Source organism: Ylistrum balloti, unplaced genomic scaffold (assembly GCF_031769215.1).
Source record: "Ylistrum balloti isolate Yb309-2 unplaced genomic scaffold, AGI_CSIRO_Ybal_v1 Utg370198, whole genome shotgun sequence".
In the NCBI taxonomy this organism is placed as follows: Eukaryota; Metazoa; Mollusca; class Bivalvia; order Pectinida; family Pectinidae; genus Ylistrum; species Ylistrum balloti.
In genome coordinates this window covers 467,959-584,110 of record NW_026782174.1, presented here as the reverse complement: position 1 = coordinate 584,110, position 116,152 = coordinate 467,959, and the positions used below count along the sequence as shown (strand labels likewise).

At 34.8% G+C, this 116,152-nt stretch overlaps 7 protein-coding genes across 8 annotated transcripts; 4 read left to right on the top strand and 3 right to left on the bottom strand.

Annotated features, from left to right (window-relative positions):
* Positions 1–5,579: 5,579 nt before the first annotated feature.
* LOC132551450 (uncharacterized) lies at positions 5,580–20,080 on the bottom strand. The gene is made up of 8 exons (XM_060215589.1): positions 19,986–20,080; positions 19,370–19,433; positions 16,846–18,028; positions 9,173–9,220; positions 7,287–7,593; positions 6,654–6,843; positions 6,259–6,444; positions 5,580–5,864 (listed from the first exon to the last, which is right to left on the bottom strand). Exons 1-8 carry the CDS (start codon positions 20,078–20,080, stop codon positions 5,580–5,582), a joined length of 2,358 nt encoding a protein of 785 aa, XP_060071572.1.
* Positions 20,081–37,024: 16,944 nt separating this feature from the next.
* LOC132551455 (fumarylacetoacetate hydrolase domain-containing protein 2-like) lies at positions 37,025–42,431 on the top strand. Its single transcript, XM_060215594.1, has 7 exons — positions 37,025–37,229; positions 37,842–38,058; positions 38,559–38,618; positions 39,156–39,324; positions 40,048–40,156; positions 40,346–40,433; positions 40,757–42,431. Exons 1-7 carry the CDS (start codon positions 37,069–37,071, stop codon positions 40,817–40,819), a joined length of 867 nt encoding a protein of 288 aa, XP_060071577.1. The 5' UTR covers positions 37,025–37,068; the 3' UTR covers positions 40,820–42,431.
* Positions 42,432–54,739: 12,308 nt separating this feature from the next.
* Positions 54,740–59,626, top strand: LOC132551449 (mucin-2-like). The gene is made up of 4 exons (XM_060215588.1): positions 54,740–54,821; positions 54,927–54,960; positions 55,850–57,864; positions 57,906–59,626. Exons 1-4 carry the CDS (start codon positions 54,740–54,742, stop codon positions 59,624–59,626), a joined length of 3,852 nt encoding a protein of 1,283 aa, XP_060071571.1.
* Positions 59,627–59,634: 8 nt separating this feature from the next.
* On the top strand, positions 59,635–68,528 carry LOC132551448 (papilin-like). The gene is made up of 14 exons (XM_060215587.1): positions 59,635–60,040; positions 60,979–61,088; positions 61,237–61,258; positions 61,315–61,373; positions 61,735–61,762; positions 62,155–62,252; positions 62,491–62,518; positions 62,743–62,942; positions 64,113–64,166; positions 65,236–65,263; positions 65,740–65,802; positions 67,126–67,226; positions 67,420–67,447; positions 68,050–68,528. Exons 1-14 carry the CDS (start codon positions 59,635–59,637, stop codon positions 68,526–68,528), a joined length of 1,704 nt encoding a protein of 567 aa, XP_060071570.1.
* A 1,358-nt stretch (positions 68,529–69,886) lies between these two features.
* LOC132551456 (protease-associated domain-containing protein 1-like) lies at positions 69,887–80,230 on the bottom strand. Its single transcript, XM_060215595.1, has 5 exons — positions 80,153–80,230; positions 79,128–79,270; positions 78,353–78,462; positions 77,029–77,196; positions 69,887–76,002 (listed from the first exon to the last, which is right to left on the bottom strand). Exons 1-5 carry the CDS (start codon positions 80,226–80,228, stop codon positions 75,882–75,884), a joined length of 618 nt encoding a protein of 205 aa, XP_060071578.1. The 5' UTR covers positions 80,229–80,230; the 3' UTR covers positions 69,887–75,881.
* Positions 80,231–81,493: 1,263 nt separating this feature from the next.
* Positions 81,494–84,303, top strand: LOC132551447 (protein O-mannose kinase-like; the record flags this gene model as incomplete). The annotated part of the gene is made up of 2 exons (XM_060215586.1): positions 81,494–81,778; positions 83,265–84,303. Coding segments are annotated over 2 exons (1,026 nt in total), but the record flags the coding sequence as incomplete, so codon positions are not given.
* A 4,367-nt stretch (positions 84,304–88,670) lies between these two features.
* On the bottom strand, positions 88,671–109,994 carry LOC132551458 (VPS10 domain-containing receptor SorCS1-like). 2 transcript variants are annotated; one of them, XM_060215597.1, is made up of 24 exons: positions 109,920–109,994; positions 109,216–109,286; positions 105,977–106,038; positions 105,632–105,756; positions 105,169–105,258; positions 104,509–104,679; positions 103,367–103,519; positions 102,690–102,866; positions 102,289–102,386; positions 101,849–101,956; positions 100,341–100,458; positions 99,510–99,649; positions 98,738–98,851; positions 97,790–97,961; positions 97,097–97,283; positions 96,690–96,829; positions 95,105–95,243; positions 94,478–94,590; positions 93,695–93,805; positions 93,380–93,482; positions 92,934–93,114; positions 92,263–92,426; positions 91,729–91,803; positions 90,157–90,224 (listed from the first exon to the last, which is right to left on the bottom strand). In XM_060215597.1, the coding sequence occupies exons 1-23, from the start codon at positions 109,971–109,973 to the stop codon at positions 91,766–91,768; spliced, it is 2,829 nt and encodes a 942-aa protein (XP_060071580.1). In that variant the 5' UTR covers positions 109,974–109,994; the 3' UTR covers positions 90,157–90,224; positions 91,729–91,765. The 2 variants fall into 2 exon arrangements, with proteins under 2 accessions (XP_060071579.1, XP_060071580.1); XM_060215596.1 differs by lacking the exon at positions 91,729–91,803 and having other exon boundaries at positions 88,671–90,224.
* Positions 109,995–116,152: the final 6,158 nt, after the last annotated feature.

Sequence of the window (116,152 nt, the reverse complement as noted above, 5' to 3'; positions counted from 1 at the left end):
TTGATGGAGACAAGTCAGAGATATATATTTTATAAATATTGTAATTTTTGACAATTAGAACAACTGTGTTAACATTCCCTGTTCTAGTACACAGTTTAACACAATGCGTTATATTTGAGACGAATTCTGTGATAGCAACAGGCCATGGAAAGCAGGACAGGTTGTGAAACAAGTTCTCATAGTTGGTTGTTGTTGAAGAATGTTACTACAAAAACTGGTAAGAGTGACAAGCCATGATGTTACATATATATATATGTTGTAATATGACTAGACTAACAATGCATACTGTTAAGCGGATATGCATAGTATCATTCCGTTGTTTGTTCATCCTGTCCATGTTAATCTTGTATTGTAGGTATCCGTGGAAATGTCTAGTACAACCTATAGTGAACAGGTTATCCTGACAAAGTATGTTATTGTTATAAGTTAACAAATGTGCATTAAAATGAATGTGATATTAGAACATATGTTATATGTTAGCTTAGATCATCCATCATGGGATAGCTATCACTTCATCAACATTATTGTAGGTCACTGTTCCTATAAATAACATGGAAAGCAATGTATCATAGTATATATTTGTATAATAGTTTTCATCAGCAAAAATTACAAGTAGTGTGTATATGCATTGCCATATCTTATGTAAAGACAAATTATCTATATATTAACGTTGGGCGCAGTATTCTCCAAACCAAAAACAAGATTGAATAACAAATTCGATCTGTATCGATGCTTTTTAAATCCATCTAAACGTTCGTTATCTACTAAATATCTTTAAAGAAAAGCGAAATGAAAACGACTGAAGTTATTATCATTACAATTTATCGGAAGCCATGTTTGTATTCTGGTCATGTTCTTGGGAAAACTTTACAAACTCTACGGAAATATCTTCTTAGTTTTTTCTCGAACCAACAAAGCCATGTCGCCGAAAGACACATAAGGAAAACGTATTCAAATATGAAAAAAACAACATAATCGCCAATAAATGATTTCTTTCAGAATTAAAGATCACCATTTCGATGATCTGGAGCCCATTTTTTTGTTAGGTAAGAGGATGAGTTGTGAGTCTGTACATCTTGGTTGTATTGTAAATATGATTGAAAAATGTTGTTGATCTCAGAATGCTACTGTGATATATATAAAAACACATACTGAGTCAATAAATAAACATAATTCATTTCCTTCAATGAAATACGCATGTCGTGATAAAACAAAATATCGATTATTTATTGATACAGTATCTTATTAAAAATCATCACGTTCAAATATACAGAATTGTGGATGAACTGAAAATCTAATTTATTTGATGTCTGATTTATCCGGAAAAAAAATTGTGTTTCTGCTAATTTCTTGATAATGATAAATTTATCTGTTGTTCGGGGGTTTATTGGCAGATTCAAGTCGAAAATAGGTATTTAAGATACAGATATAAAAGGTAGCCATTTAGATGTACCTTAAATCTCATTGTACAGGAATAAATGCAATAGAAATTCTATGTATATATCTGGTGGGAAAACGTGAAAATACTTTACTCAGAAATTCACGCAATATTGTGACAGATTGTATATATCTAGACTTTGTGGTGACGTAATTTTATCCTGCGTATCATAGACAGCAAAATGAAAAAAAATCATCCGTTTCTTTACCTATGCTGATACACTTAGTTACTAGAATGAAATTGTTGATGTAAATATCAAATGTGTTCAGAAATCTAACACTTGTGTGTAAAACGTCATTGTGACGTAGCGATAAGTGTAAATAGTATTTGTAGTATGTGCTAAACGTCTCTGTCAAATATTCACACTAAGTGCATATAAATAGTATTTGTGAAGTGTGCTATCCATTTCAACGTGTAGCGTTCTTGTAATTACAATTATCACGACGTATTCAAGATATTGAATAGAAATGGAAGAGATGTGCAGTTGAATGAAACGTTTTAGAGAATGTTGTTCCTTCTATAGTTACTACGGAAGGAAAAGAATATCGTCCTGTGTTCGCTAGATCGGGATATAGATTACATGGTACATGTTAATTAATTAAGCAAAGGGAGCTAACTCATATTAAACTGTCATTTGGCGCCGATATGTTTGTTAATGTGTCATTTTTTCTTTGCCAAGTAAAATTTTTTGTATGACTGCTTCGTGAAAATTGGGATGTAATCTTATACAGCTCAATTATTCTTTAGCGAATAGTATTGGATGGAACGCAATAGTTTCCTTTCTCAAAGAAATGTTATTAATCCAGATTATCAGGTTTTTTTTATAAATTTTAAATCTGTATGACCATAGGCATACTGCAAAGCTTTCGAAGAAAGTCAAATTGTATGCAAATATGTCCTTATTTGCTTCCGAAGACAAATGTCCTATCATACAATGAAAAATACAGCTTTTATCCAATGAAAATCTAAGATAAAGTTGATATCAATATGATTCAACATTTCGGAAAATTTTCTCCAGATTGATCATTTAAATAGAACAGAAGTTCTTATTACACAACCAGTAGAGGATACGCGTGTGACGTCTCGATGACTGCATTCACCTTCATCAGACAAATAACTAGTATGGGTCGTTCTAACACTGACGTATGTAGTGTATGAGATGGTACGGAATCGACCAACTCTTCGGTAAGGTCGAAACTAGTGTGACGAGATGGTAAACCGACCATCTACCAAACTATACATAATATGGTAACACTGTACTGTAGTCATTCAGACGATTTACCGTGGTCATGGTATTGCAACAGCCAAGAAACCTCACAAGACTCTCCATGTCCATTCTAAAGATAAACCACCGAACAAAGACGTCGTAGAATGCAGAATATGTATACAAAATGTATTCCTTTGCAATAAATATACTTATTCTAAAACATAGCCTCATTTGAAAAGAATAGAAATTTGTCATACAGAAATGTAATAAAGTCAATACTAGTATGTTAACACTTTTGCATGTTTAGGGTCAGTTACATTCATACAAGATGCATACAAAGCGTCTAGCGTCCACGCACTGGGTCAGAACACACACACACCTGACCACGAGCCATCCTCTGTTAGTCAATATTTCGCCGTAAAGTCATCTAATTTCTTTCAGGACAAATTTGTTCTTCACATAAATTTATCTCAAAATTTGCTCAAATTTTTATTACTCAAAGGATCATTTTCCTGTAGCCTTCATCCAGGTTCTCTATCTATCTTCCTGCTACATCCTGCTTGAATGAATTGCTCCTTCGCGCAAATTGCTGTCGATCTGTTCTTCCATTGCAGTTCGAAAAAGAGTGTTTTTAAGAAGTCTAAAAACGTGCTAGTCTTGTCATGTGCCTTAGTCAATGGTATTTGATGTATTCGAGAAACCGTCGCCGCCGTTAAAATGTTCGCTCATTTTATCCGTTAATGAGACAAAAGATTAAAACGGCAGCTAAAGGTTAAGGTCGTGGTATAGTTTTTTTCTTTGAGGATGATTGGAACTCTGGGCGAATGTTTTCCCGTATAGAGTTAGTCTTATTAATCTCTTGGAGTTACCTCCCCTCCGCTTTATAGACATCCAACGGAGACCAGCGATCTTGAAAATGATCAACTAAATAACAATCTAAATACATTTTTATCGTTTTATTGAAATCGATGAAAAACACAAACTTGTCTCTTTAATAATGATTGATAAAAAGCAATATATCCGAGTTATTATAATTGCAGAAGATAAACAAAGCTAGTATACACAAGTCAGACTATAGAACAGTATACTTTGTATTATGTGGTAGTAAATGTCTCTACCAAACATATAACTCATTTACAGAGCATACGTACTCCAAAGCTTTCGTTCTAGTCCTTTCTAAAATATATTATTAAATTACGGAGCTAATCTTATTATTTAATAAGGTTCACTAGATTTAGTATCATTTGTAAACTACAACTTAACTTCCCATCTTACTGGTCAGTTTATGAATATAACTGACAACTTTTCAAACATTTTCCCCATTTCATATACGTTTAATGGAGAAAAGAACAATTTAGAGACTCTTGAAAAAACACACGGGAAGAATAAGATCAGGAGCTCCGGAAGGCCAAGCGTTGTCCGTTCCATCGACGACAACCCGCCATGTATACCGTGGTCAATCCATGCATTACAATGGTTTTGTCCAAATGGTCAAGACCTAGCACAGCTAGTAGGAAAGTGGTCACTGATTTCAGTTTGTCAAAGTTTAAATCTCTATCATTGGATGAATTGTCATATCTCAAAGATATAGGCGTAGGTGAAGAAAGAGATTGACTCACAAAAACAGTTAAACAGGGCCTATTAGAAGATTCACGGAAGGCTATGTTGATTGTGAACGGTAAGATGGTGAGGATTTCACTTCCTGAGAAGAGCACTCGAGTTTTCTTTTTAAATGATTGATACACACATGTTTACTAGTTTGTAGTCGTCATTCTTCGTGACTTGTTGAATGAAATTTGGATGTGTATATTTCGAAAATGTATCTCATTAATGCATATTTTACATCATACAGTTACATCATTTGTTAAAACATTAATATCTTGCCTTGAAGAATTATAACGATAACAAAAATACTTCACCATATCAATCTTTTATTAATTTTTCAATTTGTTTTATGATATAAATACGTTTAATTCATATCAAATGGTACATATTTATAAAACAATAATAACACACAAAAAAACTTATTCAACACTAAAGACGTCTTTCAGTAAAGTCGAACATTCCATATCATTGCTGGTGTTCAAGATTTTTTTCAAGTTTTGTATCGCCACATTGCGTATACAGAATAGAAAAATATGTCTACTCAAATCAGCCAATTAATAGGATTTGGTATGAAACTTTATTTTTGTTCGGGAAGGAGTAAAAAACAATTTCTCCTTCCTGATCAACTTATTGACATTTGTCTGTCAAGCCAAATGAAATGGTTTTAATCAAGAACATGTTTGTTTCAGTCTTAATCATGGCTTCGTTCCCTGTTTGTTTCTCTCGTGTCTAGACACTAAAATTAATGAATGCTGAAAATGACGAAAAGTGTTTTGGACAAAATAAATATCCACACAAAGAACAATTGACTGTACGTTACATGATGCCTCGCAATTTCTTCGTCTGGCATAAACTGATAGGCCAAGTTGTTTTTTGGATGACAACACCCACACAGGCACTAAGAGTAGCAAATATTCTCTTATTTACTGAATCCTTTTAACACGTTACAAATGAGCTCAGGATCACCATCCCTTCCATTCAATCTTCCAGCCGTTCATCATGGGAAAAAAGGGGAAAAAATGTTTAAAATTTTTTCGTTAGTATAACTGCTATGATAACAGGTAAAATACTTTTAATGATACTAACAGATTTAAAATAATGGCCCTGTTATTTCCTTTCACACTTTGAATGTAACACATATAAATAAATCAGATGTTTCGAAAAGAGAGATTCATTTGGGTACAGCGGTTCAATAACTAGGCTGAATTTCTATGGACAATTATGTTCATCCACAATTGTCACAAATATGATCTTGATCTTGATCCCTATTCGCATTCTTGTTACAGAACGTTAATCAGTGAAGGGTTTAGCATTTCTCTACACCATGAATCACGTGATCACAACGGCCTTGTGCACAACAGGTCCGCCATATCCCTCGGTCAGTGCAGGCCACATAAAAGAAAAAATGTCCTGGTTTTGATTATCACAATTTTCCACTCGTGTGTGGAAGTTGGGATTGAATCTTCTTGAGTCATATGATAGAAAATAAGAAGGGTTTTGAACTGCAAGTCCCCAAGCAACACGGACACTGGAAGTGATGTAATCTTTCAGGCCGTCGCATTCCTTAAGGCACGGATAATCATAAAGTGTGGCGTAGATTTGGGTACACACCTCCTGCAATTGATTGATTGATTGATTGATTGATTGATTGATTGATTGATTGATATTTTCTTTGATTGATTGATTTCTTATTATTGATTTATTGAACCAGAAGAAAAAAAGTCATATAAATTTGATGGTGATAGAAAGATCATACGTGTGTAATTAGTTCGAATTCGAATAAATAATGTATTCATACATTCATATTTCTTGTTACTATAATTTCGTATGATATAAAATGATGGGAAGGTATGACGCATCAAAATATACGTATGTGTGTGTGTACGTACTAATTGAAAAAAGTCAATATCAACACATCTTCAATTAGTTAACATGAAAAAACCTTAAAATGGCTTATAATCATGCGAATTATAAGTATCGTTCACATTTCAAAGTAAATTGTAAATACCTTAACAACATCAGAGAGATCAAATCTGTCCGCAGTTGCGGTGAGATATCGTCCAATCTGACGGTCCATCTGCTGTTGAAGTGGCGCTTGCGCATTGGACCGGATATCCGGGTGGGGAAGATTTAGCAAATGGCGTAGTTTCCCTCGGATTTCATGAACAGCTTGTTGCGTCGCCCGAAACGCCAGCTGTATGTAATTTGAAAATAAATCAAGCGTGAAGAGATTAAAAATAAATAATCCCAACAAATGTAATGAGATTTCAGACGAAATTAAAACCTGTAATGATAGCTGTACACGACATAGTCACTTTTAATGGGAGGATATAGATAATTCAATATATTAACATACATAATGTAATTTTAATGCTTTATCAGAAGAACTATCATCACACGTACCACAATGACGGAAAATATAATTTTATCCTTCAATGCCGTTAGATTGCCCAGCTGTTCCAGACGATTGAGCGTCTGCAGTGCATCGAGTCGGCCGTGGGTGTAAAGCGCTGCGTAGTGTCCAACCCACTCATGCTCCTGCGCAAAGTGGTTTCCGGATTCCTCAAGTGAAAATGATGAAAGATTGGCAAGTCTGTAAATGAATGTATAGACATTGATGTCAGGAGGAACATTTGTCACAGATATCATTTATCATATTTTTCTTCAATTAAAATTCAATGTTCAATGAAATACACTCTTTTGATATTATAGCTAATTTTTTATCCAAATACAATTGCAAGCGCATTTCATTAGCAATAGAGAGAACAAAATCCACAAAAAAGCATAAAGTTTCAAAAGGTGAAATAACTATTCAATCCAAAATATTGCACAAGGGATGCCTGTTCGGTATACCAAAGTAGCATAGCCGTATTTTATTGTAAAACTATCGCTTTGAAATGCTTATTTTCAATCAACTAAAAATAGAATCGAATTTAATCATGGTGAAAGGCAACTTGATAAAACGATGCAGAAAATGTTAATGGTATACCATAATTCATATCTACCATACACCGAACACTTTTTTTTCAAACACACCTTGTATTTAGTTCACGTTCTTTGTCTTGTAGCCGTTCAACCATCTCGGTGCTTTTTTGTAACTCTATTCGGAGATGATCCACTTCCCGTTCAAGCCTCTCGATTTCAAGTTTGTGCTGATCAGGTTCATGCTTGCCATTGGTAACCACGTGATCTGAGTTCGGATTCAAGTGCTTGGTCGCTCCATTGAGTACAGGTATGACGGTATACTGTAGAGAGTGTGGCACAAGGTTCGCATGTCCATTTCGGATCCCATTTACTTCCGGCTTGACCGGAAATGGACCAGATATTATAGAAGGCCTCAGTCCTGCAGTGAATATGAATAAAAACATGGAGCTTTAGAAAAATAAAGCTCTATTACGCATGTCCATGCAGAAATTTCATCTTCCTGAAATTCAATTTGAATGCAGGGTTAAGGAACTCAGTCGCCCTATTGCTTTTTACACACTTTTTTGCTATTTGTCATGCAATGACCTGTAAATAAAGGAGGACCTCTTGGATTTATTTAAAATCAAATGACATTGAACGTCCAGATTGTTTTATCTTGAGTATTGTATCTAGAGGTTCAAGTCAATAGTTATAACGGTCTCCTTCCAGAGTCATGTGAAGGGGAATTCATATCAGAAGGATCCGAGTAGGATGGCCGGCGTTATTCATCATTGTCAGAACGAGTATTTGTGAAGCTCACTGCTTTATCTAAAAAATATTTGCTCATAAAAATAAGGTTTTGCCAGTAAAACTTGAAATTACCTTCATAACGTTATTGGGCTTTAAAAGTTATTTGAAGTTGGAAATTACCTTCTTTTATTAAGTTCGAATTTTAAATATAATTATCTACATGTATCAGCAAAGTGACATTTAAATATCTAGAGTTTGATTGGCATCCTTAATAATTCGGTTCCAAATTTTTATCAAAGTACAAATTACATTCATGATAAAGGCATTGATGGTCTAGGGAGTTTGAATTAATCTTAAGCCTCCATCGGATTTTAATAAACTTCGTCTAAACTTGCTTGTAGGTTTTTAATATAACTCACTTCAATAGCATTGTATTGACCATTCGTTTTAGAGTTATCTCCCTCTCCCTAATGATTGTAAGTCGATCTGGATAAATTTCATTTCATTTGAAATTAAATCAATATACGTTTGTTATGTACGTAGAAAATGTATAAAATGCATACGTCAACATTTTGCCCATTAAGCGCTCAGTAGGATAACATAAAATATTCACGTATTTCATTGAAATAAAATACTGTCTGGAGGTTTTATATCTGTGTTTACGCAGAGACCTATATATGAATGTGGTTTTAAGTTGATTTTTTCTATATCCTCGCATAGTACATCTAAACTTACCATTGGTGACACAACAGACATTGTCTTATTTCAGTTATTTTATATTGTTTGTTAGTGGGTTTTTAAAGTAGAAATCACACCATTATTCAACATCGTTTATCAGAACTTTTTTGTTATCCAAAAACCAATTGACCGATTATTCAGGTTTTACAATCAATCTATCACGTAATGTATATATTTATCAATGAGCGGACTGTGATGTACAATAACAAATGGTGTAAGCGTGCCTGCTGACGTTTTAGTTCAGTATTATTTCATTTGTTAGTTCTCAATTTAATTAAATCACTCTGGAAAAACCCTCGAGGTCAGGCAAAGTGACCACACACCTTTTCACGTCCGTTTGGTGATTCGAGTCCCGGACGTCTTAACGAAAGGCAATTCCGTTGGTTAGTTACAGTGGTTTGTCAGTATGGTGCTGTTAGTGTGTGATGAGTTAAGGCATTAATTTGCCACTTGGATGACTAATTAGTAACTACATGATGGTTAGTTCCTCCGTTTACCATTATACATAAACAAACCGAAACCCTACTGACCTGTATTTTTCCTCCCCGTCCCATTTCGTAGACGACCGGTGCTGCCACCTATAGGGTTTCAGATAAATACGTCAGTGTTTCGTAGAATTTATAATTGCTTAAACCACACCATCACGTTTTTATATTACATTAAAGAAAACAAATATGTGAGTGTTTTTTTTTCAAAACATGAAACAAGCTAGCATTGGTCTTTTTCTCAGTAACTGAAAATTTAAGGTCATCAAAATAGTATTTGTTCCATAAGATATGCGCATCTTTGCTTTAAACAACTCATATATCGAAATGATTCGTGGCAGTAATGTCAAGATTGAATGGACAATTTAAAGTTTAAAACAGATAATAATTTACGTTTTTAAACACAATTTTAAGAAAAATCAACTATAATTGCAATCTATTTTATACACAGCGGTTGGGTATAATTCACAAAGTCCAGATAAACATAACACGTATGTCTATTATATGTATCTTAGGTACACAACACAGAAATTGCAGGTCCAAAGATACGTCATCATATAAGATTCACTAGTACCTACGTTCACAAATATCACAAATATCATTGTTCATTGCATATATTGTCAAAAAACATATTAAAGGGCTTTATAGGACACATGATTACTTTATCGATGGTCACAATGCAGAGGTTCATAATACACTAAGTCATAATACACAGGACTAAAACACATAGTAACATGATGCATCGGGTCTCAATACTCAGGGTCGTAATACACAAGGCCAGAAGACTTGGGGTCACAGCAAATAAAGCCAGAAGACACGTGGTCACAGTACAGAAAGTCAGGAGACATGGGGCCACAGAACACGAGGCCAGACCACAAGTGGTCACAGTACACAAGGCCATAAGACATTGGGCCACAGAACACGAGTGTAGGAGACATGGGGTCACAGAACACGAGGCCAGGAGACATGGGGTCACAGAACACGAGGCCAGAAGACATGGGGTCACAGAACACGAGGCCAGAAGACATGGGGTCACAGAACACGAGGCCAGAAGACATGAGGTCACAGTACACAAGGTCAAGAGACATGGGGCCAAATATCACAAGGCAGAAAGAGGTGGATTCACAGCATACATGGCCAGAAGACATGAGACCGCAGGGGTATCACCATACAAGGCAACAAGACATGAGACCGCATCAAAAAAGACCAAAAGACATGGGATCACACCATACAAGGTCAGAAGACATTGAGTCATGGCACACAAGGTCAGACATTGGGTCATGGCACAAAAGGTCAGACGGCATTGAGTCATGGCACACAAGGTCAGAAGACATTGAGTCATGGCACACAAGGTCAGAAATCATTGGGGCATGGCACAAAACGTCAGACGGCATTGCGTCATGGCACACAAGGTCAGAAATCATTGGGTCATGGTACACAAGGTCAGAAGACACTGGGTCATGGCACGCAAAGTCAGAAGACATTGGGTAATGGCATACAAGGTCAGAAGATATTGGGTCATGGTACATATGGTCAGACGGCATTGGGTCATGGTACACAAGGTCAGAAAACATTGGGGCATGGCACACAAGTTCAGAAGAAATTGGGTCATGTCACACAAGGTCAGAAATCATTGGGGCATGGTACACAAGGTCAGAAGAAATTGGGTCATGGCACGCAAGGTCAGAAGACATTGGGTCATGGCATACAAGGTCAGAAGACATTGGGTCTTGGTACCCAAGGTCAGACGGCATTGGGTCATGATACACAAGGTCAGAAAACATTGTGTCATGAAAACACAAGGTCGGAAGACATTGTGTCATGAAAATACAAGGTCGGAAGACATTGTGTCATGAAAACACAAGGTCGGAAGGCATTGGGTCATGGTACCCAAGGTCAGACGGCATTGGGTCATGGTACACAAGGTCAGAAAACATTGGGTCATGGCACACAAGTTCAGAAGAAATTGGGTCATGGTACACAAGGTCAGAAGACATTGGGTGATGGTACACAAGGTCAGAAGACATTGGGTCATGGTACACAAGGGCAGAAGACATTGGGTCATGGCACGCAAGGTCAGAAGACATTGGGTCATGGTACACAAGGTCAGAAGACATTGGGTCATGGCACACAAGGTCAGAAGACATTGGGTCAGTGCACACAAGGTCAGAAGACATTGTGTCATGAAAACACAAGGTCGGAAGACATTGTGTCATGAAAATACAAGGTCGGAAGACATTGTGTCATGAAAACACAAGGTCGGAAGGCATTGGGTCATGACACACAAGGTCAGAAGGCATTGGGTCATAATACGCAATGTCAAAATACGAAAAGTGTTGGTACAATATACCATGTAAACAGGGTCACAATCCTCAATGCTACACAATGATCACAAGAGATAGGGTTACAATGGTCAAAAGGCACATCATTTAGTAAAATTGCAGAAGGTTACACGGAACAAGTCATGGTTCACATTTACAAAAAGTTGTGTAATAGACAAGGCCACAATCCACGAAGTCGGATTGCGAAAAAAGGTTTGATATACATAGAAATATGCTGTTTTATCTGCTATTGTAAGTATTTTTCAGTAGACATGAATTCTAAGACTCCTTTGATATATTGAAATATGCTGATTTATCCCTTATCAAAATTGCATTATATCAAACACTCATAAAATAAGACTCCCCAGGGTCCTACATTAAGGGTAGGGGTGACTCAGTGTCATAGACAGAAGTTCCCAAACAATACTTTGGTGCGACAATGCCTTTCTTTGATTTACATATTTTAATTAGTGTGACGATTTGTGGTTTAAAGTATACCATAGTCCTCATTATTGTAATGCTATACGATAATTTATTCCTTGGGATAAAAAAGTTGAAAGAGAGAAATGTTCAGCAGAATTTACAAAGCATCCAAAACACTATTTCTGTAATGCACATCAATCATACTTATAATTAAACATCATATCAAATGATTCCTTAACATTATGATATTGTAGATATAAAACTGTTCACACGGAAGTCGTTTGACACAACATATTTAGTAAGGTTGGTCACCAAAGAAAGCAAGTCCACAAGCGGATAAATAGCTATGTATTCAAATTGATATCGACCATGGAAATCTTTGAACAAAAACATATTTTAGTTCTAAAGAAAAACACTGTCTTCATTTTCGTTTCATTTTCATTTTACAAAAGAAATAATTCCTGTACGAGAAAGCGGATTACGATACAGTAATTGGGACATAATTGGTCTTAAATACGAAAAGATCGGGAATATAGAATCAGTTACATTGTGATCTTCGTCTACAGGTGAAATTTTACCTGCATAGACAGCAATAAATTCGCCGGTAAACATTCCAATACACAGATAATCAGCTTGTCGTCAAAATATTTACATACCTGTTTCAATAAATTTTAAATACCTGTCAAACAGAACACGACTACGTAACGGGTTACACTGGCAGTGTATACCCCAAACTTTGATACAATGGGACCCCTCTTTTAACAAACTGGAATGGAAAGGCGGGTTTTACTGTTAAATACCTTAACGTTAGTCATAAAATAAATCTAAAAAGACCACATGTTAGGGTTACAGTAATATTGATTAAAGACGGACAGTGTCGTAAATATACCAATAATAGAGATGTCACAGGCGATGAGAATAGTATATATATACTTAGAAATATCTCAGCAATCATTAGATCGACATTTGCCGATATTCACTGTAATGTTTCAGTGCTTTCCCCGTTATGTCTACGTTAAAGCAGCATGGTTATCGTCTCTGGGTAGGACTGCTATTGATACCTAATTCGTATTTAAACGTTTTATTGATTTGTAGTCGATAAAAGGTTGATATCACGTGTTAATGTACGTTCTATTGCGATACAATGTCTTTTTTAATGTAATGTATAAATCCACATGTTTGCTTTTGTTATTTGGTACTGATGCAGAAAAAAGTATTTACTAGAACTATATATTGCTTGTAATTTTAATCGTGAAATCTTTAAAAAGTACATGAAAAAGTTAGGAGTTTTTTACATTTAATCTTACTCAGTCACCCCATCCAATTTAAATCTCTGAGTATCATAATGGTAGAAAGTTGAAATACTTCGATGATCGTTCCAGACTATCTACGATATTCTTTAAACATTCTGGCGATTGTGTCTACACTAGTTAAAGCACTCAGTATACAGACCGCGGGACAATGGTGTTATGATACCTGAACGAGAGGCATTGTCCCAGGTGTGTGGTCAGGTGCTGATTGGATGAGCATGGCGAGCACAGACAGACAAAAAACAGTACGCCAGATCATCAACTCCAAGAGCCAAGTGCATGTCTAAAATTCTATCTTTAGAATGTTTGTAAGTGTACTTTAAATGCAATGGCGATGCGAGGTTCTCTTCAGTGGATACATTTTCATTACAATAATTTTGATGTTGACGATTTAAGTTGACAATTAAACACCGATCCATAAGTTATAAAACAAGGCGGTATTGTATTAAGCTATCACCGGGACCACCTAGAAGTCATCACGAGGTATAGCTGTGGCGTTATATCAAATCTATAGCTGACCTTAGGTTTTCGAGCTTGTTTAGCTTCACAGTGAACATGCCACTCATTAGTCCGTACACGTATTCGAAGGCGAGTTTATTTCCAGTCTGTCTACATCTAAATTCCCTCTGTCTACTCTTAATTTCGTTACTCCGGATATATAAACTGGACGTCTCATTTCCGATATGTTTTTGGTAATGCTCACATTCTATGAAATGTCTACCAAGCGGCATTTGTTCGGTTACATGTCTGGAGACAATATCCCGTACACGTGATCGAATCCGGCTGTTCTCGATACTGCCACGTTGGGTTTCATTTGTTCAAAGCGTAATTCATCCACACTTAAGATCCAATTTACGTTTAAACTTTACGATGATGTGGATAATTCTGCATTGAATCTCATGAGTTTTGAATTAGGCGGTTCAACACTGTACCTCTTAAGTCCGAATAAACGATTTACTGGATCTTTATAATCCGAATCTGATTAGACAAGACCTTACCAGTACAAACATCATTGGTCTGAATATGTTACCTAACAGAATATGATCATTTATGTGATGATCTACAAAATATGTCTCGGTCATGTACGGGTAATATGATGGCTGTTTTTCTTTGTTTGTTTTTCGTAAAACTTTACAATATTGTGATGAATATTCAATGAACCTTTCTCAACTTGTTCAAACATTTCAATTCTATTTGAGCCATGTCTAATATACGAATATTTAATCCGGATTATTCAATGTAATATCCGGATAAATCTTCAACCATCCTCATTAATCCGGCTAAGCATTCCCTGAGATAATTTCTGAATTAGTTGTTTTGATGTTACCATCTGACTCATAGGTTTTTAAATAAGACGCTATAAAACTATCTACTCTAACTGGATAGGAATTCAAATAAAAAATAATTTAATGTGGAATGTAAATTGATCTGATGAGGGGAAAAACAACATTTTACTGTCTTATTAAGTTAACGATGCTTTGAATAAATCAAACTAAGTATGTCTGGGGTATTGAATGAATTACAAACCCGAATAACGTATCTCCAAACTAATCTGAACTAGGATATTCAGGTCGAGCACAGTCAGATGGAAATATCTGATACGTTCGTGACTGAGCGATTTAAACAATTATCGGTTGTATATTTGAAATATTATTTCAACACTTTTTATCATGTCTTGTATTGAAGATTATGCTCAGTTAGACATCAAAATCGTTAATACATGCCAATCGCATGTACAAAATGTAGCTCAAATTACTGAAATATTTTTATTGTATCTTTGTGCAAAAGCACACTTAATATTGTCTTCTGGAATTTCACCTGTATGAACTGGTATTGTAATTTCTTTATTGATTTTTCTGCATTAGCGGCGACGTCTGGCCTTTAATGATCTAATGAAAGTATTTGTATAATATCTGTATCGCCCTGTGGGTACTACGTCTTAGGTTTGCACGGTATACACGGCAGTTAACCGAACATTTTAACATCTATGCCGGTATGAATGCAATAAGAACCCAATATGTCATTCAACGTCATCTAAATGTTTGCTTCATACGATGTCTCATGTTTTACAAGACGAGAAGAGAAACGTCAAAATGACGTGGATCCTGACTGCCTTGCATTTCATAAACTTGAGTCGTCCATGTGTAACGATTATTAGCTATTGTATTTTACTCATAACTGTAAGAGTTATAATGACATGAAGACCATGTGTATTGTGCTCAAGGGTCATATTGTAGTGTCATCACACTGAAACCTGAACACCATCCCATAGGCACATCCACTCGTGTTACTGATAGTGGTGTACCAGGCAGCATTGCTATCGAACCTATTCCACGTTTGGGATGAGGAAACAATCCAGAACAGTAGTTTAAAAAAGAACCAAGTTTATAGACATCGATTTGCCTTGAATTTGACATAATCCGAAAACTACATCTCTCTCAATACCGAGACAAAAGGCGAGGACATGGTCGAAAAAGGCAACTGGAAAGAAATGGATAATTTGGAGGGAAGAACTCAAGTCTTGCAATGGGAACAATAGAATGAATAATCATTTTCATGTCCTCTGTATGTAGGACAAAAATTTATTAAATAATTCTCGTGAACAGATACAGAGGTCGATACGGTATATAATATTGGCGTTATAGACCTCCATTTTGAAAAAAAATACGGTCAATGGTCACGAGAAAAAGACGATATGGACAATTCTCAAAAGGCAATCATTCGCTTTTCCCATGATAAAAAACACAAGTTTTAAGTTACATAACTGTCGAGCTGTAAATACAGGGCCGTATACACGCACTATATGTTGATATTCCAAGGTATATTAACCTGCCCATTGATAATATCATGTGTTGTAATTAAGTAAGGGTGAAAGGTTCATTTAGAGATGTATAGACTAGAACTGGTTCTCATGCCCTCGTGACCGGATACAATAACGTACCCGCATTCGTGAAATTGTAGTCCAGTCCATAGTTTAGGCTAAAACATTTACTCTGAAAATCTTGTCACGAAATATCAACGCTAATAAAACTGTTTCAAAAGCTCCACAGATAATCCTTGGTACCACATCTATCCCACACAGCTTTTCATCACATCATAAATATTAAAAGGTTATTAAAGGTTAAAAGCTAATGAGGTTTTACCCTAAAAAGTATATATGTTTTATAGTAATAATCGTCAATGCTTTAGGTAAATTGATTTTCTTTTAGATTACCACTACTCCAAGTGGATATACATTCAGATATTCGCGTGACTAATTTCATTAATTAGCCTATGGAATCATTGGATATGTAAAGGCATTACCTCATATCACATAGAAATGTGAACTTTAAACTTAATAGAAATTATTTACATTGTACAGTGATTTGCTAACTAAAGAATTCCTTAAGTAGGAATAATAATAATAATAAATCAGACAAATATCAGAAGACAACGACAGAATACACGACAATAATGAAAGTCACGGACAGACAGGAGTGTATAAAAAGAAAAGGATATTCGCCGAGCGGACGAACAAATAGTCAGGCAAATGAAACGAAAATACACATTACACCTACATATATATGCTTGTGAATTGATAGTGCAATGCAAAGACCAAACATTGTAGAATCAAACTTGTGTTATGACGATACATTCGGACACACAATATAGTGAATATACTAACCGCTACCTCTGTAATTGTGAAAACCGTTCATCTGTCCGGGTAACGTTTTTATTTTGTCCATGTGCGTAATCGGTGACAGTAGCTCATCGTCTGTCGACTGACCACCATCGTCCTCGGACACACCTTCATCGTCATCGGACACTTCCTTCAGGAGTTGACAAACAACACCGTAACCTTGAGCAAAGAGTCTCAAGGTCATACACATTGACATCTCCTCTGGAAGTCCTTCGCACAATTTCCGTAGCTCGGTGTCATGAAAAAGAGCTAGTTTATCATACTCAATCCGTTTTTCAAGAATTGTCATGAGTTTTTTAAGACATTGATTGATAATGGTTGGCTCCACTATATCGTAAACCGTCCTATTTTTTATGATTCGACTCTGAACGTCCGTGCGTGTCACTTGCATGAGCCTCTGGTGACTCGCAGCACTTGGTGCCTTTCCGAATGAAACTGATCTGGCGGGGGGATGTTTCGTTGTCACTAGACTAAGCTCGTCAAGTGTCACTAAAGCATTTCGATAATTCGATACTATTTGTTCAAGCTGGAGTTTCATTGCGTCGTGAAGCTGCATAAGGTTTCCGTTCGAACAGTCAACAAGCCCGTGCTGGCCGAGATGTTTAAGACATCTGTCTAACGCACGTCTTTTCTGTCTTATTTGACGTTTCACTTGCGGCTCCATCGACAACACAACGCGTAAAATGTTTCTACACGATGGATAGTATTTGATATCATACTGCTCTGCTTTTACTGAATTTTGGGATAATTTAGCAAAACACACAACCATTCTCTTTAGCAATTGATCTAAGCATAATTGGTCTTTGGGAAAGCTTTCGTCGCTGCTATCGTATATTTTCACATACAGTGCCTCTAGGATAGATAGACTGTATGGCATAGAGTCGTACAGAACTTCCAAAGGAACTTCTGCCAGAATATTCTCTAAAGTCACATAGTTCATTTTCCTTATGAGAGTAGCACATTCCTCGTATTTCTTCGTCTCAAACAACAACGCCACTTTCCGTAGAGCGACATGAGGGGTAATGTCGTTGGCTTCAATGTGAACAGTTTCATCCGGAAACCCTGTGGCCCATCGGACATTCCGCCATATTTTCTGTACTCTTTGTCGTGGTAACTTTTCCGGTTTAATCCTTTCCATTCTACCGGATCCCGAACTGGAACTCTCCGTCTAAAATTAAAACCAACAATACATCTTATTGTGAAGTGATTATTAACCAATGTGTACAGAACAATTTGTATCAGGAGTCATTTGAACCAGGAAAAACAGCAATAAAGGACATCTATAATTAATTCAGGCTTTGATTTTTTTTTTTAATAATTACAAGAACGAAGATAACAAATGTATATAAACACATATAATTTACCATAATAGCGTGTGGTTGGATGAAAGTCTGTCTACATGGAACCCTGTGTGATCGCGTTTGTCGGAGTGTAAGTACATGTACAAATTATCGATATTCCGTGGTATAAAACACAGACCACTCTGTATACGTATCAATAATTCAGTGATCTATCTATTTAGCTACGGTATGAAATTCACAAATAATTAATACGTTGATTCACTAGATGTCAGTTATATCTCCTGACATTTATCGGACAAGGTCAGTTGTCAGAAAACAAAACTCTGAAATTTCATGAAAACCATACACAAATGACAAATGGATAAGCGTTTTTTTCTATTCTGTTTCAGTTATCGGCTACATATACATGTAATTCAATATAATACCGTATTTGCTCTAATAAAACGCGCGCCTCCTGATTAAATACAAATCATGTGTACGCATTTTAGTAATAATCATATCTGGTATACAGAAATCGATCAAATTCTATGTTTATAAGTCTATACCAAACAGTACATATGAGATCGAAAGACAATCGATTCATTTTTTCATTTTTTTCATAAGATGACATTTAAGCCAAATAAAGTAGTTCGAAGTCCTATGAGTGCTCGGTTTGTTCACTCCAAGTTACAATTTCAACATCGCCACACAATTTCTAGTGATTTTAATCTCTCATAGCGAAGCTGTTTTCTATACAAATAAACATAGTTATTGAAAAAGATGAAACCATTTACATATATCTAAAATAAAACACTCAACCCAGATAAAACAAAAAATATCATTAAGATGAAATTAAAATCATACATACGAAATATTGCTTCATAATCTCGAAACTCTACTAAAAGTTGTCGGAAACCACAAATCCACTAGACTAGAACTGCAGAAACTTCTGCTTACCACCATAACGAAAATTCTTTATTTACAAAGACGGATCGACACCATTTAACTACAATTATACACGAAAAAAGAATTTAATATATGTCCAAAATACTTCACTCACGGTCAATTTACGTGTGCATGCCAATTATACACCGATTATTATATCTAATAGTTCTAACACATGATCTATAAATAGCGATTATCGATCAACTTAGCAAACTGTTATTAATATCTAATAATTGTTTAAAGGTGTGAAGTGTAACATATCATGCGAGGGACTGAAGTGACACTTCAGTGTCATTCGAAGTCACAAGACCAGCAATTAAATCATTATAGTAGTTTTCGTAATATGTCCTGTCAGCCAAACGGAAAACATATTGAGTTGATCGCAAGCAGAAAGTACATGCATGTTGTGTCCTTGTCGATAATATTATGTGGTAAGATTTGTCATGAAATGAATGCAGGAATGTGTGATAGTAATTTATAAATACATTGTAATGTTGTATTATATCACTTTATCATACCGCTCACAGAAAGTGTGCTCCTGTAATGCGCAATCACTCCTTTTTCTTATAACTAGAAACATGTATGATAGCAAACGCCAAGAAAAGTATTGACTTGTTTCTTGTTCAAAGTTTGATAACGTCACTACTAATAACTTTTCAGCTCTGATTTCATTCCCAAAATTATAGGGATTATGATCACTTACAATATCTATGTACTTATCGTAACCCCTCGTGCAAAGACGAATGTCCAATAATAGCCCCGATAACTAGATTGAACAAGACTGTCGAATAACGTACCAGTTTTTCTTTAAGGAAGGATAAAATAATTTATTAATCTTATCTTCCCAACAGGTATGAGCCTTCCGACCATCATGTAAATTGTCTATTACATAGAATCTACCAAATTAATGATTGTGCTACATCAACCTGGGTCGACAGCCAGCAGTTGGATCTGTGGAACCATTTCGACAATGCTTGGTCACGCACTACAAACATATCTAGGGATGGTACAGCAAGGTGACTAAGTTGTGTCAGTAGGCACATCTAAATGTATTTGTGATCGTGAAATTACTTCAGAAGATACGGGCAACTGATGAAGTCAAGATGATCCAACTTGCGGGAAACAACTATTAAGAAAGAGGGAAAACATTCAGCTGGATTCTCGTCTAAGATAACTTAAGGGAAATCCTGTAAATTGCAGATGAAGCATCACATTTGCTAGATTCGGAATAAACCATGTGTCTTACTAACATGCAAAGAGTGTGATGTGCATTAAATACATGATGTACAATTATAATTGACTGACTCTCGAGGACACGGTATTATTACAATCTATGTATTAGTGTTCTAATCAAGAAAAATTGATCTAAGTTAAAAAAAATTCTTTTTAAATAATCATCCATATCAGTTATACCACCTTGTATATAAAACCACAAAGGGTCTAGAATCAAACAAGAGAAGCATCCAAATTAATGCATTTATATACAAAAACATGTTTTTATATCAATGTGTTATTTGATAAGATAAAAATGACGATAAAAAGAAAGAGAAAAAAGATATATGTGGTGTATATACTGGAAGTAAAACTTTTCTGAATTAGACTACAGCTTTACCTGTAAATAAGACCTTTTGTTAAAAACCAACACACAATCTCACTTAGCCTGCACAGGAAGTTCTACTTTTATTTAGGTAATTACCAAATACAGGCTAAGTGAGAAACCACCGCCTCACTCACCTACCAAATTGTTATATATAAGTCTCAAATGTCTTGACAAACAAAAATGCAATCCTTAATGTTCCCTAACTACTAATAGGCCATTTATTTGAATGCATAAGGTGCAGAAGATGTGTGACATTTTAATACTGCTCATTCACTGTAAATTCAGTAAAACGCTTTGATAATCCAAACGGTTTATCGTTGATTACTGAAATGTATTTGAAAATAATTGGTATTTGCTCCTTGGCTATCTTTAACACTGCATTATACCGGTAACAAGAAAGGTCAGCTCCATTCTATCAAAAATTGGAAAGTTATAATTAGAAACACACACACGTCTGTATCGAACAATGATCCGTGTGATTTAACGTCCAGCCGTTTGATTATACACGCTCACGACCGTGCCGTTGTTTGTGTTCCATATATCCACTTTACTTAAATAATTACACTAAATTGGCTTAAATCTGCTTTGAAAATCAAATCAACGACTGTGATAAAAGTTTACGATGGGCTATAATGGGAAAAGGGGGTGAAGGTTTCAGGCTGGTAAATTCATAATGGTTGTTTTCTTCACTATGACCAGCAGATACTGAATTTACTTAACTAATTTTATTTGTATATCATAGATTTCCATTAAGTACACTATTTTTGCCGACACACTTTCTCTTTCTCTCCCTAAACTTAAAGATCCGATATAATTTTCTTATAAAGCTATACGTTGATTGTTTTGAATAAAGTGGATATACGGAACAAAAACAACGCTACGGCCGTGCGCGTGTATGATCAAATGGCTTCAATTGAGATGTCATGAAAAAAAGCTCTATGCTTTATATTGTGTCATCATTCTCTTCGATTTGTAAATTGTAGCCTTATCATATTTTGTCTATCATTAAATGTCATTAAGTTGTCATTAATAAAACAGGAAAATACCAACATGTCAATATATTTATTACCTAAATTCAAATTCAATCAAACTAAAGCAAAATATGGACATAAGAAAGATTTAAAAGGAGACACCTACACAAGCGCAAAGCACTTCATCGACGGCACCCGCCATGTAAACCTTGGTCAATCCAAGTAAATAATGTCACATTTTTAAATGAGAATAAGGTATACAACAAAATAGTCAACAGGCAAAGTAACGGACATCAGACAAGCTTCATGTCGCTACCTTATACCACTACAATATGAAACTACTGGTTCTGGAACACTCGATGAGGTTTCTTCTAATTCTGTGTATGATGCAATGCCAAAATTTTAAAATTTTATATTGCATTTTACATTTTCCTAACTTAGAAAGTTCTTATCTAAGTTTGTTGTAGAATACAACGTTAAAATGGTAATCTGATGCAGTATTCCTGCATTATTTGCATATTAAATACATGTACAGTCGAACCTCGTTATCTCGAATTCGGCGGGACCATCAAAAGATTTCGAGTATTCTATTGAAGCGAGTTCGAATATTTTGTGTAAAGTTAGACGGCGACCGAAGAAATGCTTCGAAATAAACGGTCTGAGTTTGAGATAACGCTGTTCGACTGTATATCAAATGATATCCGTTTAATATTACATATCCATTTTACTAGTATAACAGTTTATTGATATTTTACGAGAAACAAACACAAGGGAAGTTATTGATATTCTATATCATTCATTTAAAGGTATGATATACGCTTTGTATTTTATATTATACCAGAAATATATGTAATATTCAGAAGAGTAACAGGAAGTGTTTCATTCCTAACGCCGTGAAAATAAAATGTTATAAAGGTATTAGTATTACAAATAAAACCATTCTCATTCCAAAAGGTTTGACAACAGAACAGTGACACAGGGCTACTTAACGTAACAGCTTTCAAAATATGCACCACTGCCATCGGAACAGAGAAAAACAGATTACATAATTACATAATTGAATGGATGAATGGATTTAAGCATTATTATTGTTCAATACTAAAAGTAATGAAATTATGATATTGTATGATATGTTGCAAGATCACGTTTTTATCGTTGAAGTTCGATTATGTCCAAGCACCTGAAAATGTAACAAAAATGTAATACATCACTGTCCGTTTTAACACGATGTCACAAATACGATAATAAGCTTGCAGAACAGATAGAGAAGAATACTTAACATAATTTCTCACATGAACAAATTATTTCTAATAAAGCTGATTATTTTCAGATATATGACTTGATGAAGTGAAGTGTTTATTTCACTGTCAGTGTTAAGTTCATGAAGTGCGACCATTGTCACTTTAATACACTGTGTACATCCTGTTTAAGTACTGGACATAAGCTTTCACTTGTAAGTGTTCATTCAATCGTGCTTAACATTATTTTCTTGTTTGCGACATTACAACACTAGAAGGGAAAATCATTGATTTATGTTTTTATTTTCGTAGTTGGTTGTAACTCGGATAAGTTGCAATAACAACAACATATTGAAAATCAATTCACCATTCTTTGTAACAAACAAATTAACGTCATAGACTTTAAATGAATGGGTAGGAAAATGCAATCTGTTTACAGATATGAGGAATAGGACAGGTACAGCATTGTTAGTAATACTTACCATTATCCACGCAGTGTTTTGAAAGTAGAACTTTATAATCAAAAACTATATAAACTCTATAAGTATTCATTTATTATGTTTTATTTATTCATTTATTTATTTGTGTATAACTTATTCCAAAGAATGTTGGAATTTTATTTGGAGGATAAATCGTTAACTTGACGTTAACAAACTTCTATAACTAAGCCTTGCTGTCCGTATTCTAGATACCAGAACTGTTTGGATTTAACTTTCACTATGAAGTCACCCTTATTGTAACAGAATATTCATGATCAAATCTCAATTTATTCAACATACTGAAATCTATATGATACTCCAGCTTTGAACTTATTTTCTAAGCCTAGCAAATTAACATCTAATAATTAGCGTTAATTATACAGTGTCGTATTACGTCTATTGTATGGGCCATGTATCGTTAATTATAATTCAAATATTTGTGTCTGGCGGCTGTAAACGGTACATGTTTACTACTGAATGGATCTAAAATACATATAATTGGTAGACTCGATGAGCGATGTGTTTATTTTTAATTAGTTGGTTAGTTAAGTTATTTTTTATTATTATTTCATTTTCATATTTCCCAATGGTCCTTCAGCATAATAGATGATATTATGCCCACACACCAGGAGAAAATGTCTAAACGGTTTACGCGAAACAGGAAAACTACAGAATACGAAATATTTGCTAATACAAAAACATTATTTAATGAAGTATTGCTAGGAAGGTAACGTAGATTCTCCTAGGCTAAAGACTCTGACGAAACTTCCAGAAACTGCGTTGACCTTAATCACCTCATATGGTCACATAACGGTATCTCTGAGAGGGTTAAACCAATGAATAAAGTGGTTATGAATTAACATAGTCGTCAGGGATCTATGACATTTTACCTAAAGTTCAACTTATCATTTCATACTGCGCAGACATTCGAGCAGAGACGCGTCTGTTATAAATCTAAACTACATTAATACCAAAGGGAGTTATATGAGGTAATTAATGGTCTAAGTTGACCTTTTAACTCCCCTTCAGTCAAAAGAAGTGACCAAAGCTAATTACGGACCAATAAGGCCAGAGTACAACACTTTAATCCAAATCTTAACTTTTAGTTTGTGTGGTCGAGACGAAGGTTTGACAAGTGCTGTTAGCATACACAATTTTTTTCTGACAATGATATTGCAAAATACATATGTAAACAACCAAAATAATATATTTTCTATAATACAGTGATAATTTTTTATGCAAACAGATACACATTTCTGTTATATTTCAGATATAAAAAGAAATATATGCCAGGCTTAAATATAAGGAAGGGAGACCAAGAAATAACTACAATTTTACAGACCTTGCTTCGTTACCAGTAAACCGATTGCTGTAAATATTTACACTCATCTCGATGAGTAATTGGCAATTTGATAATTACTTTGATCCGACAGCTTTCTGTTTATGAAGCCACTTGCTTGACAATAGATTAAACGGTCATGCTTTTGTAATTTAAGGTGAAAAATAAGACTGGCAAGTCAAAGCAAGTTTGGAGATAACGACGACTAAGAGGAAAATTGAGTAGGCTGTGATTCCAATTCAATTGGTTGTCAAAATAAATCTCAGTTGACGAACAATATGTTGAGTAAAGAATGAAAAATCCTCGAACAATACATTCTTGAGTTACTTAATTCACGTTGTTTAGAATATAAGATAACGATAGATATTTCACTCTTATACAAAAGGTTAGATCGCGATATCTGAATCAGAACTTGGAGGTATTTACCACTTTCAATGAACACTAAATCTAAGTTCTGTTTGAACGTAATGTTTTAATAGCTGATCCTCCAAACCATATGATGATAAACTTTACTAGTAGAGGAAATGAATTGCACTTTACCCTATGCTCAATTTTCATTCATCGTTTTAGTATGCATGGACATATCGCAATACAGACCACTTGTTCTATATCAATTACCATGTTTTCTATCACGCTGTTTAAGTTTGTGTGGTAAGTATCTTACATTCAATGAAAACATAAAGGGTCGGATTTATAGGAAGCGTGGTGTAGCTGAATTCTCACTTGTTAAGTAGTGGAGGCGAAGTTTTGACAAGGGTTGTTAGCATTATTACAATTTTTTTTTTAAACAAAATGAATAATTTATGTATGTACTGTAAATTCATCGGTTTTCAATATTCTGAGCATGAAGGATAAAATCATAAAGTCAGCGTCAAAATCTTTAAAGCGACGCATACCATAATGACAACGGGGGGGGGTGTCATCTTGCTATCTATAAATTCACGCTGACGTCTTATAGAAAATAGAAAAAGATTTTATTCCGTGAGTAAAATTATGTACAATCTAAGCATATCGGTAAATATTTACGACATTAGCACTCAGCAAACCATGAGTTAAGAATTTATGTATTCTTACATCAACTTGAAAGTTATAATGTGCACATACATTGTGTTTTATCATGCACAAAAAACATCAAGGTATGTAATAATGGATAAAGCTATTTCAAAACTATTTCATCGAGATCGTAATTGATGGTAATATTTATTGGTGACTTTGTATTTTCTATGTCACTTGGTCGTGATATTACTGAAGTAACAAAATAGATTGTGCGAAAAGTGCGAACGTGAAATTAGTTGCCCGTAGGCACAATGTACTAGGAAAATATTATGTGCCCGTATTTGGAAATCTAGATAATTGGTCAAAGGTCATGTTTAAAGGCCAGTAATCTTTATTCTAACTTTCTGATGGTATTATCTAATTAATAAGTAAGACAACAGAATTTCATCATCGTAGATGAAATGTCAAAAGTTTAATAATGCAATAATATTCATAAAACTGTTTGGACAGTCTGTCATCGAATTGAGTGTACCTACACATACATGAAACAGCAATGGCAATGAACGGTTACGCAGGTCATGCATCATTAACCTAGATAATTTGTAAACAATTATGGATGTTTTAGGTCACAGGGAGCATGTGTTTTTTTGGCAAGATTACGTCTACCAGGCAAAAACTATCATTACAGAAGTTGCTTTCTTTATGAAATTAAAGGTTTGATAATTTGGGTCATCAAAGAGGTGAGACGGTGTATGACTTTAAAGAGTGACAGATATATTGGATTAAAGTATAACAAAGGACCACTTCCTTACAAGTGTTGGATCGGTTTTACCAACCTAAGCTGATCGGTTTTGTCTGGTTAATACATTTCTGTAATTACCCATGTTTTAGTGCCCAGTGAAGGTGCCTTGGGCATACAAGGTGGAACAGATCTAAATCGGCTATATAAACGAATTGAGGTGTATTGGGCACAAGGGAATATGACAATTTAGTAGGATAAATGGGTTTGTTTTGATATCAACCAGCACAGAACTAAAACACCTACCACGTCAATTAGTCAGACTCTCTATTCCAGTTAACCGTATGAAATATACAAACTATTTTTATAATAGACCAGATAAGAGGTTAAAAATTCTCACAACGTATAACAGTGTCATATGAAGCTGTGTGCTTAGAGAAACATCACAGAGAAGAAAGATTAGGTAAGAAAACTTGTTGGTACCTCCTATATCCCACACAGCACAAGAGAATACAAGAGAAAAAGACAGGAAAAATTAGACTGCACTAGTCTCTTGCGATGATGAAGGGAATATACCATGTTTCGTTATTGTGTTAGAATACAAACTCTACAATACTATTTCTACCCGAAGTGACATTTCGAGTTGTTAATTGTTAAGGATGTCTTTTTCGTGACGTGTCGGGGTCACTTGGGGTTATTGACGTCATAAACAATTGTCATCCGGGCATGAAATATATATGACTATACCGATTGGTTATAACGTCTAAGTGTATATCTATTTGCTTATTTATTTTTAAGTTGGTAGAAAAAGGATTATTCCCTAGGACACAGAAATAGCTACCCTCAGGGGAGATCCCTAACAGTCTAACCCTCGTCAAAGACTCGGGTTAGACAATCGAGAATCTCTGCCCTACCCTCCTATTAATCACAATTCTTCTACAGTCATTGTTCGCTCTTTTGTACGAGATTTCGGTTTTTCTTTTGACTTGGTAGAATGGGGATACATGCAATCACAAACAAATAAAAGAACCGACATGTTTACAGAATCTTAATTCAAACTCCAATTCAATGAAACTGAGCAAGATATGAACTAAAGACACATTTAGAGGCGGGCATCAATGTAAAGAGTAAGACTCATCTACTTCATCGACGATACCCGTTTGGTAAATCTTGGTAAATTTAATTACAAATAGCTGAAATGTAAAGGAATGTGTGTGCGTGTACCGTCTATAAAACGAGTTACCTTGATATTTTCCGGATCATTTATTCACTGTCACTTTCCCTTCTTAAGATATTTTGTTCGCTTTCATTTTTGAAAGCTTCATACTTCCGCGTTCAGTTATTAATTTCTAGCATGCGATCTTGTATAGCTGTTTGGTTTCAAGACATGTCTTCTTAGATTTTCTTTTCAGTACAGGTAAACTTTCGAGCAAGATCTTCGTAGTTCAAATTTAAAACAACTTCAAACAATGGTATATACAGTAACATACATAGATAAATGGCAAATACCTAACATTGTAATTAAGATACAATCACACAACACCATTTCCTATCTTGAAAACAAATGCCTTTTCTTTAAAACCCAAATAGCGGAGCACTAACCCATGGTTTAAAATACAACAAGCATGAAAAGAATTTACAATAACTTGAGATTAGGCAGTTGGGGGTAAATTTTAATAAGCCTCTCCATTTACCAGCAACTCAAGTGTTTGTTGCCTTTTGACGTGAACAAGGAGTAGGTAAAATGTCCCTTTCATAAGTACAATAGATGACTTGAAACATAAGAGTTGTTCATATCACTCCACGTGCGGAATTACAACTTACAAAAACCTCGGAAAAGTAGAATATATCATTCTCATATTAAATTTAGTACATACTTTTGCTTGCAATTTAATTTTGGTAAAAATGAGATGTTTTTAATATCATTTAATGTGAGTGATTGGACACGACAAACATGAAAAAATATCTTTTGTTGACATGTTAGTGGTGTCAGTTGTGAATATGAGCGTCGCTGATACTAATCAAATGAGAAAAGGATTTGTACCGAGTTTTAATCATAATCGTACAGGAGAAATTTGTACTTTAACTTGGAAAAATTGCCATTACTTCAAATCTAATAAAAAAAAGAGAAACCTTTTGTATATTTATGTCGATTTATTTACACAAGAGAAACATTGATTTGTCAATAAAATGTTTTCAGATATAAATATACAGTAACTAGTAAGAAGTGACGTAAAGGATAAAACGTAGGATGAAAAAAGATTAGTTAAACATTGTTTGAAATAACACAAAATGAACGTAATTTGTCATCAAATGTACTTAAAAGAGTAGATATATACATATATTTCAATGTTAATGAGACAAAGATGACACATGAATTTAATCATTGATCTCTGTCATTAAATTTAAACGAGGGATATTATATCGAGATTTTCCTGTCTATAAAACAAAACCTGGCTGCGGTGTACTGTTGCTCTTTTAATCATGTTTAACTCATCCTATTTTCAAAAGAAAAGTGATGAAGAAATCAAATACTGTCTTGCCTACAATACTTGTGAAATACTCTACATGTATATATACCGTTTGTGGAATCGGTACCTGTGTTAAAGCTTCTATATGTGACCGTTCAACCTCGATAACTTAGATTCAATTACTTCCACGAGTATTTCAAATTTAGAATTTACAGCTTTCTCACTTAATAAGTTTATCATCATATCAGCAATATCAAATCGATCATGATGATTAAAAATTATGTTTCTCTAAAATAGATATTGATTCAGTACGTCACTAAAACGTTCATAGATGTAGAGGCCTATTTACAGGGTGACGCATCATTACACTAAAATATCTTCAGGCGAATTTACACGTACTGTTACGTGGTATGTTGAGTGTATTCGGATTTCTGATAGTTATAGGTCACTGTATTTCGATATGTGACCCAAGGTGTTTGGAGACTTTCCAGACGTCAGAAATTATCTGCCGATTCTACCTAATTAGTTTTAACAACGACATTACGGCACGTTAAGTTTTTAAAGTACAAAACTTTTACTGAAGACATGTAGAGCTCGGGGGTTGTTAATCTCACTACACCTGAAGTCAGCTTACAACCACAAGAGCACGTATATATATATATATATATATATTGGAATATTACCGACAAAGCTTTCAGATATATCATTATTAATATTTTGATTACTAACTTGAGCACAAATGCATGTTCATTATGGTAGATATAATAAATTATCATGACTATATAACTAATTGACGCGATTTTCTGATATGCTAACCTAACAAGGCTTTAAATTGGCAGAGTCTAGTGTATCATTCCTGTTACAATGTATGTAGATAATGTGTTATTTAGTCCTCCTTGACCTGTCAACCAAAATATATACTGTTCACATAATTAATTCTCTCCAGTCCAATGGGTGTGATCAGTAAAAACACGTGCATCTAGTTTCCACATAGACGGGTATTATTTACTGAATAGCACACTGGATTGCAAAGTTGTCATTGTTGTTTTGAAATCTTGAATTTTCATACTTATGTAATATCAAAGTTCTGATCTGACAAACACACAATATAGGTTTTAAAATACCACTTCCCAGGTTAAGGTTATTATAGTCATTGTTTGCAAAATTATTGCGTTTTAGAGACTTTTTTCATTCTTTGTATTGCAACCATTGTTTGAAATTTAAAGGGTATGGAAGACTTTTTTAAGTTTTACCTCCAAGAGATTGTTTTTTTAAAACTCGTAACCGTATAATCAATAAGAGTTCTCTCAGTAGTGGCTATAAAGCACACATATTTTCTGTAGTCTTTACAGACAAGTTGTAACCATACATACATTATTTTCCTCAGGACATACGATACCGTGTGAAATTATCCGAATTACATACATTGCATCCCAATCACAAAAAGAGCTGAACAGCTGGTATCTTACAATGTTATTGAAAGGGTATAAAGTTTTATTTTTTAAGTGTAATTTAAATTAGCACTTTTGTAAACACGGAACACAGAGTACTTCAGTGACAATACGAAGAGTTAAAAGCAGGCGATGAAAGACAGCTAAAAGTACCAAACAGAACCAAAAACTATGTAAAATATCTTACTTTAAACAGCGAGAAATAAAGGATGCGAAATAAAAATCGCTGAAAAAATCTTAGTTTGCAAAGATTGTACAAAATACACAAATGAAAGACACTTTTTCATACAAATTTAGAGGTAGATACAGTAGAGCCAAACAATGAATGAAACTGTATCAAACAGCTGTTTCGTCTTTCAAAAACTCGTCAGTGCTGTAAAGGGCCTAATGTTTTAACCTAAGAGACGAATGAGAAAAAAAAAACAAAGAAAAGTCAAAATCTAGACGGGGAGGTGCATTAGCCCCATTTTTGAATAAATTTCAATTTCCAACTTTCTAATGAACATATACAATTAGCACATATTTTCAGTAGTAATACATTCTATTGAACTGTTTTCTTTCCTAATTACAATCGTTTGTCAGATGTAAGTTCTCAACTAATAAATCTTGCATATTGAATATTCCCATGAAAAAGAATATTGTAATTGTGACTATTCAATATATTCAAAAAATTGTAGCTCATCGAAATGTGAACGTTACTACCCGCCTAAAACCTATTTGAATATTAGTTCCATCACTATACATGAAGTTCACTGTATTATCACTTGGCCAGTGTCTGTAGCTTTACTTCAAATGGCTCCCTACAAGTAATTGACTTTGGTATGACTCGTATATAAGCAACTAAATAAGGACATGAAATTGTTCATGCTCCTTATAAATATGTGTACTGTTAAATCAAACTAGCAGGAAAAAATTTTAAATGAGAAGGCATTTCCATCATTTAATGTTTTCACAGATTTTTCAATACTATTGTGTGGTCATGTTTCAAAAAGAATAGAAAACGATATTCAAAGGACTGTCATTAGTTCAATCTTGACTATCAAACATGTTAACTAGGAAAAATCTGTTATGATTTTATCACCAGCACGTTTGCTTTCAATGTTACTATTTTCTATGCTTGTCGTCTTTCTGTTCTGTTTCCTACACGCAAAGATGTCAGTGTTTGGTTTCATTCAGAGACCAAACTTCAGAGTAAAACATTTTAGCAGAGTAATGTTTTATAATTTTCTTACTTATTTCATATGGTTCTAAGACAGTGTTTACCATAGTAAGGAACATTTAAATTATACGTACCTTGCAAACAGCCTGATCAGATGACATAGTCATCAACCATTAATTTATCGCTCTAAATATTCCTTTTTGGAATATCAATTACCAAGCACTTGTATTTCTACATTAGAAATAATTATATCAAACATAGAAGAGATGCAAGAGGTTACTTACCTGATGATGACAGAAAATGGACTAAAAGTATAACTACAATATGATACCCCCTTCTATACAAGATACCAGAAATGGTACGCGATAAATGCCCTTTATCTTTAGCAAATTGTGGTTCAGCAAACATGTGTAAATGGACCTAATTGTGTGTGGTATCAAAGACGACTTGGAAGCCATTAACCCTACTGGTTTTATTTACCTCTGATAACATTGTGAAGCTGGGCATGGTCATAAATCTGGTCACTTTTGTCCGTGTGTATCCATCCAACCAACACAAGAAGTTCTGACCACCAAGGTCAGTGATTCTCCTTCCTCTGCTGTTGTAAAGCTTCTGTCGACATTAATGAAACATTGTCTACATTCTATATTCACTTTCAGTCATGATGTCCAATCCAAACAGTTTTGTTGATGTTGTATAAATAAATAAATGATTTATTAATCCACTTTATGGTTGACTTAATCCTGATGTAGTTGAGAACGATGGAGTCTTGTGAAGTGGAACTTCGTCATCTGTATGTGTGAGGCAGTAGTGGATAGGAAGTGAACCGCTGGTAACTAAAGTCCCACCGTGCGAGTGTTTCAAGTTTATACTTAAGGTTTACACGCATCATTGAACTCTCTAATATGGAGGGTAGTTGGTTTTGCCAGGTGTATATACGGTATGACAATTTCTTAAGTATAACAGAGAGCATGTAATACGACCTGTTAAATATTAACACAAAAACTGTTGACAATCTTTGTGTCACGCCAAGCGGACTTGTCGAAATGTTCATAGTTTAAGATCATTGATTGTGAAACTTGAATGCATTCTATATAGTTTATATCTAAGTATATAGATATGTGTAAAGCTGTAGATACCAAGGGCAGAGATGTTAGATAATAAAATGCGTCTATACATTAATGAATACAAGTAGCGTTCGCGAACCTGATTACCACATGCCAAACTTTTGTATACAAAATCACGTAGATATTGATGTCGAATCTTATATTTCAGTGTAGTCAAAAGTTTACTTAATTTTACATAGTTGTTCCTGGCTCTTAAATTGTCAGTGATACTAAGCGTAGTCTGTGTGGTATGTTATGTAGTGCTGACAATTACGCCTGGTCATTGGCACAGAACCGTGAAAGAAATAGATGATTATACTAATATTTCAACATGAATGATCCGACTGTCCTTATACTCAGGAAATGAAGCTCCCTAACAATAGTTAGTTGTGGGACTTAAAAAGAAAAAAAAAACATGCAGTTTTATCGCTTATTTGTATCTACTATAACTAATCCTGAATTTGTATTGATGGATGCTAAACCGATTCGAGTGTCTTTTGTGTAATCTTAGATAGTGCTACGTCGAACGGATGTGTATATTGACAGAACAAAATTATTAAATAGAAATTAAAAATCAACCGCATGCAATCCTTCCTTTCATTCTTCACTCCTCAAAACCACCAAAAATACAACAGTCCAAATTAATTCGAACGCCATTTGTGAGGACAGATGAAGTAGCCATCATGTTAATTCGTTCATTTGGACTGAACTCCCCTAAGTATCCCCGTTCGTTCTTTTTTTGTATGTTTTCTTCAATTACTGTAAACAATCATTCCATCAGAAAAGTCCATTGTTTCGTGCTCATTGGCGCATCCGATCGTTCTTTTTTTATCATACAAGTTACTTCCTGATAACGTTATGTTGGGTGGATTTAACCGAAATGGGTGTTGTCAATCAAAATACAACCAGAAAGCTAAGTTTCCATTGATCGTATCAGTAAAGCTAGGTGCAAATCGAGTTCTCATTGCTGTTTCATCGTAAGATTAAATCTTACCAATTATTAATTACATAAAAACGAAAATGACACATACCTTAAAATGATTGAATGTATCAGGTACAAAATGATATGTGAAATTATTTGCTTTTAGAGTTAATGAAAACATTCTAAATAACCCAGCTTAATAACATAGAATATATGAGGAAATCAAAATGTTTGTACGTGTTAGAAACAAATTATAAAATTACAGGTATCACATCCATTTTATACAGTTAATATCACAGGCTAGTGCGTTTTATGGCAGGTAAGATTTTTACTAGTGGTATATGCAGATATTAAGACTTCAACACCTCATTATTACACAAAACTGATATAACAGTCAAAACTAGCATGTACCTTAATTGAAATAGCCGTCGTTTTCAAATGAAATCCTTTTGAGTGATGACGTCATATTTTAACCATAATTAAGCTTTATTGAATCAAGAAAAAAATAATTATGTACAAACGATAAAACCACGGGGACTTTACACGAATTCTCAACCCACCTTATACATTCATTATGCAAATACATGTGCCGTGGGATGGAAATCCGTGCCAAGACCCTGTGGTCAAAACATGAAGGCTTCAAATAAAGTTACAGATGAATCCGGTCGATCATTTTCCCTTGGTAAAAATTTCGTAAATAAAGCAAATATTAGTGGTAACTGATGTACGAGAACAAGAATCAGCACAACGTCAACATGGACCCGAGCTGAATGTATCAAAGCAACAAATTTCACGAAAACTTAAAATATATTTTACATTACAAAAACAGAAAATTGAGGGTAGCTCTATCAATACATATAAATAAGCTTCTTATAATTCATCAGAAATATTCAGTAAAAGAATGAAAACAAACACCAAAAAATGGAAGAGAAAATTAAAAATGAATAAATGAAAACAATACAAAGCAAAAACACGAAATATTCATTGATAATGATAAAAAAACCCAGCCTAAACCAAGATTATTTTTGATGCAGTACTGTCTTGACATACAGTATTACTAACACTGTACAGTTAACGTCTATTGAAGCTAAAAGTATTGATGCTACTAAAATGAAATATAAAGTACATGTATGCTAATAACCTTGTGTAGTTCAGGATATCAAAATCAAGCATGGAAATGCTGATGTTAAAGTGATTGACACAGTATATGCCCTGAGGTGTACATTTTATAATACTACCCGCTTTTATACTATTTGTACCTCTTAACACCTTAAATCATTTTAGTCCTAAGAATTATAATTAGTACTGTAGATTCAATACATCCTCCCGTGACCTTTCGGAATGGGTACAGAGTAATTAAGTGATATCATTTTATCAAAATGTGGGTCGGCGCTCTCTCAAACAATTTTTAACTTGCGTACTAAATTAATGTTTCGGCTGGTATACTCCAATATACACGGCAGATGTTGCCCCATCGTTACAGATATTAACATTTTCGTGGTCTTCACAAGTTGTTTTATGGGGACCAAATAATATGTCGTAGAAGATATTATATCGTTTAGTGCATTTGACTCTAATATATATGCACGATTATAACTTTCGTTTTAATTTGCAGAATTGTGAAACCGAATAACATGATCACTTTTTATAAGCCGAGATCTGTCAATCCTTTAACAGTGAATATTTCCTTTGAGTATTTATACCATCTCTGCTTCCTTATTTTCTGTGTGGACATTCGCGGCTGATTTGATATTCGATTTGCTTTATTGAATGCTGGCTGACGAATGAGCAGTATATATTTTTTGTGTTTTTTGGTGGATTTTTTTTCAGTCTATCTCACATTGCTAGTACAAGCCTGTGTGTGAAATTCGATGTTTTACCTTAAATATGCGTATCTTAAAAATTGTAATTCTACAGAGTAGACGTTCTTACAAACTGCGTAACATATTTGCAATACTATATAGTCTATGTTACCACTAACACATTTCTTCAAAGGAAATCTATTATCGTTGTCAAAGAAGGGGCTGTTACGTCCCAATGATGCTTAACCAGCCGAATTCCTTGTACGCTAAATGTATATCTTTAACATAGCTATGTCATGACGGCGGATTTATCGAGGGCAGTAATGTCGTGTTAATTCCAAATACACCCTTATCGTATCAGCAATGTGGATTTAAGCTCAATTTCGTTCACTCTAATAGTTTACCTTTCACAATATATATGATTAATTACGAAGACTGCTTCAGAAACAGGTGACGGACGTTGATATAAATTGTTCTTTTTATCAGATTATGCCAAAGACATCACTTTCAATTAGTTTTATAAAGAAAAGTGTCGAATGAAGGGAGGAGAAAAAGAAAACATGGATACGATGGAATGTGGAAGAGAACGGATAAACATACGGCGGGCCTCCTGCATAATCTTCAGCTAAGTGGTCACCAGCTGTTTTATAAGCCTAGGTGACATGACTGACCACGGGATGATAAGAGTAAACTATCAAAATAAACAATCACATAGTTAAATTTAAGATAAAATGTTCAAAAAAAAAAAGTAATCATTTTGGATCAAAATAATTTGTCGAGCATCAGAAAAAGATGTTTTTTTTTATTTATCACCCTTGTGACAGCCGAACCAAGTTGTACAAATACATAGTACGTTTCTTTAAATGATTAAATCAACAAAAATGTATAAAAAAAAATAAAAACTCCTATTGTCATAGTTAATAGTTTGATAATTAACAACTTGAAATGTGTAGGTCCTATGGAGAGTATAATTAACCTATATTTATACTGTGTATATGTACATTGTTCATCGTGCGTAGTTAGAAAATGAAGCCGTATTTCCATATCAATCGTTTTAGTAACTTTTGTTGGGACTTAAATATTTACATGTAATTACTGCACGCCACATATTCTCGTTATCACCACATAGCAGGGGAGACAACTCGAATTGACATTGTACTGTAGGAAAAAAATCGGGAAAAATACGCTGAAGTCAGGAAAATGTATATAAACTGTATTAATTAAATGTGCTAATAAGTATCCGTCACATTCTTCTGTAATTCCTGTTGGTTTTGCCTTAAAAGAATCTATAGATGTATCGCTATTTATTGTAAATTCAATGTTACTTTGGGCATATACATATCATATGTCATATACGTCCCTGCTTTGTGGTGAACTTTTTTTTTTTGCGTTTTCAATGAACGGTTCACAGTCATCGATACCATTGATTAATATTTTGTATTTAATCACTGCATGTTATGATTGTGTGTCTCATAAATATCGCCTGGGTCGCACATGTGCGATAATCATATGTTGCGCATGTACATCGTAGACATTCCAACGTTGCCTGACTAAAACGAAAGTAACGATAATCACGTGACACAAACTGTTCGGATCAATTTTAGACTTATTAACTGATATATATGGGAGAACTCAGAGATGTTCCATAGAGGCGTGAAAGCTGGGTTCGAAGTCTCACAGCGGTGTTACTGTACCACAAATAATCCCGCGATGAGGCTATTACAGTTTTTACGCAATGGCAAATCTTTTGTGGGAGTTGAGACGACACCTGGGGGTGATATCGTCGACTTGTCACAGGTTCAGCCAGCCTTAACAACCAACATGAGAAATTTTATTGAAGGAGGACAAGCAAGCATGCTGGCAGCCAAAAGGTGACCAAGTTATTTCCCTTCAACTAGTAAAACTGTATAGCATTGCATTTCAGTCGTTCTTCGTCCATTAGTAATAATTTTCACTTCAGTAAATCTAATAATCATTTCACTGATTGATTGATAGGAAAACTGTCAACGATTTATGCATTTCTAAGTTTCTATAGAATTCAACAATCAATGGTTTATATATTCTTAAGTGTCTAAAGAAATCAAGTCTACCAGAATAGATACAAACAGTGTATATTATTCATATCTAGTCAGCAAACCACAATGACTTGTTGCAATTATGATGCATATATGTATAAAATTATGTATTTGATTTATGAATTTATATTTATGACGCAAAGTCTGTGATATATTCACAGTAGCTTGTTACTTAAATGTATGCTGAGTAAACTGAGTTATACTGCTTATGTGCCTTTTGAATATGTAGCTGAATGTCAGAGGTAGTCTCCCTTTAACGTGAATGGTGGAGAAGCTGGCTTGGAAGATGAAGATGAGATGATTTTTTTAGTTGAAGTATGACATACTTCACATATACAATCATCATACAACTTGCATGCCTGTTACAAAAATGCTGTGATGAGCAATGATATGGGTATATGATTGCAGAGCTTTAGAGGGTGGAGAGTACAGAGTGCCAAGGTCAGAGGTCAAGGTCATTGCTCCTATCTACAACCCTGACAAGGTGCTGTGTATTGGTATGAACTACAAGGACCACTGTGAGGAACAGAATGCACCAGTGCCGGAGGAGCCTGTCATCTTCAACAAATTCCCCAGTTGTATCATTGGCCCTACAGATGACATACATTTTCCCGAGGAAACACAGGTATACATAAAGTTGTATCCCCATTAGGAAATTCTGGTAATTATACAAATGTATCCCCCTCAAGAACTCGGGTAGATATAGGGTTGTGCCCCCTGACAAAAGACCACAGGTAAATATAGAGGTGAAGCCACACAAGGAAACACAAGTAAATATAGAGTTAGATGCCCTGATGAGACAATGTTAAATAGAACTGTGTCCCCTTGATGAAACATAAGTAAATTTAGAGTTGCAGGCCTGTAAGAAAACACAGGTAAGTGTAGAGTTGTTATGTACGTTTTTATTTTAATTTGAGATGGGAAATGTTGGAAAATTGTCATGGTGCTACATATTTCACAGAGCAATATACAGATGTTTGTGTAATTGTCATTAATGACTGGTAGATTGATAATGTAAATACTGCAGATATAAGCATAAAACTAAAATTTGTTTAGCAAACGGAACATTATACCAATACCTTGGATTTGATATGTGATGTATTTTGTGTCATTTTCTCTCCACAGAAATTAGATTGGGAGGTAGAGCTAACCATTGTAATTGGCAAGGAGGCCAAGCGAGTTCCTGTAAGTGATTTAGATCCAAATCCAAGGTCAAGGTCATTGTACAGAGGTCAAAATGACAACACTGACAAGAGTTCACAGCCAAAACCAATTAAAAAAGCAATACATATATACTACACATTTGCTTAATAAAGTTATACTCTTGATGCAATTATTTTTTCAGACATCTTACCTTAAAAATCTACAATGGAATTGTTTTGTATTCACATTTTGCCCCCAAATTAACACAGACATAATTATTTTCAGATTTACTTGTCAAATTTTAATTTCATAATTTCAAACAAAAAACAGGTGGTAATTTCAAATCTGATTATCTTCATCTTGACAAACACATCTTTTTCATTTCACGAAATTGTAATAGGGGACATTTTTAATTATTCAACCCACACATGCATTAGAGGAAAAACACAAAAACAAAATTTATGAATTAATTTCAACAACTAAGATATAACTTTTCATAGAATCATCAGAAAATTTTGAAAAAAAACTTGAATTTTTTCAAACTGCAGAAATTATCAGTTACTTTATTTGTTTTCACAGGAGTCTGAAGGTATGAACTACATATTTGGATACACTGTTGCTCATGATGTCAGCGCTCGAGACTGGCAGATTGAGGCTGGACGCAATGGTGGTCAGTGGACCATCGGGAAAGCAATGGATGATTTTTGTCCCCTTGGACCAGTCATTGTAACCAAGGAAGCACTCAGTGGTAACTAAGAATATAAGCTATATATCCCAGATAATTAGTGTTGTTACCAGTTTACTTTTTAACAATTTCGCAGTTTATTTTTAAAGACTGTCATTAAAAAAGTTAGAGTGTTATACACGTGACACAACAAATCCTAAATCAGTCATTTGATTCTATGTATTATATATATACATTTACCTTTAGAATCTAAGTGTATAACAATATAGCATGTGTTTGTATCGTATATTTTATAACACATCTATGAATATAAATTGGTGTTACTAAGACCATAGGCAGTGTATTAATGTTAGGGCCCAAAACCCCTTAATTACAGAGTAGTTGCCATTTGTTTAATTTTTTTCATCCAGAGCATAACTTCAGTTTCATTTAAACTAGGATGATGACACTTGATGTATACATTGGTTATACTAAGACAATATGTAGTGTACCAATGTCAGGGCCAGCAACCCCACAGTTACAGTTATTTCCCTTTGTTAAATTTTTTGTCTAGTGCATAACTTTGCTTTCATTTAAACTAGGATAATGAAGCTTCGTACATAATTTGGTCATACCAGGAGGTAGTCAATTGTACTAAATTCCGGGCCCTCAACTTCTTTACATGTTGTTACAGAGTTATTGCTTTTCGTTAAAATTTTGCGTCCAATAAAGTTATTTTTGTGGAGCATTCATCATTTTCACTAATATTCTTGTTGTTGAATAATTGTTTTGTGTCTGTATTTCCAGATCCTCACAACCTTTCTCTGCGATGTTTGGTCAATGGTGTGGTTAAACAGGATAGTAACACAAACCAACTTGTCCACAAGTCTGCTGCAGTTGTGTCTTTCATATCAAGGTGAGTATATGATTGTAACACAAACCAACTCATTCACAAGTCTGCTGCTATTGTGTTGTTCATATCAAGGTGAGTATATGATTGTAACACAAACCAACTCATCCACAAGTCTGCTGCTGTTGTGTTGTTTATATCAATAATATATTATGTTTCTGTCTAGATATATTCATTAGCTTGTACTTCGCACAGATTTATGACCTTGAAACCTGGTGACCTTATCCTGACTGGGACGCCCCCTGGTGTTGGAGTATTTAGGAAGCCACCAGAATTTCTTAAGGTAAACATTTTTGTAATGCTATACAGATTTTTGATTTTGTGAAGTCCAACATATTTGTAGTATCCAGAGCTGATCTTTATGACTATAAAGTCACCCATATCTGTAGTAATGTTAATAATATCTTTGCAGAGATACAAAATAGAATTACAAAATTTCATATAAATCATTCTAGAAAAATAATTCAGCAGAGATAATTGATTGAACAATGACATAGCAAAACATGTGTTAGGTGATAATAGTTCTGAAAATGATATCTATATGACTGTTAAGTTTATATATCTGTATTGTATTGATTTGAATCAATTATTGGTTGTTTTTTTCAGAAAGGTGATGTTGTGGAATGTGAAATAGAAGGGATTGGAAGTGTGATCAACAAGGTTGTTTAGCTAGTCGGTAACCATAGTAACTACATCATCAACTCTTCTCTTACATGATACTACCACCAGGAAGCTCCTCAAATTTATTCTTTTTAGGTTGATAATATTTCAGTTAATAAATTGAAATACAGTGTTTTTTAAAGTTGCATTGTCATGCAGTCGATACTAACTCTAGCTCTAGTTTGAGGTGGCATTCATTTGATCTATGAATGTCATAGTTAGATTTTTGACATCATTATTTTGTCATAAAGTCAAAAATAAATACCAAATGGTTGTTCAGAAATAAAGAGAGCTTGTGATATTAACATTTATTCTTGATTATCAAATGTTGAATTTCATTAAGATAAAATTGAATTGTTAGATCTTAAGGTAAAGTCAAAAACTGGTAAATTAAGTGCAGAACCGTTTTCAGCTTGTATTCATTACCTAGTCATAGATCCGTCAGGAAACATGCAAACTTCAAATGAACTGCTATATCAGCTGAATGGTATATGTCATCACTTAATTGTATTTGTGTTGATAGTTGCCATCAGATAGGAATATTTTATATGTTATCTCATTTACATTAGATAAACTCAATACTGCTTAGAACTTCGAGACAGCATTTTTTTTTTTGATCAGTTATAGAAGATAGGATGGAAGTTTCTACAAATTTTATCCAAATTAAAAAAAAAATTTAAGTATCATGATAGGAGAAGATTTGAAAACACACCATGTATCATTATGGAAACGAATAATGCTACTGGAGAATAGAGTCAACGCCGTGAGTTTTATTAAAATTGTATTGCGTTCCTGATACCTTTCACTTGGATACCTTCACCAGTATGCAAGGCGATTGAGGAATAGGTGTTATGCAAACTAGTTACACATTAATATAATCAGGAAAGTCCGGGCAATTCATATGTAGTATTATTCAAGATGCCATATTTTGTAAAAAATTCAATTATTTAAATCATGTGTATAATTCTGTGTTGATTATAAATTATCTTATTAGTCATTCAATTATTGATTATTATTTGAATAAATGTGTATAGGTCAGTAATGTATGATATTGAATCATTACATTTATCTTTTGGAAAATAAAAGGTGATATTGATTTTATTGTAAACATTTATATTCTGTTGTACTTTAACTCCTTAATTAATGCATTAAAGATTTTGAAATTAAAACTTTTAGTAGTACACTAGATGGGCACATTATGCAGGTTTTTATGGTATTAAAGCAGATATAGTGCATTTCTTTGTTACAGTTGAAATAAAATGTCATGGTAGATACAGACTATGTGGGTATACAATTTTACTGCTGGTTTTACTTTTGAATAAAGAGGATACATATAAGTACAGAAGTTATCAAAATTCAGGGTCAATGAAATACCAGACGTGTGTTCTGTTTAAGCTTTATTCCAAAATATCAGCTTTTCCAGACTTTTGCAATATGACATGTTTTCTGTTAAGAGCTTTCAAGGAAGGTGTTTTATGGCTAAGTTGTTGTTGATGCTGAAACTAAGTAAACAATGGTTTAATTGTTTTTAAATGTTGTTACATGCATTTATTGTTAAAGTTTTTTACACCAACATTGTTATCCCATATCTGTATATTTCTGCAATAAAAAGTTAAAACTATGACCTAGTGTTTTGTATATCTGGATCAACTTTATATTTTTTTCCATGTGTTCTTGATAAATATGATATAGGCAAGTTTGGAGTGTTAGTAAAGTGTTTTTAGAGTCTTCTAGTGTGGCTTTGGTACATGTATATATGATCAAAGTCTATAACTATACTAATCACACTACAGTATTTATTCGCTAGCCCCAGTTCAAAATGGAGAACATGTATTTGCAGTTACCGCTTTGTCCGTCTGTCAGTTCGTCCTTCGATCATAATTATTTCTGGAGCATAACACAAAAACTATAAGAAATATCAACATGAAATCTTCATAGGTAGATCTCAATAAGAAAAGCAGTGCACAAGAACCATCACTCTTTTGCATAATATTGGAGTTATTGCCCTTTATTTTTCATACTAATTTTGTTTCATTCGGGGAGCATAACTCGTCTCTAACGGCCCTTGTGAGGAAATATTTCTTGGTTTTCAAAGATGTAATAAATACAGACGAAGAGTTGACGTTACAATTTATTGAAGGGAGATAACTCTTATTATACGATGCAGCATGACGTTTGCTAGTTGTCACAGATATACAGGTATCTTTATTTGCACTGCAAGTGTACTCCAATATCCACATCAACAAACTCCATCTAAATGTATGATTTTTCTAAGAGATGCAAATTTAATTTTTAAAATGTTTCTGAAATTTTTATATTAATCATTCTTCATTGAAATATTTATAGATCTTGAAAGCAAAATTGTCGGTATTTTTCTTAAATCCCGTTCGAAATATGAATAAAAATTTTCAGATAAACGTTATATTTCACAGATAGATGTTTTAGTGTTTTATCAATAGTTATAAACTATGATGTCAACACCGAGATATACAAATACACAAAATCAATACATTCTCAGCGTGATGCATATATAGTCATTTTGCGTGGTCCAGGTTTCATGTGGAGTTTTAATATGTATTGATCGAATCACCATTTTATAGGTACAATGTATGCTGTTGAAGCTAGTCATTAAACCCTACTAGTCCGAGCTTGTATCCGGTTGTAATACTATCTGTGTCGGTAATGTTTAAAAGTTCTCAACTGTTCTCACAAAATGGTAATTCAATTATTTAAGCTTAACTATATAATTGGGATATTTTGAAAACGATTTACCTTGGTGTTGACACGATACCATGGTTACAATCATATAAATATCACGATACAAGAGGTATTCATTGTGCCTTTTCTATAGAGGATGTTCGTCAAACCGCGCAGGACATTGCGGAAACTTAACACCCCATGCATAGGAGTGCCGTATTGTAACATTAAAGCACGTACCGTGTTGAGCTTGAGGGACTGTACTTTAATAACAAATTATTGATGTCCATTTATCAATAAACATGGTTCATAGGGCTGCCAGGGTATATTTCGACCGTACACATCACGTAGGAACTGGTCACTATACTTTATTCTGTGTGTACATACGTAGCCATTACGAGGCAGTACCCCTTTTGTTGGCTGGTCGCTCGATCTCATCACTTTTATATTTTGTGGAAGTAAATAAACAATTAAAAAGTTGTTAAAAGGTTATCGATTTTTATTATTTGTCATTTTTTTTTCAATATTATGTTGACAAATGGTAGAGGACGACTTTGTAGTAGACGCCAAGTTATCCCAGTTAATCGGGCCTCGATATCGATGTAAAAATGTCGACAGGATTTCAGAATATTTACTGTTTCTGTATCAATAACTTCTGTCAATGAATAGTGTATTTATCACAATTAATGTTTCCAGTTTACATATTTGTATAAATATATAATTTATACTACAGTGTAGGACGTTTTCGCGTGAGAGACAGGTGTCCCGTTGACGTCCATACAGATTGTTTACAATCCGAATAAAAATTGTGACTTGGAGTTTCTGTTAATGTAGAGTTACGGCTTAAATCTATAAGCACCCAGTAACCAATTTAATTCATCTCTCGTATTGTATTCAATCGGGATAAACATACTCTGAAGTTGCTTTGCAAATCTCCTCTAAAAGTCCGGATGTGGCAGGAGTGACTTTCTCATAATATCTTTAGTCTGGCTTGGTAACGGCTCGTCACTTTATTTGACGAGAGGATGTAAAGGTTGGGACGGTTGAGAATTAATATGCTGATTTAATAATCAATCGGCGCGTGGTTGTCTATTTCATCAGTGACGTATTTGAAATAATTCTCTGAAATATTTTATTGACGCATATGGAATTAAGAACACTTAAAGATAAAATGAATGCAAACAAATAAAATTCCATTTATACTATATAAAAAAAAGTTTTAATGAACTGGGAGCTGGCAAAGGATTATATTAAGTGCTGTACACCGCGACTTTCCGAGGTCAGAATGAAATGTAGTGCGGTGTCTGTGCTTTATGCCGAGAGCAATTTCATAATTTCATTCTTATTCCCGAAGTGTACAGAATAATGTATGGACCTTCGTGCATTAGTGGGAAGTGACCTGAGTTAAGTCTTTGGGGAACGTAATAAGTGTTGAAATATCCTTGTCCTTCGAACCAATATGTTTCCAACGATCCCTTTTCTTACTTGTGATTTTGTGTTGGAAAAAATTAAGTTGGAGAAAATATTCTCGTCTATGATGAATTCAGCAAAAGTTTCAAATGATGATACAGAAATTAAACTATATCACAAAATGTAAGACAGTTCACCGATGTGGAAATTGAATTATCTCAAACGCTGATTGTTGGATAAGGACATAATACACAAGTATATTTTTGAATTTGAATGGAGAATCAGAGACTACATGCCTCTAGTATTTGTACATCTCCTGGCTACCGACTATCGATTATAGTGACGTTAGTTTTGGGATCTGGTAGTTCTTTGAAATTTAGGACAGAATTACAGTCTATATCTGAATCAATACGATGTCCGCCTGTCCAGTGGTAATACGGGATACTAAAACGTTTAATTGAATGTTTATTAATCAAAACAATCAGATCAAATTTAGCCGATTTATAAACCGTTGATCCGAAAGTTATAACCTACGATATCTATACAGGACCTTCGTGTTATAATGGAAATCCTCTTGTTATAGTGGGTTTCTAATTATAACACCAATACTATATATATATGTTGATCTCCTAATAATAATGTTCTCTTGATGTTCAAGCTAATTTCTTCGTTATAGTGATGAATCCCTAGTTATAGTGGTGATCCCCTAGTTTTAGTGATAATCCCCTAGTTATAGTGATGATCCTCTAGTTAAAGTGATGATCCTCTAGTTATAGTGATGATCCTTTAATTATAGTGATGATCCTCTAGTTATATTGATGATCCTCTAGGTATAGTGATGATACTCTAGTTATAGTGATGATCCCCTAGTTTTAGTGATGATCCTCTAGTTATAGTGATGATCCCTTAGTTAAAGTGATGATCCCCTAGTTATAGTGATGATCATCTAGTTATATTGATGTTCCTCTAGTTATAGTGATGATCCCCTAGTTATAGTGATGTTCCTCTAGTTAAAGTGATGATCCCCTAGTTATAGTGATGTTCCTCTAGTTATAGTGATGATCCCCTAGTTATAGTGATGTTCCTCTAGTTATAGTGATGATCCCCTAGTTATAGTGATGACCCCCTAGTTATAGTGATGATCCCCTAGTTATAGTTATGATCCTCTAGTTATAGTTATGACCCTCTAGTTATAGTGATGACCCCCTAGTTATAGTGATGATCCCCTAGTTATAGTGATGATCCCCTAGTTTTAGTGATGATCCTCTAGTTATAGTGATGATCCCTTAGTTAAAGTGATGATCCCCTAGTTATAGTGATGATCCTCGAGTTATATTGATGTTCCTCTAGTTAAAGTGATGATCCCCTAGTTATAGTGATGATCCCTTAGTTAAAGTGATGATCCCCTAGTTACAGTGATGATCCTCGAGTTATATTGATGTTCCTCTAGTTATAGTGATGATCCCCTAGTTATAGTGATGTTCCTCTAATTAAAGTGATGATCCCCTAGTTATATATATATTCCTGTAGTTATAGTGATGATCCCCTAGTTATAGTTTTGTTCCTCTAGTTATAGTGATGATCCCCTAGTTATAGTGATGATCCTCTAGTTATAGTTATGACCCTCTAGTTATAGTGATGACCCCCTAGTTATAGTGATGATCCTCTAGTTATATTGATGTTCCTCTAGTTATAGTGATGATCCCCTAGTTATAGTGATGTTCCTCTAGTTAAAGTGATGATCCCCTAGTTATATTGATGTTCCTCTAGTTATAGTTATGACCCTCTAGTTATAGTGATGACTCCCTAGTTATAGTGATGATCCTCTAGTTATAGTGATGATCCCTTAGTTATAGTGATGATCCTCTAGTTATAGTGATGTTCCTCTAGTTATAGTGATGATCCCTTAGTTAAAGTAATTATCCCCTAGTTATATTGATGTTCCTCTAGTTAAAGTGATGATCCCCTAGTTATATTGATGTTCCTCTAGTTATAGTTATGACCCTCTAGTTATAGTGATGATCCCTTAGTTAAAGTAATGATCCCCTAGTTATAGTGATGATCCTCTAGTTATAGTGATGATCCCTTAGTTAAAGTAATGATCCCCTAGTTATAGTGATGATCCTCTAGTTATAGTGATGATCCCTTAGTTATAGTGATGATCCCCTAGTTATAGTGATGATCCTCTAGTTATAGTGATGATCCCCTAGTTATAGTGATGATCCTCTAGTTAAAGTGATGATCCCTTAGTTAAAGTGATGATCCCCTAGTTATAGTGATGATCCTCTAGTTATAGTGATGATCCTTTAGTTATAGTGATGATCCCCTAGTTATAGTGATGTTCCTCTAGTTATAGTGATGATCCTCTAGTTATAGTGATGATCCCCTAGTTATAGTGATGATCCCCTAGTTATAGTGATGTTCCTCTAGTTATAGTGATGATCCCCTAGTTATAACGATGATCCACTAGTTATAGTGATGATCCTCTAGGTATAGTGATGATACTCTAGATATAGTGATTATCCTCTAGTTATAGTGATGATCCACTAGTTATGACGATGATCCTCTAGTTATAGTGATGATCCCCTAGTTATAGTGATGATCCCCTAGTTTTAGTGATGATCCTCTAGTTATATTGATGATCCTCTAGTTATAGTGATGATCCCCTAGTTATAGTGATGATCCTCTAGTTTTAGTGATGATCCTCTAGGTATAGTGATGATCCTCTAGTTATATTGATGTTCCCCTAGTTATAGTGATGATCCCCTAGTTATAGTGATGTTCCTCTAGTTAAAGTGATGATCCCCTAGTTATATTGATGTTCCTCTAGTTATAGTTATGACCCTCTAGTTATAGTGATGACCCCCTAGTTATAGTGATGATCCTCTAGTTATAGTGATGATCCTCTAGTTATAGTGATGATCCTCTAGTTATATTGATGATCCTCTAGTTATAGTGATGTTCCTCTAGTTATAGTGATGATCCTCTAGTTATAGTGATGATCCTCTAGTTATATTGATGATCCTCTAGTTATAGTGATGTTCCTCTAGTTATAGTGATGATCCCTTAGTTAAAGTTATGATCCCCTAGTTATAGTGATGATCCTCTAGTTATAGTGATGATCCCTTAGTTAAAGTAATTATCCCCTAGTTATAGTGATGATCTTCTAGTTATAGTGATGATCCCCTAGTTATAGTGATGATCCCCTAGTTATAGTGATGATCCTCTAGTTATAGTGATGATCCCCTAGTTATAGTGATGATCCTCTAGTTAAAGTGATGATCCCTTAGTTAAAGTGATGATCCCCTAGTTATATTGATGTACCTCTAGTTATAGTGATGATCCTCTAGTTATAGTGATGATCCCCTACTTATAGTGATGATCCCCTAGTTATAGTGATGATCCTCTAGTTATAGTGATGATCCCCTAGTTATAGTGATGATCCTCTAGTTAAAGTGATGATCCCTTAGTTAAAGTGATGATGACCTAGTTATATTGATGTACCTCTAGTTATAGTTATGACCCTCTAGTTATAGTGATGATCCCCTAGTTATATTGATGTTCCTCTAGTTATAACGATGATCCTCTAGCTATAGTGATGATCCCCTAGTTATAGTGATGATCCCCTAGTTTTAGTGATGATCCTCTAGTTATATTGATGATCCTCTAGTTATAGTGATGATCCCCTAGTTATAGTGATGATCCCCTAGTTTTAGTGATGATCCTCTAGTTATAGTGATGATCCCTTAGTTAAAGTGGTGATCCCCTAGTTATAGTGATGATCCTCTAGTTATATTGATGTTCCTCTAGTTATAGTGATGATCCACTAGTTATAGTGATGTTCCTCTAGTTAAAGTGATGATCCCCTAGTTATATTGATGTTCTTCTAGTTATAGTTATGACCCTCTAGTTTTAGTGATGACTCCCTAGTTATAGTGATGATCCTCTAGTTAAAGTGATGTTCATCTAGTTATAGTGATGATCCCTTAGTTAAAGTAATGATCCCCTAGTTATAGTGATGATCCTCTAGTTATAGTGATGATCCCTTAGTTAAAGTAATTATCCCCTAGTTATAGTGATGATCCTCTAGTTATAGTGATGATCCCCTAGTTATAGTGATGATCCCCTAGTTATAGTGATGATCTAGTTATAGTGATGATCCCCTAGTTATAGTGATGATCCTCTAGTTATGATGATCCTTAGTTAAAGTGATGATGTATCCCCTAGTTATATTGATGTACCTCTAGTTATAGTGATGACTCTAGTTATGATATGATCCCCTACTTATAGTGATGATCCTCTAGTTATAGTGATGATCCCCTCGTTATAGTGATGATCCTCTAGTTAAAGTGATGTTAAAGTGATGATCCCCTAGTTATATTGATGTTCTTCTAGTTATAGTTATGACCCTCTAGTTATAGTGATGACCCCCTAGTTATAGTGATGATCCTCTAGTTATAGTGATGTTCCTCTAGTTATAGTGATGATCCCCTAGTTATAGGGATGACCCCCTAGTTATAGTGATGATCCCCTAGTTTTAGTGATGATCCTCTAGTTATAGTGATGATCCCCTAGTTATAGTGATGATCCTCTAGTTATATTGATGTTCCTCTAGTTAAAGTGATGATCCCCTAGTTATATTGATGTTCCTCTAGTTATAGTTATGACCCTCTAGTTATAGTGTTATAGTGATGATCCCCTAGTTATATTGATGTTCTCCCTAGTTATAGTGATGACCCTCTAGTTATAGTGATGATGATCCCCTAGTTATAGTGATGATCCTCTAGTTATAGTGATGTTCCTCTAGTTATAGTGATGATCCTCTAGTTATAGTGACGATCCCTTAGTTAAAGTAATTATCCCCTAGTTATAGTGATGATCCTCTAGTTATAGTGATGATCCCCTAGTTATAGTGATGATCCCCTAGTTATAGTGATGATCCTCTAGTTATAGTGATAATCCCCTAGTTATAGTGATGATCCTCTAGTTAAAGTGATGATCCCTTAGTTAAAGTGATGATCCCCTAGTTATATTGATGTACCTCTAGTTATAGTGATGATCCTCTAGTTATAGTGATGATCCCCTACTTATAGTGATGATCCTCTAGTTATAGTGATGATCCTCTAGTTATAGTGATGATCCCCTAGTTATAGTGATGATCCTCTAGTTAAAGTGATGATCCCTTAGTTAAAGTGATGATCCCCTAGTTATATTGATGTACCTCTAGTTATAGTTATGACCCTCTAGTTATAGTGATGATCCCCTAGTTATATTGATGTTCCTCTAGTTATAGTTATGACCCTCTAGTTATAGTGATGACCCCCTAGTTATAGTGATGATCCCCTAGTTATATTGATGATCCTCTAGTTATAGTGATGATCCCCTAGTTATATTGATGATCCCCTAGTTATATTGATGATCCTCTAGTTATAGTGATGATCCCCTAGTTATAGTTATGACCCTCTAGTTATAGTGATGACCCCCTAGTTATAGTGATGATCCCCTAGTTATATTGATGATCCTCTAGTTATAGTGATGATCCCTTAGTTAAAGTGATGATCCTCTAGTTATATTGATGATCCTCTAGTTATAGTGATGATCCTCTAGTTATAGTGATTATCCTCTAGATATATTGATGATACTCTAGTTATAGTGATGATCCACTAGTTATAGTGATGATCCTCTAGTTATAGTGATGATCCCCTAGTTATAGTGATGATCCCCTAGTTATAGTGATTATCCTCTAGTTATAGTGATTATCCTCTAGTTATAGTGATGATACTCTAGTTATAGTGATGATCCACTAGTTATAACGGTGATCCCCTAGTTTTATATTGATGATCCTCTTGTGTTAGTGATTACCGGAGACATTTAAGAGTTCGACGACATACAAATTCCAATACGCCTGCTAGATTATAAAATCTGTTCCAGTAAGAGTTCTCTCACCGGCTATCGGTTTGTTCTGTAATCTTAACTCTTATTATCTGAAATAATTGTCATTAAGACATACCTCGGTAAATAAAACATAACCAGATATCAATCGATAGAAATAAATTAGAATTAACCGATCTGATTATAACATCGATTACCATGGCTTGGTATGTTGACAAGTTTCTATTCTCGGATCCCGATGAGGAAGGTGTTAGCTCTGGCGGTAAACGCCCGTGAAATATTAAATGGTTAATTGGAGATGGTTCGTGTGCGTCTTCTAGGCTGGCTATTACTTTCACTTGGTAAGTATATATCAAGATTATTTATCTGGTCGATTAATTTGGTTTCACAATGATATATATTTCATTATTTTCCAAATATTCGATTAAGGCTTGGTTGGAAATTAAATCAACGCGTACAGGTACGAAAATTTCGCCCTACCTCGTAGCCTAGCTCTTGATTATGATCTGAGATGATAAATGATTTGACTCGTTTTTGTTGTCTTTGCTTAAGAAGTATATTGTCATCGAAACATAGATATTAGTCTTCGAAAAGATAAACAGAAAATTGCCAAAGTGAGTGAAAGCATGAAAGACAATTTTCCATTATAGAAGAAACTAAAGTCCAAATAATGAACCAGATGCTCTCATATCAGTTATAACACAAAGACAATATACCACCAACCGAAATTACCAAAGTTGAAATTGCAGAAGTATATTTTGAAATGTTTGGACACTTTTTGTCTTAATTATGCTCAATACAAATAACTTCACATGAACAAGAAAGTACTATGACAAAGCTGAAAACATATGAGAATAATAATTTAGAATAATTTAGAATAATAGCATAAACATAAATCAATATGAACGTCAGGTCCCTGATTAAGTCCAGAATTGAATAATTATGCAAATATTACGGAATTAAATATCAATACTAGAAAAGCGTCTACATAAGAATACCTAGCAGTAAGAAAAGTGAGGTGACCTGCCTGTCATGTGTAAACACAGATTCACATTCTTGGTTTGCAGACATTTCTTTAATTCTCAGTAAAATTCCTTTTGAAGAAATTTTGACCAAAAAATACATAGATTAAATTGAAAGCCATTATCAATATATGGATTAGACTAAATTTGACTCCAATTAGCCGATAGTTGTGATTAAATCCTTGTCAATTTTACAACTTTATTTGTTAATCAATCAACCCAACTCATCCGGAAAATATTACACAAGAATTTCATATATATTGCTTAAATCGTAAATGTAGAGAAAAAAACGTGCTTATTCAACATCATTATTTTAGTTTAAGCAATATCCTTATTCAATATTCTGCGATATTACACATACATGTTTTATATACGGGAAAGGATAAGCAAGTTTAGAGATTGTATTAGTTCCATAAAATTATGTCGAAGGGGTATTAAAGATAGATAGTGTCCATGCCTGTATGAATTATCTCAAACTAGACGTAATTAAACAAGTGGACAAGAGTTTTTTATAACTATCTGAGAAATTTTTAACACGTTTTATCTTCGAACCAATTCCCTCCATTATCCTAGTCCAATTTATAGCTTATGTCAAAGAATTTTTGAGAAACCACAATGTCTGTTATAAAGAAATTATTTTCTACAGTAAAAAATTCTCATAAGCCTTGTATAATTTTATCATTATTCCAAATGTCATTTCCAACTAGAGCCAGAAACTTTGAGTTTGATGAAAATTTGATTTTCCCAAAAAATATTATTTTAAGTTATTTAAAGAATAATATCTTAGAATGCCAAGAAGGGAAGACACTTCTCCGAGAGTTAAAAAAAATTGCTTTATTTATCTTCAATTCCATTAAATTTTGCACTTTTGCATACAATTAAAAATAATTTCTTATTTTCTTTGAATCACACAATTACAAATCCGTCCCCTTAATCTGTATCTCGTTATAATCAGACAGCTACGTTGATACACCATTTTTCTACCTTGTTAATTCTGGATACAAAATGTATCTTTCTCGCTTTGTAGAAGATGACTTATCTTGTATTGGTATATGATAAAAAAAAACGTACTTTTGTGGTATCACGAAACTGCAAAGCTTATACGCATTTCCTTGATTTTTTCTCATCATTATGAGATAGCTGATCTCGTAATAACCAGATAATCTCGTTATAACGAAATATGTTATCTCGTTATAATCAGACAGCTATCTTTACCATTTTGACCTCGTCATTACTGGATACAAAATGTAGCTTTGTCCCTTTTTACGAGACAACCTACATTTTGTATCTCGTAATAACGAGATAAGCTACCCGTTATAACGATATAAGAGAAACCAAGATGACACGGATATGCTTCCATAGTTTTACCTTTGTTAAATTGAAATGATTTCTGATAGACAAAGAGTAGAATTTTCAGTTTAAAATGTTTCTGTCCCATTTTTTTGTTTTATATAAATGCAGATAAATAGGTGTAGCTCTTCAATATGTGTGTGTACATCGGATTTTCAAAATGTAGGCCAAAGTGTAAGGCAAACAACAGTGTTAACATAGCTATAATGGACATCAAATTAATCGATTTAGCTTTCAGGTGAACGTAACTGAGTGCTTCTGTTGTACCAGTAATGGTAATTATATTGATGAATTCATACATTCCTTACGTATTTAATCAGATTTAGTTAATATACATATGCGAAGAATATATCCCCATCTGTTTAGTTACTCCAAAAAATCATTATTTATTTACGGTTTTCCCAATCAAGATTACCTATAATTACTTACAATTGTTACTGTTTAAAAATTCACAAACCCGTTTTTAGATCATCTATATATGGTTTAGTGTCGTGTAAGGTTTAGAAGTTGGTTTGGATTAATCGAAAATTTTGGGCTTGATTTACCTTTATTCCGACAACCAATATAAATTTCAAGATATTTTTTTTAAATGTCACTGTAAGATTAGTAATTTAGGCGAGTTTCGTTAAACCCAGTCACCTGATATGATGTGATATCACGGGAGTGATTATCCATTATCGTAAAGGGGAAAGGGACACGTTACAGGTAACGGATAGGATGCGTACAGAGGAGAGTTTAAGGGAACATATGAGTTATGTACAGGGTAACGGTGAGCTACAGAGAACGTGTAGCTTATGTACAGGGAAACGTATGGGTTTCAGGGAACGGATCGTAAACGGATAAGTTAAAGTGAAATGGGGGAGTTATATACAGGGGAACGGTAAGTAACAGGGAACGGGTTGGTTATGTACAGGGAAACGAATTAGTTGCATAGGAACTGGTGAGTTTCAGAAAATGAGCAGATAATGTACGGGGAACCGATGGAATACATGGGAACGAGTAGGTAATGTACAAGGGAACGGTAAGTAACAGGGAACGGGTTGGTTATGTACAGGAAAACAAATGAGTTACAGAAAATGAGCAGGTTATGTACCGGGATTGGTTATAGATAGGGAAACGGATGGGTTTCAGTGAACGAATCTTTTACACACAGATTAAACGGATGAGTTACATGAGAACGGGGGAGTTATGTGCAGGGGAACTGGTGTGATACACGAGAACGTATGGGTAATATGCAGAGGAACACATTGGTTACAGGGGCCTGATGAATAGGGAACGAATGGGTTATAGAGAATGGATGGGTTACATGGGGAACTGCTGAGCTACAGAGGATGAGCGGGTGATGGACAGGGAACGGTTGGGGTACGGGAACGGATTGGTTATGTGCAGGGGAACGAGTGTGGTAATGATGATACACAAATATGTAATAGGTGGGATATTCGTCATGGGAAAATGGAGAAACTCGTCTAGAAGGTGAAATACGACGTATGCATGAGAGGAAACTTCAGAGTACAAACTCAGTATATATATTAACAATGTCACGTTCTATCGGGATATCATGAAAGTGTTTCGGGTGAAAGCATCTGAGTGTCGAGCTAAAATTACCGATGAGGAATATATCATCAAGGAAAATGAGAACGGTATTTGGAGGGCGGGGTAATACATTGTACATGTATTTATCTAGGTGAAGGGATTGACTCATGTTATACGTTTGAAATATGAAACTAAAAATCTTTTACTTTCAGGGTGGAATCTCCATGTAGCACGTGCTTCGACAACGTAAGTAAAATCACACTACTACGTCAAAGTTTATACAGAACCCCATGCTGACGGGTTGTCTGCGTTTTTTAAATTTCTTAACAAAATAAGATATAGAGAACTCCCATAAAGGCTTGTAGCCTATAATTGATCATGTATTTTCTTTCACAGCGATTTACAAATAAACGACAATAATACATTATATATGTACAATGTCAGCACGTCCCTTCCTTCCACGCGAAAGTCCTAATATCGATTCTCAATCCATTTTAACCTAATGATATTCAGGTTGTCAGGGGGATAAAGTATGATCCTTTGTTCCTGTGAAATTCCATCACCGGTATTGCTTTATCCAATGTGAATGCTTACAATTACTTTTCAGTGGTCCAAAGGGCTAAAGTCAAGATAATTAAAGATATACAATTGAAATATAATTTTTTTTTTCCGTTTGGCGACACAAGTGTCACATTCACTTCTAAGAAATTATTACATCGTCTGGTTTTATCAATATTTTATCACTAAACGATGTCATTCCGTTGTGGCCAACACTTTCTAAGAATAGGTTTGTACCAAAGTGCGAACATCTAAGACATTAGCACACTGGAAAATATTCAATGATGTAAAAAAAAAATGACAGAATTTAAGTAGTCATCGAATACGTTAATTTAATCCATATGATACCTCTAATTGGTTTTATAAAATAGTTTTGTTGAAATTATTTATTAATTTTTCTATTGAGTTATAATAATATCTATTCTTTGACATAACATGCACAGGATCTATGTGTTGCCGTTTTAAGCAGTTATGATATTAAACCAGCATCAGTGAAAAGTCGAAATAATTTGGGTTAAAATAATGATAAAAGTAAAATGTTTCAGCAATATTATGATTCGTGTTTCTTTTCAAACAGCCCATTTACAACAACAGCAGAAACATCGAGTGTCCCCATCACTGGGTCATCGCAAACATCCGCTACGCCACCTATCATAACCAATACGGAAACACCCTCTAACAACACTTCCGGGTTATTTACGGCAATTTCTGAAACACCTGACGTAACGACTCCTACCACTTCTATAACACAATTATTGACCGGTGAAACAGTTGTAACGGTCACTGGAACGTCTACTGTTACAGATGGAACATCGTCTTCGAGTGCAAAAACATTCACAACAGCTGAAACATCTTTGGCCACAGATGCAACGTCGACAGCAAGCGCTCAAACACTTCCGACCACAGCAGGAACATCTACTTCAACAATTGGTACACACGTTACAACATCTCAAACATTTATGGCCACAAATGAATCATCAACAACAATCACGGATACATCCACTTTAACAGCTAGAACATCTGTGATCACTGCAACTGCTGGAAATTCTATTAATACAGGTGAAACATCCACCAATGCAGCTGTAATATCTACAGATGGGACAAATGTGACTACAAAGGTAATCTCCAATACAACCACAGCAACATTAATGACTTCAGTGGAAACACCCACTACAACAGCTGAAACAAATGTTTTTACAGATGAAACACCCACTACAACAGCTGGAACAACAAACACAATCACAGCAACACCAATGACCTCAGTGGAAACACCCAATACAACAGCTGGAACAACAAACACAACCACAGAAACATCAATGACCTTAGTGGAAACACCCACTACAACAGCTGGAACTACAAACACAACCACAGACACATCAATGACCTCAGTGGAAACACCCACTTCAACAGCTGGAACTACAAACACAACCACAGCAACATCAATGACCACAGTGGAAACACCCACTTCAACAGCTGGAACTACAAACACAACCACAGACACATCAATGACCTCAGTGGAAACACCCACTTCAACAGCTGGAACTACAAACACAACCACAGCAACATCAATGACCACAGTGGAAACACCCACTACAACAGCTGGAACAACAAACACAACCACAGCAACATCAATTGTCCCTGTGGAAACACCCACTACAACAGCTAGAACTACAAACACAACCACAGCAACATCAATGACCGCAGCAGGACCATCGACATCTTTAGAACATTCCAATACAACCACTGGTATATCTATAACTTCAATTGGAACATCTATCACATCTGCTGTATCATCCTCTGCTGGGACACATCTGCCAAATGATGGAACATCCTCTACAACTCCGGAAACACCAATCAACAACGACGAAGCATCTACTGCCATCGTCGGAACATGGCCCAGTACAGATGGGTCATCCACTACAACCGTCGGAACATCGGAGAGTACAGATCGGTCATCGACTACAACCGTCGGAACATCAGAGAGTACAGATAGATCATCCACTACAACCGTCGGAACATCGGAGAGTACAGATGGGTCATCCACTACAACCGTCGGAACATCAGAGAGTATAGATGGATCATCCACTACAACCGTCGGAACATCGGAGAGTACAGATCGGTCATCCACTACAACCGTCGGAACATCGGAGAGTACAGATGGGTCATCCACTACAACCGTCGGAACATCGGAGAGTACAGATGGGTCATCCACTACAACCGTCGGAACATCGGAGAGTACAGATGGGTCATCCACTACAACCGTCGGAACATCGGAGAGTACAGATGGGTCATCCACTACAACCGTCGGAACATCGGAGAGTACAGATGGTTCATCTGATTCCACCGTTGTGACATCTAATAGTACAAATGGATCATCCACTACAACCGTCGGATCATCCACTACAACCGTCGGAACATCGGAGAGTACAGATCGGTCATCGACTACAACCGTCGGAACATCGGAGAGTACAGATCGGTCATCGACTACAACCGTCGGAACATCGGAGAGTACAGATGGGTCATCCACTACAACCGTCGGAACATCGGAGAGTACAGATCGGTCATCGACTACAACCGTCGGAACATCAGAGAGTATAGATGGATCATCCATTACAACCGTCGGAACATCGGAGAGTACAGATCGGTCATCGACTACAACCGTCGGAACATCGGAGAGTACAGATGGGTCATCCACTACAACCGGTCATCGACTACAACCGTCGGAACATCGGAGAGTACAGATCGGTCATCCACTACAACCGTCGGAACATCGGAGAGTACAGATGGGTCATCGACTACAACCGTCGGAACATCAGAGAGTTTAGATGGATCATCCATTACAACCGTCGGAACATCAGAGAGTATAGATGGATCATCCATTACAACCGTCGGAACATCGGAGAGTACAGATGGATCAGCCATTACAACCGTCGGAACATCGGAGAGTACAGATGGGTCATCCAGTTCAATCGTCGGAACATCGGAGAGTACAGATGGGTCATCCAGTTCAACCGTCGGAACATCGGAGAGTGCAGATGGGTCATCCACCACAACCGTCGAAACATCGGAGAGTACAGATGGGTCAACCACTACAACCGTTGGAACACCGGAGAGTACAGATGGGTCATCCAGTTCAACCGTCGGAACACTTGAGAGTACAGATGGTTCATCCGCTTCCAACGTTGTGACATCTGATAGTACAGATGTATCAGCGATTACAACAGTCGGATCATCGGAGAGTACAGATGGGTCATCCAGTTCAACCGACAGAACATCGGAGAGTACAGATGGGTCATCCGCTTCAACCGTCGGAACATCGGAAAGTACTGATGGGTCATCCACTAAAACCGTCGGAACCACGTTCAGTACAGATAGTTCGTCTGTTTCCAACGTTGTGATATCTGATAGTACAGATGTATCAGCGATTACAACACTCGGATCATCGGAGAGTACAGATGGGTCATCCAGTTCAACGGTCGGAACATCGGAGAGTACAGATGGGTCATCCAGTTCAACCGTCGGAACATCGGAGAGTACAGATGGATCATCCACTACAACCGTCGGATCATCGGAGACTACATATGAGTCATCCAGTTCAACCGTCGGAACATCGGAGAGTACAGATGCGTCATCCACTGCAACCGTCGGAACATCGGAGAGTACAGATGGGTCATCCACTACAACCGTCGGAACATCGGAGAGTACAGATGGGTCGGAACATCGGAGAGTACAGATGGGTCATCCACTTCAACCGTCGGAACATCGGAGAGTACAGATGGGCCATCCAGTTCAACCGTCGGAACATCGGAGAGTACAGATGAGTCATCCAGTTCAACCGTCGGAACATCGGAGAGTACAGATGGGTCATCCACTTCAACCTCCGGAACATCGGAGAGTACAGATGCCTCATTCACTGCAACCGTCGGAACATCGGAGAGTACAGATAGATCATCCACTACAACCTTCGGAACATCGGACATTTCAAATGGGTCATCCAGTTCAACTGTCGGAACATCGGAGAGTACAGATGGATCATCCACCACAACCGTCGGTACATCGGAGAGTGCAGATGGATCATCCACCACAACCGTCGGTACATCGGAGAGTGCAGATGGGTCATCCACCACAACCGTCGGAACACTTGAGAGTACAGATGGTCATTCACTGCAACCGTTGTGACATCGGAGAGTACAGATGTTTCAACCACTACAACCGTCGGATCATCGGAGAGTACAGATGGGTCATCCAGTTCAACCGTCGGAACATCGGAGAGTATAGATGGGTCATCCACTTCTACCGTCGGAACCACGTTCAGTACAGATGGTTCATCTGTTTCCACCGTTGTGACATCTGATAGTAAAGATGGATCATCCACTACAACCGTCGGATCAACGGAGACTACGTATGAGTCATCCACTTCAACCGTCGGAACATCGGAGAGTACAGATTGGTCATCTGATTCCACCGTTGTGTCACATGATAGTACAGATGGGTCATCCACTTCAACCGTCGGAACATCGGAGAGTACAGATGTATCATCCAGTTCAACCATCGGAACATCGGAAAGTGCAGATGCGTCATTCACTGCAACCGTCGGAACATCGGAGAGTACAGATAGATCATCCACTACAACCGTCGGAACATCGGAAAGTACAGATGCGTCATCCACTACAACCGTCGGAACATCGGAGAGTACAGATGCGTCATCCACTACAACCGTCGGAACATCGCAGAGTACCAATGGATTATCATCTACAACTGATGGAACGTCTGTGATTACAGATGGAGTATCTTCTACAACTGATGGAACGTCTCTGACTACAGATGGAATATCATCTACAACCCGTGGAACATCTGCGACTACAGATGGAGTATCATCTACAACTGGTGGGACGTCTGTGACTACAGATGGAGTATCATCTACAACTGGTGGGACGTCTGTGACTACAGATGGAGTATCATCTACAACTGCTGGAACGTCTGTGACTACAGATGGAGTATCATCTACAACTGGTGGGACGTCTGTGACTACAGATGGAGTATCATCTACAACTGGTGGGACGTCTGTGACTACAGATGGAGTATCATCTTCAACTGGTGGATCGTCTGTGACTACAGATGGAGTATCATCTACAACTGGTGGGACGTCTGTGACTACAGATGGAGTATCATCTACAACTGGTGGGACGTCTGTGACTACAGATGGAGTATCATCTACAATTGGTGGATCGTCTGTGACTACAGATGGAATATCATCTACAACTGATGGAATGTCTGTGACTACAGATGGAGTATCATCTACAATTGGTGGATCGTCTGTGACTACAGATGGAGTATCATCTACAACTGGTGGCTCGTCTGTGACTACAGATGGAATATCATCTACAACTGATGGAATGTCTGTGACTACAGATGGAATATCATCTACAACTGGTGGCTCGTCTGTGACTACAGATGGAGTATCATCTACAACTAGTGGACCGTCTGTGACTACAGATGGAATGTCATCTACAACATCTGGAACTTCTGTGACTACAGATGGAGTATCATCTACAACTGGTGGATCGTCTGTGACTACAGAAGTAGTATCATCTACAACTGGTGGAACGTCTGCGACTACAGATGGAGTATCATCTACAACTGGTGGAACGTCTGTGACTACAGATGGAGTATCATCTACAACTGGTGGCTCGTCTGTGACTACAGATGGAATATCATCTACAACTAGTGGACCGTCTGTGACCACAGATGGATTGTCATCTACAACATCTGGAACTTCTGTGACTACAGATGGAGTATCATCTACAACTGGTGGACCGTCTGTGACTACAGATGGAGTATCATCTACAACTGGTGGATCGTCTGTCACTGCAGATGGAGTATCATCTACAACTGGTGGAACGTCTGTGACTACAGATGGAGTATCATCTACAACTGGTGGATCGTCTGTGAATACAGAAGTAGTATCATCTACAACTGGTGGAACGTCTGCGACTACAGATGGAGTATCATCTACAACTCGTGGAACGTCTGTGACTACAGATGGAGTATCATCTACAATTGGTGGATCGTCTGTGACTACAGATGGAGTATCATCTACAACTGGTGGCTCGTCTGTGACTACAGATGGAATATCATCTACAACTGATGGAACATTTGTGACTACAGATGGAATATCATCTACAACTGATGGAACATTTGTGACTACAGATGGAATATCATCTACAACTAGAGAAACTTCTGTGACCACAGATGGAATGTCATCTACAACATCTGGAACTTCTGTGACTACAGATGGAGTATCATCTACAACTGGTGGATCGTCTGTGACTACAGATGGAGTATCATCTACAACTGGTGGAACGTCTGTGACTACAGATGGAGTATCATCTACAACTGGTGGAACGTCTGTGACTACAGATGGAATATCATCTACAACTGATGGAATGTCTGTGACTACAGATGGAGTATCATCTACAATTGGTGGATCGTCTGTGACTACAGATGGAGTATCATCTACAACTGGTGGCTCGTCTGTGACTACAGATGGAATATCATCTACAACTGATGGAATGTCTGTGACTACAGATGGAATATCATCTACAACTGGTGGCTCGTCTGTGACTACAGATGGAGTATCATCTACAACTAGTGGACCGTCTGTGACTACAGATGGAATGTCATCTACAACATCTGGAACTTCTGTGACTACAGATGGAGTATCATCTACAACTGGTGGATCGTCTGTGACTACAGAAGTAGTATCATCTACAACTGGTGGAACGTCTGCGACTACAGATGGAGTATCATCTACAACTGGTGGAACGTCTGTGACTACAGATGGAGTATCATCTACAACTGGTGGCTCGTCTGTGACTACAGATGGAATATCATCTACAACTAGTGGACCGTCTGTGACCACAGATGGATTGTCATCTACAACATCTGGAACTTCTGTGACTACAGATGGAGTATCATCTACAACTGGTGGACCGTCTGTGACTACAGATGGAGTATCATCTACAACTGGTGGACCGTCTGTGACTACAGATGGAGTATCATCTACAACTGGTGGAACGTCTGTGACTACAGATGGAGTATCATCTACAACTGGTGGATCGTCTGTGAATACAGAAGTAGTATCATCTACAACTGGTGGAACGTCTGCGACTACAGATGGAGTATCATCTACAACTCGTGGAACGTCTGTGACTACAGATGGAGTATCATCTACAATTGGTGGATCGTCTGTGACTACAGATGGAGTATCATCTACAACTGGTGGCTCGTCTGTGACTACAGATGGAATATCATCTACAACTGATGGAATGTCTGTGACTACAGATGGAATATCATCTACAACTGGTGGCTCGTCTGTGACTACAGATGGAGTATCATCTACAACTAGTGAACCGTCTGTGACTACAGATGGAATGTCATCTACAACATCTGGAACTTCTGTGACTACAGATGGAGTATCATCTACAACTGGTGGATCGTCTGCGACTACAGATGGAGTATCATCTACAACTGGTGGAACGTCTGTGACTACAGATGGAGTATCATCTACAACTGGTGGGACGTCTGTGACTACAGATGGAGTATCATCTACAACAGGTGGAACGTCTGCGACTACAGATGGAGTATCATCTACTACTGATGGAACGTCTGTAACTACAGATGGAGTATCATCTACAACTGGTAGAACGTCTGTGACTACAGATGGAGTATCATCTACAACTGGTGGAACGTCTGCGACTACAGATGGAGTATCATCTACAACGGGTGGAACGTCTGTGACTACAGATGGAGTATCATCTACTACTGATGGAACGTCTGTAACTACAGATGGAGTATCATCTACAACTGGTAGAACGTCTGTGACTACAGATGGAGTATCATCTACAACTGGTGGAACGTCTGTGACTACAGATGGAGTATCATCTACAACTGGTGGAACGTCTGCGACTACAGATGGAGTATCATCTACAACTGATGGAACGTCTGTGACTACAGATGGAGTATCATCTACAACATCTGTAACGTCTGTGACTACAGATGGAGTATCATCTACAACTGCTGGAACGTCTGTGACTACAGATGGAGTATCATCTACAACTGGTGTAACGTCTGTGACTACAGATGGAGTATCATCTACAACTGGTGGAACGTCTGTGACTACAGATGGAGTATCATCTACAACTGGTGGAACGTCTGTAACTACAGATGGAGTATCATCTACAACTGGTAGAACGTCTGTGACTACAGATGGAGTATCATCTACAACTGGTGTAACGTCTGTAACTACAGATGGAGTATCATCTACTACTGATGGAACGTCTGTAACTACAGATGGAGTATCATCTACAACTGGTAGAACGTCTGTGACTACAGATGGAGTATCATCTACAACTGGTGTAACGTCTGTGACTACAGATGGAGTATCATCTACAACTGGTGGAACGTCTGTGACTACAGATGGAGTATCATCTACAATTGGTGGAACGTCTGTGACTACAGATGGAGTATCATCTACAACTGGTGGGACGTCTGTGACTACAGATGGAGTATCATCTACAATTGGTGGATCGTCTGTGACTACAGATGGAGTATCATCTATAACTGTTGGAACGTCTGTGACTACAGATGGAGCATCATCTACAACTGGTGGATCGTCTGCGACTACAGATGGAGTATCATCTACAACTGGTGGGACGTCTGTGACTACAGATGGAGTATCATCTACAATTGGTGGATCGTCTGTGACCACAGATGTAATATCATCTACAACATCTGGAACGTCTGTGACTACAGATGGAGTATCATCTACAACATCTGGAACGTCTGTGACTACATATGGAGTATCATCTACAACAGGTGGAACGTCTGTGACTACAGATGGAGTATCATCTACAACAGGTGGAACATCTGTGACCACAGATGGAATATCATCTACAACTGCTGGAACGTCTGTGACTACAGATGGAGTATCATCTACAACTGGTGGGACGTCTGTGACTACAGATGGAGTATCATCTACAACTGATGGAATGTCTGTGACTACAGATGGAGTATCATCTACAACTGGTGGAACGTCTGGACTACGTCATGGTGACTACACAGATGGAATATCATCTACAACTGGTGGAACGTCTGTGACTACAGATGGAGTATCATCTACAACTGGTGGGACGTCTGTGACCACAGATGGAATATCATCTACAACTGGTGGGACGTCTGTGACTACAGATGGAGTATCATCTACAACTGGTGGGACGTCTGTGACTACAGATGGAGTATCATCTACAACTGCTGGAACGTCTGTGACTACAGATGGAGTATCATCTACAACTGGTGGGACGTCTGTGACTACAGATGGAGTATCATCTACAACTGGTGGGACGTCTGTGACTACAGATGGAATATCATCTTCAACTGGTGGATCGTCTGTGACTACAGATGGAGTATCATCTACAACTGGTGGGACGTCTGTGACTACAGATGGAGTATCATCTACAACTGCTGGAACGTCTGTGACCACAGATGTAATATCATCTACAACTGCTGGAACGTCTGTGACTACAGATGGAGTATCATCTACAACTGGTAGAACGTTTGTGACTACAGATGGAGTATCATCTACAACTGGTGGAACGTCTGTGACTACAGATGGAGTATCATCTACAACTGGTGGATCGTCTGTGACTACAGATGGAGTATCATCTACAACTGGTGGATCGTCTGTGACTACAGATGGAGTATCATCTACAACTGGTGGGACGTCTGTGACTACAGATGGAGTATCATCTACAACTGGTGGAACGTCTGCGACTACAGATGGAGTATCATCTACAACTGGTGGAACGTCTGTGACTACAGATGGAGTATCATCTACAACTGGTGGATCGTCTGTGACCACAGATGTAATATCATCTACAACATCTGGAACGTCTGTGACTACAGATGGAGTATCATCTACAACTGGTAGAACGTTTGTGACTACAGATGGAGTATCATCTACAACTGGTAGATCGTCTGTGACCACAGATGTAATATCATCTACAACATCTGGAACGTCTGTGACTACAGATGGAGTATCATCTTCAACTGGTAGAACGTCTGTGACTACAGATGGAGTATCATCTACAACTGGTGGAACGTCTGTGACTACAGATGGAGTATCATCTACAACTGGTGGATCGTCTGTGACTACAGATGGAGTATCATCTACAACTGGTGGATCGTCTGTGACTACAGATGGAGTATCATCTACAACTGGTGGGACGTCTGTGACTACAGATGGAGTATCATCTACAACATCTGGAACGTCTGTGACTACAGATGGAGTATCATCTACAACTGGTGGAACGTCTGTGACCACAGATGTAATATCATCTACAACATCTGGAACGTCTGTGACTACAGATGGAGTATCATCTACAACTGGTGGATCGTCTGTGACTACAGATGGAGTATCATCTACAACTGGTAGGACGTCTCTGGCCACAGATGGAATATCATCTACAGCTGGTGGAACATCTGCGACTACAGATGGAGTATCATCTACAACTGGTAGAACGTCTGTGACTACAGATGGAGTATCATCTACAACTGGTGGATCGTCTGTGACTACAGATGGAGTATCATCTACAACTGGTGGATCGTCTGTGACTACAGATGGAGTATCATCTACAACTGGTGGGACGTCTGTGACTACAGATGGAGTATCATCTACAACATCTGGAACGTCTGTGACTACAGATGGAGTATCATCTACAACTGGTGGAACGTCTGTGACCACAGATGTAATATCATCTACAACATCTGGAACGTCTGTGACTACAGATGGAGTATCATCTACAACTGGTGGATCGTCTGTGACTACAGATGGAGTATCATCTACAACTGGTAGGACGTCTCTGGCCACAGATGGAATATCATCTACAGCTGGTGGAACATCTGCGACTACAGATGGAGTATCATCTACAACTGGTAGAACGTCTGTGACTACAGATGGAGTATCATCTACAACATCTGGAACGTCTGTGACTACAGATGGAGTATCATCTACAACTGGTGGGACGTCTGTGACTACAGATGGAGTATCATCTACAACATCTGGAACGTCTGTGACTACAGATGGAGTATCATCTACAACTGGTGGAACGTTTGTGACCACAGATGGAGTATCATCTTCAACTGGTGGACCGTCTGTAACTACAGATGAAGTATCATCTACAACAGGTGGAACGTCTGTGACTACAAGTGGAGTATCATCTACAACTGGTGGGACGTCTGTGACTACAGATGGAGTATCATCTACAACTGGTGGGACGTCTGTGACTACAGATGGAGTATCATCTACAACTGGTGGGACGTCTGTGACTACAGATGGAGTATCATCTACAACTGGTGGGACGTCTGTGACTACAGATGGAGTATCATCTACAACTGGTGGGACGTCTGTGACTACAGATGGAGTATCATCTACAACTGATGGATCGTCTGTAACTACGGATGGAGTATCATCTACAACTGGTGGGACGTCTGTGACTACAGATGGAGTATCATCTACAACTGGTGGATCGTCTGTGACTACAGATGGAGTATCATCTACAACTGGTGGATCGTCTGTGACTACAGATGGAGTATCATCTACAACTGGTGGGACGTCTGTGACTACAGATGGAGTATCATCTACAACATCTGGAACGTCTGTGACTACAGATGGAGTATCATCTACAACTGGTGGAACGTCTGTGACCACAGATGTAATATCATCTACAACATCTGGAACGTCTGTGACTACAGATGGAGTATCATCTACAACTGGTGGATCGTCTGTGACTACAGATGGAGTATCATCTACAACTGGTAGGACGTCTCTGGCCACAGATGGAATATCATCTACAGCTGGTGGAACATCTGCGACTACAGATGGAGTATCATCTACAACTGGTAGAACGTCTGTGACTACAGATGGAGTATCATCTACAACATCTGGAACGTCTGTGACTACAGATGGAGTATCATCTACAACTGGTGGGACGTCTGTGACTACAGATGGAGTATCATCTACAACATCTGGAACGTCTGTGACTACAGATGGAGTATCATCTACAACTGGTGGAACGTTTGTGACCACAGATGGAGTATCATCTTCAACTGGTGGACCGTCTGTAACTACAGATGAAGTATCATCTACAACAGGTGGAACGTCTGTGACTACAAGTGGAGTATCATCTACAACTGGTGGGACGTCTGTGACTACAGATGGAGTATCATCTACAACTGGTGGGACGTCTGTGACTACAGATGGAGTATCATCTACAACTGGTGGGACGTCTGTGACTACAGATGGAGTATCATCTACAACTGGTGGGACGTCTGTGACTACAGATGGAGTATCATCTACAACTGGTGGGACGTCTGTGACTACAGATGGAGTATCATCTACAACTGATGGATCGTCTGTAACTACGGATGGAGTATCATCTACAACTGGTGGGACGTCTGTGACTACAGATGGAGTATCATCTACAACTGGTGGGACGTCTCTAGCCACAGATGGAGTATCATCTACAACTGATGGATCGTCTGTGACTACAGATGGAGTATCATCTACAACATCTGGAACGTCTGTGACTACAGATGGAGTATCATCTACAACTGGTGGAACGTCTGTGACTACAGATGGAATATCATCTTCAACTGGTGGGACGTCTGTGACTACAGATGGAGTATCATCTACAACTGGTGGATCGTCTGTGACTACAGATGGAGTATCATCTTCAACTGGTGGGACGTCTGTGACTACAGATGGAGTATCATCTACAACTGGTGGGACGTCTGTGACTACAGATGGAGTATCATCTACAACTGGTGGAACATTTGTGACTACAGATGGAGTATCATCTACAACTGGTGGATCGTCTCTGGCCACAAATAGAATATCATCTACAACTGGTGGGACATCTCTGACTACAGACGGAACATCCTTGTCAACCGTCGCTACATCGTTGAACACAGATGGAACATCATCTGCAGGCGCTGGAACAGCTTTGTCGACAGATGGAATACCAATCACAACTTCTCAAACATCTGTGACGTCACTTGAAACGCCAACGTCTGAGTCTGCACTTTCAAAGCAGCTTACCGTCAACTTTGATAGTGGCGTGATGTCAGTGTATTTACGTATACAAATATTTATGTACGTTTTACCTACAAGTGTTGTGGTGCTTTTATTTTACTTATGATGTCAAGTCAAGATTTCTTAAGTAATTCTCAAAGACTGTGATACTATCGCTTGTTATTCCATAAATATATTGCCCTCGGGTTATTTGTCTAGTGCGGACAATTCAGTATTGGTGCAAAGTAAGCCAGGTGTATTACAACGATGTTTCTTTTATACAGATTCTCTACAGTCCGGTGGGTTATAGTTATCTCTCGTTAACTCAGATCCACACTGGATACCGTCTGGAAATGTTTAAGTGATATTTCTCTTATCCGGATTTCATTGTCTGGAGGTGTTATACTAAATTGTGATATGTTTAACCTGGGATTTGATGTTCCGGGCATAATTTAGTATCGATGTTGTATAGTTCCGCCCTATCACTGTGTAACAATGCAGGCTGAGCATAAGGTATATCTCATTCATAAGTGGAAATATTTCAATTGATTTGGACCATATCTAGATGATCTGCTTTCACATCTTCGTCTTAAAAAATGACATCTGTAACGATGAGAGATAGTGTTTATTTACCTTCTCAAATCATGTTTCGTTTCCGTAATTAGTCGTCGTTTGAAGGTCAGAAGGAGAGTTTATAGGTAGTACCGCATTCTGTGTCAGTAATATTAATGAAAATATGCCGTAGGTAACTACATGTATTCGAGTAGTTCTGATCGATTGTCTTTTGACAATTAAATTACTATTTGACTCCGCAGAATGTAGATTGCCCTGAAGCGGAGTCAATCCAGAAATTTGTAAACGGACAGGGTGAAACAAAAGTGTTACACTTTCTACAGTCCAACCTCGTTATCTCGAACTCTTATAACTCGAAGGCTCCGTTTTTCATCGTTCCGACCAAATTTCACACTAACCATTCCAACTTCAAACGAGTACTCGGATACTCAATGTTTTCACAAGGTTCCGCCGACTTCGAGATAAGGAGAGTTTACTGTACATGTGTAATATTACAAATAATGGGGACATTAAGGGGGATTTCGATTAGTTTCAACATACAGTGTAACCAAATATCTAGTCATTGTTATTTAGAGTTCGACATTATCCCCAACAATAAGGTATTGTGTACAAGATATTGTTTTCGCTTGTCCATTTATCTATACTATGTATAAATTTAAGGTGTAGAAATATGTAATTGAAATATGTTCCTTACCATTATTACATCTCCGCGAAACATGAATTTTAACACATTTATATACCTTTGCTAATTGTTTATATTTGATAAATAAAATACATCAATTAAGATATTTGTTCAAATTCATTTTTCCACAAAAAGCCTCACATGATTTCGATTCTATATATTTGTCATTTTCAGATTCTCTATTTAAAACAGAGACAAAGTTTTTTATATGAATTTTATTTTAACAAGATTAGACTTTTTAGTCTTGGTGCATAGATAGTGTCAACAACAAATTTCAAATGAAACAAACTTTCTGGATGAACCCAAGCATGCTTTAACAAAACACTCAACTGCGGTCAAAATGTGACATATTTCACTTTCAATAATTCACAATTAGTTCTGTAAAAATTATCCAATTTACTTGTTAACCAATCTTTTGCAAATTTAAGCAAAAATAATTTATCAATAAATTGTTTAAATTTAATACCTAATAGAATAAACATGATGTTTATTGCCTCACTAATTAACATCTACAGGAATTTCAATTTTTTATCTTGAAAATTAATTTATATTCCCGCTGTAGCATTCTGAGTCATCAATCATATAATTCATTTTATTTTTTCATTTTGTTTCAAATTAAACCTGATCTTTTTCACTGCCATATTAAACCATTTTGATCTGGATAAATGTTCAAAACAAACTTCAAACTTCTTTAAGTTTACAGGTGAATGAAACCACCCCCACCCCCAGGTTGTTTTAATTTTGTTTGATCTTTCCCCTTGTCTAACAATATTTAGGTAGCAGTAATAATCAGCTGAGATACTGGACAACAATATGAATTTAATTATCCCTATTTTTGTCAAGCCTCACCGGCATATTTATACTGGAAATACACAAGATGACTTTATAATGCCTCCACAGATTTAGATGGATATAAAAGTGTAATAAATATTGGTTTACAGTTATACACAAGGACATTGGTCCTGCATACCTATGGAAGGTAAATATGGCCTGTTAACATCAGGTCAAAACTGTCGAAAAAAAAATATGGCAACACTTTTTTAAATACTTTCAAAAATGCTGCAAAACATCATTAACGGTAAAATCACACAAACGAAAAAAAAAAAAGGGATAGATAAGAATATTGATTTTTTAGACAAGAATATAGACACTGTCTTAGGACAAGAATATAGACACTGTCTGAAGACAATAATCTAAATTCTGTCTGAAGGCAAGAATATAGACTGTCTGAAGACAAGAATCTAGACTCTGTCTTAAGACAAGAAAACAAACTCTGTCCTAAGACCAGAATATATACCCTGTCTTGACATTTCTTATCAGATTAATTAAAGCAAATCAGGGAATTTCTACTTTATCAGGTAAAACAAATGTGACAAATTTCATAAAACTCAAATGAAATGAAAATAGATGTAAGATTTTGTTTATTCTGTTTATCACAGAACATAGATAATTTTGCAACTATTCATAAAACCAGTAATTTATTAGCAGATGTAAATTCCAAAAAGGCAATATCACTGCTATTTATTTTTTATGATATCATTATAAATTTGTTGTCGTGAAGTTAATTATGATATTACAATTAAAATAACCAAACTTTCAACCAATCAAACCTCCACTAGGTGTTATTATACATGTGGTCAAAATAAAAATTATGTACAACGGTTGTAATTACACTAGCACTGGATAAGATATGTAAAAATTATCGAGGAAGTTTAAGTGTAATTATAATTAGAACACAAATATCATGTATATCTAGCCTTGATTTTAACTGTTAGCACAATATCATAACCTTTATTGGTTACAAATAATTTTTTCTTTTCACAAAACTGGTACAAAACTATATATATAATGCTTATATCACAATTCCCTGATCATCTCAATAAACAAAAGAATACAAGGGATATTCAAATGGATTTCCTTTTTGAGCAATAAATCACAACTAAACATGCTTTACAGTGTTGTTAACAATGAACAGCATGTACCAATATAGCTGAAAGCAAGTTTTGTGGTTACCAAAGAAAAGATTTCTACTGACAAAAATTAAAATACTACTTAATAGTGTAAGCTGACAGGTTAAAAAAAACCTTATAGATTTAAATTGGCAAAGTTGTCTAAGTTATCAAACTGTGGCAGTGTTAACCATACAGTTGTGTTGTGTTGGCAGTAACAAATTGATCCCAGGCTATGGAGCTACTAGTGAAGGACACCTGATTTTTAAATAAAGTTTACTTTGTAGTTTAGCTTCAGGCAACCCTAAACTAAAAAATCAAATATATACATAAATATTGTCTCTATAAATAAATGTCTAGGAGTGATATATTAGGCACTTTTCAACTTTCCTTAAAACCATGGAAGCATACAGAGAACACCTGAATGTATTCGTCCAAAATCACAACATATCCCGAACCTTAAATTTGTATAAATACCTGTAAGAAAAGTGTTTGTGCATGTTAAACTATACCTCGTTGTGGACTACGTAACCAGACAATTGCATGGACAAGGGCTTCAAAAAAGTTTAAAAACTTGTGCCCAGTCCCTTCGTCACAACAAAATATTCTAAAACAAAACAAGTGCATGTAATACAGCATTTACATTAGCCAAACCCACACTCTAATAATATTAGTGTGATGATACAGTCAAACCTTGTTATCTCGAACCTGACTGGACCATGGGAAAACTTCAAGATATCCAAGTATTTGATGTAGGTGAGTTCCAATATTTTGTTTAAAGTTTCGCAGGGATGAACAGAATGCTTTCATTTAAACAGGGTCTTTGATTTATACAAGTTCGAGATAACCAGGTTGGACTTTATCAGAGTGTAGTAATGACTTGTGTAATTACTTCAAAGACAATAATGCCAGAGGGAACATGTTATTGTAATAAAGAGTAAAATTTAAATTACTACAACCAATGTTTATATCAATATCTATCATTACTACAGCTACACTGTGACAATGTATCTTTATTCTATTCTATACAATTCTTTAATATGTATGCATGTAAAAATATCTTATGTAAAATTTGCATCTTAACATAGTTTGCATATACTCCTGTTACCTGTATAGTACATATGTTGAAAATGTAAGGGCAGAACACAATGACTGATACAGGCCTTACAACAGAAGGCTGTGTATTTATACAGTGGACCTGTGATAATCCAGACAGTGATTGTCTGGTAAAACTCAAAGTCTGGACAAAATACTGGGAAAAAGATTTCTACAATGCTATTTATACTCACCAGTCCATAAATTTCAATTCTGGATCTAGAAATGCTTTTAGGGAGCAAATTAGACATTTGTATTGATATAACTAATAATACATCTATGTCTATTGCTGTTTATAAAGGGGCATAACTCTGTATGACTACTGATATTTGGCAGTCCTAAAAACACATAATGTGGGTCAATGTTAGCAGGGAAAGGTTGAATTTAAATTATCTATGGACCACTCTATAGGAACACATTTTGTCAAGTAACTTTCACCTTGATATCACGCAAATCACAAAAACAGAATGTTGGAAGCATATATATATATCAACGTAATTATCCAACAGTCTCTTCATTTACAGAATAAGTATTGATACAACACATAAGGATTTCACTTTTGAGTTTTCACATTTTTGATGACATCATACCCATCACCCTGGATATCAAATCTTCCAAACACCAATAAGAGTAAACCATGACAAAGAATGAAAAATATATCCAGGCTTAATCAGATAATGCAACACATTTTTTTGTCAAGATTTTCTGTTATTAAGAACATGAAATATATTCAATGAATAACTATAAATAATCGTGTTTAATAAACAATATCTTCCATACTGCTCCTTGTGTAATTAAAAAAAAGTCAGAAGATTTACATAAACATGAAAACTAATCACCAGTCATGAATGAATCGCAACACAAACTAATGCTCTTATTACATTCAACATCAGTCTTCATTTACTTAACAATGCAGGGAAACTCTCCAACATGGCCTCGCAAATGTTACCACAGCATTAACTGCTAAAATCAATAAATAATAATTATATCAAAGAGGAGTTTGTTAAACCTTTACTATGCATTCTCTATACTTTTCTATAGTGAATTTAGTCTGAAATTCTAAATGTTTGCCCCAGAACAATGGTTACCGATCAACATCTCGATGTTGACTGCTTACGTCACAGCTCATCACTGTTGAGTACTTCCTGGCTGTTACATGACAAATGCCGCCATTAAGCATGGACAGAACTGTTTTCTTAGATATAAACGGTAGAAGGTTTAACAAAACATTTGCAGACTGGATTTTCAGTTAACATAACACATGTAACACCTCAAACCCAGACAACAAATGTATAATATTTAATGTACATGTAACAAAAAATCCTACACAGAGTCCTAACATCAACATTTTCATTATTATTCTTACTATGCACAAGAAATTACCTAAATTAATCTATTAAAACAAAGATTCCTTATGCAGAACTGTATTCATAACATTGACCATAACACAGCAAACTTTCACCATCAAAACAAAGACATCTATTTGTTGTTTCTAAACTTGGTTATGAAAATAAGGAACAGATTGTCTATACATTTTAGCTGTAGATTGATTTTCAAGACACTGACGATCAGAGTCAGACAAACTAACTTTACAATACCTAATGTAATCCCTGAAACTTTGATCAAAAGTCCAAAATATAATCTTTCAATCATATCAATTTACATAAATGTGTGACAAATATCATAAAGTTTTAAAATTACAAACTATTTTCAACACATATATATCATTACAATTACATGTACTAGTGGAAGAGGAGCTAACTCTGGTAAAACATAAAATACCACTCATTTCACAAAACTTCAACAACAGTTTGCTGTACTATTTAACCAGGAAACCGTGTAAGGCGGTCAAATTAAGGCTGTTTCCATGGTAATCTGATGGTAATTATCAACATGTGATAGTAACACTAAGAGCATGTTGCATTGACAGCAAACTGATTCAGACATCAACCTTCAACTCACAAAAAAAATATAAACTAACATCCATTTCTTATAAGGTGCATTTAATGCAGTGATCCATAAAAACAGTATTTACATAACCAATCCCAAAAGACAGAAAACTGTATTAGGTAATTAGCTAAAATAATTTCAATTAGGTAAAACTAAAATTATATATATTATGTATATACACTGATGTAATGATGAATTATAATCAGAAAATGATCTCCTTTTGTATAAGCAGACTCATGTCATATATTGATCACAGGATAAGAAATATATTGCAGATGCTGGGAGCAATATAGCCTACTTAACGAAATAAATTCGAAAAAAAGGATGCCATTTAAATTTAAATATGTATCCAAAGGTTATTCCCTCTAGGTTGACACTTTTGAAATCTTGTCTTCATTCTATAAAAACGATTGAAGTTGATACATGAGGTAATTATACCATATTTATTTCAGAAGAAAAGGAGTTAAGCCTGTCAACTATAACACAAATGTTATCAAAGCGTGCACTTTTATTGAAAAAAATATTCTATAACATAAGTTACTTTTTTGTGTGAAAGAACATTTCAGAAAAAATATGTTGATTGAATGAGTCGGAGTTTCTCATGTTACACAACACTGTAAATTGAAGCTGTATATAAATTGATATATAAATAAGAAAAGTATTACAGTGTAATTGCCAATTCCAAAATCTACCCAAATTTGTTTGTATTCATACCTAAAAATAAACCAAAGTAATAAAGTCTATGATTTTGTCCTAATTCAAGTTGTACAACCTATAATCTACATGTAACTTTATACTGAATTTGGTTGATATGGTACTTATACTTTTTAGGTGACTGTGCCAACACATCTGTCACATAGATGCCACTGTCAACAGAAAGGCAATGTGTTCATGTTGTTTTTGCATCTTTTTAACAATAAACAAAACTAACCATATTAATTTTTTACAAATGATGTCATGACAACAAGCTTCTGATAAACAACTACTTCATTTACATTGTTTACAAAAATTAGGGATTCATATAATTTGCACAGAAAATATGTTTTCTTTTCACACAATGAAGTAAATCTTTCATGGTATGAAAAGTTACGGTTATCTCCCTTAGTACATAAATCAAACTTCAGTGATCTACTTGTTTGACCTACCCTATCAAATAACAAGTTAACTTCTTCAGTCTGTTTTGTATTGCAACTCTGTATCTCATATAACCAATATAATATAAACAGCAGCATCACCATAATGTCCAAGGTGGTTTGTTGACAGTATTGATTGGCACTCCGGTTAAGTTGACAGGGATATTGATGATGGCTCCCAACAGACCGTATCTCTCTATAGACCGTTGTATCATGTATCTGTATCCAAAACAAAATTCAATGAATGTCATTCAACATACACGTGCTAACATAACAACAAATTATTTGAAAGTAATAAGCCCATCTACATACTGATATTTAGTAAAATATGTAACCCTGGTAAATTACTAGCCACAATATACTGCTCGGCTAGGGTGAACTTCTCTTTAGCTCAATCAGTCGAGCTTGAGACTAGGAAGGCAGGGATCCCAGGACCGAATCCTAGCACAAGCATTGAAATAAATAAAAATTATACACCAATATTCCATTGTCCAATAGTAAGCACACTTGAGGCAGAGATAATGTGATAGCCATTCGGCCTGAAGCTTATTACATGCTCAATACAGTTCTTAAATAATTTCTGCAGCAAAATCACTATTTCAAAACAGCAAAACATCATATCAAATGTGTTCATGGAGGTGTCAAGATGAGCACAAAATCATTGGGATCATTTTCTGCTCACAAAAGAGTGGTGATTTAACAAGTCTCTTACTGAAAAAGAAGTACTTGAAACTCTTCTTTTGATGTCAAATCAAAATTTTTACCTCAGGTATTAAAAACTGTATTACATTTTCTTACTATTATTCAGTATTTCTCAGAAGTCAATTTTACAAACACCATTTTCCTATGGAGGTTCATTAACACTGATCTTTGACCTCCAGCTGACCATGTTTAAAGAAACACATTCTTATCACATGGCAATATCTAACCTATGTAATGTATTTCAAGGTAATGAAGGTGAAAAAAACAATACCCATAAAAAAGTGTTCAAGTCAATGTGCTATAATTTCAAAAAAATTTACTAATATTTATTTGTTTGTTTGTTGAGTTTTTCACCATCTACAGCTAGGGTCATTTAGAGGCAGAGACTCCTTTTTACAGCTGGTGATTACCTCAGTGAACAACATGCAAGAGGCCCGTCCTATGCCATTAAGTGTACCTGAATTAAGTGTCTTTCCCATTGACATATTATGCATTGAATTGTCTTACAACATTCAAATATTCTTTAGGCGGATGAAATCTTACCCATCTTTACCCAGCAGGAATAATGCCGGTATATCCACCTCCCTGTCAGTGTCATCTTTTATCATATCTACTGTACTGTCATCATTATCTTTATCATTGTCTGTTATAATAGTTGCCACAGCTCCAGCATTTTGGGCATGAAAAGTTTTGGTGACAAATGAACATTCCCTGCAACAACAAATCAACAAAATATGTTACTCTAATATAACAACAATAGCCCCATAGTTTCAAGAGGGATAACTGAGAGAAGAAAAACAAGTTTGTAAATATATGTGTATAAATATATTACATCATATCTGTCATCATTTTTTATTGTCTTTAAATGAACATTACGTCCTGTACATCACTTTAGAAGTAGATAATGATGGGATGTAGCTCTGTCTTCTGATTATAACCAAAATTGTGAGGTGTAAGTGTAAATATACTTTAATGGACATAACTTAATTTTTTCAAATCATTCTGTGAGGTGTCAGTTTCATTAGTAACACCAAGGGAAAATAACTAGGAACATTAATCTCATTAGTAACATTAAGGGGGCATAACTGTGTGATAATTGTCTCAATATAAAATTTTAAGGGGACATTTTCATTTTCTCACTAATGGTACATATCTGGGTAAATGTGGGTTATTCATCTCAATGGTCAAAATGAGCTGCTATTAATGTTACAGTGTCAGTTTCATTGGTCACTAAGGGGAAATAACTGTGGGTGTTAGTCTCAATGGTCACACTAAAGAGATATAACTGTGGGGTGTTAGTCTCATAGCCATAATAAGGAGATATAACATTGGGTTGTCAGTCTTATTAGACTTACTAAGGGGACATAACTGTGGGTTGTTAGACTCATAGCCACAGTAAGGAGACTTATCATTTCAGTCTTAATGGACGTGCTAAGAGGACAAAACTGTAGGGTATCAGTCACACTAAAGGGACATAACTGTTGGGTGTTAGTCTCATAGCCATAATAAGGAGATAAAACATTGGGGTGTCAGTCTTATTAGTCCTACTAAGGGGACATAACTGTGGGTTGTTAGACTCATAGCCACAATAAGGAGATATATTACTGGTGTTTCAGTCTTATTGGTTGTACTATGCTGACATAACTGACATAAATCTCATTTATCACAAGTAGGGGACATAACTAAAAGGTGTTAGTGTTTTTGTTGCAAGGAGGAGACATACCTGTGGGTTTTTTGTGTTATTTGCCTCACAAGAATGATCAAGATGTCAGTGTAATATACCATGACAAGAGGACATAAGTACAATGTGACACAGTAATTTGCCAGACTAAACTTCAAATGAACAAAATGGTAAAAACAAGCCTACCCTCTCTTAAGCATCACAATCCTATCTTTCACAATCTCATAATTATCTAACTGGCTACACCCGTTGTAAGGACTTCCTAATATCAATGGCATCCTTGTGTATTTTCTGTCCTGTAAAAAAAAAAATATGACAGAAATATGAAAATAGATCATATCTCATTTATGTCATTCAATAAAGTAATAATAATAATAATTAATAATATGTGTTTAGAAGTTGACAACCAATTGCATATCATTAGCAATCAGTTTTAACATTCCCTTTGTTCACATCATATCTTGGTTGTTTTGTAGCTATAATGGTCCTGTTACAGAAGTCATTATTTATTGCCTCTGCTAGGATTTGAACTTAGGACCTCTCACTTACTAGTCTGATGCTCAACCAATCCAGTTAAATAGAACTTCGGCTTTGCTGGATTGATTGAGTACCAGACTAGTAAACCAGAGGTCCTAGGTTCAAATTCTAGTGAGACATTCAAATAAATACTGACCTCAGCTACAGTACTATTCACTTAATGGAATGAGTTGATTCATAATTATAATAAGACACAACTTTTGCCTGAGCATATAGGAACTCTGATTTCTTTCTGTAATGAAATACATGTACCTTAATTGTTGGGCATAGTATAACATTGCAAATGAGCAAGTCTACTACATGCCACATAATGTTAGTGAAAATACAGGTTAATTGGATTTGTCTAAAATATGCATCTTTATTTTCATCTAATATGATTTTGAAGGTAATAAAAAATAAATATTAACTTAAACTTTATACTTACAAAAACTCTTCCAAAATTTTTGGCAGGTCTTATTTTAAATAAAAATCTGATGTCCTCCGGTTCTAAAACCTCCATAAAAAGTGAATTTCCAAAAATAAGGTTGGTATCAGAGGTTGTTGCTATTCGTATCTGCTCATCTGCAACTATCAACAGAAATATATGTTACTGCATTCAACTCAAATCTGAAACCATCCAACGATTATACATTGAACAGGCCACAATTGACAAAGTGCTTTAATGGTTTTGGTTGAAATTATTTTTCCCCATGGATGTAAATTTTCAAGGTACTGAAATAGTTGATGATAAATTGACTGCAGAAGGTTATATCCTGATCTGACGGAGATCAGCATACTGTAAATTAACATGATTTTACCAGTTGGTTATTAAACTGGTAAACTTACTTTTGCAAGTATCATCTCGACATTGGTTCCAGGCTGTTATATATTTTGGTGTTGTGTTTCTGTTGATTTGTTTTATGTGAACTTTTGATCGTGACCTTTATATATTTATGTGTGTGATCTAAAACCTGTGTGATTTTGGTTATTCTTAATATTTGACGCTTCCCGAAAGAATCAACAACTGTGATTCATTCTATTCATCATGAAATATTTTGAGTATATATATTCGTTCCATTGATAAATTAGAGTATCTTTTCATAATACACATTTCAACATGTCAAACATCTGATGATCTCATGTTGAAAAATGATGATTTAAAAATGATCACTTTTGATGAGAGCCCGCTGATTTTGAATTAACATGTGGGTTGTACGTCTGTATTTTATTGAATAAATTCCACAGTATAAACGCAATTCAATACATTTTGTATTTGTTTGGTAGCAACTCATCGACGAAGCATTGCTACGATTATGGATCTAAAACTAATACACCAAGGATACTTGCAATTTTTGTTCGTCAGTCATACCATGATCAGCTGTCAACCTTGTCCTAAAGATGAAATTAAATCTACTTTCATTTTCCGTTATTCAAACTTCCGTTGTTTACATAGATCAGCTAGATACCTACCTGTCAAATGAAAAAAGGCACCCAGAAATGTGAGTAGATGATATACTTTTTCTTTACAAAACATCGTGGGATGCATCACAGTTGGTGATGTCAACCGGAAAGGTAAAAAGAGTTATCTTCTCATGCTTTCCGGAATTTTCTTTGGTGATTGCATCGTGGCAAATCAATAGGACCCATGCAGATATGTTATAGCAAATCGTACATAAAGCACAACGTGAAGTTTGGAACTTCATTTTAACGAGAAGGTTATTGACTACTGTAGAAAAGAGCGGGCGTTTTCTTGATAGTTAGATCTAGAACTACTGTGCATGTGGGTCTTTCTGTTCGTTTAAAATATGATTAAGCTATATAAGTGATGCATTGTCAGCTTAACATGCATATGGTAACAGAAATATACGTAAGAAGAGTTGGTTACAGCAGAGACGTATATATCATATGTCTCTGGTTGCAGCATTAAAAGTACAAAAACATGCAGATGGCAAAAATCACTTCCAATGGATTTAAAACAGTGTAGTATGCATATTTAATGTCTAGTGACGTACAGTTACCTCAGTAATACTAAAACACTGCACTTTTACTTGTGGTATTTTCAGCTTACCCCGATCTGCTTTTCAGTTCATATAGTGTCATTTTGTACATATACCAATGACAACTTAATATCTCATTGTTTTTTTAGCAGAAACATTTAGAAATTATGAAAAGTAAATTTAACAAGACAAATTTTGAGGTTGACTATTTGACCTAATGCCCATTTCAGGGTTAAATTTGATGTCTCAATTATTACATTATGACACACGAAAAACATTACACAGGAACACATTTAATTTTTTTCAATATGATATATTCATATATCCTATGCTAAGTCCAGCACAATTATATTTACTGATGTTGTCAGTGACTTGTCACTTGATTTTTTTTTTTTATTTTGTATTCTGCCTGAATTCCTTATGCATGAATGAACATACTCTAATGTGATTCTAAGTTTCAGTATTAAAGAACTTTTTAAGATCTTTGTGTTATGATTAATCGTGTTTATTAGTAAGTACAATTTGTATTTTAGACAGACCATACATCATTTATATCAATTATTGTTTTAATGTCAAAACTGCACCTATTTCAGTTAAAGGAACTTGATAACTATTCTAACTGAATTAATATAAGCATATTGGAAGGATATTGTACAACACATGTCTTGTGTTTAACTAACTATTTCAATTTTTTTTACATACAATTTTGGAAGTTTGCCTGTGATATTTACCTTTGGATAACTTCATTGGTATTTTATGTTACAATCATGTTTTCTTTTTTACAACAGGTTCTTATAACTCATAAAACTGTTGAAATGGAATGTGGTTGAAGATACTTGAGTATGTGATCCTTCCTTCTATCATAGCATGGCTTACAAGAATCTGTTGGCCCTTAATCTGGAGAGTAGAAGGCAAAGGTCAAATTTTCTGCAATGTCTACGGAGAAAAGGGGCCTGGAAAAGTGTGCCGCCTGATCTGTCCTGGTGGATACTTCCATTTGTCAACAATGCATGAACAATGTTATCCCTGGCTTACATGTCAGGACCTCAAGGATGACATTATAAAGGTCAAGACTATTGGAGCTGGAGCAGTGAAACAGGTATGTAAATTAATGCCTCCAGACCATCACTAATATCTCTAAATACTCTGTTATTGCTCATTGGGATACTTTCGCTTCTGTGAAGTATGGTGCTCTAAGTCAGATGTCAATTATGTTAAAGTTGAGTGTAAGTATTTTTAGCTCACCTGGTCTGATGAACCAGTGAACTAATGCCATACCGCAGCATCCCTCATCTGGCGTCCATTAACTTTTTCTACAAATTGGTACTAGTCATGAATGAGCACACCAGATTTTGACCAAATTTTGCCAGAAGCATCCTTGAGGGAAGAAGACCAAGTATTGTATATACAGTGTTTCAGTCCCTAAGGTCCTGAGGGACAGGGTGCAAAAGGGGAAATTTTGCAAGTTCTTTTTTTTTTTTTTTTTTTTTGAATCCTACATACTCCTCCAGTAAGATTGATTTGGTATTGCTCAAGTTTGTCTGAAGTATCCATGGGTGAAGAGGAATCATTTTTGTATAAACAGCTGGTTTTGGCACCCTGGGGTGAGGGGCAGGACTCAATAAGAGAAATGGAAGAAAGTTTATTTCAAGTTCTTAAGTAAAATCCTACTCCTCTTGTAGAAATGCTTGGATTTTGTCCAAATTTGGTCTGAAGCTTCCATAGGTGAAGTGGAATCAATATCTTATATAAATTGTGAGTGTCAACCCCCTTCCTGAGCCAGGAGAGGCAGTTCCCAATAGGGTAAATAAAGCAAATTCTTTAAAATCCTACTCCTCCTGTAGCAATGATTAAATTTTGACCAAATTAGATTTCAAACATAATTGGGAAATCAATTTTGTATAAATGCCGGGTCTCAGCCTGCTGGGGCAGTAGGGGAGGGGTCTAATAAGGGAAATAGAATTCTTTAAAATCTTGAAACTCTTCTGTAGGAGTACCTGAATTCTTTAAAATCTTTCTTCTGTTTGAATGATTAAATTTTTCCCAAATTTGTGAGAGTATATGTATTATGGGACATTGATTCCTTGTGAACAGCATATCAGATTTTGATTTGCTTTCCTTCTTACTTCCGTGATATTTCAAAAAGATCTTTGGATTCTAAGTCTTCTAAGATAACTGGAAAAAATCATTATCTTAAGCATCAATGTAGTTATAAGTCAATATACTGACAATCACTTTGATAAAAGATTGCTCCTGAAAATGACGAATGGAAAGAAGGAAATTTGATTTACTGTATTGTTAATGTCAGGGAAATGTTAGATGTTTAAGAAAAACAATCTGCTTTGAAACTATACATTAATGAGCACTAGTTGTTCCAAGCATGTAGAACCATTGTATACTGTAAAAGGATATTTATGGTTTTCATTGTGCATTTTTGTTGGAACCTGATTTCATGGACAAATCTTGTTTACCATCTTTATATCATAATTTGTGTAATATTGAAATCAGAATTGCACATGGAGTTGTTGAAATTGACAAATCGTTAGTCTGTTTACATATGCTGTATCATTTCCCTTCAATAACAGGTTTCATTAGCAACATGGAACGGTCATATGATAGCGATGAATGAACCAATCACAGATTTGTATCTAGAAGACTACAGGTATGGACTGGAAATGCTGAAACAACTTCAAGGTCATCTTGAGGTCGTGCAGTTTGTAGGGTTTTGCAATGACACATATTTTACAGAATATTACAAATTTGGTTCCGCTGACCAGCTGGAAAATATTCTCCGTGACCACCCCTCTGTATTCCAGAATACTATGGCAAGAAGATTTAGTCTGTGTGTGAATTACGTCCAGATTCTAAATTTTCTACACACACACAGACTTGGAACCTTTGTCATGTGTGATTCAAATGATCTTGACAAAACCTTGAAGCAGTTTCTTATCACAGACAATTTAACACTGGTACTCAATGATGTAGATTCCATAGCTAAGGTCAATCATTCTGCAGGTGAACTCATCAAATGTGGTCATCGTCAACTTGGGGGAGAATTTGTTGCACCAGAACAATTATGGCCTTTTGATACTGAGTTCAAAGATGAAGCTATGCCACACTATGATGAGAAATCAGATATATGGAAAATTCCTGATGTCTGTAATAATTTCATTGATGGAAATAGTGATGCTCTGAAAGTCAAAATGGATTTGTTCAGAATCCATTCTGCTTGTAAAGAAGAGCAGGCATCACACAGACCAACAGCAGCAGATATTTTACAGGACTATGAACATGTGTGGAATAGCATCAGTAAATCAAATGATTGACTTTCACTTTGCTCCAATTTGACCATTTTTTTCATCAGTTGTTCTTTTGTGAAATTTCTAATCTCTACACCATTTCACAGTTTTTGCTCTCTGTAATTTTAACCTGATCATTAGGACTATACTGTACTGTAAACCAATCTCTGAACTTCTTTTGAGAGATAAAATTCAAAAGACATTCAAGAATATTGTAAGTCCCAATGGTCAATCAAGGTTATAGACAAAAGATGAAAGTCAGTTTACACTACAGTTTATTGCTTTGTAGTTTTGATGGATAAACAATAAAAGGAGAAAGTAGAAATGACTTTTTTGTTTATGGACTGCCATTTCAAATAACACCATTTGCATGATATCGTAACCTGTACTTTGTTCAACTGTTATCAATGTCAGGAAACTGATTTTGTCAACCTTATTGGGTCACTTTGAGTTGAAATTCGGATAAGTTGAAATGTTTTCAACAGTTCCTTGAATTTGTTGATAATGGCTTTCGACTAGATGTATATATGTTGGGAAAATATTCCTAAATTGACACCGTTTATTTAATTGGGTAAACAAAAACAAAGCATAAATAAATTGCAGATTTGTTTTTTTATTGAGATTCTAAATTGTACAAAGCTGCCAATGTGTTGTGTTACAGTAACAAAGGGCAGTGTACACAGTAAACAGAAACACAACCAACACACTAAATGTACAAATCTGTCCTTTTAACAAAACATACACACACATACAAACATGAGACCTACACCTGTCAATTTCGCCTTATACATTCCATATACTGCAGAAGACACATACTTCTTGATTTGTCTTGTCCATGTCTGGAGCATACAAACCAATGAACAGTGTATCAATGTTAGGGCCAAGTGCTCCCTTAAATACAGAGTTATTGTCCTTTGTTAATTTTTTTGTGTCCAGAGCATAACTTTGCTAACATTAAAACTTGGATAGTGAAACTATGTGTATACATTGGTCATACTAAGACAAGAGCATTGTACCAAATTCAGGCCTGCAACCTTTTATAGTTTCAGAATTAGTTTCATTTGTCAAAATGTTTTGTCTGCAGCATAACTTTGCTTTCATTTAAACTAGGATACTGAAACTTGGGTGTATACATTGATCATATTCAGAAGATGTACACAGTAGTGCTTTAACCATTGATTACAGAATTATTGCCCTTTGTTAAAACTTTGTGTCGGGGGATAAATATAGGTATGAATTATGAAGATAAAATGGAAATATTAACTCTTACTTATTAAATGAAAAATAAATGAAACTGTTTATCTTAAAATTCTGAATTTGTAGATGAATGTTTTCTATTTTGCATTATCGAAAAATTAATACGTGGACATTAGACATGAGATCATATAGAATATACAAAATGTTGTGGAAAGGATGACAATATACAGCGTGAACTAGGTTTGAACTTATCACTTTGAATGAAATCAACATTTATTTTATAGTTAGAATTAACTTAAGTGTTGAATAATGGAATTATGCAATCACTTGCTACCCTGATGTGTTCTCTTTGTGCAAAGTGGAGTCACAGAAATTAAGATCTACAAACAAACATATAAACACACATTTAAACAAAACAAGCATATACAAGCTGATAATAGGTGAATGTACAACAGAGTGTACAAACATAAAACAAACATATGTAATATAATTATAACTATCAAACTTAACAAGAAAAAGCTCCCAAGCAAATAGGTGCGCCAACTCATAGCACTTTCATTCATACAGAAGTGGACTGCCCAATTCAAATCCCTGCTCAATAAACTTATAACCTATTAGTACTGATTTATACAATCAGGAGAAATAATGCATCATTTCAGTTATAATCAATATCTTTGTTCTAAATATAACAATATTCTGTACAAAAGATTAGTAATGACCAATCGCTGAATTGAAATTTGTGATTTAACATCTAAACAGGAAGTCTTTAGGTAATCAGTAAGCTTTAAAACAAAAGATGTTTTTCACTTAAATTTTCTGAATTTATGGATAAAGGTTTGTCAATCATTTTAGTTTAATGGTTAATACTGACTGATTTACGCCTTTCAATTCAGGTCAAGTACTGAAATGGATTTAATTTTGAAGTTGTAATTGCAACAAAAGACATTAATAAAAGATTTTAATTCCAAATACCTGTAACGATTGTGCAAGTCAATATTTCAGACTGATGTCAGAAATGTTACCACATAGAAAAGAAGTTGATACAGCACTTAGTTGATTAAAGGACTGAGCATGCGTTTACATTTGGTTATCTCCCCTTTCCTATCTAATTTGTTAATTTCAACCATGCAGATTACAATACTGTAAAAAAAAATACTTCTTTAGACATCATGAGCATTTACAGAAGTAGGAAATTATTTACACACAGTTCAATCTATTGGATATATACCAAATTATCTCCCTTGAAGGTAAATCTTTTGAAATTTTATTAAGTAAAAACTGAAATAATATGTACCGGTAAGCAACACCAAAATGAAATATTTGTACTTGAGAATGATTCTGAGATGTCAATCTGAAAATTTTTATACAAATATGCTCAGCTTTCAGAAGTAAATTCCCAGATGTGGGCTAATGGTTACATTTGTTTAATGTTCAATATTTTGCCCTAATCTAGACTTTGAATTGGGAGTTAATACTTAAAATGTCCAGGAGACAGGTTCATTTGTTCAAAAATCTTGGATCCTTAGCTACAAGATGGTTCTATCTAAATATAGTTTGATAAAACAACATTTCTTGAATCTGGATTTGAAATGAACTGTTCTTCTCATTAAATGTTTCTAGCTCTAAAACATTTACCTATGCTTGCTTCTGCACAGAACACAAAGCTTGAGTAATTAACACAAGAAAGCACAAAAAAATCTCAATATTTATACTCTAAACAAAAAACAATCGTGATGATATTGATATGATGAACAACAGAGTTTAACTCCAATGTGTGAAACATGTAGTGTATGGAGTTTATTGTAACATTAACAGTATAATATTTTGTACAATATACACACTATATATATATATATATATATATATATATGTATATTTATATATACGTAATGAAATTGAAAAATGATTTGTCTATGCTGTAGCATTTAAAAAACAAGAAAAAAAGGAAATTAACATCAAAGTGCTTTGCTTTAAACATCTGAACTCTTAAAATCCACTTTTCTGTCATAAAATGATTTTACATGTTTAAAATGATTTGAGAAAATTGAAATACATATGTATTCTCACAAAATTGTCTGTTCCATCTCCAACACCTATGAAACTAAATATAATGTTAAGTTAATCATTCAATCATTATCATCAACATGTTATAAAATCATAACCACATCAGAGTTTCTATTAAACATACTGATATTTGTTGTATATCCTGCATTTTCTTTCTTTTTTATTTAGCTGCTTTCCTGCTGTCATAAGAGTATTTAATACCAAAGCTACATGTTTACAAAGAAATATGTGTCGTGTCTTCATCAAGATATGGATTGAGTTTTAAATGCCCACTTTTCTCGATACTTAGATATTTTATGTGCATGTCAGATCTTTTTAAAAATTGCTACAATCAGGGGTGAAATATCTTTTATACAAAAATTTTAAGAATTCATTGTTTTCACTTAAATCCGTCTTATTAGTCTTTGTAAAAATGAAGAAATGTATATTAATTAACAACAAATTCACTATCTTAATTCATTTTAAAGTGTCTAAATATTGAATGAAAAGTCTTTTAATACAGGTATATCAACTATTCATATGTTTTCTTAATATAAGGACATAATGTTTGGTACTTGCTTCTAAGAACAAATTTATAAAAGCTTGCATGTACATGTATTTAAAACAAGAGACTGTCATACAAGTCAATATTATTTATTTTAACATCAACATCAAACGTCAACAACATAAACTTGTTTGTATTTCAAAATTAAATCAATCTTTCACCTTCTTCCTATCCCTCACCACCTTATGATGACACTTGACTCTCCCTCTACATTCCTAATTAAAACATGTGACAATTTTCCAAAAATTTCACCTTTTCTGTATAAAAACTAAACTATTCGATGACAGTTGTTACATATTCGACTTATTCTAACACTTGCGAGACTTTTCCTGTCCTTTATTGAACAAATATTCTACATTTAGCATGGGGATCAAATTACAAAATGGTAAAATTTCTGAGAGTTTTCCGGGGATCAAATTTGAAAATGGGAAAAGTTTCTATGGGTTTCCTAAAAAGCAAAGTTATTATAATAAGTTTTACCTAACCAGAATTAACCTGTTAACTAAGGTTGATGTGTAAATCAACTTTTTCAATTTAAGTTAGATTTCAATCTGGAGACTCTAATAATTAATTTGGTATAAGATCATTACCCTTGGACAATAACTACAAGTTTTATAGTGAATTACAGTTCGTAGCAATTGAAATTTAAAAATGGTTAAAACCTTGATAGTAATTACTCCAGAGCTTAAACCTAGTCTATAGAAGGGTCATCATATGTCATTATTAAGTGTTGAAGGCATTTACAACAGACTGTAAAGACAATACATATTCAATGATGAATTAAATCTGAAGTACCTTGCATTCAGTAATGAATTACATAAACTACAATTAGTATATCTCTTTAAAGGCACGTCGACTAAACCTAATTATTATCTTTTAAAAGGCACATCAAGAAAAACTTCAAAAGCAATACATATATATACAAAATGTGTAAAGATCCATATTACAATTTAATTTCAGCATCTGATACATACAAAAATTTATTCATAGGTGAATATAATTTTTAATACAATTGTAGAAATAATAAAATAATACACTGTTGAATATAGGCAAAATGCCTCTATACAATATATTTATCATAATTTTTTAATATAATATGTATACATTTATTATCCCAAACTATAATCATATCCTGTCTAAAAAGAGCACTTGTCACACTCTGTCTAAAATGACCACATTATCACAGTTTGAACCAACTACTTTCCATAAAGTCTGATATGAACATCTACAAGATGTCCGACAAACTTGGTGGTCAGACAACTCAGATTTCTGTGATACAAAGTTCCTATCTTTACCTTCACATGGAATTAAATAAGACACTTCATATTCTGCTGATAGCGTCAACTTTGACCCAAATCATACACAGTCTATGCAATATGAAAATCCTTCAACATACTGTTCAATGGGTTTAAAAAAAAAAAAAAAAGGATTTTGTTCTTGAATTCGAATCATTTCAACTTATCTTTTTAACCACATTAATTTTGTGGCATGGATTCGAATCGTTCAAGAACATTGGTTACTATAAGTGGACAACATATTTTCCCTGTTATTATATAATTATGAGGATACAGACTTAGGTACACGAAAATGAATATCCACAAATAAAAACTATTATACAGTAACTGTTCTCAAGGCCAACTGGCCCCAGTTGCTCAAAACTTTGTTAGAATTCACCAGTGATTAATAAACAATTTTAATTGCTGCCATTGAGAAAAACCCAGGAGTTTTAAAGGCAAAATTAACACTCAAAATATATCAATCCGACCTGCCTCAACAGACCTCCAGCAGTGAAATGATCAAGAATGCTTTGCCAATTTTGTTTACTTTATATCTGAACTGTTTTCATGTACCACTGGTTATCTGTAACCAGCCTTTGAACAACTATGGCCTGATGATCAAATGATGCAGATGAATGATAAAATGTGAAATCTGAAAAATTTGAGACATTTGGTTTATATATGGAAATAAATCTTCAACTGTCTTGAGATGGTAAAGATGTAAAGATGTAATTAAAACGTAATTCTAGAAAATCTTATTGAAAGCCTGATATGATACATGGCAAAAAAAGCACATACATAAAGAAAAAAAAGATGATGAATTCTTGTCGAAAAACAAAATCACAGTTGTCTCCCCTGACAAGTAAGTTGTAACAATCACACTCCACAGCAAGTGTTCCTATCAAAATTATACACATAATCTAATGCATAATGTTCCTTGCTGGGATTGGTTACCAACATAATATTATGTATCACAATATTGGATGGATGTATGGAAGGACTTATAATCGCACCAACTAAAACAATGGAAGGATGGAGATTAATGTTGAGGCAAGCAAAATACATCATTATACACAGTGTACATACTAAGCAAAAGCCATCATCAACAATCTGCTGTATTGGAACGCTGGGCAGGTGTCATCATCACCAATGTAGAATTGTGTACTGTAAAAGATTGGAAATATTCACATATATTAGAAAGTGTCTTTGATCCTGATGAATCAAACTTCTCCATGAGGTCAATTATGGGGGAAAAAAAAAGAAGAAAAATTTGGATAAAACTCTAATTTACCACAGTACCACAAGAATTTCACACAAATTACTGCTTTTACAGACTTTTGGCTGCAAAATATTTGAATACTGCAGTAATTTCATAACTTAATTAGTTTGATTTTTTTAAATATTTAAGTCAAATTAATAAAACATGATTTGGCAACTGCATGTATTACGAAACAGAGGAGAAATGATGTAAATATATACCGCATTATTACAATGTGTACTAATTACGGTATATATCTGCAATACTAAGTTATTTGTATTTTCATCTTTCATTGTCAAGTCAATTCAATAAATAAATCATATCATATCAGATAACCACATATTGCTGCAAAGGTATTGACATAATTTAACTGTGTTAAATGTATATACTACTCTACATGTGTCTTTTTCTAAAGAACTTTCTTCTATAAAGACAGTAAAACGTCCTTTGTGAATAATGACATGGACTAGTTAACAAATGATCAATATTTTCATTTATTTCTTAAAGTACATAATTCTATCTAACCACACAGATAAATGTTTTAGTGAAGCATATATAGTATGGAAAATGTCGAAAGCAAGGAGCAGAACACAGAAGCTGTAGAGCAGTTTATCCATTCAAAATAGAAATGATACCTTACAAGTTGAATTCATCCCTAATTAATGTCCCCACTTTGAAAGGAATAAGTATTTAAAAAAAATAAACAAGAAAAACTTTGTTGCTTTCATTCATCTTTCAAAGTAAGCAATTTTATATTGCATCTTAGGCTGAACTGAAAAACCAGTTTTCTTGTCATACACAGGTTGGAACTTTTTTTAACACATGTATTTGGCATATCTAACGAGACCAAGACATATGGTCCAGTCTTTCTAAAGCTAATAGCTGATAATCGTCATTATCAAGAATGCATTATAGAACAATTAGGTCTAAGTTCTAACGTTTCTCAGACACTGAGCTCTGTTCATTAGATTAACCTTAACCAAGCACAAGTGCACTGGTTTCATGGAATATATGCTCTGTGATACTTAGACAATTTCAACTGAATATAAAGCAACAGCTCCATCCAAACAATTCAAAACAGTGACAGGTGAAATCTTTGAAAAAAAAATAATGCTTTACAGAAGAATTTGGTATATGTTCCAATGTTGCTCCAACACGGAGCTCTGTTCAATAAGTTTTTTCACAATTTTTTTCACAAAGTATATGCTCTGTGATACAGTTTCAACTCAATAAAAAGGAACAGCTCAATGCAAACATTTTAAAACTGTGACAGGTGAAAAAAAAGAGAATGACCAAAATGGTTGCACTACTATTCCTTACTTTCAAAGTGGGAGACAAATACTGACACATTTCTTTATATGAAATATAACATAGATTAAATACATATAGACCTGATCTGGTCTTACTTACCATGACAGTTAAATGGGACTACAGGATTACCTCCCCCTTACCAAAAAGCTGCCCACTGGTTTTCACTTGGTAGGTCTATCAGTATAATAATTTGACAAAATATTAAAAACAAAGGGTTTGCATTCTGAAAATTACAGATGTTAAATCTATATATCTAGTATTTTGAAATCAACATCATATTTCATCTATATCTATCTCATTACTATAAATTATGTTAGTCAAATATCCAGTGCTTTATCAAAATGGTTTTATTTTCCTCTCGGTTTTCATTTAAAATTTATCTTTTTCAGATCAGTTTTTCATATTTCAGTGGCTCACTGAAGAATTGAATTCTATCCAATTTTTCATTCTCACTTTCTTAGAGACACAAAAAAAATCTTTATTGTATGTACATATAAGGTAAGGGAAAAAAGCACTAAATACTACGATCAGAGGATTGGAGTACCAGTTAGTGTTTAAAAGCAAGAGCGTCAAAAGCTAAAAGTCAGTAAAGGGAGGTAATCCAGTCCGTAATTTCATAGTTTATTTACATACCTGAACTTATCATGATATTATTATCCCCATCTGGACTTTCAAATATATTTTCTCCTCCACCCATAAAATCTTCGTCATCATCATCATCATCATCTACATCCAGCACAGTTGCTCCCTGGTGACGATTCATAATCAAAGAATAACGAGCATCTTGTTTATGTTTTCTGTGAAAGAAAAAATGATGTGCATTATTCAAAAATCATTCAAGTAATCAAGTTCATCTTTAAACTAATACTTGTCATTAACTAACAGCATAACCCAAATCAATATACCGATGTCCTTGCCAACAAAATTATTTTTGCTAAACAAATGTTAATTTTTTTCCAAAATATGTTTGATATTTTTTTTTCAATTATGAAACCAATGGATCATGTGAGAAAATACAAGACATATTTTTTGTTTCATTTTGCACCATTTAATGCTTCTGATTATCATTCAAAGAATTCTGTGATGTTGAACGAATATTGACAGCAACATTTCTTGTTTATGTTTAGACATAGTCTGCTAATAACCACATGTGTGATAGTCCACCCATATTTATTTTTATTCAGAAGAACTACTATAAACACTATGACTTTGCAAGAATGTGCTGGTCCTCTGGACTGAATATTGCAGGATAAACACTATAACTGATGAAGGAAGCTATGAAACTTTATACAAAATATAATTACCTTTTGACATACACAATGAGGACGGCCACTAAGGTCCCAACAGCAATCACGATTAGTGGAACAATTATATACACAGCAACAGGAACTGAAGCTGTGGATGTTGTTTCTGTGGGATGAACACGCGACAGTGTGGACACCTGTACTGTCGGCGGTGATGTTGGAACCCATGATGTTATGTTACCTGTACAGACAAGACAAAGGGCACATAAAAGTAATTATTTTATAGATGAATGTATTTTTTTAAACAGTACATTTACTTTTACAGAAAATGTTGATCTAAGTTATGTACTACAGGAATACAGTACTTTTACAGCAAAAAAAGTTGTCTAATCATATGCACTACAGGAATACAGTGGTAATAATTTTACAGAAAAAGTTGATGTAAGTTTGTGCACTAGAGGAATGTTCCCGACAGGTGAGAGAGGTAGGATACTGTAAACATTTACCTTTTATGATTTCTACATTTCTTACACTTATAGCATCATCAGCTGTTATTAATTCAAAATGGATCTGGCTTGAACTAACTTTATGCTGAAGTTCTTTCACAACCTGAAACATTTAAATATAAATATTTGGTGTATGAGAGGAAAAACAATTCAATCTACTGCAAATTAGTTTTATTGTTCATATACTGGCTATTAAAAAGTTTTACCTGTTGTGTAAAAGTTGAAAATGTTGTGTTATATTTAAACTTACTCCAAAGAAATCCTATTTAAATTGTATAGCCACAAATTTCACATTTACTGTACATATTCACCAACCTGTTCTACAGTGAGACCACCATGGTCGTTAGGTAGTATAGTGAGGTCTGCAATGGTGGGGCGAATCTGAGGAATGGATACCATCAACCTATTGGACTGTACAAACAGCAACTAAATTCAAAAAAGAAAACAAACCATTCTTTCATTAAAAAATAAACAATTTTTTAAACATTTATTACTATTAATCATATATATTTTTGTTTGAAAGAACACCTTTCTTTTTTTTTTTTAAGTATATAAAATCATATATTTGGTTTGTCACCAGCATATAAAAAAAATAATTATACGAAGTATATTTTCTCTATAATTATAAATGTTTGTTTATTTGTAAACCTGAGATTAAATTTTAAAGAGTAGTAATTGATATGTCTGTTAAAGCATACCGGATTCACATGTGACTATTTTTATTATACTTGTCAAGTCATGCATACTGTGAAGTCATTCATTTTTTTTTATAAATAAGTGAATGGATTGTTAGATTTAGTATAAGTAGATTTAATGAGCTTTACTCATCCATGAAATCAAGAGTCCAGGAAAAGGTAATTTTATTGAAAAAACATGAAAATTTAGTCCCACAGAAATATCTGATTAAACAGTAAGTTAGTTGTCACTTATCATCTTGTAACTCTATCCAATCCCCAAACTCCTATCCCTTTCTAACCATTTTGATCTAATTCAGCTGCTTAAAATGGATGAAGACCAACAAGGTAATTGACAAATATAGACATATTTTGGTAACATTAAACTTATTGTGACATTCAATGATTGTGACTGTTAAGTTACCTCTGATAACTTGAGACAGATGAGCTGTGATGTAGTGTACCGCCAGTCAAAACTCCCTGTACTGAAGTGATCAATGTTGGGGGTGAAATGAAGACGCACTATAGTCACATTATCTGAAAAGAAAAAATATAATATATAATGACAAGATGCACACTCTTTGACATGGATCAGGAAAATTTGTTTACTGAAGTGTTTTTAACGAAAATCATTAAAATCACAATTGTAATAGTTAAATAACAAATCATGTGGGATAAAAAATTCAAGGGAGGTAATTCTAAAAAAATAAAAGCTCTATGTGATTATTGACCAAATACAGGAAAAAGGGAACCACTATAGCTCCTGGTAATCAAGAGTAGAGTCCCCTAGAAATTTTATGACTATACAAAATGTTGAGTTCAATTTTAAAAATCTGGCTGGACCGCAATAATTTTGAGTTACAGCAGAATCAGACAGGAAAAATCCATGAACCAATCAATGATAAAAGTCATGTTTAGTATTTACTGTTTTTTGTTACAATGATTATTCTTTTACAAAAAAACAGTTTGATTGTCATTATCTAAAAATGTTTTACAGTTAGAAAACATGTTAAACTAACTGCATGACAACAATTAACAATTCTCTACGTACTGTAGACACTGATTGGGTACGTGGTAAGTACAGAGCTGACCGAGTTCACCGCCTGGATTGTTACGTTGTACTGGCCTGTTTTGTTGTACCTATGGCTGACAGTAGTCCCCCAGGTGAGATATGGATGTGATCCTTTCGGCTGTAACAAATTTATCAGGTGAATATGTTTGTATTAATGTTCCTTTTCAATATTTTACCGTCAAAAATACATCAGCTCTTAGTTCCTGCCCTACTATGATAATTTCCTACCAAGTGCAGCTCTCATACACACTGATGTAGTTGACATCTCTTGCACATGACATCATAGTGATGTATTGGGTTCATGTGCATGTTACATTAAGTTACATTAAAATTTGAAGCAACATTCACATCAAAATAGAATTTTGCAAAGTGCAATGCCCCAATGATAACTAAGAGAAACTATATTTTCATTACCTGAAAGAGCTTTGTCACAACCATTCAAAAATCACCGTCTTTCTGAATATTTTTCACAATTTGATTTTTAAATGATAATTGAATTAAAGTAACAACGGTACAGCAATATTGGAAAGAAATGAAATTATTGAGATCGACACTGGAATTCAGATTATTGGATTTATCATTTCTACTGATATCACACTTATAGACTAAAAGGTTGCACTTTTGAAAAATCAACATTAATGTTTACGTCGTCCAATATCAGTCGAACATGTGTCTATGTCAACGGCCATAGCAACATGTAAGAAGATGTATTCTGTTATAGTCATCGTCTGAAATCAATAAGAGGAGGAATATAACCAATAGAAGGTGGCGTAGATTCTTGGGTTTCTTTGCCTCCTCATCTGGATACCCAAATATATGCAAGGTGATTGAAGGATAAGTAATATAATGAAGTGAGTCAATCACAACAGGAGAAGGGACTGGGTTCATCAATGTATGAATCTGGCCTCTTCTGAAATTCTCAATTTTATGATTAAACTCTACAAAAACAAACTGCTATTAAAGATTCTTAAAAGTTGCTTTTAGGATACCAACTCCCATAAACAGATGTAAGAGAGTGAGTTTCCAGGCTCTTGGATAGGAAATCATATTGTCAGCTGTGGTACATCTTCCATTTGGGCTTTTTACTTCATTATGTAATTCGTAAGTCCCCTAAGAATTCTATTTGGCAGTAAATAGATAAGTTGCCTCTCTTCAGGTACATAGCTCGGCCAGCAGCTTCGATGTCTTGACGTCTTTTTAAGCATTTACTTGTTGGCCGGGTAATACTGAAGCACTACAGCTGTTATAGCCCTTTAGCCGATATCATTATAATGTAATAAACTATTGAGATTCCTCTAAATGTGCCTCTGCGTACTTTGTTCATAAAATCATATTGGTGTTGTTAAAAGTTATATACCTAACACATGAATGTATTTGTGTAAATGTATTGTACATCTCTGAGATATGATGATGTAACACTTGCCAACCTGTTAATGGAAATTTCTTCATTGTAAACATTGTGACATCATTAATTAAGGTAGAAAATTGTTTCACTGCATTCTTTGCGTGAATATGTTAATGAGTAAAGTTTCAGAGAGCAACATTAACAATCTTACATACTAACCTCATCACCATATCTCCACACAAAATGTGTAGGGCCAAAGTCTGTTTGGTTACCACTACAGCACAGCGTGACATTGAACTGTGTCAGTCGACCAACTTCAGCTCCCCAAGGAGCCAGGGCAAGTACAGCCGTTATATTTGCTGCAAAAAATATAAATAAAATCATACAATTCTAACTTTACACTGTAAGGTCTCAACAATTTCTGACTTAACACTGTGAGATCTCTGTAGCTCCAAACAATTTCTGACTTAACACTGTGAGATCTCTGTAGCTCCCAACAATTTCTGACTTTACACTTTAGACAGGGTATCTTTATAAAGCTACCACCATTATCTAAACATTATACTCTAGTTATGCTGGAACGTCTTTCATCTTAATAGTAATGGAATGATGTAAAGACAACCTACCTTCTACAGAAATCATTAATCGACAAATAGCACTGCCATTGGAGTTCATGGCCACCACTGTAACATTGAAATAACCAGCCTTGTTGAACTGATGGTACTTCCTAGTGCCATTGGCGAGACTAGTGTCCACTTCGTGACGTCCATTGTCACTGAATGACCAAGTATAGGTAGTTCCCAACTTTGATCCCTAAATAAACGAGGATTACAAAATAAACACCAATTTCAGCAACATTATGTTAAACAGTTATGTGTCATACACAGTTTGTCACTGAAATATAGATTATGATTTAATACATTTACTAAATATACATGTACATAATCATACAAACAGCTTAAAAATGATACCAAACCTTTATTGATTTATTATTTATTTATGACTGTCACACCATGCTATGAGACATATATCGCGGTAAGCAACCAATGACAATAGGGTAAATATACGATGCACAATGTCTCTGTTCATGGAACATGGCTACGTCTAACAGTCAAATATTTCATCTCATGTGGTTTAGTCAACTTCCACTTATCCATGTTTTACTGTAATATCGTTTTACTGAACAACACATTTATTGATGTCTTCATAACAAAATAGGTTCATGTAAATGTTAATGAAACATGGTCTGATAAATGTTGTGTTTAAAAGTTCAGCTAACTTATCTTTCTCAGAAAAACACATGCTGTCCTGTTCCTTACCGATCTCTGAGTGAGAGTAAATGTGACTGTTGTTCCCATGGCAACAGTAGTTTTAGAGGTGGAGAGCACCAGGCCCCTGGGAGCAGCAACAGGACATGGGGTAGGGATTGGCTTGTACATATCCGATGTGGAAAGGCCTCCAGTACACTTGTCAGAGGCAATAAGGCGGTACCTATTGATAAGAATTTATTATACTATATACTATATTAAGAATCGTACTCAAGCATGTTACATTAAGTAGCTGGATTGATCGTTGAATGAACAGCGAGGGTCTTTGTGAGGCAGATCTTTCATGCCATAGCTGTTGGCTATTTCAATGAACAACAAACCTGAGGCCCATACAATGCTATCCAGCGCTATAAAACAGTTAGACCATCTCGTTTCTCTCCTTCCAGAAAAACGGCACAAACAGGCGTGAGCAGGGAACATTAAGTACAAACTTTAGATCTTCACCTCAGTTTATGTTGTAATGACTGTGCTATAGTGGCCACTAAACCCTTGATGTATATTGTCACAAGATTTAAAAAGATAATGAAATATCAATTAAAAACTTCTTAAATAGGGAATAAAAACACTGACATTGGCTTTCAGGCTTGCTGGGATACAGATAAGTCCTATGTGTATTTTACTGTTACATTCCCTATATCCTGTGGGTCACAGTGGTCGAGTGTTTAAGCCATCTGACCATCTTCATCTTTAGCCCTCCACCTCTGGGTCATGGGTTCAAGACCTATGTGGGGTGTACAAGGCCTATGTGGGACCGTTGCCAGGTACTAGCAGCAGGTCATACAAACCTGGCACGTCCTTAAATGACCTTAAATGGCTTCGGTTGTTAATGGGACACAAATAATAATAAACTGAACTAAAATATTTACATCCCATCAAAACAGTGATTTTAGAACAGTGGTAAATTAGGTGAATTCTAATAATATTGTAAGTGGCACCTACCCTTTAGTTTTATTGTACAGCTCTCCTTCCTTACAATGCCAGTTGATGTTAGAGTGATTGTACCAGTTTGTTAGGGAGCAATCTCCACTTAGAGACTTCTCGTAGCCGTAGTCACTGTGAGATATAAGTGTCAGCAATAACTGGATACTGTTATTACAGACTTAGTCACACATAACACATTATAGGATCACAATCAGATTGACATGCATTTTACAGAGAGAAAGCTTTGAAAATCTAATGTATAGATTTTATTGTAGAGTTTGAATCAACCAGGTTATATTATAAAAAATTTGTCATTAAAGTCTAACCTCATTATCTCAAAGTATTTCATCCGATCCGGCAAAATTTCACACTAAACATTCGAGCTCACATAAATCAAAATACTCGGATAACTCATTGTTTTCCCATGGTTCTGCCGACTTTGAGATAATGAGGTATTTACATCTTACTTTGCCTCTCTGCCCTTCTTACTAATTAGCTCAGAGTGTCCAACATGTGAATTAGAAAATAGACATATTGTATACAAGACAACATTCTCACCAGGAGTTTTTTAAACTTTTGACAAAATTTAAATTGTGATGAAAATACAATATTTCTCTTAATCACAGTATTGGTAGGGTGGTGAAGGAACAGATTCTTTAAAACAAGCAGGTATAACTAAATTTGATTCTCCAATCATTATATTCAACCAAAAACATTACTATCACACCAGCTTCATACTAGCTTTTTCCACTTATATAACTGGCATACTAATAAAGTTAACATAAATTACCATTCAAAATCAGCTGGTCTACAGAGACAGCTGGATGCTGGTTTCTTTCTCGCATAATCTGGTCCATTGTAACATCCAGAGTGTTGGTTGCGTCGCTCGAACGTAACAGCCTCTCCCAAGATGCAATTGTCTTGAGAAATCTTTAAAAGAAGTTTCCAGTTAAAACTTAACATACTACGTTCTAAATTAAAACTGGAATATTAGATAAGAAATTCTAAATCCAACCTAACAAAATTGGCAAAATGTGTTAAATGTTTCAACATATCTAATGATCATCCATTAATTTGGGGGATGATCTCCTTCAACCTATCATTTAAATGTGTTAGTGTACTGTTAAAGTTGTTATTTCTAAAAGTTTTTCTGTTATTCCTGAGAATGAAATAAAATAAGGAAATAAAGATTTATGAAATAAACACAAAACAAACGGGTATTTTATCAGTCTACTTTATTAATTCTTAGAATACTGTAAATCCAGTTATTTTCGCATGGATGATATTTTTGCCATTTGGCTGTTCATGAAAGTGACTGCAAAACTTTAATCCATCAAATATTAAGAAATGGGTGTAGAGGATGTCCTTTTACATCCAGTTTAAGAAGTTTAAATCATTAGAATACAATTTTATCATTTTTAAAAGAAAATTGCAAAAATTTTGAACCATGAATCTTAGCTGCTATTCAGTATACATGCACCATTAAAACTTAGACCAATGAAATTTCCCGTTGTTTAGAGAGTTCTTTATTTCTAGTCATACAATTATCTACAGTATATGAAGGTGAAATAGCGTCACTTTATTGGGCGATATTTAAGTACTGAGGTATGCCACTACATACATTGGCTCCCGGGCTCCAATCTCGGTAGTCCATCTGTGTACACTGCCTGGTCAGTACTTGGGAGAAGTCCAGCTTGACCATAAGTTTCCCAGTTTCATCCCCCAACCGTCCAAACACACTGCATAATACAACATCAATCTTCTTATTAACTTGAATGTTTAACACACCAGTACCTTATTATGTAATATATCTGTAGAGAGTATATGGTCAGTGTCATAAAATATAAGCTTGTCTTTCTGTCCTTAGCTAAAATGTAGCTTATTCATGTATTTTAAGACACTAACCATGCCAGTACCTTATTATGTAATATATCTGTAGAGAGTATATGGTCAGTGTCATAAAATATAAGCTTGTCTTTCTGTCCTTAGCTAAAATGTAGCTTATTCATGTATTTTAAGACACTAACCATGCATTCTATTTATCCTGAAACTCAGACCATCAAAACTTCAACAGTTTTGTTTTGCAATCTTTGCCTACCTGACAATGACATTACCCTGAATTATGTCTGATGACATATGACAAAATAATTGCTCACCCAGAAATATAGTTCCAAATGTCAACAGATATGTCAGCGATTTCATGTCTGATGACATATTACAAAGTAATTGCTCACCCAGAAATATATTTCCAAATGACAACAGATATGTCAGCGATTTCATGAATTTTTGTGAATAAACTTGTTCAGTGCAGCATATAAAATCACTTATTTCAACATTTATTTATACTGTTAAACATAATTTAAAGTAAATTCTGAAAGTACTTCTGACTAATTAATGCATGTGCTAAATTACAGCTGTTTTTTGTCACTGCTAAATACTGCAAAAATACATATGGCAGGAGTATTCCGACAATGGCAATGCCAGTTGCAGGATGAACATTAATAAAAGGATTGTGTCAGCAATATCCTGGGGCTAAACAGGGTTCTATTGTAATAAAGTAAAACTAAGCAAGTCACATTGATAAACCGGAACTCTTCTGTAACTCAATTTTAGAGAAAATGACACCGTCCATTCACTCAATAGTGGATCAGGTCAGGCTAGGTTACATCAGGATTTAGAAAATTTCACGTAACAATTAAGAAGATTAGGCAGACAATGAAAATACAAGATATACAAAGTATCATAGTCTACTAACTTACTTTTCCTTCATGCAAATACCTTATGTAGATTTAGCTGATTGCCGTTGGTTAGCGGTTAGTAAGGACAATATTTGACCACAGAACTGACCTCTAAAATCTAGTGTTTGGACATAAGAACACATGAACAATCGACACCATCTCTATTCCATCAAGTTTTCTTCCACTGTCTACTCTGCGTTATTACCTTTCCAATCTACTCTTTTTCCTAACTTTTCTAGTCAACTGATAGGATGAAAGGTCATAATAGCGTACTTATGCCCACTGAATTAAATAAAATTAAAGTAAATTGAATTTAATTAAAAATCATTCACTTTGGTCTGTATAATGCCTTATAAAGAGATAAACACTTTGTTAATTATATATACTTTACCTTACAACCAGTGTTCTGATATCAGGGCTGTTAAGAATGCCATCGACATATATTTCTTTGTCTGCAAACTTGTGTTTCTGCCAAGTTTCTCCTTCATCACTTGAAAAACTAAAACAAATCGGTTTTGACATACATAGAGGATATAGACAGGAGGCATTAGAATAACTTCGAACGGAAACAATCAAATAAATTTTTTTCATGTTTAACTTGTATTTCCATATATCATTTTAAATCTAATCATTGCTTTAATGTTATAGAATTCTTGTTCTCAAACCTTGTTTCAAGTTTCCAACATCAATTCATTAAAATCCATTCTTATTTGGAAAATGTTTAAATGCTGAAAATGTCAGAGATTCAAATTTATAATATAATACAATGTTAATCCTGACATATTTAAGATATAATGACGGTATATGCCCAGTTAAATAAAACCCACTCACTGTATGGTGTTAGTGAGCACCTTATTACTGTACTGGATTGCAGTTACTGCTCCACCATGGTCAATAATGTTCATCCGGAATTGTCCTTCCAGGGAGGTCTGCAAGAATAAAATCAGAAGTGATCAGCATGACTTGACCAATTGTCTGAAACAACATTTAGAACCAACAAATTTCCTTATAATACTGTAGACCCTTCAGTCTCTAGCCGGACAATCTACTGCTTGACTAAAGGAAAATTCCCACTAGTAGAGGCTAGTAAAGCAACCTTTACTCTCAACTTCTACACTAATACTCATATGACAGCTCCTGCGTGTTTCTAAATGTTTCCCATTTTCAAAAATTAAAATCAAAGCAATATATCAATAACAAGTAAACACTGTCATGCTAATTAATGTAATTACTTTGGACCAGGTAAGTCCAGCATCCCTGCTCACAAAGAGCTCGGCCTGATCAGGATTAAGGCAGTCACCAATGGAGCCGTGAGCAAAGATTAGCCAGGGGGCACCCTCCTCTGTCTCTATCACAGGTGTTGTATAATATTCATTGCTGTATGTTAGATGGAGGTGAAGGCTGCAGAACTGTCAATAAAACCAGATTTCAGTATATTAACTAAATGTGAGATATTATGTTTTTCAAAACCTGTAGGTGACAGATATCTTTCAAACCTTCCTATAGACTACAGATGTCATCAAACCTTTTGCAGGTAACAGATATCTCCCAATCCTGTTGTGGGTGCCAGTTATCTCCAAAACATATTGTAGTGGCATATCTTAAGACCTGTTGTAGGTGACAGTTATCTCCTAAACGTTTTTGTAGATGACAGACATCTTTCAAAACTATTTTTGGTAAAACATACCTCCCAAACTTGTTGTAATGGTAATGAATATTTCCTTAATTTTATATTAAAACCAAAGGTAGCAAATGCCAAATTACAAATGTATAATCCCCTGACATATAATGCAAAATATTTGTGCATAAAATGACAACCTACATCACTATAATATGATGATAGTGGAAATGGCAAAGTAATACTCATTCTAACATACCCTGATGTTACAAGCATATTTTTACAACTTACATTTGGGTCAACACAACGATACTTTTGATCCTTTGAAACTTCAATTGGTACCCATTTTCCTCCTTTGTCATAAGAAATCAGTGTTTTCATAACTGTAGCGTTTCCTACTGTCCAGTAATGGTTTGCGATGTAACGACCTTTGACTCCTTTAACCTGGAAAATAAAATTCTTTTTGCTAATTGGTTTAAAATTTAACAGGCCAAAGGTCAGTGTAATTGTCACATGTTTATGGAGTACTGTAGACAAGTTTTTAAAAGAAAAACACAGAGCTAGTTCTTCAAGAAGTCAAAAATGTTTTTAATGTCAAGTCAAGTCTAAACTTTACATACATTCTTAATTCCATATGTAGATTTTTACTTCCAAAATTTGGTTATCAGTATTACCGATATGCTTAACACTTAAGACAAAGTTAGATTAAAATCTGCTCAGTCGTTCATGACAAGTTGTGATTTATAGGGAGCTGACAAACAACAGATGAATGGTGGAAAATAGACGCTGTGGTATCCAAATAGCTCCCTTTCCTTTTGGGACAGGTGAGCTAATAATGCTAGTATTCGAGATATTCTAACAAGTCAATTAGGCGAATTGCAGTCTCAAACCAGATATGAACGTATATGTCAAGAATGCACTTCTGGGAGCCTTAACCCTGGTAAGAAGTTCCAGTGATCACTAGTGTAGGAAATTGAGCCAAAGTTTTTGTAATGATGCAGGTCAAAGGTCAAAATGAAGGTCAGAGTGACCTACTTTTAAAAGGATGACACACTGATTCCCAAAGGTGAACCCATGGCCAAAGTATGAAGTTCTAAGTAGTGTAGAGCTCTGACAAACTTTTTCTTTGATGTTGATCAAATGTCAAAATGTGTGTCAAAGTGACTTGACATGTGAGCTAAAAAAGACATTCAGTATCAACTAAATACTCTATAGCATTTTGAATATTTATATAGTTTCAGCAAATGTAGAATGGCAGTGATTTCAAAGACACCACATTTTACATTAAAGAATGAAAAAATTGACCGGAGTTATCTCCCTTCTACATGTAACCTCTGTTTGACTGAAATTGTTTTATCACAACAGCATTCTGATTTTTTTTTGCATCATTTTCTTGTTGTATTTTAAAGTCTTAAGTATCGTGATGTTCTTACCTTATAAATATCTACTTCCAGGTAACCTGGTACAACATCTGACACCACCCGCTCCAGGGATGGTACATAAAACTGACCTGTGACATCCGAAAGGTACAGTGTCACCATATTCTCCTTATGATCAGCTGCTATGAATACCTGGTTATCCGATGTCTCTATGATGTCAAAATCCTGTTGACAATTAACACATCAATGACATTTATTAAAGGTTTCAAATTCTATAGAAACTCTTCTACATTCAATAATCATGTCCTATCATATCCACACATCTATAAGAATCAAATATTTTACATCAGTGTACGCTGTCAAAATTCAGTTTCTTGGAAGGAATCTGACAATTTCCCAAATGAAGTTTTGATTTTCCTTTAGCTTTAAGTTGAAAATCTACTTTGCTGTTCAGTAAAATTGTAAACTTAAAGATATTTCATTGTCCTGTAATAAGCCCATCCCCTAACTTTGCAAAAGGGGAAATGTTTTAGAACCTGTAATAAGCACACCAACTGAATATGATTAAAAAGCAAATCCCCTGATTTTAACTAAGTAGTGGTTTATTGACGCCCCCCCCCCCCTTCCAAGGGGTCCTGTAATAAGCCCACCCCCTGATTTAGATTAAACAGTTATTTGTTGACCCTCTGGGGGTTCACTATGGTTATATATTACCTGTGGATGGACATTTAATGGAAAGTAAGCCTTTCGGAAAGGTCCTCTCTTGTAGGAGACATACAGGTCATGACTGATATAGCTGGACTTCTGAAATGTTACAGGATTTCATCATTATCCAGCAGTTTCCATTCTTATATCACAATTAACCATTAAAATGTATCATTACAATTAACCATTCAAAGTTTGTCAGACTGTATTTACTTTCAACTGTAATCAGAGGCCATGTGGACAGCTTTCATTTAACATAACACAAAAATGATGTCATATCATCCTATTGCAATCTAGAAATTATATTTACACTTACGTGAATACAATCCACATTAGCAATGAGTTAAAAGGACGCCATCATACAAAATATCAATATAAATCAGTTATATTCTTAACTACAGAACCAACAGTTGAGCTTTCATGATGTTTTAACAAACACCTGCATGGACTAGCACCTAGAAAATAAACTCACCTGTACAAATATATATTCGTTGAGTACTTTGAGGGAGTTGAAGTCAATATGGCCGACACTTTTGTCAGGTGTATTGTCAATACATGTTGGGGCTATACAGGACAGATACTCTGAGTTCATGTCCTCTGTTTAAAAAAAAATCCAAAAGTTAAATCTCATTTCAACTTTTTCTCATTTCTTTTATGTTTTCAGGTCTACATGTATTTGATTTTGCCTTGAGATATTACAAAGATGAAAGGAAAATTAAGCAAAATTACAATGGAACCCTTTGATAGTGAAGGTAGATCTCCTCCCTTTGTACTTCCACTTTTACTGACCCTACCCTCAAGAGTAACAATGACGTACCCATAAAATTCTGATACTCCATGTGTACTGTCAGTGGGTTTTCATCCTCTCCTTCCACTGCCCTTCAAATATACAATAATACCAATTACATCTCTGAATCATTATATACTGAAAATCATTCATTATTGAGGGAGTTTTATTTTCATTGATTTTGTGGTTAATATTCATTCACAAATTCACAAGGCTGTGAAATGGAAAGCAGATAACAAAAGGCCTGGCAGCCTTACTAAGTGTAAAGTTTATATGGTAGATTAGAGAATTGATGAAAGTAAAGATTAAGTGATAGGTTTTAAGCCTTTGAGGGTCAGCATGTGTCAATATATACATATTATCAAAACTGACATCCTATACTGATCATTCTTACTAAGTTATTTCCAATGGAAAATAAACATCTTTTATGCTCAAAAATGCAATTTTCAAATAAAGCCATTGTAAATTTCTAGTCTAGACCCCAGGCATTTGATTCTACCATATCTGGATGTTGAGAAGAGAATTTTTGAAATTTTATTCAATTTGACAACTCCTGACTAGGTCTATCAACCCATAGGGTTGGGGACTACCATTAATTCATTACCTTTGTTCGTCTTTGGTCTGGAAAGGTTTCCAAAAAATTTCATTAAAATCATTTCAGGGGTTTCTGACAAGAAGTTCAAAATGATGAAACTTAATGACACATGACATCAGGTAAAAGGCAATCACGATAGGTGACCTAAAACTTGGCACTGATTTCAGTAATAGTGAATGTCATAAACACGATTTATCTTTGAAATCAAAAGCCACCAAAAAATCACATCATTTCTAAATCACATAATTTGAGTCCAATGAAAATATGTCATTTTACAGTAACTTAAAACTATGAAAATTTCAAAACATCATTAAAATTTAGCTATGATACAAATATTCCTTTCTTTCAAAAATTATTCATAAATCTCATCTAAAAAGCTATTTTTAAAGATATTTCAATCTTATTTGAATTGTATTTATGAATCATGTAGTACAACTAATATGAATTGCTCAATCACACTGACACACAATGCAACCTCAAAATAAGTAACAATACAAACACTAAAATTACTGAAAGTTTAAAAATGTTGATACATGTATTATACATATTTTAAAAGTGTGAAATGATCCATCACATGCAAAACAATCAAACACTTTTACAGAAGATGACTTGGCCAAATTTTAAATTTCTAATACATTTTCCATAAATTCAGTGAAATGTTTACAAAATTTACAATTCACGGAAATGATTCAAAATTATAAATCAACAGATTGTCACTGGCATTGGTATCGGCTATTGAGCCAAGAACAATCTTCATAACAGGATATATATGGTTTGTTTTGCTACCATAAAACCTTGCACATAAATTAGAAAATTTGAGATCCAATGTGGGGAGAGCATGCATTATGTAGGTACAAGATTTTCCATTTTTTTTCTTTCTCTCCTTTTTGTGGGAAGAATAAAGATTTTGTGTGGTTGTGATAACTGACAGTCGGGATTTATCTGGTACCAAAAATTTTATGAGCAACAAAAATCAATGAGATCATTCACGTCTCTCTATATTCATACAAACCATCCAACATCTTCCAAAGTCAGGACGAAGTGTTTAAAAACATGATTAGCAAGAAGGGAAATTATTGATTGGTAAAAAAAATGTGTGGAGCATAGAAAATATGTCGATTATATATGATGATCATTTGAAACAATAATTTTCGACTGTTAAGAAATGACAGTATGTATTTTATTCTCTTTCGCACTGTGTATCAGAATGAAGGCTTGTACACTTGTTTGCTTGTATATTGGAAGAAGTTAATGTTGAAATATTAGTATGCAGAGACTGCATAGGGTCTTTTGACTACAGATTTATTATCGTAAAAAGCATACCTGTGAGCCTTGTGATTATATAATTACTTATTCGTAATAATAAGGATAGACTTTGTGCAATTATCTTACAAAAGTGAGTAGTGAAAGACTCTTACTCTTTGACAAAGTACACTTGCCTACATTCTGTGCTCTGAATACTGATCACTTACAATACAGAGTTGGGGCCTCAATTTGTGTCAGCTCTGCTGGCATACACATGATGTGACAGTAGGACATGAAAGAAAACTTCACTCATGGAGATCGTAATTACCTGACTTTTGTATAATATTGTGTGATGAAGAATATATATAACCAGTGAAGCTTCTGTGTTATATGTATGTCTGTCATAATAGCGTTTGAAGTCACATCACGATAATCCAGGGTATTTTTATAAAAACATTTAACACATGCCAAGCTCCTCACTAGAGTGAATTTATAACTTGGTAATTTTTCTTTTATGGAACTGAAACATTGTATATTAATCTACTGTAATCATATTGAGTACACATTTTTTGATATCACCTCCTTCATTTAATATTTTACGTTATATAATTGAATACTCTCCCCTCAAGTGTGATACACAATGTGCAGTACCTCGGCGATCAAAGAAAATTGAACTCTCCATTACTCAGTCAATTTTACAAACATACAAACATGAAACTCAGTAAAAAAGTGTATTGTGATCATATCTGTGATGTCGTCAGAGAGGAAATCAATGAGAAAAGGAGGAGGAGGGGGCATTTGTAACAATTAATACGATAAAACCTGTTTATTTATCTCTTTTGGTATTTCTCTCTTTCTTTTTTTGTTTCACATTAATTCTTCTTTTAATTCATGAATCACCAGTAAATCTCATGTACAAACAATGAAGTGGAAGATTCACTGAAGTTAAGTACTTATAAAGTGCTTTTTCACAACTCAATCTATCAACATTTGATAATTTTTTGCTTTCTAGGCTTCCTAATGACATTTTCTCCTATTTGGACAAAAAAATATATTTCCTTCAAATCCCTAATTAATCTCTGTTTAATTCATCTTTATAAAATTTGAATAATACATCAAGCAAAAAATATTCATAACTTTTAAACAGATTCAAGGTATTGGATAATAAATAGGACATGAACATTTTTACACCACACTAGATACAAGTCAACTGTATTTTAATGTGCATACAGTAATTATTCTTATGTCGAAAATATAAAAAAATTTTTTTTAGAATTTCCAATGAATGAAATTTTTAAAAGCAATTAAAATTCTCAGAGCTAAACATCTCAACTGATGATTGAGAATGAGAATGAACAATCCCCATGGCTAAATCACATCGTGTTTTTTGGTATAATTTGAATATTCAACATAATGCAAAGATAATTACCAGTAAATCTGCATCGCTACATCTTCCTTTAAAACTGTCCAGGTTTTTCCTAGGTCAGATGAAACGTATAACTATAAACCAAAGCAGAATAAATTACATTGACTTGTGGGAATATGTCATTTAGAAGAGTAAAAACTTTACATGAGTTATCTCCCTTGAATGTTTATAAATATGCTACTGGTACATTACAAAAAATCAACTACATACTTGAAATTTTGAATATTCACTTTTAAAGATATCATTGTAAATATATTTTTTCCACATATCTAATGCCTGTCTAATTTCATTAAATCTCACTCTGATTTCTGTGACTTAATGATAAAATGGACAAGATTATTTACTGATCATTAAATTGTATTACATAAAAATAAATGAACAAAACAGTTAATTAACGTTTTTGAAAATTATCTACATAATATAATACATCCTACCTGACAGATAGTTATACATATATGTACATAATTACACACATTTCTGCATGTCTAATCAATTTCACAAATGCCGTTTATGACCCAAAGCTTTGTATCTCTCCTGTAGTTTTATCTATACATCAGTCACTACTCTATAAGGACTCTGTAGAAATTCTATGTATTGAAAATACAGTACCATGAATCCACTGTATTAAACTAATATCATTTATACCTTGACATATATTTATATATATTTTTTTTTCAAATGGTCTTGACCATATTTTTTTAACCGACCTTAAAGGACATAATTGTGTATCCCAAGACCCAATTTTCCAGGGTCGGATGCATATACAATTTCTCTGGTTCAAATCCGATCTGTGATGTGATCCAAGTCTTTCCTTCATCTTCTGAGATATACAGGCACTGATGTATCTGATCAGTTAAAATAATCTGAAACAAAACAGAAAACATCATATATATCGGGAATAAATGAATAAATAGAAGTTGTTAGGAAATCTCTTATCTTTGGATGACTGGACAATTAGTGGTTGGTTGTTGTATATGTAAACTATGTCCATTCTAAAATATTCAATGTTTTCTAAAGAAGCCTTTCAAATTTCTGAGAGGATAAAATCACAAAAAATGAATTGCAAAAATTGCAAAATGTCCATATTGCAGTCTTTTGAGGGAAAGAAATTCACATCACAAAAATATGCCTATACACAGCAGTTTATTAACAAGGATCATTAAATAAGGATTTTCACTACACAATCTGGTAGCTTGTCATTCCAGATCTTAATTTGTAGAAGTGTTGGTTGAGTAAAAGTGAGTGTACAGGCCACCTTATTAGCATCAGCTAGTGGGAAGTTCCCTGTAGTCGAGCAATATTGTCCTGCTAGAGATAGAAGGTTCGCTAGTTTGAACCCCAATGGTGGAATTGTGTTTTTCATTACTCCTTTCTATTACAGGTTTGGTGCCCTGACCACTCTAAGGGTAGGAGCTATAGGAAATTAAGGCGCTTCCTTGGTGATATTGAACCTGGTTCGTTGTTGTCTTCAGGGTCAAAGATTTTGTGAAGGAGGAAGTAGTGTAGAAGTTGAGAGTACATGTCACCTAACTAGTCTCAGCTAGTGGAAATTTCCTTCAGTCAAGCAGTAGAGTGTCCAGCATGAAAGGGAATCCTCGCTAATCAAAAACCCCTGTGGTGGCAGGGTGTTTTTCATTACTCCTTCCTATTACACATGTATTCTGAATATGAAAAACTGCCTTGATAGAAATGTATTATATCAACATTATACTGTATAAAACAATAGACCACTACAAGCCTATAGTTTGTACTAGGCATTAATTCTTCACCAATTCAGAATTTGACAGATAGTTTGAGAGTGCAAGTTTATTCCCTCATTTTTTTTATTCCCGCAGCTTTTATTTAGACAAGACAACATCTGTAAGACCTGAAATACCCTGGCTCTCATGCACATAAGCATCATTTTCTGATAAATTTCAGCAGGTGACTTATAGTAGTGTTAAATGTTGTTATGTCCTCAAGATATGACACTGATTGAGAATGAGATGTGCTGCAAAAATGCATGACAGACCAATATGGGTAGCACTAAAATATCACTACACCAAGGAACTCTTGACAGTATACATCAGTCTCATTATCCATTATAACAAACACACAGATTGTTTTCCTTTGAAGATATTTTGTGGACATTTGCCCAAAAACTCGGCAAATTATGATATGGACACTATTGATATTTCAAAAGGAAATGTTCTGAGACGATTAGGAAAATTAGAGATATAAATCCTGGTTAAATTGATGAAAGTGGAAAATTTGTTCCACAGTTTGAGAAAACAGGAAAACAACAGTAAGCTGTACATTCTGATCAGAATGAAATAATTTGAAAGATACAGGATACTAAAACCATTTCCATACAACAGGCATTTCCATCCAAAACAATTCAAGTATTTCCACTGCATATCTTTCAAGGAATGGTATATCTGAATGTTTTGTTATCAAGGAAATACGCAATTTAGCTCCTGGAGATTGCATACTTTTCAAGAAAAAGAGGAAGATGTTTCACATTTCTGAGATAAGGAAATTCTAATACCACGCTGTCAACTATGTGAAACATGTGAAAATCAAGGATTTGTTATGGCATTTGTGTGAATCACATGTTTATTTCATGATGAAAATTGACCATTTTATCATAACCATTGACTTTCATCATTACTAGTTTATTGATTGTCTCCTCTTTTCTTATAGGTTGTTACAGTCCACTGTACACAGTCCCTGTCACGGTCATGTGAACATGATTATTTATTAAATGGTTGGGTGTTCATAGCACTGTGGTAGCAAGTGATTCGCAACCTTAAGTATGACTTTTCCTTTGTGAGAGGTGTAATGTATGTAATGCATACTGTTATCATGGATACATGCAAACACTCATGCACGGATGCAGTCAAAGTGATTTCATAAACATATCGAAACACACAAATACAATTGTGTAGAAAATAATCCAACACTCAAAGAGGCATAGAATACTTTGTTAAAGCTGGTAAATAATTCAGGCTGACAGGGTTCAGGGAGTGCATGCCCCAATTCACAAGTCTTCTCCAATCAGGTGATCATACATAAAGGTACGTTATTGAAGAGATGATCGGATGATTTTCTGGTGAACATGTTATATTGGTGTGATGTCATCAAACTGAAATGTCATTCCACCATCTCCGTAGAACCTTGTAGTAAAATTGCATTTAAATCATGATAAAATCTTACTATACTATACTTGGTGAACATATTTAAAGTTGTTGGTGTTTAACCATTTAGGAAAACTTTGAGTTTGGAATTCCTTGGTATATGAAAAATTTTGGTTTTTGCTATAATGTGTATTTATCAAAGCTCTCAGCAATCAGCATATATACATTAACGTATGTTTACCATATATGTATTTCAATGTCTTCATCGGGAATTTAACCACAAACCTCTGGTTTATAGTCATATGCTCAACTGATAAAGCCAAAGAGAAATTCTTTAGACTAGGCAAGCTTTCTATTTAATGCAATCTGTATAACACATTTGTAATACATTGGTATATATAGTTTTAACAAAATCTGATGGCATTCATAGCTCTATGAATCTTAAAAGTCATGTTATATGATTCCTGAAAATGTTTTTATGAGAAAGAAAAGCATTGAACTACCTACAGTCAGCATTCACAGGCATTATGATTGCCAATTGAGAGCAGCCGATTCAACGACTGATGATAAATATACTGTATCAATACAGCAATGGACATGTAATATCTACACAGCCTAGTGTAGTTGTACTTTAAAAAGTCTCCTGCATCAGATTTGCAAAGCTGTACAACAAAAAAAGCCTTTCTCAAAAAATGTTTTTCCTCAAATATATAAAAAAAAAAATCAGGAATTTTCAAATTTCCATAAAGGTAATCTTTTACCAACATCTTAAATACAATAAGGATATCTATTTTTTTTATTTTTGTAATTTGTTTTATTTTAGGGCGGGAAGGATGAATCATTCCTTTGAAAGGTGTGTAACTTGCAGGTGTAATTAGTGACATATGACAACTTAGACTAATTAGGTTTAACACCTTGACCTACATCAGCATCGTAGTGTGTGTTACAAGATGACTTTGTCCACCTGGGGCTACTTCAGTGGTTAGGGAATAAAGACTTAACTGACAAGATGAATATGATGATATCCAGTCTTTCACTCTACAAAGTTTTTACTGAGGCTAAATCCCTGTATTAATGATTTATATTAGGATCTTAAGATAGAGCCCTGGAGGTAATGAGCTAAATTTCACGATAAGAACAAACAAGTCTTTTTTTTTAAGTGAAATATCATCCTTGTTCAAGACACTTTCCTGGAAAAAGTGAGAGAAACTTTTCTCAAGTGATTAGGCCTAAAATTTCTACATTTAATCATTGATCAAATACTTCTAACAGTTACAAACAAACCATTATACAATCACTGACATTGACAAACCACATTCGTTGTAATAACTGTAATAAATATCTAGAAGGGCGCTTAGCAAATTAAGAAAGAATGGGTGCATACTTGGGGGGTGGGGGGTGGGAGTTATAGCTGTGATGAGTGTGGTTATATACAGGAAGTTGGATATAAATATATTTACATCTAAAATAAAGTGACTGATATATTAAACTGCATAAAGATTAAATTTGTTGTTAAGACAGCCTCAAGATGAGAAAGCTTCAGTTTTATAACTTTTGAAACATTCTTTAAACATCTATGTTTCCAACTCTTTTCAATAGTAATTTTTTTTCTAAGTTTGAAATGCATATCAAAGCACAAAAAATATTACTTGATTGCACCAACAATTTAATTCATTTTCATATGATCTGTCAGTGGAAGTCAAACACGACAAATGTAGTACACATGTTAGAAAGACGGAGAAAATTCAACCAGAATTTGGTATGCAAAAATAATTGCATTGCATTTGTGAATTAATGCCAGTTTTCTGTTGATTTATTATGACGATGACGCATGCCAATGAAATGTGATGTTGCGACTCAAATTTTTCTCCTACGAAGTGTTCTACTAAAAAGAACATTATGTACAATCACTCTCTTCATACAAAACACATACCGAAGATTATATTTTCTTGAAAAGAATAACAGAAAAAGTACAGTAATTCCAAACAAAGACTGTGCTTAAAGCCGTTTTCATTCTAAATTAATGCCATTTTCTAAGATTTAGGTATCAGTTAAGAAAAGCAAATACATGTACATATATTTGATGGAATGCCATTTAACAATTATCACTATAACAATAAACTTATTTTGTTTTTTGTTTTTTGAATTTTTTTCCCTTGCTTGAAAATATCCTTTGAATAAAATCCTCATTTAATTTATCCCCCAATAATTTTCTTGGCAGTAGAACTAGGGTGTTTATTTGGCCAAATACAACATAGGGACAGGTAATTCAGAAACATTTGACACATCTGAAGATAAGGGGCCAAATAAACTGATATTTTACATATATGATTAATGAATTAACATGACTAATACTGAATTATGTAGATAAAATGACATCATATATATTAAAACACCAACCAAAACAATAGACGTTTTTTTGTTTTATATTGCCAGAACCATGAACATTTCATTTTCTAAATCCGTCAACATTACATTAAATAAAACACTATCATTGTTACATATGTAAGAGAATGAGGCCCGACATAGTTTCAAAGTTTGTGCCAAGATATGCTTTTGTGTTAACAAAATTAGATAAAAAAAAATATATTGCACTAAACTCTGCCATTTATAAGAACTATAAATGTCATTGCAATACAGTTCAATGCACATATATTTATGTTTCTTGTGCATCTTGCTACTTTGTACCGATTATAACTTCATTTAAAATATTAGAAAATTATTCATAATTGACGAGTCATTTATCATTTACAATACCATAAATCACACTTGTCTCTTTCTGATTAGTTTATTTAGCAATAAAATATTATCTCATCTTAAAAGCATTTTTACACAAAGCTTTTTAATATGATACAGTGAAATGTAATACCAGAGCTTGCACATCAGTTTCAAATCTTGATACTATAAAATATGAAGGTTTAAGAAATGCAGGACTTTATCTACACCAGTAACTGACTTTACTGATGGTGATGAGAGGAATATAGAAATTTAGATCTAACAATGGCGGATTTCACTGCTGTGATGAGAATAATATAGAATTTTAGCTATAGCAATGGCTGATTTCACTCCTGGTGAAGTGAGAAATATAGAATTTTAGCTATACAAGAGACCAAGGGGAACCGACACATGAAATTTTTAAAAAACTCCATTCGGTCCTTTTTAAGAAATAGTGATAATAAACTTACATAGTCAAAACTCAAAATGAAATGTGAAATATGAAAAAGATCTGAGAAAGTACTTCTCAAGGAAAAGTTATAACAATTCTTTTCCTTTTATAGTCGAAATCCAAGATGGCCACTTTGTTTTTCTATTATTCCCCAGATCAACAGAGCACAACTTAAGGGACCAGGTAGTCCTACATTAGAAATTTGCAAAAGTCTTCTAAAAGGACTTCTAAAGAAATAGCAATAACATGAACTGTTTAAGTATGAATGACAGACAGATGGACAGACCATGATAAAAACCCCACAGGATGATATGAACAGTCCGTTATCATCATTTAGTGACTTAGAAATAAGGTAAGTAACCAGAGAAACAAACTGCTACAAACTGACTACTGACTGTATACCATACCTTATCTTTATTTACTGGAGATTTGTAAATATATTGAACAACAGCATTTGATGAGAAGTTCACTCTGGTAAAACTTGTTCCATAATCTTCAGACCTGTGAATGACAAAATCAGCAAAGGGTTAACAAAAATATAGTGTAGTGTGTAATATCAAATATATCAAATATTCCACAGCAATTGAGGTCTTAAACGAGAAGATTTCAACAATTTCCATGTACAAATGAGGCAATACATCACCGAACGAATGTTACC

What these genes read in the sequence shown, in the direction of transcription:
- LOC132551450 (XM_060215589.1), bottom strand. Translation starts at nt 20,080, where the DNA reads ATGTTTGTAGTGCGTGACCAAGCATTGTCGAAATGGTTCCACAGATCC. An exon ending in GAACGTGAACTAAATACAAG is followed by an intron (nt 6,844 to 7,286) that starts GTGTGTTTGAAA and finishes ATTCATTTACAG; the next exon opens with ACTTGCCAATCTTTCATCAT. An exon ending in ATCTCTCTGATGTTGTTAAG is followed by an intron (nt 5,865 to 6,258) that starts GTATTTACAATT and finishes AATCAATTGCAG; the next exon opens with GAGGTGTGTACCCAAATCTA.
- LOC132551449 (XM_060215588.1), top strand. Translation starts at nt 54,740, where the DNA reads ATGAAAGTGTTTCGGGTGAAAGCATCTGAGTGTCGAGCTAAAATTACC. An exon ending in CATCAAGGAAAATGAGAACG is followed by an intron (nt 54,822 to 54,926) that starts GTATTTGGAGGG and finishes TTTTACTTTCAG; the next exon opens with GGTGGAATCTCCATGTAGCA. An exon ending in GTAGCACGTGCTTCGACAAC is followed by an intron (nt 54,961 to 55,849) that starts GTAAGTAAAATC and finishes CTTTTCAAACAG; the next exon opens with CCCATTTACAACAACAGCAG.
- LOC132551456 (XM_060215595.1), bottom strand. Translation starts at nt 80,228, where the DNA reads ATGCATCCCACGATGTTTTGTAAAGAAAAAGTATATCATCTACTCACA. An exon ending in TGCCTTTTTTCATTTGACAG is followed by an intron (nt 79,271 to 80,152) that starts GTAGGTATCTAG and finishes TTCTGTTGATAG; the next exon opens with TTGCAGATGAGCAGATACGA. An exon ending in AAAATTTTGGAAGAGTTTTT is followed by an intron (nt 78,463 to 79,127) that starts GTAAGTATAAAG and finishes TTTTTTTTACAG; the next exon opens with GACAGAAAATACACAAGGAT.
- LOC132551458 (XM_060215596.1), bottom strand. Translation starts at nt 109,973, where the DNA reads ATGCATCCGACCCTGGAAAATTGGGTCTTGGGATACACAATTATGTCC. An exon ending in ATTAATGATTTCTGTAGAAG is followed by an intron (nt 96,830 to 97,096) that starts GTAGGTTGTCTT and finishes TATTTTTTGCAG; the next exon opens with CAAATATAACGGCTGTACTT. An exon ending in TCTGTCTCAAGTTATCAGAG is followed by an intron (nt 93,806 to 94,477) that starts GTAACTTAACAG and finishes TTTTGAATTTAG; the next exon opens with TTGCTGTTTGTACAGTCCAA.
- LOC132551455 (XM_060215594.1), top strand. Translation starts at nt 37,069, where the DNA reads ATGAGGCTATTACAGTTTTTACGCAATGGCAAATCTTTTGTGGGAGTT. An exon ending in AGCATGCTGGCAGCCAAAAG is followed by an intron (nt 37,230 to 37,841) that starts GTGACCAAGTTA and finishes ATATGATTGCAG; the next exon opens with AGCTTTAGAGGGTGGAGAGT. An exon ending in GTTGTGTCTTTCATATCAAG is followed by an intron (nt 40,157 to 40,345) that starts GTGAGTATATGA and finishes TACTTCGCACAG; the next exon opens with ATTTATGACCTTGAAACCTG.
- LOC132551448 (XM_060215587.1), top strand. Translation starts at nt 59,635, where the DNA reads ATGGATCATCCACTACAACCGTCGGATCAACGGAGACTACGTATGAGT. An exon ending in TCATCTACAACTGGTAGAAC is followed by an intron (nt 65,264 to 65,739) that starts GTTTGTGACTAC and finishes CTGTGACTACAG; the next exon opens with ATGGAGTATCATCTACAACT. An exon ending in TCATCTTCAACTGGTGGACC is followed by an intron (nt 67,448 to 68,049) that starts GTCTGTAACTAC and finishes CTGTGACTACAG; the next exon opens with ATGGAGTATCATCTTCAACT.